Source organism: Trematomus bernacchii, unplaced genomic scaffold (genome assembly GCF_902827165.1).
Source record: "Trematomus bernacchii unplaced genomic scaffold, fTreBer1.1, whole genome shotgun sequence".
Taxonomy (NCBI): domain Eukaryota; kingdom Metazoa; phylum Chordata; class Actinopteri; order Perciformes; family Nototheniidae; genus Trematomus; species Trematomus bernacchii.
The window spans coordinates 226441-338910 of record NW_022987889.1 but is presented as its reverse complement, the minus strand read 5'-3'; the positions used below and the strand labels follow the sequence as shown (position 1 = coordinate 338910).

Below are 112470 nucleotides of genomic sequence, written 5' to 3'. Positions count from 1 at the left end.
CTTTAAAGCTGTTTTTGTCAGGTGAGTCACTTTTCGGGAAATCAAGACGATTGAGCAACGGATGTTTGTTTGAGTCCAAAAGGAGACGTGGTGCAAATCCCTAAACACACAGACACTAACACACACCCACACACACACACACACACACACACACACACACACACACACACACACACACACACACACACACACACACACACACACTTGTATCCTTATTTAAACCCTTGAGTTTAGGACAGAAATGAACCCCTAGAAACTCAAAATTCACTTTTTCATGCATTTATTCATAATTCCTGACAATTCTTCGAGTGTTAATATAAATGCAGACAATATAAATGAACCTCTAGAAGCTTCTGAGCCTAATATTCGTCTGCAAAAAAAAAAAAACAGATAAATTTGAAGGAACAAACTAAATGTTATCAGATCCTCTTTGCACAGAGGAACGGCAGCTCCGACTCGCAGGAGGCGAAATCCCACTTCTTCTCATCTGAAAGATAAACACAAATGAAAACACTTTCATTTCTCAAGATGGTTAAAAACTAATATAATAATAGTGAACAGTTTGCATTAATTAAGCTTGAATGTTAAATGTACTTATTGTGGTGATTGTTCAGGAATTTAAAGGCAGGTTGAGTTTAAACTCCTAAATGAATCCACAACAACAAATATCTGAGTTTAAAAGTGAACTTTACTGACTTTAAATTCATAATTTAGCAGAATCCTCAAAAGACAAATTGTGTGACTTAACCCCCTTTGCAGGACTTTGACCGTAGCATTACTTTAATTTAATTTAATTGCAATAAACAGATAAAAAACTATCCTGAAATATCACATTCGGAGTGAATTTTCACCATTGAGAACGCATAATAATGTACTTTTATTCACATCAACTCTTCCTGCTGATTTAATCTGGTTTACTAACGCTGCAAAAAGCAAATATAAACAGATTTGCGTTAAACAGACCAAAAACATGCCAACGTAACTCCATCCTGATACAGATTTTAAAAAACGTCTGAATTTTTTTTTTAGATGTCAAGCAAAGAATTTCTAAAACGCTTGTTTCCTGAGTGGAGTTTGGTCCAATCAGAGCTAAGCTAACATTGTAGCTGCTAAATCTTAACGATGATGTTTTTCAAATTACACAAAAACACGAGATTTTTGTTGAATTGCATCGAAACAAACAAGGGGTTTAAATGTAGAAATGTGTGTGTGTGTGTGTGTGTGTGTGTGTGTGTGTGTGTGTGTGTGTGTGTGTGTGTGTCTTACAGCCATAGTTCATCTGCAGACAGCGCTCACTGGTCCTGCTGTTGCTTTCCATGTTCCAGTTTTCATAAAGAAACCTGGAGCCGTCGCTCCACATCCAGAATAACACCTAGAAATACAAATATATAAATAATATAATTACATAAACACATTTATGATCAAGTACAAGTATGCTTCAAAGTACACGATCAAACCAAAACACTTGTAATTACTGTCATCTCACACTAAGTACTTTTTGCCATAAATCCTGTTTATTACCATTGATTATTTAACTACTCAACAGTGCATGGTTTTGTGATTATATCGTAGAAAAAGTCGTACGTTGACGCAGTTGTGGCCCCCGACCCAGGTGGGGGGGAAGTTGTGCGTTTCTGCGCGGGTCAGCGCCTGCAGGAAGTGGTTCTGCTCGGGACTGTTGACCGAGGCCAGGTTAGCGCCTTCGAACATGCAGTAGCTCTGCAGAGAGAAAACACGCTATATGCTATAAAAGCTTCATGTTTAACAAAATAAAAGCTCAATGTTTAACAAAATAAAAGTTCAATTTTTTAACGAAATAAAATCTCCATGTTTAACAAAATAAAAGCTTCATATTTAACAAAATAAAAGCTCAATGTTTAACAAAATAAAAGCTCAATGTTTAACAAAATAAAAGCTCAATGTTTAACAAAATAAAATTTCAATTTTTTTACGAAATAAAATCTCCATGTTCAACAAAATAAAAGCTTCATATTTAACACAATAAAAGCTTCATATTTAACAAAATAAAAGCTTCATGGTTTAACAAAATAAAAGCTTTCTTGTCTAACCTTGTCTTAACAAAATAAAAATAAAAACTCCATGTTTAACAAAATAAAAGCTTAATATTTAACAAAATAAAAGCTTCATGGTTTAACAAAATAAAAGCTTTCTTGTCTAACCTTGTTTTAACAAAATAAAAGCTCCATATTTACCTCTGCCTCCACCCAGGTTTTCGGGGAGTCGATGAAGACGAAGCACAGGCGGCCGAATCGGGACCAGCCGAACGGGCAGTAGAACTCCTGGTCTGCAGAAATAACATATTTACAATAACACTGCATAAAACTGCAATCACTAGTTTTTACAACAACTCAAACTCAAAATGTATTTATGTGTGTGAATACGTCTTAAAGGGGACCTATCATGCAAAATGCACTTGTTGATGTCTTTTATACATCAACATGTGTCCCCGGTGTGTTGGGGAACTCACGCAGCGTCAGAAAATAAAACCCTCTCTCTTTTCCTCCGTACCCAAATCTCTAAAAACGGGGGAACAACGAAGCTGATCCAGATTTGCGTCCGATATGACGTAATATCTGAAATGTGGACCCACGGCCCTATCAGAAACGTTGCTATCAGAAACAATGCCCGACTGTTTTGGACGTAATATGGTCGGTGTTTACATTAGCATGGCTAACACTCAGAGCTAACCTGTACTGGAGAGCATGTGTGTGAAGAAGCAGGAAATAAAAAGGAACTCACCTTGTGGTATAACCGGCAAGAGAGAAAGCCTTTGAGCTCCATACTGTTTCAGAGATAATCCTTGATAATCCATGATATGGCGTTTCATCACGGCAGTATTTAGTTTAGACGGTAGCTGCCGGGTCCCACATGAGCTCAGACCCCATCTTTTTTTTTTTTTAAAGCTTTATACCCAGAATCAGCACTTTAGAAGTGAAACAGAGGGATATGAGGCATGGCTAGAATGGGTGATCTGTTTGGTATTTTGAGCAAAACACTTCATAGACAGGTTTTTTATATCTTTTTATCTGAGACCTATGCTATTGCCTAAAAATGGCATGATAGGTGACCTTTAAAAAGTGTCATGCAACTTTTATTGACTTATTTTATACACCATTTTTCTTATACTTCAAGCTCATTTTATTGAAGGATAATTTGTTGACTTATTTTGTCTATATATGTTCTTTGCTCAAAATACAAACTCATTTCTTAAACAAAAGGCTTCTCATGTTAAAAAAATCAAAGCTCCATGTTTTAAAAAACATTAAAAATCATGTTAAAGCAAAAATAAAAGCTTCCTATTTTAAACAAAAAATAAACGTGTTAATGTTGTAACAAAATGCTCTAAAAAAATGAAGAAAATATCCATGTTTTAACAAAATAAAAGCTTTTTGTGTAACCTTGTTTTAACAAAATAAAAGCCTTCTTGTCTACCCTTGTTTTAACAAAATAAAAGCTTTTTTTGTAACCTTGTTTTAACAAAATAAAAGCCTTCTTGTCTACCCTTGTTTTAACAAAATAAAAGCCTTCTTGTCTACCCTTGTTTTAACGAAATAAAAGCCTTCTTGTCTACCCTTGTTCTAACAAAATAAAATCTTAATTTCCTAAAAAATAAAGGCTTTAGATAACAAAAGAAAAGCTCAAGGTTAAAAAAAAAAAAAAACCTCGAGGTTTTAACAAGAAAAAAGCTTTCTTTTGTTACCCTTGATTTAGCGAATAAAAGCTCCCTGTTTAACAAAAGAAAGCTCTGTGTAGAAAATCGACCAAACCAAAGAAAAGCTTTTTGTGTAACCTTGATTTAGCGAATAAAAGTAAATACCCCCTCCCCCCCCTCACCACAGTTGACTGGCACGGTCCCAGACGGAGTTCTCGTGTTCGGGATCTCCTCCCCCGTGATCACGTTCACGCACCAGCAGGATTCCGTGGATGTGGCACATTGCTGCGGCAGGAAGTTCCCGTTGAAGTCGCACGAAGGCACAAAAGCACCGGGGATACCGGGCGGCGTCTGTCTAACGATGTACTCACACAACCCCGAGGTCCGCGTGCTGAGGGAGGTGTTGATCGCCATGGCAACGCTCAGAGGCAGGAAACAGGCGAAGGTCAGGGTCACGATGAGCGTCTTCATGGTGACGATGAGCTGAACTAACGGGAGCAGAACATACGAAATCTGACAACAATTCTGTAAAATATTCCCCAAAAGATATTCTAAAATGACGTGTCTGTTAAAAAAAAAAGTAAAAATTCTTAATGATGTAAATTCTGTATAAGAAATATGATCCTGTTTCGCAAAAATAATACATTCTGTGAAAAACTAAATTATTGTGCTCGCAAAATAAACACAAATAGGTAAAGAGCCCTTGATTACATTGCAGTTAAATAAAACATTAAAATACATGTAGAGATATAAGGCAAACTTAGCAAAGAAAAATACATCTGAAAACAAAAAAGAAGAAATATCAAAAGTTTTGCAAAAATAATAAATTATAAAAAATATTCCGTAAAACATGTGCTTGGAAAAAATAATGATTTCTGTACAAAAACATGATTACTGTGCCTGCAAAAATAATACATTAAAAAATAAATCAATAAAAGAAACCCAATATTTTAATAAGATTGAAAATAAAAAGAAATTCTATAAAAGGATTATAATTAATCTGCAACAAATAATACATTCTGTAAAAAAAGATGTGTGGTTTCAGAATAAACACAAACATGTATAGAGCCTTTGATTACATTGCAGTTAATTAAAATAAATGCAGAGAAATGAAGCAGAATTAGCAAAAAATAATGAATTCTGTACAAAATCATAATTAATGTGAGTGAAAAATTAATACATACAAAAAAATGTCAATAAATAAAAATATATATATTTGAATAAGTTTGACAAAAAAAAGAAATTCTATAAATAATTATCATTAATGTGCAAAAGATTAATAATAAATACTGTAAAAAACAACATGTGCTTGCAGAATAAACACGAACGTGTATATAGCCTTTGATCACATTGCATTAAATAGGAGCAGATTTGAAGCGCACTCACCTGTTCTAGCATTACCTGAGTCTGTGTTTCTGCTCCTTTTTATCCGGCAGGTTTTCTCCGCCTCTCCTGAGTCATTATTTAATTTCCCACGACCTTCCCTGAAGCTTGGAGGTCAGAGGTCGGTGTAACAGAGCTGCAGAGACACGTATCTCTTTAAATGTACCTTTTAATTTTACTATTGTTATCACGCTGAGTTTTGGGTTCCACCTTTTTTTTCCATGTCTTCATTGTTCTGGAGTCTCAGCTTTCTGTCTCGTCTGGCTTCCAGATGATTCCCTCTCATCTCACACTAAGCTCTCGTATTCTCCTGACCTTGTTTTGTGCAAAGCTGGGACTTTGTTTGGGAGAGAAAACCCCCTGAGGAAGGCTGGATCATATCATGTTATGTCCTCAAAAAAACCTGAGGTGATATTTTTCTAGGTGTTGTTGTATTAAAGCTGAATGGGATAAAAAAATGTACGTAAATAAATCACCCTGAAACTTCCCCAACTTGTTATTCATATTAAAGGGGACCTATCATGCAAAATGCACTTTTTGATGTCTTTTATACATAAACATGTGTCCCCTGTGTGTCAGGGAACTCACGCAGCATCAGAAAATAAAACCCTCTCTCTTTTCCTCCGTACCCAAATCTCTAAAAACGGGGCTACAACGGAGCTGATCCAGATTTGCGTCCGATATGACGTAATATCTGAAATGTGGACCCACGGCCCTATCAGAAAAGATGCTATCAGAAACGTTGCTATCAGAAACAATGCCCGACTGTTTTGGACGTAATATGGTCGGTGTTTACATTAGCATGGCTAACACTCAGAGCTAACCTGTACTGGAGAGCATGTGTGTGAAGAAGCAGGAAATAAAAAGGAACTCACCTTGTGGTATAACCGGCAAGAGAGAAAGCCTTTGAGCTCCATACTGTTTCAGAAACAATCCTTGATAATCCATGATATGGTGTTTCATCACGGCAGTATTTAGTTTAGACGGTAGCTGCCGGGTCCAGCATGAGCTCAGCCCCCTCCTTTTTAAAGCTTTATACCCCAAATCAGCACTTTTGAAACAGGAAGTGGAATAGAGGGATATGAGGCATGGCTAGAATGGGTGATCTGTTTGGTATTTTGAGCAAAACACTTCATAGACATGTTTTTTATATATTTTTATATATCTGAGACCGATGCTATTGCCTAAAAATAGCATGATAGGTGACCTTTAAGATATCGTTTTTTTGTATTATAAGTTTTTTTTAATGTTGTGTTTGAATATGCAAATGAAGCGTTATGTTAAATATGAGTTCATCATTCTGGTTTCATTTTGTTTGAATATTAGAGTCAAAGGTTTTTAAAACCGGAGACTTTAAAGATCAGAAAATAATGCCATATTAAATTAAATTCAGAAAAATGTATAGAAATAAAAATGTTATGTTTGGAGGAAAAAAGTCACATTAATTGTGAGAAAAAAGATAACACGTTAAATCAAACATTGCATAGAAAAAAAGTTGTGATATTTGAGGAAGAAAATCATTTAAATTAATAATAAAAATATAAATAAGCCCAGAAAAAAGTCCTGTTTTATAAAAAAAATATATAATAATAATTCAACAAAAACTTCTGATATTTAGACAAAAATACATTTTCTCAAATCAAAACTCTGTGATTACTGTTGTGTTTTATATATTTTAAGTGTGTTGTTTTTATGAATTTTAGCATGTAAAGTGTCTTTGAGCACCATGAAAAGTGCTCTCTAAATTATTATATAATTATTATTAATTAATACAATAAAATATGAACATTACGCACAGGTACACTCCCATTTATAGGAGAAATCTACAAACAAAAAATAAAGTAAATAAAATAAACTCCTGGATTTAGAGGTTCTCTTTCCTCCGGTCTGAATGGAAGACAATGGCCGCAGCTTATTTATTACATCAGTATCAACACCAGCGAGTAACTGATGCCTGAACATGTGGAATCACACCTTTACATAAACAGACGGGACAGATTAGGTTTAGGGTTTATTATATATTACAGCTTAATGGATGAAGGTATGTGACCCAGATCGGAACAAAACAAGGCTCTAAACTAAGAGCGGCTTTACATAAACTCACTGTTTTTAATATGCAGAGGTGGCAAGTAACATTTAGTTTTGTATTTACTCAAGTACTATATTTAAGTACAATTTGGAGGTACTTTACTTGAGTATTTCCATGTTATGCTACTTTGTACTTCTACTCCACTACAGCTCAGAGGTAAATGGTGTACTTCTACTCCACTACATGTATTTAATACCTTTAGTTACTTCCCAGATGTGGATGAATGATGTGAAATATAATCAAGTGTTAAATCAGACTGTAGTTCCACCTGGAGTAAATTCACAAGCTACTGTACCCTGCAGTATACAAAGTCATTCAAACTAGCTGCACCTTACCAGCTTTGAGAACACTTTCATGATCAATCATTATAAAACATATCATATATATTATTCTGAAATGGACCAATCTGCACAATGACTACTTTTACTGTCGCTACTTTCACTATATTTTGATGAGAATACTTTTCTACTTTTACTTGAGGAACATTTTGAATGCAGGACTTTTACTGTAACAGAGTATTCCTACACTCTGGTACTCAAGTACAAGATCTGAGTACTTCTACTTTAGTAGACAGAGATCTGAGTACTTCTACTTTAGTAGACAGAGGGGTTCTCCTCTAATTGTATTACATTTACAGATAAATAAAGATCAAGTATGCTTCGTTATTTAATTTAATATATGATAATATATTGGATATTAAAGGGTTAATATACACTTTAACACAAAATATTAAATGGAGTTTGGCTCCATCACGTGGTGAAAAAGACAAATGAAATATGATAAAGTTGATTAAACATCAATCTGACCAATTATGTTTTTATTTAATGTTAATTGTAAAGATGCACAAATCAATTAAATCAGAATAAAGCGGTTTATTTGCGTCAAACATCGGACTCTATTTTGGATTATAACAAAGTCAAATCTGAACACACAGACAAGACAGTTCTATTTCTATATTCCCATGGACTTAAGCTTTCTGGTAATGAAGTTAAATCGAGTGAACACCGCGGAAAAGCGACCACAAATCCGCTTAAGTCATAGAAAATAGGCGCTCCTCATTCCTGCAGAACTTGCCTGGAAATCTTCACATTTCTACGTTTTTTTCAGTGTTAAAGTAATCCAGAGATAAATTAAGATAAATCCAACAGTTCACTGCAAACAAGAGCTCAGTGTGGATGATTCGGTTTACTTTTAAAGGTGCAACTTGTCCAGGAAGTAACCAAAAAGTAGAAACAAACAAAACAAAAAAACGGGGATCAGGTGCTTCCGGTTTGCTTAAAGGTGGGGTAGGTAAGTTTGAGAAACCGGCTTAAGTGCGCTAGAATTTGAAAATACACAGCCGGAAAAAATCTGCCACTTCCTTACAGAGCCCCTCCTCCAACACACACGAACGTGCACATGACCAATGAGGGCACGAGATAAGTTTGTGCACAGATGGAAGGCTGACAGGCAGGTAGGCCATCCAGTTATTTTAGCCGGGCCGGCTCAGATGATTGGTCGTGCTTTTTACAGTACCACGGCTTCCACAGATGATGTTTTTTTATGGATTTTTTGTCAAAGCACTTCAGATATTCATTGCTATCGGGATGTTTAGAGCATTCCATGGAATATAACAAAAAGTGTATCTCAAGCCGGTTTCTCAAACTTACCTACCCTACCTTTAATAAGATAAGGTTAATTTATAAGGTAACGTTTTTTTAATTAAATGAAAAACGAATCCATAAAAAATAATAATTTAATGGGTTAAACAACATTTTAAATAATAAGTAAGTAAAGTAAATTGTTCTTTTTAATTATTAACTTATTTAAAAAAAAAGGGGGGGATTGAATACAATTATAGATACAATTAATAATATAAAAGAAAATAAATAAGCAAATTTGTTTTATTATTAACTGGATAAAATGAGGTTATTTGACTTAAAAAGGAGTATTTTAATATTACCTAAGCTCACATCTGGAGTCCTGTTGAACTTTATCACAATTAATTTGAATAAAACTGATATTTAGGAACACAGGAATTTTAGCCTCTGCAGACCATTGACATGCACTAAAACCTACAGAACACACTACAGGAGAGGAAATACCACAGAAGAAGAACAGGGCCTCTTTATTAACTGTCGTCATGCTCCGATGCCTCTTCACAGATGCAGGTTTCCTCCCGAAAGTGGATTTTCATGCTCACTACCTCTTTCTCAGTGTGAGTTCGACTTCCTCTCTCGTAAAAAAAAAAGTACTTTACCTCCATTTTAATCATTAAAGCGGTTCAGGCTCCAGCTCTGCAAAACAAATCAGGTAAGTCTCATATTTACGATCAAATCCTTGAATGAAACGTGAAATGTACTTTTTTCTAATGCATATTTCCATGTTACGGTCGACCTTTGCTGATAAGAAGTCATTCTTTTTGGTTAACGATTAACTTTCTCTCGACGTGTCGCTGCACTGCTTTGTCAAAGTGTTGCATTGATTCACATTTTTATAGACCTAAATAAAAAGTGTTCACCCGCTGGTTCTGGTGAAGGCAGATTTTAACGCTATACCTTCAATAAATTATAAAATTAATAATATTTTAAAATGTTTTGGGTTGATCCTTGACTTCTTTGACCCAATGTGCAATCGTTTTTATTCAATTTCCACATAAAATGGTAAATATATTCTTATTTTGTATTAATATTATCATAATAAGTGCAAGTTAAATATCTTATTTAATTCACAGTGTGTGGGCGCTGTATGCAATGTACTGTAGGCGTAGTTCTGTTGTTGTTATCTCATATTTCTTATTAATAGTACTACTAAAAACAATTGTAAAAAAAGAGTACTAGATATAATGTTCCTGTCCACATGAAGAAACATCTTCAGCAACTTGACAACACATACAGCATTTAGAGAACATTCAGCAACTTGAGGAAACATGCGCAGCGTTCACTAAAAGGAATAACTCAGCCTCATAACGAACATCAGTTTCTCATTAACTTGAATGCTTGAAAAAACAACATGAATTTAAAAAAGTGATGGAAGGATTTTTATTTTTTTTTAGTTTCTTCTTCCAAGTTTTATACCATAAGGGTTAGGAGCTGTAATGCTGCCGTTACCAGGGGCAACGTAAACTGAAAATATAGAATTGTATTTCTTGGTGTTTGTGAGTTTTTTGACGTGTAGAACATAGGAGACAGAAAAGGGGAAATCACATGTGAGGTCCCAAGGCTTCAATCTAACGGCACAGAGCGTACCTCTCGTAAAGCCGTTGTATTTAAATAAAGGCTTTTTGAAAGTCATAATAAAACTTTAAAGACTTCCTCTTTCTTTAAATCACAGTTCCTCCCAGAGTTTCGTTCACTTTTGTCATGTTTCCGTCAGTCAGGAGTAATGGATTACATTTAACAGGATTATCAGGACACCAAAACATAAAAAAGGTAACTGTATTCCCTTACAGTTACATAACATCAGATTACAGTGTTACAATAGTTGAAATGAGTTGGGAAATCCCATTGGACCAGGGAGATGCTGCCGTAGGGTCGACACGTACGAGGAGTTGTAGAAATGTCTCACTAAATCTCATTTAATCATAAGCATCACTGTAACTTCATTCTCCGTTTATTTCCCACGGTTTGAATTCACATCGAGCCTCTAATTTCCACGTCCTTAGAACAGACAAAAGGCTGTCTCTACAATCACAATCACAATCACAATACCTGTATTGGTCCCACGGAGGGGACATTTGCGTAGTTACAGCAGGAAAAAGAGCCACACACCGCTTAATGTTACATAATGTTAAATATGTGATATGCATTTAAAAAAAAAGTTATGATATAATTAAAACATATATAATAAAAAATAAAAAGTTACATAATTAAAAAAAAATACACATCCTGTAACAGTTCTGAGGATTTAGCAGCCAGGTATAAATTACACAGTTATTAACGGCATCTATATATATTGCACATCTAGCACATATTGCACATAGGTGGTTGGTATTTAACAGCAGCATGTTACACCATTTACAAAATACAAAATACACACCTTGTAACAGTTCTAAGGATTTAGCAGCCAGATATATATTACACAGTTATTAATAACCATTGGTTTGTAATTAACATGTATGTGAGTTTCAACCGTCTGTTCCACACTTCCTGTAATGTATATTGCATAGCTGTATGTACTTTTCAACCATCTGGTTAACACTTCCTGTAATGTAAACGTGCTTGCTGAGGAACTTCCCCTTCCCTCCTTCTGGAGTGTATAAAGTGTTTGTATTTTCTGTTATAGGTTGTCAGGACTTGTACGAACTGTTTGGTTTAGAGACTCTGTCCTGTCAGCTGAAATAGATTAACAAAAACGTTGCTTTAAACTTCTATTGTTTGTTCATTTCTTGCCAAACAGGTTGTTTCTGTTTTTGTGTGGAATTTCCTCCACACGAGGAATTTGACTTGATGTCATGGTGAATACATAAAAAAAAAAAACACAGATAGAGAACTCTTTTTGAAGGGTCCAACACAGCACCCCTTTATTAACCTCTTTTGTTTGACCTCTCTGCAGAATGGAGCTGTTGACCAACCTCTACCTCCTCCTCGTCCTCTCATTCGCCATGTGTCGAGGTCAAAGGTCGTCCTGCGATCGCTGCGACCCTCGACTCGCCTGCAACTGCTCCCACGCAGGATACACGCTTGTTCCCACGGTAACAGACCGTGCCCTGACGTTTGACCTTTCCTTCAACGACATCGCCGTGGTGACCGGCGGCGACCTGACGGGACACGAGAAACTGCGGATTCTGATTCTACACCGTAATGAGGGGTTATTTTGAGCTATTCTAAAAGCACACTTGATTTGTTTCACCTTATTATTTGCCCTTTTTGGTTTGTGTTTGTTTGTTTGTTCACCATGTAAAGCGGCCTTATAGAAATGTAATATATTATTATTATTATTATTATTATTATTATTATTATTATTATACCGTGTATACTTATTTCCCAGAGTTATATGCAAATCAATTTTTATCTTCAATTCTTTTTTTTTTGCAAATCAATTTGTATCTTTTATATAATGTCCATTTCTGGATTTATTTGTGGGATATTCTTACTCTCACTGTTAAAATAAACCCACCATTTAAAGTATAGAATGTTAATTTGTTTGTAAGTCGGCAAACTTACAAAATCTGCAAGGGTTCAAATACTTATTTCCTCCATCATATATATCGCTGCATTTTACTTGCACTATTCTCCTTTTTTTCATATCTTATGTAGATTGTATATAGCATTGTTGGAGAAGCCTAGGAGATATCTATAGTGGCCGACAGGTGCAAACGTGCTACAAAACACGCCCACTAGGAGAAATGTGAGAAATTGTTTGTAGCTGTAGTGCATATAACAATAAAGCCTTTGAATCTTTGATGGGTTTTACAATTTGAGAGCATCAAACCTTGATTTCTGCTTTGTTTTGTGTCTTTGACCAATGACCAATGACCAATGAAATGCCAAGTATAGTGTTGACCAAAGATCCATGCCTGATTGTGATGTTTGAAGAGGGAAATAGTAAGAAATCACATCATGATAACCACTAATAATCAGCGGAACTCCGGATCAAGTTTTTGTCCAAATGTCTGATCTTTTTTAAACCTGGATATTGCTTTCCTCCAGGTAACAGACTGTCTGAGATCCACCCGTCAGCGTTTGACTCTCTGTGGAGTCTGGAGCGGCTCGATCTGTCCGACAACCAGCTGACTGCCATCAACCGCAGATGGTTCAGTAAGCTAGGAGCTCTGCAGGAACTCAACCTGCTCCTCAACCCGTACAGGTAACACGCTCAGGGTGCGTTATGGTTCATTATATTTGTTAGAGCCAGTATTTTGTTTTTATAAGAAAGGCCAACTAATCGTGATGTCTGTAGTCAACCAGAGTAGAAAAGACTACAATTCCCATGGCACCTCCTCTAAAGTGACAGAGATGGGTAGAAAGACGCCGTCGAGGAACAGTTTTTAACCGTTCAATTACCCTTTAAGTTATGAAGTTATATAAGCCTTATCAAGAAAGTAAGAATACCTAAGATGTTTGTTATTTAATTTGAGTTTTGCCTCTTTTGTTTTGACTATTGTAAAGGCCTATTTTCTTTGTTGCATGTGTAAAAGTTTGTTATTTTATTTTGAGTAAACACATCGCATAATATCATCCAAACCATCGAAGGCCAAGCAACTCTTCAACTGTAAGTAATATAAAGGAAAGAAAACAAGTTAAAAATGTCTGTTTAAGGCATCTAGGGAATTGATAGAAAAACAAAGGAAGGAAGCCACGACAAGATTATATCCAAATCAACTTACAGTCAAATGCAATCAACCTTGACGATACAAATTCAGAATCCTGCAAGTGCATTAGCTTTAAAAAAAATCTCAAATATTGTAAGTGCTTCAATTGATTTTGAGATTTGAAGGGCCAAGGTGCAGTGGGTTTTTAATCCACCTCGGATGATGTCTAGACTTTCCTCAGTCCTGATATCCACAGTAAGCTTGTTCCCCCATTCTGGAGACAGGATAGTAAACAGACAGGTTTAAGTTAAAGGTCCCCTATTATATGTCTTTCATCAATATATTACATGTCTCAGATATATACAGAACATGCCGCTGATTGGCTGAAACACCAAACAGATCATTGCAGCATTACCCATAATCCCCTCTGTTTCAGCCCTGTTTCCAAAGTGCTGATTCTCTGTCTGTTACTTTAGATGAAAATAAGGAGCTCCTCCCCACGCCCCTCTGAGAGAGATTTGGTTACAAAGAACTCAATGGTGCTCTAGGAGGAGATTCAGGTGATAAGGGGGGGGGGTACCTTGGTTGCTGATTGGCTAATGGTTACACTAGCCAAAACATCGTTATGACATCATCAAGTGGCCAAAATCTGATCAGCTCATTTTCAGACAGGTTTTTATAAAAATGGATCAGGACAAAAAGAGAGAGAATCTTTGTTCCTGAAACTTTCAGAGTCTCTTTCCACAGAGGGGACACATGTTGATGAAGAAGAGACATGAAGAAGAGGGGACACATGTTGATGTAGAAGAGACATGAGAAAGTGGATTTTGCATGATAGGTGACCTTTAAGGAGTGTCTGGGTCTGAGTATCCACTAAGTGTCTACATACTGTGTGTTTTGTGTCCTCCAGCTGTCTGGGAACTCGTCCAGTGTTGCAGAGGCTGGTGAGGCTGAGGAGGCTGATGTTCGGAGGTCCTGCTCTGGAGGAACTGAGGAGAGAAGATCTGTCTGGAGTCTCTCAGCTGGAGGAGCTCACTGTGCAGGCAAACAACCTGAGGAGGTAACTCAAATGCTGGAGACACTGAAATGGATAAGTGTCAGACAGACGTCAAGTTATACTTTGTTACATTTTGTCAGAAATATTACAGTGACTCACTTAGCACATATATTATCACAAAGGTGTATAGCGCAGTATGCTCAACATAACCATCAAACACGACATGCAATAGAAGGAAGGTTCGTATTACCCAAATCTAAATCAAATATGAAACAGAAAATAGTCATTCTGTCAGCTGGAACTCTTTACCCGTCCATATCATTCAGGAACATTCTCATGTACAATCCAAAAGGTTGCTGAACAATCATCTCAGTATTATAAAGTACAATTGAACTGTGCCTGTGGCTATGTATGTATTATTTTGTACAATTATTTGAATTTTTTTGTTTGGCCTTATGATGGCTATTGGATGACCATTTTATTTTTCACTTCATATAGCATTGTAAATTGCATGAAATGACGAGCTGTTTTGTTTTAGTTTAGTTGTATGTATGTTTGACTGTGTGTGTGAGGACCCCAGGAAGAAGAGCCAATGCTCATGCTAGTGCTAATGGGGATCCTAATAAAGAACGAACAAGAATGAGGTGCGAGACTGAATCTGTGCTGATTGTTTTCCAAGAAGTACCAAGAAACGAATCGTGAGAGAAAGCACGGCCATGTGGTTAAGGAATGAGTCCTCAATCCTGCAAATGAGACCACATTTAACCACTTTCTTGTTCTCTGTTGTCCCCTGGTCTGGAAGTCAATGGTTATCTGAATGTGTTTTTGGTTGTTAGCCGGAAATAAGGTCTGTGGTTAAGAGATTTGTATTCTAACCCTAACCCTAACCCTAATTTCCTTTAATGGGGTTGGTTTTCAAAACTAAATAGATTTGAAGATAGAGGGTATGGTAAGGACAAAATACAAAATTACTTGTGAATTATTATTATTATTATTATCAACAATAATCTCCTAAATATTTACCCAAGTTGCAATGTTCTCACGTAGACATGTTGTCTCACTATTGCCAACTCTTTCGTCCTGTTTCTCTCCATGTTGCAGGTACGAGTCCGGAGCGCTAGCTGGCGTTTGGCCATTGGGTCGAGTCACTTTAAGCCTCCATGGTCCATTTCTAACAAACATAGGTTTAGCTTCGGATGTGATCGGGGACGTGTCCTACCCTGAGACGCCTATTATTCTGAAAGACCTGCATCTGAATCAGTCCGTTCAGCCCTTCAGAGAGATGGCCAGCCGGAGAGTCAGGTCTGTACACAATATGTTTTCCTTTTGTTTCAGTGCTTCTATTTTCCAATGCTGAAGCAACCCAAATGTCCCGTAGCCTCTCTTAATGGTAGCTCTTCTTCATCAACTTGTGAAAGTAAAAGATGAAATACATGAAGTAGTATGAAACATTTCAGCACTGAAACTACTGGACAAAATCTACAATACTAATTGTAATGCAGCAGTCTTTCAATAAGCCACATGCTAACCAATATAAATCACCAGATTATCAGACAAAACACAAGCGTCTAATTCTCAAATCTACACAAACGAGTGAGTAAACATATTAACTAACAAAGGAGTCGAACAAATTGACTGGGTGAGCGTTTATAACGTTAGATTTATACGATTATTTGCCACAATTAATACCACTCACCTTGCTTATAGTAGAATGTAAACATTAGAAACAAGATGGCCACCCGCACAGAACAATGCTGAAACTACTTTGTTCCACAAGGGATAAACAACAATAACTTTAAGCGAAACAGCGACACCTGGTGGCCCGTCAACACTGCTACAATCGTTGATTTTTCCTAAGCCCCAAAGCCCCCGTCGGCGGGTCTTTTTTTTTCACAAATTAAAAAAAAAAAAAAAAGTTTATTTTTAATTTTTTTTATTTAATTTTTTTTTCTTTGGATGGAATGAATACCTATGGTGATCATTCAATGTAATACATCATTTTTATAGTCTGGTACCTGAAAAAGGTCAAATGGCACTGATGGAACCAGATGTACCCAAATGTGCCGAAAGCTTATTCCGCCTGGAACTTCTTTTTGCTAAACCTCTCTAAAAAGGTCAAATTTAACTTGTTTTGCCTCAATCTACTTATTATATGTTATAGTTTGGATTCCTAAAGCTTTTAGTCTACCATCCCATCATTCAAGGGTGGTTTTCACTATAAGTAATGTTTTTTCTTTAGGCGGAGGTAAGAATTTACCTTTTTTTACTATGTTCCATCTGAATTAACTCTGACTGAGAAACATCTATATTGATTCTGACACTTCTACATCCAACTCACAGATGTAACCTTGCTTTGATAAAAGAAATTATTCATATAACCCTTTTAGAAGTGAAGTTGAAGTCATTTGTTTTGGGCATGTCATTATCGAGCCTGAAACCTGAAAAACAGGCTCGGGGCTTAACAGGTTAAAGAGCTTGGAAACACTTTAGATCTACATTTAGGTAGAACGAAAGTGCCTCAAAATAATCAACACAAATGTTCATTGCCCAGAATATTAACAGCACAAAATATGTAGAATATCACAACATAAGACATGCTAGAAGGATTTATATATTGTGAGATGTAATTTAAGCAAGTAACCCTAATCCAAGAAAATGGTGACCAAACCAAAAACTCACTCTTCTATGATGTCTTTCTTCAGGAAAATTACCTTCTGCAACCTTTCCGTGTCCGATAAGGGCATTGTTGACTTCCTTGAGGCGGTGGATGGAGAGCCGATCACCTCCCTGTTCATGGACGGCGTCACGCTGATCGGTGAGGGCAGGTAGGAAAACAAACATCCATCAGTCTTCTTTTTAGATTGAAAGGCAAGCGAGTTTGTTCATATAGACCCTTTCAACACAAGGCAATTCAAAGCACTTTACAACAATGAAAAACATTAAGAAATAGTGCAGCGGAAACACATTATAAACTGGCATTTCAAAACATTCATTAAAAAGCAAAGATAATAAAACATGAATATCACAGGTACATGAATAAAAGTTACAGTGCAGTTTAAGATAGGAATAGCTCAATTAAAAGCAGCGGCAAAAAGAAAGTCTTCAGCCTGGATTTAACAGAGCTGCAGCGGACCTGCAGGTTTCTGGGAGTTTGTTCCAGATATTTGGAGCATAATAACTGAACTTCTCCAGGTTTAGTTCTGACTCCGGGGACAGAAAGCAGACCAGAGAGTTCTGAATGGTTCATAATTTAGCAGGAGATCAGAAACGTATTTTGGGCCTAAACCTTTCAATGATTTATAAACCAGCAGCAGTATTTTTTAAATCAATTCTTTAACACACAGGAAGCCAGTGTAAAGACTTCAGAACTGGACTGATCCACTTTCTTAGTGTTAGTGAGGAACCAGTGTAAAGACTTCAGAACTGGACTGATCCACTTTCTTAGTGTTAGTGAGGAACCAGTGTAAAGACTTCAGAACAGGACTGATCCACTTTCTTAGTGTTAGTGAGGAACCAGTGTAAAGACCTCAGAACAGGACTGATCCTCTTTCTTAGTGTCAGTGAGGAACCAGTGTAAAGACCTCAGAACAGGACTGATCCTCTTTCTTAGTGTTAGTGAGGAACCAGTGTATAGACTTCAGAACTGGACTGATCCACTTTCTTAGTGTTAGTGAGGAACCAGTGTAAAGACTTCAGAACTGGACTGATCCACTTTCTTAGTGTCAGTGAGGACTCGAGCAGCGGCGTTCTGAATTAGCTGAAGCTTTCTAATAGATTTTTTAGTGAGACCTGTGAAGACACCATTACAGTAGTCAAGTCTTCTGAAGATAAAAGCAAATCCTTCTGAAAGACTTTTTAAAAACCCTTCAGAGATAGAATAGCGACAGACATAGGGACTTTTGGATGTAAGCCACAAATGTGCAGGTAATGTGCATACTGTACTGTCACCCATTATTGGGTTTATACCCATGAGTGAGTTTATATATATTGTAATTATAAATAAAAGCCGCTTAATATACTAGTGATCAACTGTTGGGTGAATGACTGCTTGATAATGTTGTTTGTTGGTTGGTGTTAGGTGGGAGAAAGCCAGTTTGACCGATCATAAAAACATCGATGAGTTCTTCCTACGAAACGTTGTGGTGCTGAATGTCTTTCAGTTCAGCTCGTTGCTGCAGCTGGGTTTTTTGCTGCAGTACCCCAGAAAGGTGTCCATCATAAACTCTCAGGTATCTGTCACATGGGGTTGTCTGAATGTTAAAGGTCACCTATTATGCAAAATCCACGTTTCCATGTCTTTTCTACATCAACATGTGTCCCCTCTTCTTCATGTCTCTTCTACATCAACATGTGTCCCCTCTTCTTCATGTCTCCTCTACATCAACATGTGTCCCCTCTTCTTCATGTCTCTTCTACATCACCATGTGTCCCCTCTTCTTCATGTCTCTTCTACATCACCATGTGTCCCCTCTTCTTCATGTCTCTTCTACGTCAACATGTGTCCCCTCTTCTTCATGTCTCTTCTACATCAACATGTGTCCCCTCTTCTTCATGTCTCTTCTACATCAACATGTGTCCCCTCTTCTTCATGTCTCTTCTACATCAACATGTGTCCCCTCTTCTTCATGTCTCTTCGACATCAACATGTGTCCCCTCTTCTTCATGTCTCTTCTACATCAACATGGGTCCCCTCTTCTTCATGTTTCTTCTACATCAACATGTGTCCCCTCTTCTTCATGTCTCTTCTACATCAACCTGTGTCCCCTCTTCTTCATGTCTCTTCTACATCAACATGTGTCCCCTCTTCTTCATGTCTCTTCTACAACAACATGTGTCCCCTCTTCTTCATGTATCTTCTACATCAACATGTGTCCCCTCTTCTTCATGTCTCTTCTACATCAACATGTGTTCCCTCTTCTTCATGTCTCTTCTTCATCAATATGTGTCCCCTCTTCTTCATGTCTCTTCTACATCAACATGTGTCCCCTCTTCTTCATGTCTCTTCTTCATCAACATGTGTCCCCTCTTCTTCATGTCTCTTCGACATCAACATGTGTCCCCTCTTCTTCATGTCTCTTCTTCATCAACATGTGTCCCCTCTTCTTCATGTCTCTTCTACATCAACATGTGTTCCCTCTTCTTCATGTCTCTTCTTCATCAATATGTGTCCCCTCTTCTTCATGTCTCTTCTACATCAACATGTGTCCCCTCTTCTTCATGTCTCTTCTTCATCAACATGTGTCCCCTCTTCTTCATGTCTCTTCTTCATCAACATGTGTCCCCTCTTCTTCATGTCTCTTCTTCATCAACATGTGTCCCCTCTTCTTCATGTCTCTTCGACATCAACATGTGTCCCCTCTTCTTCATGTCTCTTCTACATCAACATGTGTCCCCTCTTCTTCATGTCTCTTCTACATCAACATGTGTCCCCTCTTCTTCATGTCTCTTCTACATCAACATGTGTCCCCTCTTCTTCATGTCTCTTCTACATCAACATGTGTCCCCTCTTCTTCATGTCTCTTCTACATCAACATGTGTCCCCTCTTCTTCATGTCTCTTCTACATCAACATGTGTCCCCTCTTCTTCATGTCTCTTCTACATCAACATGTGTCCCCTCTGTGTAAAGAGGCTCTGAAAGTTTCAGGACCAAAGATTCTCTCTCTTTTTGTCCTGATCCATTTATATAAAAACCTGTCTGAAAATGAGCAGATCAGATTTTGGCCACTTTATGATGTCATAACGATTAGCCAATCAGCAACCAAGGTAACCCCCCCCCCTTATCACCTGAATCTCCTCCTAGAGCACCATTGTGTTCTTTTTAACCAAATGTCTCTCAGAGGGGCGTGGGGAGGGGCTCCTTATTTTCATCTAAAGTAACAGACAGAGAATCAGCACTTTGGAAACAGGGCTGAAACAGAGGGGATTATGGGTAATGCTGCAATGATCTGTTTGGTGTTTCAGCCAATCAGAGACAGGTTCTGTATATATCTGAGACCTGTGATATATTGATGAGAAACCGTATAATAGGGGACCTTTATGAAAATGTTTCTGGTATCAGTATATTTACTCCACTACTTATTTTTATGACGACTTTTTACTTTGACTTCTTACATTTTGAACACAAATACCTGTACTTTCTACTTCTTACATTTTGAACACAAATACCTGTACTTTCTACTTCTTACATGTTGAACACAAATACCTGTACTTTCTACTTCTTACATGTTGAACACAAATACCTGTACTTTCTACTTCTTACATGTTGAACACAAATACCTGTACTTTCTACTTCTTACATGTTGAACACTAATACCTGTACTTTCTACTTCTTACATGTTGAACACAAATACATGTACTTTCTACTTCTTACATGTTGAACACAAATACCTGTACTTTCTACTTCTCACATTTCCCAAACAGGCTGGTTCCTTTAGTTTGAATGTGTGTTTGGTGGCGTGATCATTATTATTTAGAGTCATTGCGTGCCTATTGATTTGAACACGATCCGTGTATCCATCACTTCCTGGTCTTCTCTAAAGAAGAGGGACCAATGAAAACGTTGTCATGTTGCCGTTGTTCAGCATGGAAACATTCATTAGCTAACAATGACATTATTGTTCTATTAATATAAAGGGAGGTCAGGTACTCTTTAAAACAGCTGCTAGTTATGGGTACTTTTTACTGAAGTACATTTCAAAGCCTCTTTACTTTCACTTGAGTAAAGAAGTTTAGGCAGTACTTCTACTTTTACCAGAGTATTTTTAAACACGAGTATCTGTACTTCTACTTGAGTAAAGAAGTTTAGTCAGTACTTCTACTTTTACCAGAGTATTTTTAAACACGAGTATCTGTACTTCTACTTGAGTAAAGGATGTGTGTACTTTTGCCATCACTGAGTATAATAGGGGACCTTTAAGAATACAATTCGGGGATGTAATTCAAATGAGCTTTTCCACTCTAGGTGTTTGTGATGCCCTGTGCCACAACCTACTTGCTGCTGAACCTTCAATACCTGGACCTGTCCGACAACCTGCTGACCGACCTGACACTGACTGAGACGCTGTGCAATGGTGACGGCACGCTGAAGGACCTCCGAGTCTTAAACGTCAGCGGAAATGCTCTGAAGGTACCTCCATTTAGACCTAAAGACGTATCATTGAGGGAAACTCTTATGTTCTGATTTTCCTTTGCCAACTGTTAATATTCTGGGCAATGAACATTTGCATTGATTATTTTGAGGCACTTTCATTGTACCTAAATGTCGATCTAAAGTGTTTCCAAGTAGTGATTGCACTCTCAGGTGTCGCTGTTTCACTGCAAGTTATTGTTTTTTATCCCTTGTGGAACACCTGAACTTTTGAAAGATCTTCCATAAACATTCATCTGTTTGTAACTTACAAATTATTTATCTAATATATCATATTCCAATTACTTGTATATAGACTCTTATTGCACTATTTCTACTCTATTTGATTTGTATTTACTTGCACTATTTTATCTGTTTTATCATGTTGCTCTGTTGGAGGAGCCGGTGACCTGGTATTTTCATTGACATTTCTACACTCTAGCTATGTAAAAATGATGATAAAAGCCTTGAATCTTGACTGTGGCTGCGAGGGAGTGCAATCGTCTTTCAATCAGAAGGTTGTTGACGTATCCTTGGGCAAGATACTTAACCCCCGAGGTGCTACGGATGTCCAACGGTGTATGAATGATGACATGTAGCATCTAAAGAGCTTTAAGGGGTCGTAAAGTGCTATATAAGTACAGTCCATTCAACATTTACCATTGTTGTGGTTTTATACAACATTGATACCACCTTATAATTACAAAGAAGGTCCATAATTCCTAATTTACCATAATATTTACCATGGTAATCGTAGGCTGTGTAGTACTATATATCCTTTATTTAACCAGGTAAAAGTCTCATTGAGATCAAAATCTCTTCTTCCAGAGCGACCTGGCCAAGAGGGCAAAATGAACAATGTTAAAACAAATGAACAAAGACAATACAGGCAGACGGTCGTAAAACACAAATGAAATGGCACATTAAAGGTGGGGTAGGTAAGTTTGAGAAACCGGCTCGAGATCGCTAGAATTTGAAAATACACAACCGGAGAAAATCTGCCACTTCCTTACAGAGCCCCTCTTCCAACACACACGAACGCGCACATGACCAATGAGGGCACGAGATAAGTTTGTGCACAGATGGAAGGCTGACAGGCAGGTCGGCCATCCAGTTATTTTAGCCGGGCCGGCTCAGATGATTGGTCGTGCTTTTTACAGTACTACGGCTTCCACAGATTACATTTTATTATGGATTTCTTGTCAAAGCACTTCAGATATTCATTGCTATCGGGATGTTAAGAGCATTCCATGGAATATAACAAAAAGTGTATCTCGAGCCGGTTTCTCAAACTTACCTACCCCACCTTTAACCAGTCAATATGCAAATAATAGAAACTATTATAAAACATAAAAAACTGGCACAATTTAAAAACGACTTCAATTATGGGAAATAAGAGCAATCACATCGACCAATGGATTCTTGTTCTCTGTCCTTTAAGATGGACCTGAATTCACCCATAGTGATACAATCTGAGAGTTTCAGCTCCTTCTGTACATTATTCCAAGCATAAGGGGCAGCATATTAGCAGTACTCCTTTCAATATAAGAATACTTTGAAAAATAAGGCCCCAGATTTTAAGACGACGTTGCTTCTCTGCAGTCTTTGTCCACGGTGAGCCGGCTGGTGACAAATCTCTCCAAACTGACCCACCTGGACGTCAGCAGGAATGGATTCATCTCCATGCCCGGGGGCTGCTCCTGGCCTTCCACCCTGCGATACCTCAACATCTCCTGGGCCAAACTCACAACCATCTCCCCCTGTCTACCCGAAACTCTGGAGGTACTGAGAGAGAGTCCATGTAATCCAATACAGAACACACTACAACAGCTGTGAACATAAACACACCTCCACCCCTCAAAGACCGTCACCACAAACATTCATCAATATTTATCTAGCATTTATGGACATTTTTAGCATCTATTTAGGAACACAATTATATTTACACTTTTGTAGTTTTGAATATTGACAGTTTATAGCCTGTAAAATGTGTAAATATGTAAATTGAGATCTAATTTAGTGTGTATTTCTATTACTGAAGTGAGAGATGCCAACGGAATTTTGTTATGTCTTTGAATGATGACAATAACAGATATTCTGACACAGTACTGCTTATTGTACTTAAGCAATAGATCTTAAGACTTTGTCCATCATTGTTTTTTATCCTCCACAGGTTTTGGATCTGAGCAACAACGATCTAAAAGCCTTCATTCTGATCCTTCCTTCCCTGAGAGAGCTCCATCTCTCTGGAAACAAGTTACTGAGCCTTCCCCCTGGATGGATGTTCCCAAACCTGCAAACACTGACCATACAGGTGAGGACCAATCTTAATATTTCTTTTTGTATTCTTCAAGCCCCGAGGAATGCGCCAAATGATAGTAGTGGCCAAACGAATGTATTGCATGCAGGGTTTAAATAGTTACTATAAAAATATGAATCAGAATTCCTATATTCGTCCCACAAAGGGGAAATGTACGTTGTTACAGCACACTGTAGAAAGAGACTCTTAAATAAAAGGCATGCACATTCATAAAAAGAATTATTACAATTGACAGAAGTACACATTCGGGTAGAGAGTAAGAAGCTGCAGTATTTATACAATGAAGATAGTGTACAATTATGGAATATTAAGTGTGGTATACAACAGTAGTAAAATGATTACTGCACATAGATACATAAAGCTTCATGTACTGTACTGGGGTTTAACCATTCCCGACGATCCGCTTCTCTGCATTGACTTTGCTTCTGGTGTGAAATCTGTCCAGGGACTACAGATGAAAAATAGCCTCTTGGCTTACTCACATTTACAGAAATGTAGATTAATGTGCACTGTCCCTGTTGAATAAATGAATAAATAAACTCTGAAAAAATAACCTACCATAAGTGTGACCCCCTGCTTGCTCTTCCACAGTCAAACACCCTGAACATGTTCACCCGTTCGGACCTCCAGGCATACAGACGCCTCCAGGACCTCTGGGCGGGCCAAAACAAATTTGTCTGCTCCTGCGACTTTGTCTACTTCCTCCAGTCGGCCATTAAAGGAGGCGAAGATGTGCATTTATCAGACGGAGAGGACGCCTACGTCTGCGATTCCCCTCTCTACCTGCAGGGGGAGCCAGCGGGGCGGGTGAGGCTCTCTGTGGTTGTGTGCCGGCGGGTTTTGTTTGTGTCTGTGAGTTGTGTGGTGGCGTTGATCATTGGCGTCTTGGTGTGTGTCCTGCTGTGGCGCCTTCATGCGTTCTGGTATCTCAGGATGATGTGGGCGTGGCTAAAGGCCAAGAGAAGCTCCCGGCGGCGACAACCAAGAGAAGAGCTGCTATCTTACGACGCCTTCGTGTCATACAGCGAGAGAGATGCTAGCTGGGTGGAAAACTTCTTGGTACCCGAGCTGGAGGAGCCGAGGTAACGTCAAACACACTAGACTTTAATTAATGGTCAACTGTTATGCAAAATCCATTTTTTCATGTCTCTTCTACATCAACATGTGTCCCCTCTGTGTGAAAAGATTCTGAAAGTTTCAGGAACAAAGATTCTCTCTCTTTTTGTACTGATTTTATATAAACACCTGAGCTGATCAGATTTTGGCCACTTTATGTGTCATAACGATTTGTCTTGTGTAACCATTAGCCAATCACCAACCAAGGTAACCCCCCCCCCCCCACCTTATCACCTGAATCTCCTCCTAGAGCACCATTGAGTTCTTTTTAACCAAATACCTCTCAGAGGGGCGTGGGGAGGGGCTCCTTATTTTCATCTAAAGTAACAGACAGAGAATCAGCACTTTGGAAACAGGGCTGAAACAGAGGGGATTATGGGATGCTGCAATGATCTGTTTGGTGTTTCGAGCCAAACACTTCAGAGACATGTTGTGTATATATCTGAGACCTATAATATATTGATTAAAAACAGTATAATAGGGGACCTTTAAGATAATGTCTCTATTCAAAGCGACTTACAAAAAGTGCATTCGACTAGAAAACAAATCTAAAATTTATCAAAATCAGTCCACCTGGAGTACAAATATGGCCACTTTCTGGTTAAAACAGCGATTGTGGATCCTGAAACATTTCCAAATCGGCCAAGCCATTCTTAAACTATTGTCTGCATAGGCTACAATGCTAATCACCCAACTTATCCTAATTGTGCAAATTGCCCAACATATGCAGGTTAGCATCCGGCAGTTTCTATGTGCTGGAGACCCTACTAAACATTTCTAGCATAAAACTTTGGTGTACTCAACATTTAAGGGTTCACAAGAGGACTCTATGAACTGCTGACAAACAGACCATCAACCTAATTCTGTTTAGAAACATGACCTGCTGTCTGGTTTTTACTCTTACAGGGAGAATGATGGAGACTCTCTGAATCCCCGACCTCTGACCCTGTGCCTCCACAAACGGGACTTCCTTCCCGGTCACTGGATTGTGGACAACATCATGAGCGCCATGGAGCGCAGCCGGCGGACCGTCTTCATTCTGTCCGAGAACTTCGTCCAGTCCGAGTGGTGCCGCTACGAGCTCGACTTCTCCCACTTCCAGCTTTTCGATGGGGAGACCGGCAGTGACGCGGCCATCTTGATCCTGCTCGAACCGCTGTCCAAGGACGACATACCGAAACGCTTCTGCAAACTGCGCAAACTCATGAGCTCCACCACCTACCTGGAGTGGCCTCGGGAGGAGGAACGAAGCGGGGAATTCTGGAGGAAAGTCCGCAACGCTCTGAGAGACGAAGAAGAGGAGGAGGAGGGTTGAGAGGGAAAGACATAAGTTCTGTACTTCCATTTGCATTTTAGAGTGCGTAAGTGTTGCCCAATGAAAAGTATGGCAAAAGCCCTATGAATACCCGCATTGGTCACAACGGTTAAGGTGTACATTTCTGAAACCGTCAATCGGGTGATCATGCTTGATTCTGCTGAGTTGCTTTAGAAATGATGAGTTTTTGTCACGTCCCATTACAGATACACCTTTTGGTCTTCACGTGATCAACAATCTGCATCAATCAGATCATTCTGGAAGAGCCAAGGGTTTGTTTGGCTCAAATATTACTTTGCAGGTGTTTGTTTTAATGACAATGAGAAATAAAAAGGCTGTGATAATTCCAGAAAATATATTGTTGTTGTTTCTCATTAAAGGTGAAGGGGAGGGTGAATGGCCACTAGTGGGAGCTGTAGGCTTACAGTTCGTTAGGTCCTAAATAAACTTCAGCTCATAATACTTCTGTACTTTGACTAAGATAACATTTTACATCCAGGACTTTTACTAGTAATGTTTTGTGAGTGCTTTTTTCTTGAGTTAGGATTTGAGTGCTTTTGACACCACTTCCTTCTTATCCTATGATAAATGTGTTCTTTATGGAACAAATGTTGCTGTAGTTTTCTTCAGCTCTGAAAGGTATGGTAAATGTATGACTCCCCATATCAAGCCTGTTTGAAAGACACATTTATTCAAATATGGCTTGAAGGATGCTTGTTCGGCTAACAGAGTCCTTGCTACACTGTGGTGTTGGGACATTACTCTGGCCTGTTTTATTCCTGTATTATGTATATTATCACACACTCTAAAACACTGATTATAGTGTGTTTTTTCTCTGACCGGTACTTATTGATTAACCACATTTGAGCAGTAACATCATAACCTTTTTCAGGTGAGAAAACACAAAGTGATGGCACCCTAAATCTTCATTGTACCTGCAGCAAAGAGAAGTCCCGGGTTGTTATTGAAGCACATATGGAAATAAAATGTTATCTCCTGTTAAGACTGAAGGGTGAAAAAGGTGCGAACAATTCACCGTCTCCTGCTCTAGGACTTCAGCATTGCCGTATTATGTGTTAGTACTTCAGGTTAAAGTATAATTGCTTACTTTGCATAGCGTCACCAGCTTTATCAACCTCCACTTGCCAAAGAAACTGTTTTTCGGCTCTATTTTTGGTCTTTTGGTTCTTTTACCCACCGGAAGCGGGAAAAGGGGCGGGGCTACATAAATCGAATAACATAACCCTACATTTAAAAAATCCGAGACAAGAAACAGATTTTGAAGAGATCAACTTTTAATAAAACACAGAATAAATTGGTAGGGAAAGCCAGGACAGAATAAACACATTTACCACGGGAGAAATATATGACATTGAAATAAAAACAAATATCAGCTCACACTTTAGGAGCTTCCATTACATGTTACAAGAGAAAATATATGAACAATATGGCATTCAGTTCACTGCCTCAAAAAAATACATAAAATATACATTCATATAATCCACAAACCGTGAGTATGCAGTACAATCAACATCAGAATTTGGTTTATTGCCAATAAGGTTAATTAAGTGTAGAATGGTGCATACATGAACACAGTAAAGTAAGGACGTTGTAAAGAAAAGAACAAATATAGATAATGAAATACTAAAAAACTATGATAAAATAAAAGAGTAATGCTTACAAGAAATGTGGATATAGAAAAAAGTACAATTGGCTGTTACAGACTAACAGAGAAGTCAATATAAAACAGGATGCACATACTAGAAAACAGATCTTAAGTATAATGATGCATGGGAATAGAAGCTGTCCAGCCTTGTGTGTTTAGCCCCAGATTATCTAATCTTTCTAATCAGTCACCAGAGTCATCAGAGTCATCAGAGTCATCAGAGTCAGGGTTGAGTATCTTTTTTAGGTCTGAGTTTCCCTTTGCTACTTTCTTAACTCTCTTCAACAGCTCCTCATTCCCAGGCTCCCTCAGTTTACTCACAAAGTGTTCAAAGATAGTTAGCAGAGGTTGGGCATACTCTATCACACTCTTAGTGTCCTTTGGAAAATCGTAAACGAATCCTGAGGTGTGCAAACCAAAAACCCTGCACTGAGCATCAAACACTGGGGATCCAGAGGAGCCGTGATACATGAAGGTGTTGTAGGTTGTTACGTTCTCTTTGTTTCCACCTACCAATATGCTTTCAATGCCTTGCTTTTTGATAAGGTTACAGATTGAGTAGAGAGTGAATAAAGTGTCTTTGTATGGCTCTAAATGATCATCAACAGCCGTCTCCCTGTTTTCTATCTCAATGATAGATGTTGGATCCAGTTGTTTCACTTCTCCATCTGGGTGACCAATAAGACAGGCTCCACCACTCTCAGGCATTGGACCAAACCTCTCCAGGAGCCCTGGTGGCATCTTTTCTTCTGTGACTTTATTTGTGTCTGGGTTGTATTTCTGGCTGACAGGCTCAAGCTCAAGTATGGCATAATCAAGGTCATCATGACAGTAGCAGATGTTACGGTGAGCCAGCTTAAAGTAGTGGTGATTTATGTGCTCTTCTTCAAAGTTAAAGAGAACATACACCTCTATATCATCCTTCAGCTTTTTGTGTCCTTCTTCAACACAATCGTCAAACAGGTGTGCGTTAGTCAAGATGTAGTTGTCAAACAACACAAACCCTGTTCCTGTACAATAACCTTCAACAACCACTTTACAAACTGACTCGCCCTGTTTTATCAGCTCTCTGACTCTGTGAACGTCGCTGAACGACTGTTGGATCTTTCCAAAGTCTTCCTTTCTCAGGTCCAGTTCCTCCTGATAAGAGTCACCTGGGAATCTCCTCATCATCAGTTCAGTCAGACCTGCACACTGCTCCCGCAGTAAATCATAAATCTCTTCAACGTCTACACTGCTGCCACTCTGACCACTCTTTCCCTCGGATCTGTTCTCTGCTCTGACATGATCCACTACATCTTTGACACTGAATTTATTGTTTTCCATTGTTTTTTGGATAACTTCTATTCTCTGCTTTAGTTCTGCTCCGTCTGCTTTTTTGTTACGCTCAAGACACAACTTGAATTCTTTTCCATGCAGGTTGTCAACAGGTTGGGTACATTCAGTTATTATCTTTGGGTCTGTGTTGTTAGACAGAGTGAAGTTGCCAAGATCATCAATGAAGCGTCCATCTCTTTCCAGAGCCTCCTCCACTGTCATCTTCCTACCCTTCTCCGCATACACACACAGGTACTTGAAGCATTTGAAAGCATTGCTTCTGATAAACGGCTTTGTTATGGTGTTTATTCCTCCTACTTTTTCAATATAGAAGACAGAATACATTTTCTTTGACTGTATTGGTTCCTCATTTTGGCCTTGGGTCTCTTCAATCTTTTCTTTCTTATGCGATAAGATCAGTAATTCATCTTCCATGATACAAGTACAAGGGAAATGTGTTGCAATAGCATATTTCCTATCATTTTTACTCAGCTGAATCACAAGGTTTTCATCTGAAAACTTTGTATTATATTTGTTACATGTTTTTATCGCCCGCAGCACTGTTCCGGCTTGATCACAGTCTATAGTGTATTCATTGGGGTCAGAAGGGAATTTCACTCTGAAGCCATGTGAATGTCCGGCCTGCAGGAAAACCAGAGGAAGACAATTAAAGTAGCATCAACTTGTTGATAAAATAAAAATGCAGAATGTTCATCAATCACAGTTTACTCACAGGGGGATCAGCATCCTTCTCCTTCTTTATTCCGCTTGCACATGGATCAGTCTGCAACATGAGAACAAAAAGGTATAGATGTATTGTTGTTACAATAAAGGACTTCACTCATCAAATCACATTTACTTTTACTTTTGGTTTGTTACTGGACTTCTGTGCTAGTCATGGATTGGCCATAACAAACACCATGTTCGAACATAAGGATGCTCGTACGTGTCCATGGTGCCAGAGCACCCGAGGAGAAGGCCCTAATCGATTTGTTATCGTAACATCGGACCTGAGGCCGTATGTTTGGACACTCGGTGAAGCTGTCACTGATCAGCATCTACAGACCCAGCAGTCTGCAGTGAACTGGTGGTCTCCTGAGAGAACTGGTCACTTAAAAATTAAAAAATTAAAATGCAGAATTTCTGTGTGTTTAGTGTATCAGTTTACTCACAGTGGGAACAGCATCGTTCTCCTTCTTCATGCTCTTTGGTTTTCTACCAGTCTGCAAAATGAGGAAAAAGATTCAGATGTATTGTTGTTACAGTAATGGACGTCACTCATCAAATCCATGTGTGAACAGATTTGACCTTAAAGGAGTTTTATTATTACTTATTTGTGACAAGTAACCCTGCACAAGTTTTTGTGTAAGTTAACAAATATTTTCATTTAGTTTTTCTGTTGTTAAAATGCAGCCAGAATGTACTTCAATCATCAATCAGTTCCCCGTGTTTTGATTCTTTGTTTACTATAGAGGCATGTGAGAAAAACATATTTAAGAGTTCACGGTAACATGTGGTGAGAAATATTGTATACAAATGGTCTTTTTGCCATTTCATAAAAAAGACAGTTGGACCCCAAATAGTTTTTGAAGCTAGCACCCTAGAAGAAGGTCCTGAATCGATTTGTTATCGTAACATCGGACCTGAGGCCGTATGTTTGGACACTCGGGTGAAGCTGTCACTGATCAGCATCTACAGACCCAGCAGTCTGCAGTGAACTGGTGGTCTCCTGAGAGAACTGGTCACTCTTTTCAGCTAACGAGGAACTAACTCTCCTGAGGCGCAGGATGCCTTAACTCTCACCTCAGATCCTGCAGCATCCGCCATGTTGGTCACCTTCTGCAGACCGTGCTCTGGATGAGGAGCAGTTCTGCTAAATAAACAAATGAATACATTAATGAAGGATCTATAAATATATTATTAAATATTGCATTTCATAATTTTGTTTCTATGTCTCCTAAAACTGAATTGGTTATAATGCAATAGATTGTGTACTCACTTCAGGACAAATTTACTACTTGCACTATTTTTATTGTTTTATTGTTTTATGTCTTGCACAGAGAGGGCAAAAGTGCACACATCCTTTACTCAAGTAGAAGTACAGATACTCGTGTTTCAAAATACTTGTGGCTTTAAAATGTACTCAAGTAAAAAGTACCCATAACTAGCAGCTGTTTTAAAGAGTACCTGACCTCCCTTTATATTAATAGAACAATAATGTCATTGTTAGCTAATGAATGTTTCCATGCTGAACAACGGCAACATGACAACGTTTTCATTGGTCCCTCTTCTTTAGAGAAGACCAGGAAATGATGGATACACGGATCGTGTTCAAATCAATAGGCACGCAATGACTCTAAATAATAATGATCACGCCACCAAACACACATTCAAACTAAAGGAACCAGCCTGTTTGGAAAATGTGAGAAGTAGAAAGTACAGGTATTTGTGTTCAACATGTAAGAAGTAGAAAGTACAAGTATTTGTGTTCAACATGTAAGAAGTAGAAAGTACAGGTATTTGTGTTCAACATGTAAGAAGTAGAAAGTACAGGTATTTTGTTCAAAATGTGAGAAGTAGAAAGTACAGGTATTTGGGTTCAAAATGTAAGAAGTAGAAAGTACAGGTATTTGTGTTCAACATGTAAGAAGTAGAAAGTACAGGTATTTGAGTTCAACATGTAAGAAGTAGAAAGTACAGGTATTTGTGTTCAACATGTAAGAAGTAGAAAGTACAGGTATTTGTGTTCAACATGTAAGAAGTAGAAAGTACAGGTATTTGTGTTCAAAATGTAAGAAGTAGAAAGTACAGGTATTTGGGTTCAACATGTAAGAAGTAGAAAGTACAGGTATTTGGGTTCAAAATGTAAGAAGTAGAAAGTACAGGTATTTTGTTCAAAATGTGAGAAGTAGAAAGTACAGGTATTTGGGTTCAAAATGTAAGAAGTAGAAAGTACAGGTATTTTGTTCAAAATGTAAGAAGTAGAAAGTACAGGTATTTGTGTTCAACATGTAAGAAGTAGAAAGTACAGGTATTTGTGTTCAACATGTAAGAAGTAGAAAGTACAGGTATTTGTGTTCAAAATGTAAGAAGTAGAAAGTACAGGTATTTGTGTTCAAAATGTAAGAAGTAGAAAGTACAGGTATTTGGGTTCAACATGTAATAAGTAGAAAGTACAGGTATTTGTGTTCAACATGTAAGAAGTAGAAAGTACAGGTATTTGAGTTCAACATGTAAGAAGTAGAAAGTACAGGTATTTGTGTTCAACATGTAAGAAGTAGAAAGTACAGGTATTTGTGTTCAACATGTAAGAAGTAGAAAGTACAGGTATTTGTGTTCAAAATGTAAGAAGTAGAAAGTACAGGTATTTGGGTTCAACATGTAAGAAGTAGAAAGTACAGGTATTTGGGTTCAAAATGTAAGAAGTAGAAAGTACAGGTATTTTGTTAAAAATGTGAGAAGTAGAAAGTACAGGTATTTGGGTTCAAAATGTAAGAAGTAGAAAGTACAGGTATTTTGTTCAAAATGTAAGAAGTAGAAAGTACAGGTATTTTGTTCAAAATGTGAGAAGTAGAAAGTACAGGTATTTGTGTTCAACATGTAAGAAGTAGAAAGTACAGGTATTTGGGTTCAAAATGTAAGAAGTAGAAAGTACAGGTATTTGAGTTCAACATGTAAGAAGTAGAAAGTACAGGTATTTGGGTTCAACATGTAAGAAGTAGAAAGTACAGGTATTTGTGTTCAACATGTAAGAAGTAGAAAGTACAGGTATTTGAGTTCAACATGTAAGAAGTAGAAAGTACAGGTATTTGAGTTCAACATGTAAGAAGTAGAAAGTACAGGTAATTGTGTTCAACATGTAAGAAGTAGAAAGTACAGGTATTTGTGTTCAACATGTAAGAAGTAGAAAGTACAGGTATTTGTGTTCAAAATGTAAGAAGTAGAAAGTACAGGTATTTGGGTTCAACATGTAATAAGTAGAAAGTACAGGTATTTGTGTTCAACATGTAAGAAGTAGAAAGTACAGGTATTTGTGTTCAACATGTAAGAAGTAGAAAGTACAGGTATTTGTGTTCAAAATGTAAGAAGTAGAAAGTACAGGTATTTGGGTTCAACATGTAAGAAGTAGAAAGTACAGGTATTTTGTTCAAAATGTAAGAAGTAGAAAGTACAGGTATTTTGTTCAAAATGTGAGAAGTAGAAAGTACAGGTATTTGTGTTCAACATGTAAGAAGTAGAAAGTACAGGTATTTGGGTTCAAAATGTAAGAAGTAGAAAGTACAGGTATTTGAGTTCAACATGTAAGAAGTAGAAAGTACAGGTATTTGTGTTCAACATGTAAGAAGTAGAAAGTACAGGTATTTGTGTTCAACATGTAAGAAGTAGAAAGTACAGGTATTTGTGTTCAAAATGTAAGAAGTAGAAAGTACAGGTATTTGGGTTCAACATGTAAGAAGTAGAAAGTACAGGTATTTGTGTTCAACATGTAAGAAGTAGAAAGTACAGGTATTTGTGTTCAAAATGTAAGAAGTAGAAAGTACAGGTATTTGGGTTCAACATGTAAGAAGCAGAAAGTACAGGTATTTTGTTCAAAATGTAAGAAGTAGAAAGTACAGGTATTTTGTTCAAAATGTGAGAAGTAGAAAGTACAGGTATTTGTGTTCAACATGTAAGAAGTAGAAAGTACAGGTATTTGGGTTCAAAATGTAAGAAGTAGAAAGTACAGGTATTTGAGTTCAACATGTAAGAAGTAGAAAGTACAGGTATTTGTGTTCAACATGTAAGAAGTAGAAAGTACAGGTATTTGTGTTCAACATGTAAGAAGTAGAAAGTACAGGTATTTGTGTTCAAAATGTAAGAAGTAGAAAGTACAGGTATTTGGGTTCAACATGTAAGAAGTAGAAAGTACAGGTATTTGGGTTCAAAATGTAAGAAGTAGAAAGTACAGGTATTTTGTTCAAAATGTGAGAAGTAGAAAGTACAGGTATTTGGGTTCAACATGTAAGAAGTAGAAAGTACAGGTATTTGTGTTCAAAATGTAAGAAGTAGAAAGTACAGGTATTTGGGTTCAACATGTAAGAAGTAGAAAGTACAGGTATTTGTGTTCAAAATGTAAGAAGTAGAAAGTACAGGTATTTGTGTTCAAAATGTGAGAAGTAGAAAGTACAGGTATTTGGGTTCAACATGTAAGAAGTAGAAAGTACAGGTATTTGTGTTCAAAATGTAAGAAGTAGAAAGTACAGGTATTTGGGTTCAACATGTAAGAAGCAAAAGTAAAAAGTCGTCAGAAAAAAAAGTAGTGGAGTAAAGTACTGATACCAGAAACATGTACTTAAGTACAGTAACAAAGTATTTGTACTCCGTTACTTCCCACCTCTGGTCTTGTATATATTTATGTTGTATTGTTGGAGGAGCCTGGGACTAAAGAAGTTAACTGTATCTAAGCCTTTGAATCTTTGAAATAGAAATGAGCGTTCCCCAGAAGAACTGGAAGGTTCCAGAACGATTGCAGAAACTTACCAAGCCGGTTCAGCGGCTCCTCTCTCTGTGTCGGGCGTTGCCAGGTAGAGCACAAAGGGACGAATAGTTGACCGCCTACAACACGGAAATAAAAAAAAAAAAATGTTTTAGTTCTCGACAACAACAAAATAAAAGTATGTCAGCAGGTCACATGTAAAGAAAGAAGGACATGCTTAAACCGCTGCCTAGTAAGTCATGTCCTCTATCTGCCCCTTTCATCCCTTTACATCTCTAAAGTCCGTGGCTCAGTTAATACAGACTTTGACTCGGAGCCGTAACATTGAATTGTTCGATGAAGATTTGTTATGTTTTTCTTGTTTATTGGTTTTCGTAATTAAGTTTTGGGGTTGGAGTGTTTATTATTTTTATGATTTATGTTTATTACAATGATTAAATGTGTCCATAAAGGACACATTTCAAATACTTGTAAATATTATGTAGCATTGTAAATAAAGTGTAAAAACGTCAAAATTTACAATAAAAGATCAAAAATAAAAAAAGATTGTGAACCGTAGGGTTGCTGGTTCAAGTCCCCGAACAGACCTAAATATGGAGTGTGGACTGGTACTTGGAGAGGTCCCAGTTCACCTCCTGGGCCCTGCCGTGGTGCCCTTGAACAGTTTCTTTGGCAAGTGGAGGTTGTTAAAGCTGGTGACGATATGCAAAGTAAGCAATTATGCTTTAACCCAGGGGTGTCCAAACTACGGCTCGGGGACCAAATGTGGCCCGTTGTCCATTTCTAATCGGCCCTCAGCAAGTTCTTAAAGTATAATGGTATATGGCGCCACCTGAAACTCGTGCTTCTCTTATATTGTACTTCTTAAATATATATGTGAGCCTATATTACACAGTAGTTTGCATGTGTTAATAAGCCCACTATTAAAATACATTCAGCCAATTAGAGCTGAGAACATGTTCTAACAGACCTTTGTTTTATTTCCATAACAAGCTATGAATAGACCCTTCATATTTCCCCTTATTATAATCAATCTGAGGCTTCTGATTTAAGGGATGAGCTGACTGAAACCCTGAAAGCATAATTTACCAACATTTGATTGATTTTGCTGAATTATAATTTAACCTATGAGGCAGTATACCTCTCCTTTACATTACATTTCATTTAGCTGACGCTTTTATCCAAAGCGATTTACAATTAACAATTGCAGGGACATTCTCCCTGGAGTAACTAAGGACTAAGTGCCTTACTCAAGGGCACACTAGTGGTGGTGTTCCAGGTGGGATTTGAACTCACAACCTCCCGATCTTCAGCCCAACTCACTATCCATTAGACCACCACTATCCCTAGTGAGAGGCCCAGCCCTTTGTATGCTTTTCTGTATGTGGCCCTCAGTGAAAAAGGTTTGGACCCCCCTGCTTTATCCTGAAGTACATGATACGGCAATGTTGAAGCGTCCTATAGTAGACAAACAGGCACATTTCACTGTGTGTCTATGTTACAGAGGGTTTCATCCCTCAGATTCTATCTATCTAAAGGCCCTCTCTGGCCTAAAAAATAAAAAAAATACTTTTCTTTTTTTTTTGGTTCATTTGTGGAGGATTTATTTTGCTAAAATAATATTTCCTGATTGGACCGGCTGCTGACTTCTGATTAGCCCATCCGTTATCTTGAAAGATGCAGCATGTTAGACCCTCTCTTATCTCTCCTGCTCCTACCTAATAAACACGGTGATGATCTGAATTCATCCGGTGTTTGAATAAGACTTCTGTACTATTGTAAATACACAGTTTGTTAATAATCTAAGTTTTAACCTATAAACTTTAGTAGGAGTGTGAAGCCCTTTTTGCTGTTTTTTATAGTAGGAGTTCAGATAAGAAGTTTTTATTTGTTTGTTGGTTTTTTGGGTTAGTTAGTATTTCTTCCACCAATAACAGGTTACATTCGACCACTGTGTGTGTCGTTACATGCCAACCCAGTCTCACGGAAATGTGTGAGACTGGGTTGGCATGTAAGGACACACACAGCACGATTTTCAAAGTAATGCATTTCAATTCGAGGAATTGTTCGTGTCTCCTACACACATTTTTTCCGTTCTATTTTTCGTGTCTCGGGAAGCCGGAAGCTGTATTATATTATATATATATAATAATATATCATGTTTTTTTTGTTTTTGTTTTCTTTAACCATAACAGGTACTTTACATAACATTGAGTCAAACTTATCCTTGTTTTTTATGTTAAATTGTTATTGTTGGTCAATTGTCGATTTTATTTATTAAGGTTTGAGATATTTGCCAGGAGAAGGGAAACAGTCGGGAAGCCGGAAGCTGTATTATTTTCTAATGTTTTTATTTTATTTTATTTTTTAAATTCCTCCAATTGAAATGCATTACTTTGAAAATCGTGCTGTCTGACACGAAAAAAACGTGCATTTCGTGTCCCTGAACACGATTCAATAGATTCATTAAATGATGTGACCGTTCATAAAGCGAATAATAATAACAGTAATACAAATAACTCAGAGAGAAAGGAGATGTCTTACCCTGACTTCGGTCGACTTGCTCTGAGGAAAAGACGCCAACAGTACGGAGCTCAATAAATAGGAAGAGGCACACAGTGGGCGTGTAAAGCTGGCCCAATTCCAAATACACACCCTACCCACTCCCACTCCGCCACGGAGGTTAAAGTTAAACATATAATAATGTTAAAATGTGCTAAATATATACACTGCAAAAACAAAAAACAACAAATAGGAGAAAAAGTATCTCACGACTTGTTTTATTTTTTGGAAGTAGCTCTCATCCTAAAAAAGGTTGGAGACTCCTGGTGTAGAGAATCTATAAAAACCCTGAAAGTCATGAACATGCTCTCAATCCCATAATATTCACTCTTTTCACATCATTTTAGATGATTAAAATAGAAAGAAGAATACATGAATAAAAATACATTTAAATAAAAAGACATTGGTAAAATTGTTAGGCTTTTTTACTTTGGCAAAATGTAATTATTTTGTTGTTTTTGGTTCATTTGTGGATGATTTATTTTGCTAAAATAATAATGACTATTTCCAGATTCTGTGTAGTGGAGTTCTTATGAGCCTGCTGCTGATTCCTGATTGGACCGGCTGCTGACTTCTGATTAGCCCATCCGTTATCTTGAAAGATGCAGCATGTTAGACCCTCTCTTATCTCTCCTGCTCCTACCTAATAAACACGGTGATGATCTGAATTCATCCGGTGTTTGAATAAGACTTCTGTACTATTGTAAATACACAGTTTGTTAATAATCTAAGTTTTAACCTATAAACTTTAGTAGGAGTGTGAAGCCCTTTTTGCTGTTTTTTATAGTAGGAGTTCAGATAAGAAGTTTTTATTTGTTTGTTGGTTTTTTGGGTTAGTTAGTATTTCTTCCACCAATAACAGGTTACATTCGACCACTGTGTGTGTCCTTACATGCCAACCCAGTCTCACACATTTCCGTGAGACTGGGTTGGCATGTAACGACACACACAGTACGATTTTCAAAGTAATGCATTTCAATTCGAGGAATTGTTCGTGTCTCCTACACACATTTTTTCCGTTCTATTTTTCGTGTCTCGGGAAGCCGGAAGCTGTATTATATTATATATATATAATAATATATCATGTTTTTTTTGTTTTTGTTTTCTTTAACCATAACAGGTACTTTACATAACATTGAGTCAAACTTATCCTTGTTTTTTATGTTAAATTGTTATTGTTGGTCAATTGTCGATTTTATTTATTAAGGTTTGAGATATTTGCCAGGAGAAGGGAAACAGTCGGGAAGCCGGAAGCTGTATTATTTTCTAATGTTTTTATTTTATTTTATTTTTTAAATTCCTCCAATTGAAATGCATTACTTTGAAAATCGTGCTGTCTGACACGAAAAAAAACGTGCATTTCGTGTCCCTGAACACGATTCAATAGATTCATTAAATGATGTGACCGTTCATAAAGCGAATAATAATAACAGTAATACAAATAACTCAGAGAGAAAGGAGATGTCTTACCCTGACTTCGGTCGACTTGCTCTGAGGAAAAGACGCCAACAGTACGGAGCTCAATAAATAGGAAGAGGCACACAGTGGGCGTGTAAAGCTGGCCCAATTCCAAATACACACCCTACCCACTCCCACTCCGCCACGGAGGTTAAAGTTAAACATATAATAATGTTAAAATGTGCTAAATATATACACTGCAAAAACAAAAAACAACAAATAGGAGAAAAAGTATCTCACGACTTGTTTTATTTTTTGGAAGTAGCTCTCATCCTAAAAAAGGTTGGAGACTCCTGGTGTAGAGAATCTATAAAAAACCCTGAAAGTCATGAACATGCTCTCAATCCCATAATATTCACTCTTTTCACATCATTTTAGATGATTAAAATAGAAAGAAGAATACATGAATAAAAATACATTTAAATAAAAAGACATTGGTAAAATTGTTAGGCTTTTTTACTTTGGCAAAATGTAATTATTTTGTTGTTTTTGGTTCATTTGTGGATGATTTATTTTGCTAAAATAATAATGACTATTTCCAGATTCTGTGTAGTGGAGTTCTTATGAGCCTGCTGCTGATTCCTGATTGGACCGGCTGCTGACTTCTGATTAGCCCATCCGTTATCTTGAAAGATGCAGCATGTTAGACCCTCTCTTATCTCTCCTGCTCCTACCTAATAAACACGGTGATGATCTGAATTCATCCGGTGTTTGAATAAGACTTCTGTACTATTGTAAATACACAGTTTGTTAATAATCTAAGTTTTAACCTATAAACTTTAGTAGGAGTGTGAAGCCCTTTTTGCTGTTTTTTATAGTAGGAGTTCAGATAAGAAGTTTTTATTTGTTTGTTGGTTTTTTGGGTTAGTTAGTATTTCTTCCACCAATAACAGGTTACATTCGACCACTGTGTGTGTCGTTACATGCCAACCCAGTCTCACGGAAATGTGTGAGACTGGGTTGGCATGTAAGGACACACACAGCACGATTTTCAAAGTAATGCATTTCAATTCGAGGAATTGTTCGTGTCTCCTACACACATTTTTTCCGTTCTATTTTTCGTGTCTCGGGAAGCCGGAAGCTGTATTATATTATATATATATAATAATATATCATGTTTTTTTTGTTTTTGTTTTCTTTAACCATAACAGGTACTTTACATAACATTGAGTCAAACTTATCCTTGTTTTTTATGTTAAATTGTTATTGTTGGTCAATTGTCGATTTTATTTATTAAGGTTTGAGATATTTGCCAGGAGAAGGGAAACAGTCGGGAAGCCGGAAGCTGTATTATTTTCTAATGTTTTTATTTTATTTTATTTTTTAAATTCCTCCAATTGAAATGCATTACTTTGAAAATCGTGCTGTCTGACACGAAAAAAACGTGCATTTCGTGTCCCTGAACACGATTCAATAGATTCATTAAATGATGTGACCGTTCATAAAGCGAATAATAATAACAGTAATACAAATAACTCAGAGAGAAAGGAGATGTCTTACCCTGACTTCGGTCGACTTGCTCTGAGGAAAAGACGCCAACAGTACGGAGCTCAATAAATAGGAAGAGGCACACAGTGGGCGTGTAAAGCTGGCCCAATTCCAAATACACACCCTACCCACTCCCACTCCGCCACGGAGGTTAAAGTTAAACATATAATAATGTTAAAATGTGCTAAATATATACACTGCAAAAACAAAAAACAACAAATAGGAGAAAAAGTATCTCACGACTTGTTTTATTTTTTGGAAGTAGCTCTCATCCTAAAAAAGGTTGGAGACTCCTGGTGTAGAGAATCTATAAAAAACCCTGAAAGTCATGAACATGCTCTCAATCCCATAATATTCACTCTTTTCACATCATTTTAGATGATTAAAATAGAAAGAAGAATACATGAATAAAAATACATTTAAATAAAAAGACATTGGTAAAATTGTTAGGCTTTTTTACTTTGGCAAAATGTAATTATTTTGTTGTTTTTGGTTCATTTGTGGATGATTTATTTTGCTAAAATAATAATGACTATTTCCAGATTCTGTGTAGTGGAGTTCTTATGAGCCTGCTGCTGATTCCTGATTGGACCGGCTGCTGACTTCTGATTAGCCCATCCGTTATCTTGAAAGATGCAGCATGTTAGACCCTCTCTTATCTCTCCTGCTCCTACCTAATAAACACGGTGATGATCTGAATTCATCCGGTGTTTGAATAAGACTTCTGTACTATTGTAAATACACAGTTTGTTAATAATCTAAGTTTTAACCTATAAACTTTAGTAGGAGTGTGAAGCCCTTTTTGCTGTTTTTTATAGTAGGAGTTCAGATAAGAAGTTTTTATTTGTTTGTTGGTTTTTTGGGTTAGTTAGTATTTCTTCCACCAATAACAGGTTACATTCGACCACTGTGTGTGTCGTTACATGCCAACCCAGTCTCACGGAAATGTGTGAGACTGGGTTGGCATGTAAGGACACACACAGCACGATTTTCAAAGTAATGCATTTCAATTCGAGGAATTGTTCGTGTCTCCTACACACATTTTTTCCGTTCTATTTTTCGTGTCTCGGGAAGCCGGAAGCTGTATTATATTATATATATATAATAATATATCATGTTTTTTTTGTTTTTGTTTTCTTTAACCATAACAGGTACTTTACATAACATTGAGTCAAACTTATCCTTGTTTTTTATGTTAAATTGTTATTGTTGGTCAATTGTCGATTTTATTTATTAAGGTTTGAGATATTTGCCAGGAGAAGGGAAACAGTCGGGAAGCCGGAAGCTGTATTATTTTCTAATGTTTTTATTTTATTTTATTTTTTAAATTCCTCCAATTGAAATGCATTACTTTGAAAATCGTGCTGTCTGACACGAAAAAAACGTGCATTTCGTGTCCCTGAACACGATTCAATAGATTCATTAAATGATGTGACCGTTCATAAAGCGAATAATAATAACAGTAATACAAATAACTCAGAGAGAAAGGAGATGTCTTACCCTGACTTCGGTCGACTTGCTCTGAGGAAAAGACGCCAACAGTACGGAGCTCAATAAATAGGAAGAGGCACACAGTGGGCGTGTAAAGCTGGCCCAATTCCAAATACACACCCTACCCACTCCCACTCCGCCACGGAGGTTAAAGTTAAACATATAATAATGTTAAAATGTGCTAAATATATACACTGCAAAAACAAAAAACAACAAATAGGAGAAAAAGTATCTCACGACTTGTTTTATTTTTTGGAAGTAGCTCTCATCCTAAAAAAGGTTGGAGACTCCTGGTGTAGAGAATCTATAAAAAAACCCTGAAAGTCATGAACATGCTCTCAATCCCATAATATTCACTCTTTTCACATCATTTTAGATGATTAAAATAGAAAGAAGAATACATGAATAAAAATACATTTAAATAAAAAGACATTGGTAAAATTGTTAGGCTTTTTTACTTTGGCAAAATGTAATTATTTTGTTGTTTTTGGTTCATTTGTGGATGATTTATTTTGCTAAAATAATAATGACTATTTCCAGATTCTGTGTAGTGGAGTTCTTATGAGCCTGCTGCTGATTCCTGATTGGACCGGCTGCTGACTTCTGATTAGCCCATCCGTTATCTTGAAAGATGCAGCATGTTAGACCCTCTCTTATCTCTCCTGCTCCTACCTAATAAACACGGTGATGATCTGAATTCATCCGGTGTTTGAATAAGACTTCTGTACTATTGTAAATACACAGTTTGTTAATAATCTAAGTTTTAACCTATAAACTTTAGTAGGAGTGTGAAGCCCTTTTTGCTGTTTTTTATAGTAGGAGTTCAGATAAGAAGTTTTTATTTGTTTGTTGGTTTTTTGGGTTAGTTAGTATTTCTTCCACCAATAACAGGTTACATTCGACCACTGTGTGTGTCGTTACATGCCAACCCAGTCTCACGGAAATGTGTGAGACTGGGTTGGCATGTAAGGACACACACAGCACGATTTTCAAAGTAATGCATTTCAATTCGAGGAATTGTTCGTGTCTCCTACACACATTTTTTCCGTTCTATTTTTCGTGTCTCGGGAAGCCGGAAGCTGTATTATATTATATATATATAATAATATATCATGTTTTTTTTGTTTTTGTTTTCTTTAACCATAACAGGTACTTTACATAACATTGAGTCAAACTTATCCTTGTTTTTTATGTTAAATTGTTATTGTTGGTCAATTGTCGATTTTATTTATTAAGGTTTGAGATATTTGCCAGGAGAAGGGAAACAGTCGGGAAGCCGGAAGCTGTATTATTTTCTAATGTTTTTATTTTATTTTATTTTTTAAATTCCTCCAATTGAAATGCATTACTTTGAAAATCGTGCTGTCTGACACGAAAAAAACGTGCATTTCGTGTCCCTGAACACGATTCAATAGATTCATTAAATGATGTGACCGTTCATAAAGCGAATAATAATAACAGTAATACAAATAACTCAGAGAGAAAGGAGATGTCTTACCCTGACTTCGGTCGACTTGCTCTGAGGAAAAGACGCCAACAGTACGGAGCTCAATAAATAGGAAGAGGCACACAGTGGGCGTGTAAAGCTGGCCCAATTCCAAATACACACCCTACCCACTCCCACTCCGCCACGGAGGTTAAAGTTAAACATATAATAATGTTAAAATGTGCTAAATATATACACTGCAAAACAAAAAACAACAAATAGGAGAAAAAGTATCTCACGACTTGTTTTATTTTTTGGAAGTAGCTCTCATCCTAAAAAAGGTTGGAGACTCCTGGTGTAGAGAATCTATAAAAAACCCTGAAAGTCATGAACATGCTCTCAATCCCATAATATTCACTCTTTTCACATCATTTTAGATGATTAAAATAGAAAGAAGAATACATGAATAAAAATACATTTAAATAAAAAGACATTGGTAAAATTGTTAGGCTTTTTTACTTTGGCAAAATGTAATTATTTTTTGTTTTTGGTTCATTTGTGGCTGATTTATTTTGCTAAAATAATAATTACTATTTCCAGATTCTATACCCAGGAATAAGTGCTCAAAACATGGTTAAAAGTGTGTTAAATAGTCGGGGAACATGTTTCAAATGACAGCACACTGCTGCTTGTTGGCAGGCTGACTCAGTTCACTTGTCTCACACACACCCAGGGGGGAAAAGAGAACACATTGACCCCGGAATAAGTGTCTGAATCATGGGCACATTAGTGCTTAAAGTCGGGGGAACTGTTTTAATTCAGGACCAGGGTGAAGAGATGACACATTGACCCAGGAATAAGTGCTCAAAACGTGGGTAAAAGTGTGTTAAAAAGTCGGGGAACTGTTTTAATTCAGGACCAGGGTGAAGAGATGACACATTGACCCAGGAATGAGTGCTCAAAACGTGGGTAAAAGTGTGTTAAAAAGTTGGGGGAACTGTTTAAAATGACAGCAGACTGCTGCTTGTTGGCAGGCTGACTCAGTTCACCTGTCTCACACACACCCAGGGGGGAAAAGATAACACTTGTACCCAGGAATAAGTGTTTGAAAGGCGGGGAAAAGTTGTTTGAAATAGTATAATACCTCCAGGGCGCATAACTGCACTTTACAAGCCAGAAATAATGTTTAAATGGTCGGAGAAAGTATTTTTAAATGTCTGGAAGAGAGTTTTAGCCAGTCATTTTGCACGATATCATTTAACATTGACGCTCTCCTGAAAATGCACAGAATATGTGCATTTTCAGGAGAGCGTCAATGTTAAACAATATCGTGCAAAATGACTGGCTAAAACCCAGGAATAAGTGTTTGAAAGGCGGGGAAAAGTTGTTTAAAATAGTCTGATACCTCCAGGGCGCATCACCAAAAATGTACAAGCCAGGGAAGGTGCCTGAATCCCGGATACTTTAGGTCTGTCACTTAGGGTGACCGCACCACTCCGACGCTCCCGAGAGCGGACGTCCATTATTTGTAAGGCACCTAATACGGAGAAGAGTAAAGAGGAGAGAGTCTGTGTGAATTACTTTCAATTGTGGGTTAGGGTAGATAGCTCCCATTGTTCTGTGACCTGTCAATCATCACACCGGGGGTCATATTTCATTATGTGTTCATTTTTATCTGAAGTTGTACCCATGGGTGTATAAAGAATAGTTCTACCGCAAAGTTATTCTCTGTGGGGACTTCCGGCAACAATCTTGATTCTGATTGGCCAGAAGACTCGAAACATTTTTTTCGAAGAGATCAACTTTTAATAAAACACAAACAGAATACATTGGTAGGAAAAGCCAGGACAGAATAAACACATTTACCACGGGAGAAATATATGACATTGAAATAAAAACAAATATCAGCTCACACTGTTGTGGAGATCCAGCATAACACAACAGGAAAGAATGAAACAGAGAGGAATCAATAAAACACAAACACAGATATAGCTGATAAGTAATTATTATTTAGTTGTTGCATCAAACAAACAATAATTGGAAGTACATCACCTGCTGCCACAGCAGCCAATCGCGGAAATGCCCCCCAGAACAGAAGAAACACAGAGCTAGATATACTTTTCTAAATGACACACGAACATGTTCCCCAAACATGTTTAACACACACACATTGTATCATGCAGCCAACCACACAAATGTCACATGTTTTTCTCTCTGAAAGCTATACCTGTATATGTTTAAATGTCATCATCTCATGACATCTTTAGGATTAGTTAACTAACAAAGGTTAACTGTTTTTATAACCCGAGGCCTTCTCTGAACTTCCTTTCCCTCTGTGTGAGCTCACTTAAAATGAATACATCTATTGATAATTCAGAACGACCATTGTCTCTCTAACTGTGTGTGACCCAACTCAGTAACACACATCATATGGCTTAGCATGTGATCTCTAATAAATATCATACATACGCTGTATTAAACATTCTGCCATAACAACACTTTAGGAGCTTCCAGTACATGTTACAAGAGAAAATATATGAACAATATGGCATTCAGTTCACTGCCTCAAAAAAAAACATTAAAAAAAAACATTAAAAAATACATTCATATATTCCACAAACGGTGAGTATGCACTACAATCAACATCAGAATTTAGTTTATTGCCAATTAGGTTAATTTGGTGTACAATGGTGCATACATGAACACAGTGAAGTAATGACGTTGTAAAAATAAAGAACAAATATAGTTCAGTCAGACAACTCACATGTTTCTTTGACATGTTTATTAGAAGCAGCATATAGTTGAGTTTGGCAACTAGGCTCAGGCCTCATCACTCCACAGATATACATAGCACCATGAGTGATGATTAAATAACTAACCCCCCGAGCCTACAGGTGGAAGCTGGGGTGGAAGCTGGGGTGGTGGTGGGGCAGGCAAGCAGCAGCGACGTAGAAGTAGCTGCAGCAGTAGCAGCAGCAAGCAAAGCATAGAGAGAGATCTGGCAGGTTCAATAGAGCGGCATATTAAGGACACTCTGTTTGGTTGGTTGTAGAGTGGCAAGGGGCGTTATGTATGAATGCAGCATAAGTGCTCGAGTTGACTGCCTGAACTAGCTCGCAGGCTTCGCCCCACATAATGAAAAAAAAAAATAACTATGATAAAAAAAAGTGATGCTTACAAGACATATGGAGACAGAAAAAAGTACTATTGGCTGTCACAGACTAACAGAGAAGTCAATATAAAACAGGATGTCCATACTAGAAAACAGATCTTAAGTATAATGATGCATGGGAATATAAGCTGTCCAGCCTTGTGTGTTTAGCCCCTGATTATCTAATCTTTCCGATCAATCTCCATTGAGTCATCACAGTCAGCGTTGAGTATCTTTTTTAGCACTACGTTTTCCTTTGCTACTTCCTTAACTCTCTTCAACCGCTCCTCATTCCCAGGCTTCCTCAGTTTACTCACAAAGTGTTCAAAGATAGTTAGCAGAGGTTGGGCACACTCTATCACACTCTCAGGCTTTGGGAAATCGTAAACGTATCCTGAGGTGTGCAAACCAAAAACTTTGCACTCAGCATCAAACACTGGGGATCCAGACGAGCCGTGACACATGAAGGTGTTGTAGGTTGTTACTTTCTCTGCTCTGTTTCCACCTACCAATATATTTTCAATGCCTTGCTTTGTGATTTCATTGATTATGTGGAGAATGAAAGCAGTGCCTTTGTATGGCTCTAATTGATCCTCAACAGCCTTCACCCTGTTTTCTATCTCAATGATAGATGTTGGATCCAGTTGTTTCACTTCTCCATTTGGGTGACCAATGATACTGGCTTCACCACTCTCAGGCATTGGACCAAACCTCTCCAGGAGCCCTGCTGGCACCTTCTCTTCTGTGACTTCCTCTGTGTCTTGGTTGTATTTGAGGCCGACAGGCATAAGCTCAAGTATGGCATAATCAAGGTCATCATGACAGTAGAGGATGTTACGGTGAGCCAGCTGAAAGTAGTGGTAATTTTTGTGCTGTTCTTCAAAGTTAAAGAGAACCTCCACCTTTATATCATGCTTCAGCTTTGGCTTTCCGTCTTCAACACATTGTTTAAACAGGTGTGCGTTAGTCAAGATGAAGTTGTCAAACAACACAAACCCTGTTCCTGTCTTAAATGGAGTCACAATTGCACAAACTGACTCGCCCAGTTTTATCAGCTCTCTGACTCTGTGAACGTCGCTGAACGACTTTCGGATCTTTCCAAAGTCTTTCTTCCTCAGGTTCAGTGCCTTCTGATAAGAATCACCTGGGAATCTCCTCGTCATCAGTTTCTTCAGATCTGCACACTGCTTCTGCAGTAAATCATAAATCTCTTCAACGTCGTCACTGCTGCCACTCTGACCACTGAAGCTATGTGAATGTCCGGCCTGCTGGAAAACCAGAGTATGAAAATGAAAGTAACATCTACTTGTTGATAAAATAAAAATGCAGAATGTTTGTATGTGCAGTGTATCACAGTTTACAAAATGAGAAAGAATATATAAATGTATTGTTGTTACAGTAATGGACTTCCCTCATCAAATCCATGTGTGAACAGATTTGACCTTAAAGGAGTTTTATTATTACTTATTTGTGACAATTAACCCTGCACAAGTTTTTGTGTAAGTTATCAAATATTTTCATTTAGTTTTTCTGTTGTTAAAATGCAGCCAGAATGTACTTCAATCATCAATCATTTTCCCGTGTGTTGATTCTTTGTTTACCATAGAGGCATGTGAAAAAAAAAAAAAACATATTTAAGAGTTCACGGTAACATGTGGTGAGAAATATTGTATACAAATGGTCTTTTTGTCATTTCATAAAAAAGACAGTTGGATCCCAAATAGTTTTTGAAGCTAGCACCCTAGGAGAAGGTCCTAAATCGATTTGTTATCATAACATCGGACCTGAGGCCGTATGTTTGGACACTCGGGTGAAGCTGTCACTGATCAGCATCTACAGACCCAGCAGTCTGCAGTGAACTGGTGGTCTCCTGAGAGCTCTGGTCACTCTTTTCAGCTAACGAGGAACTAACTCTCCTGAGGCGCAGGATGCCTTAACTCTCACCTCAGATCCTGCAGCATCCTCCATGTTGGTCACCTTCTGCAGACCGTGCTCTGGATGAGGAGCAGTTCTGCTGAATAAACAAATGAATACATTAATGAAGGATCTATAAATTAATACATGAATAAGAAGAAAAAAAAACAAGGTTTAATAAATAAGGTGAAATGAATGAGGTTAAATATACAACATGAAATATAAAGATGAAATAAATATCAATAACTATATAACTCAAGTTATATGAAAGTGATGCTCTTATAAGCATTATATTATTAAATATTTCATTTAATAATTTAGTTTCTATGTCTCCTAAAACTGAATTGGTTATAATGCAATAGATTGTGTACTCACTGCAGGACAAATGTACTTCTTGCTCTATTTGTATTGTTTTATTGTTTTATTGTTTGTATATATTTATGTTGTATTGTTGGAGGAGCCTGGGACTAAAGAAGTTACCTGTATCTAAGCCTTTGAATCTTTGAAATAGAAATGAGCGTTTCCCAGAAGAACTGGAAGGTTAAATAAAAGTACCTCTATGTTGGATTTTTGACAGCAGGTCACATGTAAAGAAAGAAGGACATGCTTAAACCGCTGCCTAGTAAGTCATGTCCTCTATCTGCCCCTTTCATCCCTTTACATCTCTAAAGTCCGTGGCTCAGTTAATAGGGACTTGGACCGTAGGGTTGCTGGTTCAAGTCCCCGAAAAGACCTACATATGGAGTTTGGACTGGTACTTGGAGAGTTCACCTCCTGCCCTTGAACAGGTTATTTGCCAAGTGGAGGTTGTTAAAGCTGGTGACGCTATGCAAAGTAAGGAATTATGATTTAACCTGAAGTACTAACACGTAATACGGCAATGTTGAAGCTTCCTAGCAGACAAACAGGCACATTTCACTTTGTGTGCTTTGTTAATGAGGGTTTCATCCCTTCGATTCTATCTATCTAAAGACCCTCTCTGGCCTAAATAACAAAGAAAGATTGTAAGCATCTTACCTTGACTTTAGTAACCTTTTTCAGGTGAGAAAACATAAAGTGATGGTACCCTAAATCATAATGTTCTCTTTGCAGCAAGTCCCGGGTTGTTATTTCAGCACATATGGAAAGAAAATGTTATCGCCTGTTAAGACTAAAGGGTGAAAATGGTGGGAACAATTCACCGTCTCCTGCTCTAGGACTTCAGCATTGCCGTATTATGTGTTAGTACTTCAGGTTAAAGCATAATTGCTTACTTTGCATAGCGTCACCAGCTTTATCAACCTCCACTTGCCAAAGAAACAGTTTTTTCGGCTCTATTTTTGGTCTTTAGGTTCTTTTACTCGCCGGAAGCGGGAAAAGGGGCGGGGCTAAATACGTTGAATAACATAACCCTAAATTTAAAAAATCAGAGACAAGAAACAGATTTTGAAGAGATCAACTTTTAATAAAACACAGAATATATTGGTAGGAAAAGCCAGGACAGAATAAACACATTTACCACGGGAGAAATATATGACATTGAAATAAAAACAAATATCAGCTCACACTTTAGGAGCTTCCAATACATGTTACAAGAGAAAATATATGAACAATATGACATTCAGTTCACTGCCTCAAAGAAATACATAAAAAAATACATTAATATATTCCACAAACCGTGAGTATGCAGTACAATCAACATCAGAATTTGGTTTATTGCCAATTAAGTTAATTTAGTGTACAATGGTGCATACATGAACACAGCAAAGTAAGGACGTTGTAAAACAAAGAACAACAATAGATAATGAAAAAAAAAACTATGATAAAATAAAAGAGTAATGCTTACAAGAACTGTGGATATAGAAATAAGTACAATTGGCTGTCACAGTCTAACAGAGAAGTCAATATAAAACAGGATGCACATACTAGAAAACAGATCTTAAATATGATGATGCATGGGAATAGAAGCTGTCCAGCCTTGTGTGTTTAGCCCCTGATTATCTAATCTTTCTAATCAGTCACCATTGAGTCATCAGAGTCGGGTTTGAGTATGTTTTCTAGGTATGAGTTTCCCTCTGCTACTTCCTTAACTCTCTTCAACAGCTCCTCATTCCCAGGCTTCCTCAGTTTACTCACAAAGTGTGCAAAGATAGTTAGCAGAGGTTGGGCACACTCTATCACACTCTCAGGCTTTGGATGACCGTAAACGAATCCTGAGGTGTACAAACCAAAAACCCTGCACTCAGCATCAAACACTGGGGATCCAGCCGAGCCGTGATACATGAAGGAGGTGTTGTAGGTTGTTTCTTTCTCTGCTCTGTTTCCACCTACCAATATGCTTTCAATGCCTTGCTTTTTGATTTTATTGATTATGTGGAGAATGAAAGCTTTGTCTTTGTATGGCTCCTCAACAGCCTTCTCCCTGTTTTCTCTCTCAATGACAGATGTTGGATCCAGTTGTTTCACTCCATCTGGGTGACCAATGAGACAGGCTCCACCACTCTTAGGCATTGGACCAAACCTCTCCAGGAGCCCTGGTGGCACCTTCTCTTTTGTGACTTTAGTTGTTTCTGGGTTGTCCTTCTGGCTGACTGACTTAAGCTGAAGTATGGCATAATCAAGGTCATCATGACAGTAGAGGATGTTACGGTGAGCCAGCTGAAAGTAGTGGTGATATTTGAGCTTTTCTTCAAAGTTAAAGATAACCTCCACCTTTATATCATCCTTCAGCTTTTTGATTCCTTTTTCAACACATTGTTTCAACAGGTGTGCGTTAGTCAAGATGAAGTTGTCAAACAACACAAAACCTGTTCCTGTACAATAACCTTCAACAATAACTTTGCAAACTGACTCTCCCAGTTTCATCAGCTCTCTGACTCTGTGAACGTCGCTGAACGACTGTTGGATCTTTCTAAAGTCTCTCCTCCTCAGGTTCAGTGCCGTCTGATAAGAATCACCTGGGAATCTCCTCCTCATCAGTTTCTTCAGATCTGCACACTGCTTCTGCAGTAAACCATAAATCTCTGTAACGTTGACACTGCTGCCACTCTGACCACTCTTTCCCTCTGATCTGTTCTCTGCTCTGACACGATCCACTAAATCTTTGACACTAAATGTATTGTTTTCCATTGTTTTTTGGATAACGTCTATTCTCTGCTTTAATTCTTCTCTGACTGCTTTTTCGTTACGCATCCTTTCAAGGCACAACTTGAATTTTTTTCCATGCAAGTTGTCAACAGGTTGGGTACATCCAGTGCTTTTCATTGGATCCTTGTTGTCGGACAGAGTGAAGTTTCCAAGATCATCAATGAAGCGTCCATCTCTTTTCAGAGCGTCCTCCACTGTCATACCCTTCTCCCCATACACACACAGATACTTGAACGTACTGAAAGCCTTGCTTCTGATAAACGGCTTTGTTCTGGTGTTTTCTCCTCCCTCTGTATCAATAGAGAAGACAGAATACATGTCCTTTGACTGTATTGGTTCCTCATTTTGGCCTTGGGTCTCTTCAATCTTTTCTTTTTCATGCGATAAGATCAGACACACATCTTCCCAGATACAAGTACAAGGGAAATGCGTTGCAATAGCATATTTCCTATCCTTTTTACTCAGCTGAATCACAAGGTTTTCATCTGAAAACCGCTCCTCATGTTTGTCACATGTTTGTATCGCCTGCAGCACTGTTCCAGGTTGAACACAGTCTATAACGTATTCCTTGGGGTCAGAAGAACTGAATTTCACTCTGAAGCGATGTGAATGTCCGGCCTGCAGGAAAACCAGAGGAAGAAAATGAAAGTCTACTTGTTGATGAAATAAAAATGCAGAATTTTCCTCAATCACAGTTTACTCACAGTGGGATCAGCATCCTTCTCCTTCTTTATTCTGATTGTTCCTGTACCAGTCTGCAACATGAGAAAAAAAGATTCAGATGTATTGTTGTTTTATTATTACTTATTTATGACAATTAACCCTGCACAAGTTTTTGGGTATCAAATATTTTCATTGAGTTTTTCTGTTGTTAAAATGCAGCCCAAATGTACTTCAATCATCAATCATTTTCCCGTGTTTTGTTTACCATAGAGGCATGTGAGAAAACATATTTAAGAGTTCACGGTAACATGTGGTGAGAAATATTGTATACAAATGGTCTTTTTGCCATTTCATAAAAAAGACAGTTGGACCCCCAAATAGTTTTTGAAGCTAGCACCCTAGGAGAAGGTCCTAAATCGATTTGTTATCGTAACATCGGACCTGAGGCTGTATGTATGGACACTCGGTGAAGCTGTCACTGATCAGCATCTACAGACCCAGCAGTCTGCAGTGAACTGGTGGTCTCCTGAGAGCTCTGGTCACTCTTTTCAGCTAACGAGGAACTAACTCTCTGAGGCACAGGATGCCTTAACTCTCACCTCAGATCCTGCAGCATCCTCCATGTTGGTCACCTTCTGCAGACCGTGCTCTGGATGAGGAGCAGTTCTGCTAAATAAACAAATGAATACATTAATGAAGGATCTATAAATTAATTAATTAACCTGTTAAGCTCGAGAGACCCCGGTACCGGGGCCCTCCCGCAACATCTTGCAGGAAACAGTGTCTGAGGGCATCTTAATATTTAATAAACTATGAATGTTTTATATCCATGTAACGGGAAGAAACTCATCTAACTGATAATTTTTATTTATTTTTCAAAAAAAAAAACACAATGCTAACGCTGAGCCTCTGAATTAGCAAAGAGCGAAAAATGCTAACAGATTACTGCACCGAAACTCACTCATAAAACTTTATTATTTATCCTTTCTGCACATCCAACACATCGATCTGATCGTGAGATGACACATAATCGATGGGTACATATCACTCTATGATAAGAACTTGCGACTTTATAAACAAAAACAGACATCAAAACATATGGCGCTACGTAGCTAAAAAACGCTAACATGGCTTACCTGTGTCGTAGTCTGGTCAAAAGTGGTCTTCAATGGTTAATCTAATGTGTCTGTGTCCCTTTGAAATTATTTCTGATAATCCATGAGCAATAAACCTGCTTTTCCGTTTCCAGATGTCAGAGCGAGAGATAGGTTCACTCTGATGCAAAACTGCATGCGCGAAGCCCCCACTTTTTGTTTTACCATGTGTGTGGGGAAATTCCCCTTCGATTCTATTGGCTCTAACGGTCAGAAAGAGATGTCAATCACCAAATCGACCAATGGGTTCCAGAGTAACGGTAAAGCCCCCATTTCCACCCAAATGACCCCAGAAGTGGTTTATCTTTGCTAAACCTCTCTAAAAAGGTCAAATGTCACTTGTTTTGCATCAATCTTGATACAGGGTACTTATTATATGTTGTATTTTGGATTCCTAAAGCTTTTAGTCTACTAACCCATCATCCAAGGGTAGTTTTCACTATAAGTACAAAATAATTTTTGGACGGATACTATAATTTACAGTTTTTTACTACTTTACACAACAGTCGACCGCCTACAACACGGAAATACATTTAAATAAGTTTTAGTTCTCGACAACAACGAAATAAAAATACCTCTATGTTGGATTTTTGACAGCAGGTCACATGTAAAGAAAGAAGGACACGCTTAAACCGCTGCCGAGTAAGTCATGTCCTCTATCTGCCCCTTTCATTCCTATGCATCTCTAAAGTCCGTGGCTCAGTTAATAGGGACTTGGACCGTAGGGTTGCTGGTTCAAGTCCCCGAAAAGACCTAAATATGGAGTTCGGACTGGTACTTGAAGAGTTCACCTCCTGCCCTTGAACAGGTCCTTTGGCAAGTGGAGGTTGTTAAAGCTGGTGACGCTATGCAAAGTAAGGAATTATGATTTAACCTGAAGTACTAACACGTAATACGGCAATGTTGAAGCTTCCTAGCAGACAAACAGGCACATTTCACTTTGTGTGCTTTGTTAATGAGGGTTTCATCCCTTCGATTCTATCTATCTAAAGACCCTCTCTGGCCTAAATAACAAAGAAAGATTGTAAGCATCTTACCTTGACTTTAGTAACCTTTTTCAGGTGAGAAAACATAAAGTGATGGTACCCTAAATCATAATGTTCTCTTTGCAGCAAGTCCCGGGTTGTTATTTCAGCACATATGGAAAGAAAATGTTATCGCCTGTTAAGACTAAAGGGTGAAAATGGTGGGAACAATTCACCGTCTCCTGCTCTAGGACTTCAGCATTGCCGTATTATGTGTTAGTACTTCAGGTTAAAGCATAATTGCTTACTTTGCATAGCGTCACCAGCTTTATCAACCTCCACTTGCCAAAGAAACAGTTTTTCGGCTCTATTTTTGGTCTTTAGGTTCTTTTACTCGCCGGAAGCGGGAAAAGGGGCGGGGCTAAATACGTTGAATAACATAACCCTAAATTTAAAAAATCAGAGACAAGAAACAGATTTTGAAGAGATCAACTTTTAATAAAACACAGAATATATTGGTAGGAAAAGCCAGGACAGAATAAACACATTTACCACGGGAGAAATATATGACATTGAAATAAAAACAAATATCAGCTCACACTTTAGGAGCTTCCAATACATGTTACAAGAGAAAATATATGAACAATATGACATTCAGTTCACTGCCTCAAAGAAATACATAAAAAAATACATTAATATATTCCACAAACCGTGAGTATGCAGTACAATCAACATCAGAATTTGGTTTATTGCCAATTAAGTTAATTTAGTGTACAATGGTGCATACATGAACACAGCAAAGTAAGGACGTTGTAAAACAAAGAACAACAATAGATAATGAAAAAAAAAAACTATGATAAAATAAAAGAGTAATGCTTACAAGAACTGTGGATATAGAAATAAGTACAATTGGCTGTCACAGTCTAACAGAGAAGTCAATATAAAACAGGATGCACATACTAGAAAACAGATCTTAAATATGATGATGCATGGGAATAGAAGCTGTCCAGCCTTGTGTGTTTAGCCCCTGATTATCTAATCTTTCTAATCAGTCACCATTGAGTCATCAGAGTCGGGTTTGAGTATGTTTTCTAGGTATGAGTTTCCCTCTGCTACTTCCTTAACTCTCTTCAACAGCTCCTCATTCCCAGGCTTCCTCAGTTTACTCACAAAGTGTGCAAAGATAGTTAGCAGAGGTTGGGCACACTCTATCACACTCTCAGGCTTTGGATGACCGTAAACGAATCCTGAGGTGTACAAACCAAAAACCCTGCACTCAGCATCAAACACTGGGGATCCAGCCGAGCCGTGATACATGAAGGAGGTGTTGTAGGTTGTTTCTTTCTCTGCTCTGTTTCCACCTACCAATATGCTTTCAATGCCTTGCTTTTGATTTTATTGATTATGTGGAGAATGAAAGCTTTGTCTTTGTATGGCTCCTCAACAGCCTTCTCCCTGTTTTCTCTCTCAATGACAGATGTTGGATCCAGTTGTTTCACTCCATCTGGGTGACCAATGAGACAGGCTCCACCACTCTTAGGCATTGGACCAAACCTCTCCAGGAGCCCTGGTGGCACCTTCTCTTTTGTGACTTTAGTTGTTTCTGGGTTGTCCTTCTGGCTGACTGACTTAAGCTGAAGTATGGCATAATCAAGGTCATCATGACAGTAGAGGATGTTACGGTGAGCCAGCTGAAAGTAGTGGTGATATTTGAGCTTTTCTTCAAAGTTAAAGATAACCTCCACCTTTATATCATCCTTCAGCTTTTTGATTCCTTTTTCAACACATTGTTTCAACAGGTGTGCGTTAGTCAAGATGAAGTTGTCAAACAACACAAAACCTGTTCCTGTACAATAACCTTCAACAATAACTTTGCAAACTGACTCTCCCAGTTTCATCAGCTCTCTGACTCTGTGAACGTCGCTGAACGACTGTTGGATCTTTCTAAAGTCTCTCCTCCTCAGGTTCAGTGCCGTCTGATAAGAATCACCTGGGAATCTCCTCCTCATCAGTTTCTTCAGATCTGCACACTGCTTCTGCAGTAAACCATAAATCTCTGTAACGTTGACACTGCTGCCACTCTGACCACTCTTTCCCTCTGATCTGTTCTCTGCTCTGACACGATCCACTAAATCTTTGACACTAAATGTATTGTTTTCCATTGTTTTTTGGATAACGTCTATTCTCTGCTTTAATTCTTCTCTGACTGCTTTTTCGTTACGCATCCTTTCAAGGCACAACTTGAATTTTTTTCCATGCAAGTTGTCAACAGGTTGGGTACATCCAGTGCTTTTCATTGGATCCTTGTTGTCGGACAGAGTGAAGTTTCCAAGATCATCAATGAAGCGTCCATCTCTTTTCAGAGCGTCCTCCACTGTCATACCCTTCTCCCCATACACACACAGATACTTGAACGTACTGAAAGCCTTGCTTCTGATAAACGGCTTTGTTCTGGTGTTTTCTCCTCCCTCTGTATCAATAGAGAAGACAGAATACATGTCCTTTGACTGTATTGGTTCCTCATTTTGGCCTTGGGTCTCTTCAATCTTTTCTTTTTCATGCGATAAGATCAGACACACATCTTCCCAGATACAAGTACAAGGGAAATGCGTTGCAATAGCATATTTCCTATCCTTTTTACTCAGCTGAATCACAAGGTTTTCATCTGAAAACCGCTCCTCATGTTTGTCACATGTTTGTATCGCCTGCAGCACTGTTCCAGGTTGAACACAGTCTATAACGTATTCCTTGGGGTCAGAAGAACTGAATTTCACTCTGAAGCGATGTGAATGTCCGGCCTGCAGGAAAACCAGAGGAAGAAAATGAAAGTCTACTTGTTGATGAAATAAAAATGCAGAATTTTCCTCAATCACAGTTTACTCACAGTGGGATCAGCATCCTTCTCCTTCTTTATTCTGATTGTTCCTGTACCAGTCTGCAACATGAGAAAAAAAGATTCAGATGTATTGTTGTTTTATTATTACTTATTTATGACAATTAACCCTGCACAAGTTTTTGGGTATCAAATATTTTCATTGAGTTTTTCTGTTGTTAAAATGCAGCCCAAATGTACTTCAATCATCAATCATTTTCCCGTGTTTTGTTTACCATAGAGGCATGTGAGAAAAACATATTTAAGAGTTCACGGTAACATGTGGTGAGAAATATTGTATACAAATGGTCTTTTTGCCATTTCATAAAAAAGACAGTTGGACCCCAAATAGTTTTTGAAGCTAGCACCCTAGGAGAAGGTCCTAAATCGATTTGTTATCGTAACATCGGACCTGAGGCTGTATGTATGGACACTCGGTGAAGCTGTCACTGATCAGCATCTACAGACCCAGCAGTCTGCAGTGAACTGGTGGTCTCCTGAGAGCTCTGGTCACTCTTTTCAGCTAACGAGGAACTAACTCTCTGAGGCACAGGATGCCTTAACTCTCACCTCAGATCCTGCAGCATCCTCCATGTTGGTCACCTTCTGCAGACCGTGCTCTGGATGAGGAGCAGTTCTGCTAAATAAACAAATGAATACATTAATGAAGGATCTATAAATTAATTAATTAACCTGTTAAGCTCGAGAGACCCCGGTACCGGGGCCCTCCCGCAACATCTTGCAGGAAACAGTGTCTGAGGGCATCTTAATATTTAATAAACTATGAATGTTTTATATCCATGTAACGGGAAGAAACTCATCTAACTGATAATTTTTATTTATTTTTCAAAAAAAAAAACACAATGCTAACGCTGAGCCTCTGAATTAGCAAAGAGCGAAAAATGCTAACAGATTACTGCACCGAAACTCACTCATAAAACTTTATTATTTATCCTTTCTGCACATCCAACACATCGATCTGATCGTGAGATGACACATAATCGATGGGTACATATCACTCTATGATAAGAACTTGCGACTTTATAAACAAAAACAGACATCAAAACATACGGCGCTACGTAGCTAAAAACGCTAACATGGCTTACCTGTGTCGTAGTCTGGTCAAAAGTGGTCTTCAATGGTTAATCTAATGTGTCTGTGTCCCTTTGAAATTATTTCTGATAATCCATGAGCAATAAACCTGCTTTTCCGTTTCCAGATGTCAGAGCGAGAGATAGGTTCACTCTGATGCAAAACTGCATGCGCGAAGCCCCCACTTTTTGTTTTACCATGTGTGTGGGGAAATTCCCCTTCGATTCTATTGGCTCTAACGGTCAGAAAGAGATGTCAATCACCAAAATCGACCAATGGGTTCCAGAGTAACGGTAAAGCCCCCATTTCCACCCAAATGACCCCAGAAGTGGTTTATCTTTGCTAAACCTCTCTAAAAAGGTCAAATGTCACTTGTTTTGCATCAATCTTGATACAGGGTACTTATTATATGTTGTATTTTGGATTCCTAAAGCTTTTAGTCTACTAACCCATCATCCAAGGGTAGTTTTCACTATAAGTACAAAATAATTTTTGGACGGATACTATAATTTACAGTTTTTTACTACTTTACACAACAGTCGACCGCCTACAACACGGAAATACATTTAAATAAGTTTTAGTTCTCGACAACAACGAAATAAAAATACCTCTATGTTGGATTTTTGACAGCAGGTCACATGTAAAGAAAGAAGGACACGCTTAAACCGCTGCCGAGTAAGTCATGTCCTCTATCTGCCCCTTTCATTCCTATGCATCTCTAAAGTCCGTGGCTCAGTTAATAGGGACTTGGACCGTAGGGTTGCTGGTTCAAGTCCCCGAAAAGACCTAAATATGGAGTTCGGACTGGTACTTGAAGAGTTCACCTCCTGCCCTTGAACAGGTCCTTTGGCAAGTGGAGGTTGTTAAAGCTGGTGACGCTATGCAAAGTAAGGAATTATGCTTTAACCCGAAGTAATAACACGTAATACGGCAATGTTGAAGCATCCTAGCAGACAAACAGGAACATTTCACTGTGTGTCTTTGTTAATGAGGGTTTCATCCTCCGATTCTATCTATCTAAAGACCCTCTACCTTTAAACAAACAAAGAAAGATTGTAAGCGTCTTACCCTAACCTTAGTGGACTCGCTCCCTCTTAGGTGCCTTACAAACAATGGACGTCCGCTCTCGGGAGCGTCGGAGTGGTGCGGTCACCCTAAGTGACAGACCTAAAGTATCCGGGATTCAGGCATCTTCCCTGGCTTGTACATTTTTGGTGATGCGCCCTGGAGATATCAGACTATTTTAAACAACTTTTCCCCGCCTTTCAAACACTTATTCCGGGGTTTTAGCCAGTCATTTTGCACGAAATCATTTAACATTGACGGTCTCCTGAAAAAGCACATATTCTGTGCATTTTCAGGAGAGCGTCAATGTTAAATGATTTCGTGCAAAATGACTGTCTAAAACTCTCTTCCAGACATTTAAAAATACTTTCCCCGACCATTTAAACATTATTTCTGACTTGTAAAGTGCAGTTATGCGCCCTGGAGATATTATACTATTTCAAACAACTTTTCCCCGCCTTTCAAACACTTATTCCTGGGTATAAGTGTTATCTTTCCCCCCCTGGGTGTGTGTGAGACAAGTGAACTGAGTCAGCCTGCCAACAAGCAGCAGTGTGCTGTCATTTGAAACATGTACCCCCACTTTTCAACACACTTTTACCCACGTTTTGAGCACTTTCTCCTGGGTCAATGTGTCCTCTTTCCCCCCCTGGGTGTGTGTGAGACAAGTGAACTGAGCCAGCCTGCTAACAACCACCAGTCTGCTGTCATTTGAAACATGTTCCCCGACCTTTTAACACACTTTTTACCCATGTTATGCGTCCTGGAGGTATCAGCCTATTTTAAAACAACTTTTTCCCCGCCTTTCAAACACTTATTCCGGGGTTTTAGTCAGTCATTTTGCACGATATCATTTAACATTGACGGTCTCCTGAAAAAGCACATATTCTGTGCATTTTCAGGAGACCGTCAATGTTAAATGATTTCGTGCAAAATGACTGGCTAAAACTCTCTTCCAGACATTTAAAAATACTTTCCCCGACCATTTAAAACATTATTTCTGGCTTGTAAAGTGCAGTTATGCGGCCTGGAGGTATTATACTATTTCAAACAACTTTTCCCCGCCTTTCAAACACTTATTCCTGGGTACAAGTGTTATCTTTCCCCCCCTGGGTGTGTGTGAGACAAGTGAACTGAGTCAGCCTGCCAACAAGCAGCACCGTGCTGTCATTTGAAACATGTTACCCCACAGTTTAACACACCTTTACCCACGTTTCAAGCACTTACTGCTGGGTCAATGTGTGCTCCAATGTGTCCTCTTTCACCCCCCTGGGTGTGTGTGAGACAAGTGAAGTGAGTGCAAGGTTATGGAGGTGCCACTGTTATGGGGACATGCTGGTGGTCATGAGTCCGTCCTTCGGGGCTCTGTGAGCGGGCAGAGAGAGGTGATTTCCCCCTGGTCTCTCCTGGAGGTGCAGAGTCCCACTGTTGGGGACTGCTGCTGGAGGTCTCTAGTCCGTCCTTGGGGGCTCTGTGAGCGGGCAGAGAGAGGTGATTTCCCCCTGGTCTCTCCTGGAGGTCTGAAATACACAGAGTCCCACTGTAAGGGGAACATGCTGGAGGTAATTAGTCCGTACTTTGGGGGTCCGTGAGCGGGCAGAGGGAGGTCATTTTCACGGTCTCCGCCCTGGAGGTCTGAAATACACAGAGTCCCACTGTTAGGGGAACATGCTGGAGGTAATTAGTCCGTACTTTGGGGGTCTGTGAGCGGGCAGAGGGAGGTGATTTTCACGGTCTCCGCCCTGGAGGTCTGAAATACACAGAGTCCCACTGTTAGGGGAACATGCTGGAGGTAATTAGTCCGTACTTTGGGGGTCTGTGAGCGGGCAGAGAGAGGTGATTTCCCCCTGGTCTCTCCTGGAGGTGCAGAGTCCCACTGTTGGGTACTGCTGCTGGAGGTCTCTAGTCCGTCCTTGGGGGCTCTGTGAGCGGGCTAGAAAGGTGACCTCTCTGGGTGATTTAGTCAGTTTATGGAGCTTAGCCCACAAATCCTGGATGATCCAGGCCGAATTTGGGTGCTCATAGGCGGACATATAAGCACCATAAAAACCACCCCCCTTGTAGAGTCACCAGGGGCACGAGAATACCCTCCACAGAAGGGGTGGTGGTGCCGTGAAGAAGGCCGAATTTGGGTGCTCATAGGCGGCCTGCTGCAGAGTCATTTTCAGGCTCCTCTCCACAATTGTCCCCCTAAAATGATTTTAAATCATTATTTTTGCATTTAAATGCATGTATTCCATCATTTATATGGTTCCCCAACACAATGCACATAGTCTGGAGCTCACTGGGGTCCTGCATATAATTTAATCAGGCGTTTTAACACTTTTTCCCATGAAAATGATTTTTAATCACTATCATGGGGCTATGAAAATAAAATTCCGGGTAATGCAGAGCACAAATGCACCTTTTACTATTTAAATGTATTTGTATTATATATATTTGGGCTAGAAAGGTGACCTCTCTGGGTGATTTAGTCAGTTTATGGAGCTTAGACCACAAATCCTGGATGATCCAGGCCGAATTTGGGTGCTCATAGGCGGCCTGCCAGGCGCCCCCACCCGTGGAAAGCAAAAACAAGTGAAGAAAACGCTTAATTATATCTTAAAATAATCAAAAATGAAGTTTTGAAAAATTGTCAAAATGTTTCTAAGTGCTAACAGGAGAAGGGGCCAGGTGTTTGGCGCTTCGGGCCGATTTTTCCCCTTCTCCGATGGTTGGTGCAACGGAGAAGTGGAAAAGGTTCTTGGGCTTCATTTCCCCTACCCTGTGAAAAAGATTCATCCATACTTTTCTAACTACCGTCCGCACAAAATCGGAAACCCAGTTTTTGGGTGCACTCGGCTGTTGGAAATCATGGAAGAATGTATCCGCTCACCAAGCACTCTGAGTGGGCCTAATTTTGTGCCTCAAGACCCCCCAGCCTGGTTCTCCCAATACTTTAAGTTCTTCATGGAGGAATGCGAGGGCACTTCACAGGTGACTCTACCCGATTTTGAGGCCCTATTTTGGGACATAATTTTTACATTTTCCTGGTTCTCCAAATAGTTTAAGTTTGACATTTTGAGCCCTGGAGGAATGCGAGGGCACTTTGCAGGTGACTCTACCCGATTTTGAGGCACTATTTTGGGGTATAATTTTTACATTTTGACCCCTTTGCCCGGTTCTCACCAAAGTTGAGTTGGATGATTTCGACCATGTCAGAATGTCAGGGGAGTCCGTGGGGGACTCCTGCGCGGTCATAAGGCACTATTTTGGGGTATAATTTTTACATTTTGACCCCTTTGCCCGGTTCTCACCAAAGTTGAGTTGGATGATTTCGACCATGTCAGAATGTCAGGGGAGTCCGCGGGGGACTCCTGCGGGGTCATAAGGCACTATTTTGGGGTACAATTTTTCCATTTTGACCCCTTTTGGCCGGCTCTCACAAAAGTTGAGTTTGTTGATTTTGCCCATGTCAGAATGTCAGGGGAGTCCGCGGGGGACTCTTGCGGGGTCATGAGGCACTATTTCCGGGTACTTTTTTTTCATTTTCACCCAAATTTCCCTGGATGAAATATTTTTTTGTTTTTTTTGTTTTTAGCCCAGTTTTGGCCACAGCGTTGCCTGGAGGATAGGACCGAGATATGACAGACTCTCTGGCCGCCTCACAAGTCACTATTGTCGGACACTTTCTTTGCTTTACCCCGGTTCTATCACTCTTTCCTCCTTTGACCATACAACCCGTTTCCTGCTGGGGTGGTGCCTGGTTCCGGGGCACCCCAAACCCTCTCATGGTCGGGGCACCATGTATTGATGCATCGGACCCAATGTTGCCATCACCAGCCCCGCGTTGGTGCGGAGGTGGGACCATCTGACCCGGTGGTAACCCAATACCTCCCTTGGTCCATGCACCATGAATTGATGCATCGGACCCAGTGTCGCAACCACCGATCACGCTAACGCATATAAACGGGGCACCATGTATTGATGCATCGGACCCAATGTTGCCATCACCAGCCCCGCGTTGGTGCGGAGGTGGGACCATCTGACCCGGTGGTAACCCAATACCTCCCTTGGTCCATGCACCATGAATTGATGCATCGGACCCAGTGTCGCAACCACCGATCACGCTAACGCATATAAACGGAGAACTATAACATCATTTTGATCAAATTCATTATGTGTGTTTCAGTAAGGATGTCATCTGAATGCCCGGTGTGCAGACTCTTCTATCTGGCATTGAACAAACACCTTAAGCACAAGCATGCAGTGCGGAACTTGGAGGAGAGGGGAATCCTCCTGAAAATAGCCAGTGGAAGGATAAATGTTCGGACCAAACCCTGTCCCATCGCTGGGTGTTCGTACGCTGGGAAGAGACTGGACCGTCATGTAAGACATGACCACCCTGAGTTGTCCCGACATGAGGCACAGCAGGTCATGGCAAGGCTGAAGCATAGTGTGGCACTGCAGTTGCTCCATGACCTCCGTGAGACTAACCCCATCATTGGAATGGCTACATCATTGGATATAGACAATGAGGAGGAATACCCCGGGCACCCTCCACCCTTCTCCCCACATACCGAGTGTGACAACGAGGACTGCAGGCAGGTGATGCTGGAAAATGTGGCATTGAGGGCTCAGAAGGATGCCCTCAATGATGAGGTGAAGACCCTGCGCTCCAGGCTGAAAAAGGAGCTAAAACCCAGGAAGCAGAGTGCTGCTGTTCTTGAGGAAGAGGACGAATGTATACGATTTAAGGGCCTGGCAATCCCAAGTACCTCCGGCATAAACACAGTAGCCTCAGGCAGCAATACCCCTGTGAAGAGCCCGGTGAAGACTGTCATGCAGTCCCCAGTAAACTCCGGTAGCGGGACCCCTGTGAAGAGCCCGGTGAAGACTGTCATGCAGTCCCCAGTAACCTCCGGTAGCGAGACCCCTGTGAGGAGCCCGGTGAAGACTGTCATGCTTGCAGTAGCCTCCGGTGGGAAGAGACCGGTAAAGAACCCTGTGAAGAGCCAAGTGAAGACTGTCATGCTTGCAGTAGCCTCCGGTGGAAAGAGACTGGTCAAGAACCCTGTGAAGAGCCCAGTGAAGACTGTCATATTACCAGTTTCCTCCGGTAGCGAGACCCCTGTGAAGAGCCTGGTGGAAACTGTCATGTTTGCAGTAGCCTCCGGTAGCGAGACCCCTGTGAAGACCCCGGTGGAAACTGTCATGTTTGCAGTAGCCTCCGGTAGCGAGACCCCTGTGAGGAGCCCGGTGAAGACTGTCATGCTTGCAGTAGCCTCCGGTGGGAAGAGACCGGTAAAGAACCCTGTGAAGAGCCAAGTGAAGACTGTCATGCTTGCAGTAGCCTCCGGTGGAAAGAGACCGGTCAAGAACCCTGTGAAGAGCCCAGTGAAGACTGTCATATTACCAGTTTCCTCCGGTAGCGAGACCCCTGTGAAGAGCCTGGTGGAAACTGTCATGTTTGCAGTAGCCTCCGGTAGCGAGACCCCTGTGAAGACCCCGGTGGAAACTGTCATGTTTGCAGTAGCCTCCGGTAGCGAGACCCCTGTGAAGACCCCGGTGGAAACTGTCATGTTTGCAGTAGCCTCCGGTAGCGAGACCCCTGTGAAGACCCCGGTGGAAACTGTCATGTTTGCAGTAGCCTCCGGTAGCGAGACCCCTGTGAAGACCCCGGTGGAAACTGTCATGTTTGCAGTAGCCTCCGGTAGCGAGACCCCTGTGAAGACCCTGGTGGAAACTGTCATGTTTGCAGTAGCCTCCGGTAGCGAGACCCCTGTGAAGACCCTGGTGGAAACTGTCATGTTTGCAGTAGCCTCCGGTAGCGAGACCCCTGTGAAGACCCCGGTGGAAACGGTCATGTTTGCAGTAGCCTCCGGTAGCGAGACCCCTGTGAAGACCCCGGTGGAAACTGTCATGTTTGCAGTAGCCTCCGGTAGCGAGACCCCTGTATGCCGGAAGACCCGTGCCTCTAAGCTGGCTAATGACTTGCCCTCTCCCTCAAATTACTGGTCCACTGGGTATGGACGGGGGAATACCATGCGTGAAATCACGTTGCCTAGAAGCATGGAGGCGTACCTTCAGACATACTTGGATCATTGTTTGGGTGTCGCTCCGACAGTAAAACAGAAAGACAATGTTGTGTCGAAGATCAGCCGGATAAAGAACTTCATAGTATACATGGCCCATGGTGTTAACCGCCTGTCAGACTGGCTGTTCCTAAGAAACATGAAGATGATCCGTGGCTGGAGCGAGTATATTGTAAAGCCGGGCCGGGCAGTCACAACATCAGAGTTCTTCCTGAAGAATGTGCACCAGTTCATGGGGTACATGTCTGAGTCAAAGCCCCGGGGGTGCAGGCTCACCCAGTCTGATATGACCCACATAATGAGAGAGGTGAAAGCCAACATGAAACACTTGAATAAGGCAGTCACTCTACATCAGTTTAAGGTGAAGAGGAACAAACTGGATCGTCTGCTGAGCCAGGCGGAGCTTCTCGCCGCCATGGCGGCCGCTGAGAAGCGCATCCCGGAGCTCCTCGACCTGATGGCCGGCACGCCGACCTCAACCACCCAGAAGCTTCTCTATGGCTATCTCACCCTCCATTGGAGCCTCCTGTATGGCCACCGTATGGGCGTGTACGCAAACATAAAAAACAGTGAGGTCTTAGAGGCAGCCATAAGGGGAACTGCTGAGGGCTACATCATCCATGTGCAGGATCACAAGACGGCCAAGACATATGGCGAAGCACAGCTGGCGCTTACAGTAGAGGAGTTTAGCTGGGTCATGCGGTGGATGGGGATTAAAGAGGCATTGCTGGGTCCTCAGAATGAATTCTTCCTTTTCACAAGGGGGAATCGGGCCTCCAAGAACCTGAACGCTCACTTGAAGAGGGCATGGGCTGATGCTGGGCTAGAAACAGCCGTCACCTTCACAATCCTGCGCACTGCCCTGGCTGACAATATCAAGCATCACCAAGATCCAGAAAGCCGGTCGATTCTCGCCAGGTTTATGTGTCACGACGTAACCACGGCGGACCGGTTCTACATGAATGCGCCAGGAATAAAGGAGGCATTGAGAATCCGCTCCATGTTCAAGGCGTCATCAGATGCGGCAGCAGCTGCATCATCATCAGAAGGATGTCTACCGCTGTCAGATGGGGAGACCTCCGAAGAGGGCTGCTATAACAGTACTGCTTCTTCGTCTTCACCTGATGGGTCATTGGAGCGGCAGCAGCAGCGGAAGCGGAAGCGGGAGGGAAAGAGGCCAATGAAGTCGGGACCGGGGCTGGTTGACACTCCTGATGATGGGGCAGGGGCCGTGGACTCAACCTGTTTGCCCTGGTGCACCGTAAGAATTAGACGCCTAATTTGGTCCCCTGAATCCCGCTAAATATTGTGAATATGTATACCGTGTATATAATTATTATTATAATCCTGTGTATACATTTTGTAAATAGTACAATATCTCCAGGGCGCATAACTGCACTTTACAAGCCAGGGAAGGTGCCAGAATCCTGGGCATACATTTTGTTAATAGTGCAACACCTCCAGGGCGCATAACTGCACTTTAAAACGTAGGGTAAAAAATGTAGTAGTACTGTTATAGCAGCAGTACTGCTACATGTAAATAGTTGATGTTTTAGGCTGTGTGTACTGTGGTTTTTGTTCCTGCAACGTGTAAATAGTTGATGTTTTAGGCTGTGTGTACTGTGGTTTTTGTTCAAATAAAAAAAAAAAAAAAAAAACAATAACCTTGATGGTTACCAGGGGCAGATAAAGTGCCACAAAATCCACCCCCTTTAGGGTCACCAGGGGCACGAGAATACCCTCCACAGAAGGGGTGGTGGTGCCGTGAAGAAGGCCGAATATGGATGCTGATGGGCGGACATAGAAGCACCATAAAAACCACCCCCCCTTGTAGAGTCACCAGGGGCACGAGAATACCCTCCACAGAAAGGGTGGTGGTGCCGTGAAGAAGGCCGAATATGGATGCTGATGGGCGGACATAGAAGCACCACAAAATCCACCCCCTTTAGGGTCACCAGGGGCACGAGGTTCTGGTGGGTGTGAATACCTGTGTTTAGTCCGTGGGGGAGTGCTTAACTGTGGGGGCCCGGGGACTCAGGGTGTGCAAGATTATGGAGGTCCCACTGTTAGGGGGCCAAGCTGGAGGTAATTAGTCCGTCCTTGGGGCTCTGTGAGCGGGCAAAGTGGGGTGATTTCCCCCTGGTCTCTCCTGGAGGTGTGAAATAAACAGAGTCCCACTGTTAGGGAGTGCTGCTGGAGGTCTCTAGTCCGTCTTTCGGTGCTCTGTGAGCGGGCAAAAAGAGGTGATTTCCCCCTGGTCTCTCCTGGAAGTGCAGAGTCCCACTGTTAGGGGGCCAAGCTGGAGGTAATTAGTCCGTCCTTGGGGCTCTGTGAGCGGGCAAAAAGAGGTGATTTCCCCCTGGTCTCTCCTGGAGGTGTGAAATAAACAGAGTCCCACTGTTAGGGAGTGCTGCTGGAGGTCTCTAGTCCGTCCTTGGGGGCTCTGTGAGCGGGCAGAGATAGGTGATTTTCCCGGTCTCTGCCCTGGAGGTGTGAAATAACCAGAGTCCCACTGTTAGGGACTTCTGCTGGAGGTCTCTAGTCCGTCCTTGGGGGCTCTGTGAGCGGGCAGAGATAGGTGATTTTCCCGGTCTCCGCCCTGGAGGTGTGAAATAACCAGAGTCCCACTGTTAGGGACTTCTGCTGGAGGTCTCCTGCATTTAAACAGATTCACCAGTTTATAACGTTACTTTAGCCCTGATCAGAGCCCTGTTTTCTGGGTAAGACAGCGAGGTGCTGTACCCTGGGTCTCTGGCTCTCTGAGACCCTGCTAAAAGCAGTGACTCTGCTGCCTGCATTTAAACAGATTCACCAGTTTCTAACAAGACTTTAGCCCTGATCAGAGCCCTGTTCTCAAATCGTATTTTCAGAATCTGACCCTCTGCCGTAACTCCGCTCCCCGAGGTCCTAGAGACTCGGCGATGGTACCATTGGATGCGGGATACGTGGAAATGGGGGGGTACAGAAAGGCCTGAACCGAACAGAGCTTTTTATCAAAAGTTATGGATTAGTAGCAAGATTTCACAATGTAGCTCTCCAGAGTGCTGAAGGTCATTAGTCCGACAGCCGGTGGCTGAAACCCGAGTAAATGTGTTTAACTTCCCACAGTAAATGGGACCCATGGAACCCTCCCCGAGACCCCCGATGCGTCCCCCTATTTTAGAAACCCGAGGAAATATGAAAAACCAACCACAGTAAATGTGCATTGGCATATACAGCCGGTGGCTCTATATTATATGCGGAGAGGGATCTGGGTTGCTACTTTTGGTAAGCAGAATGACTTCCTAACTATCCGGTGGCTGTATATTATATGCGGAGAGGGATCTGGAGAATACCTCCATGGCGCATAACTGCACTTTACAAGCCAGGGAAGGGGCCAGAATCCTGGGTATACATTTTGTAAATAGTGCAATACCTCCAAGGCGCATAACTGCACTTTACAAGCCAGGGAAGATGCCTGAATCCTGGGGTAAACATTGTTTAATTGTTTAAGTGTTTTTAAATGTATGGAACAGTGTTTTGTCTCTTTCAAAACTCTCCCGTCATTGGCCGGATACATGGGGACGATTTTATATTCACTATGACCGTTACTATTCCAGTGAGACGAAGTACGTCCGGTGACGGGAGTGATCCCATGTTAATTTTGTCCGAAAACCAGAGCATTCCCTTATCCCTCAAAGGGCTCCCTGTGATGTGGCAAGCATTTATAAAGGGTGGCACAGTGGGAGTGTTTATCAGAACTATCGTCATATCTGATTTCAAACAAGAAGTTAAAGGTGGGGTAGGTAATTTTGGAGCAACCGGCTAGAGTGCGCTAGAATTTGAAAATACACAGCCGGAAAAAATCTGCCTCTTCCTTACAGAGCCCCTCCTCCAACACACACGAACGCGCACATGACCAATGAGGGCACGAGATAAGTTTGTGCACAGATGGAAGGCTGACAGGCAGGTAGGCCATCCAGTTATTTTAGCCGGGCCGGCTCAAATGATTGGTCGTGCTTTTTACAGTACCACGGCTTCCACAGATGAATTTTTTTTAATGGATTTGTTGTCAAAGCACTTCAGATATTCATTGCTATCGGGATGTTAAGAGCATTCCATGGAATATAACAAAAAGTGTATCTCGAGCCGGTTTCTCAAACTTACCTACCCCACCTTTAAGTTTACATAAACCTTTAAATCAAAAATGTGCAATCAAATAAAAACTGTACATGTGTGAATGTTGAGGGGGATAAAGGTGAAAAGATAAATGGATGAAAGTCCTCAGAGGACAAACAATCAGTCCTGATCATTCATCTAAATTATATATTTTTAATTTAAAGATTGCTTTTACAATGGAACTGTTGATGTTTGTTAAATTAATAAATACACAAATAACTGTACAAATGAATAAATATATCAATCAGGACTTTTACTAGTAATGTTTTTGTACTTATTTAGAAGAGTACCTTTTTCTTGAGTAAAGGATTTGAGTACTTTTGACCTCACAAATAAGGTGCAATGAATGAGGTTAAATATACAACATGAAATATAAAGGTGAAATAAATATCAATAACTATAATAACTAAAGTTATATGAAAGTGATGCTCTTATAAGCATTATATTATTAAATATTGCATTTAATAATTTAGTTTCTATTTCTCCTTGTTCTGCATCTTGCCAACATGGTCAGGCCGTAAGCATTTGGCAGGCTAGGCCTGTGTTGTTCAACCAGGACAAGCTGGAACAGGGCTAACCCAAAGCAGCGGCATAACACAGTGCAGAGGGAGGTCTGCTAGGAAAGAAACTGACCTGGAAGGACGTCTGGAACATGGAAAGACACCGGATCAAGTTTCTGATGTCCTGCCTACTCTATCAAACCTCCACACATGGGGGTAGGCACTGAACCCCAAATGCTAAAGGCCTACCAACTCTGTGTCGGTCATTTCTGGCAGATAGGAAATTCCGATGTCGACACAAACAGACTCTGACAAAGTTGGCTTCTGGCGTAGAGCAGGCAAGAAGACAACACTTTCTAATGGGCCTCCTTTCATCCACTGTCTCAGGTCAGCCCTGGAGATGAGGAGCAAAGGAGTCCTGGCAGGCGACTGGGAGCCGGATGTGATAATCCTAATCGTATCCTAATGGTTATCTAAAGTGATAGACCGTAGTTACTTTCCATCAGTGCATTGGACCTCACCTCAGATCCTGTTCAAGCTGCTGAACCTCGGCTCTGGAGACGAAGGGCAGTTCTGCTAAAAATGCACCTATAGGTAAAATAAACAAGGTAAAGTGAATACATAAAATAGATAAGGTAAGGTGAATAAATCGTAAGGTAAAATAAATAAGGGGAAATAGATCATATTTAATAAGGTGAAATAAATGAATAAGGCAAAATAAATAATATTAATGTGAAATAAATATGGTGCAATGATTAAGGTGAAATTAATGAAATTATATAAAGGAGAAATAATTAAAATAATAATGTAAAGAGTTCACAAACTGTTGCAAAAAAGGCATTAAAGTGTTGCTGTAAAAAAGCATTGTGTACTGACTGCAGGTCAGAGAAGTTTCCAGACAGATGAGTCACTGCACAAACAGGAGAGGTTTCTGTGTTGAGCAAACAAGAGCTGAAAGGAAGGGAACAAAACTCAGGCCTTTCAGAACATAAATCATCCTGCTCTGAGGTCAAACTGATCCGCCACACTTTAACGGAGATAAAAGATTCAAAGTTTTAACGGCTCTCCAGAATCTCCACTCTATTGAACTAAAGTTTTTTTTTGATAGATGGAACGGTTTGGATGACATCTTCACTTAAGAGTGTAGAGCGTCTATAAAACCCCCCTGAAAAAAACATCATACACAAGGTCCCATAGTATTCACTCCTTTCACATCAGTTAGATGATTAAAATAGAAAGAAGAACACATGAATACATAAAAAGACATTGGTAAAATTGTTGGGCTTTTTTACTTTGGCAAAATGTAATACTTTTTATTGGAACATTTGTGGATGATTTATTTCTTATGACCCTGCTGCTGATTCCTGATTGGACCAGCTGTTGCCTTCTGATTGGCTCATCTGTTATTTTTGAAAGAAAAGCATATTAGCCCCTCTCTTATCTCTCCTGTTACTACCTATAGGGTGATGATCTGAATTCATCCGGTGTTTGAATAAGACTTCTGTACTATTGTAAATACACTGTTTGTTAATAATCTAAGTTTTAACCTATACACCAGGGGTCGGCAACCCTTGGCACGCGTGCCACCAATGGCACGCGGCACCGTAACCAGTGGCACACTAGGATTAAGTGGAATAAGTGTACAAAATATTTATTTTATTTTCGGATCCTGAACGAGACCGGCACCAGAGCGCGTCTCCCCGTTACCTGCAGAAGGAAGCCATGCACGCAACGCAGCCCCACTCAAAAAGGCCGATCGCGAGACGTAACATACATGACACTTTTCTCTGTGTGCGGCAAAACAAGCTCGCCAAAATCGCTTCACCAGTCTGGCAGTATTTTAAGGTGTCCGAAAAAGACAATAAAATAGCGGTATGCAACGTGTGTGAAGCAGAAATCCTGCAGCTCCACCCGCTGTGACGGACCGGTGAGCGGAGCGAAACACACAAGAGTTAGACCTAACACACTTAGCTATTTGATCTACCTTTGGAACTAGTTATAAATATATTTATTCTTCACTGTCACTCATTACTGGATCAGTGAGCTGCATGAGATACTGACAGGCTGTCAGGAGAGAGAGAGAGGGGGAGAGAGGAAAAGAGAGCGCTTCCGCTCATTTCTCCCGTGTTATTATCCAAAGTTAATGTAAACTTGAATAATGTACTTCATTTGAATGTAACAATTATGTTGGTTGTTGTTTGTGGAAGCGCCAGTGAATGAGCCCCATTAACTGAGTTTTAAACATCACCTTTCACGAGTGTTTTCGTCGAGCTCTTCAACCCCCCCCGCCCCCCCCGTTGATAATTCACGATCGTCGGCACGCTGATAACATTTTTTTTTTAGAATGGCACTTCATATCAAAAAGGTTGCCGACCCCTGCTATACACTTTAGTAAGAGTGAGAAGCCCTTCTTGTTGTTTTTGATAGTAGGAGCTCAGATAATACGTTTTTGTTTGTTTGTTGGTTTTTTGGGTAAGTTAGTACTTCTTCCACCAATAACTTGAAATAGTTAGAGTAGAAATACTCAGTACAGTTACATTCGACTACTGTGCGTGTCCTTACATGCCCCATATGTATTCATAAAGCGAATAATAATAACAGTAATACAAATAACTCAGAGAGAAAGGAGATGTCTTACCCTGACTTCGGTCGACTTGCTCGGATGAAAAGGCGCCAACAGTACGGAGCTCAATAAACAGGAAGAGGCACACAATAAACAGGAAGAGGCACACAATAAACAGGAAGAGGCACACAGAGGGGGTTTCTTGCTAAATACAGGATAGAGAAGTAGTTGCCAGTTCACACACACACACAACCACACACCGTGCTCTGAGAGAGAATGTTTACAACATTGGAAAGAAAAAACTAGAAGCCAAAGTAGATTGGAATGTTACCTGGCTCTAAACAGAGATTATGAGCTGGCAGAATATCTGTCTACTGTCAGAGATAGAAAGCAGAGACAGATCCTAACCAAGCACAGGCTCAGTGACCACAGACTGGGAACAGGAAGACACAATAGATCCTGGCAACCAAAAGAAAACAGAATATGTGGTCACTGTACGACAGATGAGACTGAGACAGAGATGCACTTCCTCCTAAAGAGCCAAACATTCAACAAAGTAAGGAGCATTTACTGAAACAAGTTGAACTCTGTAATCCCAGGTTTCAAGGAGGTTAATGACCTCTCAAAACTGAGAGAGAGAGAGAGAGAAACAAATTCAACAATTCAACAAACTACTTCAAAGCGGTATAGGGGGTAAAACATTTCAAGTAAGGCGCCGTGCTGGTGGCTGCCTGTTGCATGCAGCTCCCGGTGTTTTATTGTTCTTTGTCTTTTTGTTTACTTTTATTCTCTTAGTTGTACTTTTTTCTTTGTATATTTAGTTCGTCTTGCAGCGAACTATGGCCACGTTTTACTTCGAACGTTTTCTGGTCATTCTTCTGCTACTTTTTTCACTTTTTGTGTCGGAGAGCCATGCTCAGAGGAGTGATGGCATTGTTTACACGCGTGAGCAGCTGATTGCGCTGTGCCGACCCGTGCTGCTGCCCGGAGCCAGGCATGACATCCCGGAGGAGCTTCGGAGGCTCAAGCGTGGCTGCAGAGCTGGGGCCAAGCTGAGGATGAAGAAGAAGATGAGGTACAAACCCTGTGTACCGGCCATCATAATGGGGAACGTGAGGTCTTTGGGGAATAAGATGGACGAGCTCCGCGTGCTGACGAAGACGCAGTGGGAATACCGTGAGTGTAGCATCATGTGTTTTACCGAGACTTGGTTGCACTCGCTCATCCCGGATAATAACACGGCTCTCCCCGGCTTCACGAGTGTTCGGGCGGACAGGGGCGTTATTCTGAGCGGTAAAAAGAAAGGAGGAGGGATTGCACTGTATGTGAACGAACGATGGTGTAATCCTGGACATGTTACTGTGAAGGAGCGTTTCTGTAGCCCGGACATTGAACTGCTAGCTGTGGGATTACGTCCATTTTATCTACCTAGAGAACTTTATTCTGTCATCGTAGTTGCTGTCTATATTCCACCGAACGCGGACGCGGAGGTGGCTGGTGACGTCATTCACTCTTCTGTGGCCAAACTCCAAACTCTTCACCCAAATGCATTCATAACAATAACTGGGGATTTTAACCGTGCAAAACTGGACAAATCTCTGCCTACATTCACTCAGTATGTGAAATGCCCCACCAGGGGAAATAATACTCTGGATCTTCTATATGCTAATACCAAGAATGCATATTGTGCCACTGCCCTCCCCCCCCTGGGCAGATCTGACCACAACCTCGTCTTTTTGGCTCCTAAATATGTCCCACTGGTGCAGAGGCAGCCTGTATCCACCAGGACTGTGAGGAAATGGACTCCAGGGGCTAATGAGGCTCTACAGGACTGCTTCGAGACCACTGACTGGGACGTGCTTTGTGTGCCACATGGAGAGGACATCAATAATATGACTGACTGCATCACAGAATACATCAACTTCTGTGAACAAACAATATTACCGGCTAAAACTGTCAACTGTTTCCCCAATAATAAACCCTGGATTACTAGTGACCTGAAAACACTTTTAAATAAGAAAAAGGAAGCTTATAAGTCTGGGGACAAATCAATGCTGAAGAGTGTCCAGCATCAACTGAGAGACAATTTGAGGAGGGGCAGAGATTCGTACAGGAAGAAGCTGGAGACTAAGCTCCAGCTGAACAATAGCAGGGATGTCTGGGCTGGGATGAAGGCTATCACTGGCTTCAAAGGGAGAGACAGACTGACTGTGGGCACCCTGGAGAGGGCCAACGAGCTGAACACCTTCTTCAATAGGTTTAGCTCTCCGCCCGCTGCTGTCTCCTCCACTTCCTCTTCTCACCTCACCTCCTCCTCTCAGCCTGGCGTCAACATCCCCCCTCTGCTCACCACCTACACTTCACACCTCTCCTCCACCACCCAGCCTGGCTTCTGCACCCCCCCTCTGCTCACATTGCCGCTGACCCCCCCCCCCCCCTCTGCTCATCTTGCCTCAGACCCCCCCCCCCTCTATCCCCCCTTCCATCAAGCCCCCCCCCCCCGCTTCACTGTGAGCACAGGACAGGTCCAGAGTCAGATGGAAAAACTCCACCAAGGCAAGGCTGCTGGCCCTGATGGTATCAGCCCCAGGGTCCTGAGGACCTGTGCACGCCAGCTGGCTCCTGTTCTCCAGTATATATTCAACCTGAGCCTGCACTTGGAGACCATCCCGGTGCTGTGGAAGACATCATGCGTTGTTCCGGTCCCTAAAAAGACAACTCCTTCTGGGCTCAATGACTATCGCCCTGTAGCACTCACATCTCATGTGATGAAGGTGCTTGAGAGACTGGTCTTGGCCCATCTCAGACCGCAGGTGAGATCATTCCTTGACCCTCTGCAATTTGCCTACCAGCCTCACCTGGGGGTGGACGATGCCATTATTTACCTGCTGCAGCGTGCTCACTCATACCTGAATGGATCGGGTTGCACTGTGAGAATCACCTTTTTTGATTTCTCCAGTGCATTCAACACGATCCAGCCTCGGCTACTGAGTGACAAGCTGCAGGCTATGAGGGTAAACTCGTCCACCATCTCCTGGATTACCAACTACCTCACGGACAGACCACAGTACGTCCGGCTGGGCAGTGTGCTGTCTGATGTGGTGGTTGGTAGTATTGGAGCCCCACAGGGGACTGTGCTGTCTCCTTTCCTGTTCACCTTATACACCTCTGACTTTCTATACAACTCAGAGTCATGCCACCTGCAGAAGTTTTCGGATGACTCTGCAGTGGTAGGGTGTATAAGGGATGGACGGGAGGAGGAGTACAGAGCGCTGGTGGGTGATTTTGTTGAGTGGACTGGAAGAAATCATCTGCTTTTGAATGTGGCCAAGACCAGAGAGATGGTCATTGATTTCAGGAGGAAGAGGACATCTCCTCCTCTGCCCCTGTGCATTCTGGGAGAGGATGTGGCAGTTGTGGAGGTCTACAAGTACCTGGGAGTGCACTTAGACAATGGGCTGAACTGGAGGATCAACACTGACGCTGTGTACAAGAAGGGGATGAGCCGACTCTATTTTCTGAGGAAGCTGAGATCCTTCAACGTATGCAGTAAGATGCTGGAGATCTTCTATCAGTCTGTGGTGGCTAGTGCACTCTTCTTTGCTGCGGTCTGCTGGGGGGGCAGCATCAGAGCCGGTGACACCTGCAGGATCAATAAACTGATCAGGAAAGCTGGGTCAGTCATCGGCATCAAGCTGGAACCCTTTGAAGCTGTGGTGGAGAGGAGGACACTGAACAGGCTGTTGTCCATCATGGATAACCCCACCCATCCTCTCCACCTGCAGCTGGACAGTCAACGGAGCTCCTTCTCCAACAGACTGCTGCAGCTCCCCTGCCACAAGGACAGATACTGGAAAACATTCCTGCCCACTGCAATAACACTGTACAACAAATCACCTCTGGCTGGAAGAGAACTCTCTGCTCCATAGTTTCTCTAGAAATAAAACCACCTTGTACATTTTACTCACACATAATCTGTTTCATATTTAATACTCCATAATTCCATATATTTTGAATATATATATATTTGTATATTTGTATATATATATATATATATATATATATATATATAATATCTGTATGTATATTTTCTATTTTGTATTTTGACATGTATATTTTATATTTTATTTTATATTTTATTTTATTTTATTTCTATTCTTGTATATTTTGTTTTATTGTAAAATGCCTTTTATGCTGCTGTAACAAAAACAATTTCCCAATTTGGGATCAATAAAGTACGATCTATCTATCTATCTATTTGACCTAATAAAATCTATGTACACAAACAACATGCGCATTATTAGGGATCAGATTCCTGCTGTATGCAGATGATTTCATCCTGTTAAGCCCAACAAAAGAAGGACTTCAACAGAGTTTAAATATACTCGAAGGTTACTGTCCGACCTGGGCCATGGCAATTAACATAAAAAAGACAAAAACAATGATATTTCAAAAAAGATCCAGATGTCAGGCAAACAATATTGACTTCACAATTGGGACACAGACAATAGAACATTGCTCAGAATATAATTATTTAGGCCTGAAAATAAGTCCCACTGGAAGCTTTAATCAAGCTGTCAAGGAACTGAGAGAGAAAGCATGCAGGGCGTTTTATGCAATAAAAAGACAAATTCACATTTTAATTTGGCTTAAATGACTTCAATCAGTAATACAACCCATCCTACTCTATGGAAGCGAAGTGTGGGGCCCACAAACAAACCAAACATTTGACAAATGGGAAAATCATCCAATAGAAAATGCTCACAATGAGTTTTGCAAACGCATCCTCCAGGTTCACAGGAGAACAACTAACAACGCCTGCAGAGTGGAATTAGGCACCTTCCCATTATTAATAAAAATTCAGAAACGATCAATGAAATATTGGCTACATCTAAAAGAAAGTGACCCCCACTCCTACCACCACAAAGCCCTGCAGCATCAAGAGAGAGAGAGAGAGAGAGAGAGAGAGAGAGAGAGAGAGAGAGAGAGAGAGAGAGAGAGAGAGAGAGAGAGACAGAGACAGAAAGAAAGTGACCCCCACTCCTACCACCACAAAGCCCTGCAGCATCAAGAGATGAACAAGGGAAAGAGTCCCCTCTCTCAGCCGGTCCTGACACTCTGTTCACAAACCGGTTCAAACTGTCATCAGGACCAGTCTGAGCCCACATCTATTAGAGTCAACCAAATTATAACAAAACACACAAAACTACCTCACTTATTGGAACACTAAATCCCAAACACAAAGTAAAATGCAATGCTATCTGGCCCTAAAAAGACAGTACACTGTGGCAGCCTACCTGACCACAGTGACTGATGTTCAACACAGGAAATTGTTGACAAAGTACAGACTGAGTGCTCACAGCCTGGCCATAGAAACAGGTACAGAGAGAGAGAGAGAGAGAGAGAGAGAGAGAGAGAGAGAGTCATAGCCTGGCCATAGAAACAGGCAGGTACAAGAAAACATGGCTGCCAAAAGAGGAGCGATCATGCCCACAGTGTGGAGGAACTGCTGTGGAGACAGAGCAGCACTTCCTCACACAATGCCCAACTTTTGAACCTGTACGCAAACAATTCTTCCCAAAACTCAATCATAAGCATCCTCAAATATTTAACAATGAAAATGAAAAACTAAAAATACTTCTGGGGGAATATAAAGAGAGCTGCTTTGTTGCAGGACAGTTTGTCTCTGCCACAGTCGGAGGGAACCGGAATGAGCAGATACACCAGCTCTCACATCTTATGTATGTATGTATATCATATTCTATTTTACATTAATGTATTATATGAAATGAAATGAAATGAATCTGTATTCCTTGTAAAAAAAACAACAACAAAAAAACATGTTCTTAGCAGTTTGTTTATAACTGTTCATTTGTTTATTTGTGTGTATTTTTGTATAGATGTTACAACTACACAGAGCTTTGGCAATACTGTATGTAAATATGGTCATGCTAATAAAGCTATTGAATTGAATTGAGAGAGAGAGAAAGAGAGAGAGAGAGAGAGAGAGAAATGTGATGGAGTAAAAGGATAGTAACTGTGATTATTCATGTTAAGTACCCAACAAGTAACTAAAACGTATAATACTTGAAGGAAAGGTGTAAAATGTTTCCATAAATACCAATATCACACACTACAACACAGACTATAACACCCCTTGTTGTTAAATACCAACCATGTGTGTATATATATATATATATATATGCCGCTAAAACTGTAATATACCTGGCTGTTAAATCCTCCAAACTGTTACAGGATGTGTATTTTGTCAAATGTGTAACTTTTTTTATTATAATTTCTGGTTTTTAATCTTTAATACTTTTTGTATGCATACTTTAAGTAACATTAGGCTGTCTTTGGCTCTTTTCTGCGGTAACAATGTAAATGTCTGATTCTGATCTAATGGATATGTTTTTGTCACAGTTTGTTTCCCTATATTGCGACACTTGTTTTGTTTAAGATTATTTCTCCTTTTTTTACAGACATCCCCAACCATAGTGGAATGCTGTTGTAAAGGATTGCATTGATCCGTGCATCAATACCTTCACCCAGCTTCGAGGCCTCCAATGAATGAAATCATCTTGTGGCTGGGAAAAATGTGAACAAATAAATCTCACAAAGACTGACTTTCTGGTGTAATTATTATAATATCAAAGACAAGCACTTTTAGTAACAATATATAAAATCATTCAGCAGCAGAGGTTGGGGTGAAAACAGCATTTCTCATCCCATCTCCTCTTCATCCCATCTCCTTTAATCATATCCAGTGCCAGGAGAGCTAATCCAAAGACCTCATCACACCTCCTCTTCATCCCATCTCCTCATCAAATCCAGATCTTCAGCATCATCACCAGTGTCTAGACCCCGGGGGGTTCCCTATATGCTCACGGCTGCATTTCCCCCTTTAGATATACGATTTCAGGATCGGGGTCTAATCCCCAAAGACTTAACATTTATCATATGGCATGTGTCAATAAATGTTCTTTAAACAAAATGAAGTCTCTCCTGATTTAACTGTTTGGACCACATCCTCAACTTTTTTTCAAACCATAACATGCCTTCAGAGGGCTTTCCTGTTGATCATGTTTGGTGGATTTTTTAATAGAATCATTGTATTACCTTTTAATCTATATAAATTGTATTAAAAATTGTTGTCACTATTTTGTTCACCTAGTTCTACTATGCCAGCCATCAGAGGTATACATTTTGTAACATCTCTTTTAGGTTTCATTTCTTATTTTTGTGAATTTCTATATAAAATGCTGATTTCTACCTGAAATGCTTATGTATTTTTAATTACATTTTCGTAGAGCTTTGACTTTTTCAGCTGAATAAATATTATAACTCTAGATGGTTTTGTTCAGCATTGCCAGCTTCACTGTTGAGCTTTATGTTGTGCCCAGCATTGTCCTGTGCTCTGAAATCAAAACGTGTTGTGCCCACATGCAAAGGTTGTAAACTCTGGCTTATCCCTGCGTGGTATTATAGTAATAGCAAACAGCAACGTTCAACTACTTTAATGGTATATTGCAAGTGCAATAAGAAGCTACAGGGACGTTAATCTACGTCGGTAATATTAACGTTATTTAATACAAGATTTACATCATACAGCCCATGTAGTATAATATTTTACAAATGATGAATTACAGCAAACATGTGCAATATATCCATTAGTACAGCTCCGTGGGCTGGCAGTAAGGCGATATGGGTCCGTTCTTATTGTGCATCCATGGGTGAAGATAAACGCATGTGGTGCTGAACACGTCACATCACATGAACGTGCCGGGCGGCGCGGTCCCGTGGGTTAGATGCGCGTTCATAATGCAGAGGGAAATAACTCTCAGAATAACGTTATTAGCACATTTTTACAACTTGAGGAACGAATGTTTTTAATAAGGGCTATACAAGTGTTCATACTGGGTAGTTTATTTAGTTTAAAAAAAATTATCCAACGATTTACAGACCACTCTTTCCCCATGTAAGTCAATGGGAAAAAGTGTTTCCGGGCCTGGCAACCAAACGGAAGTGTAGTACCGCCGTTTGGCCACCACGAATATTTTCATCTGAGTCCGGCGCACTTCCTGGGGGCTTGGTCGTTTCCCATCAAGCATTTCGCTTCCGCAGCCCGTGGAGAGAAACTGCGCCGCCGTGCCGCGCCTCGCTCTCAAGTCTGCGGGCGTCTTTGTCCCGCGAGATTTCAACGTCTCATGTAGGCGAGCCTCCAGAGCAAGTCGGACAAAATGACTAACCATCATGCAACGCACTAGCAAGACATTGATCGCAATTGCGCAGGTCTGCGTCGGTCTCGCTTGTCTCAAACAAGCCTACTGACTCTCCCTGAACCATGTGACGATCAAGCATTTGGACTTCTGCTGTCGTAACTCTTCTATCTATATGGCGCTGGACAGAACCAATGCATCTCAACACAGATTTGGGAGGGTATGTCCGACAAGTGGTGTACATTTCTGAAACCGCCAATCAGGCGATCATGCTTCAAATCAAATCAAATCAAGTTTTATTTATAAAGCACATTTAAAAGCGATTTTTGGTCGAGCCAAAGTGCTGTACATGTAATAAAAACACATTACTACAATCACAATAAAAGACAATAAATAACAGATATATATAAAAAATAAAAATAAAACACAGGGAAAAGTCAGGAGTCGTGCTCCGCTCTAACTAGAAGGCCAGAGAGAAGAAGTATGTTTTTAGTGTAGATTTAAAAACCCCTAGGGTCTGGGCCGACCTCACATGGAGGGGCAGAGTGTTCCAGAGCCTAGGGCCAGCTGCTGCGAAGGCTCGGTGCCCTCGGGTTTTAAGCCTGGTCTTGGGCACTACCAGCAGCAGCTGGTCAGCAGACCTTAAAGCTCTGGCTGGGGTGTAGCGCTGGAGGAGTTCAGCTATATAGGCCGGAGCCAGCCCATTTAGTGCTTTAAAAACAAATAAAAGGATTTTAAAATAAATTCTGAACCGAACTGGAAGCCAGTGCAGTGAGGCCAGAATTGGGGTGATGTGGTCACGCTTTTTGTGGCCAGTCAGCAAACGTGCAGCTGCGTTTTGGACTAGTTGCAGGCGTTTAATTGAGGCCTGGTCCATACCCACATACAGAGCGTTGCAATAGTCCAGTCTTGAGGTAACAAAGGCGTTAATAACCCTTTCTAAGTCATTAAAAGATAAATACGACTTGGCCAATAGTCTTATTTTAAAAAAGCAGGATTTGACTACAGTGCTGACCTGCTTGTCAAATTTAAAAGTGCTAGTGAAGGTCACTCCAAGGTTCATGACCGAGGGGAGGATGTTTTTTTTGAGAGAGCCCAGAATATCAACCGGAGAGGCTGGAGGTTGGGGTCCAAAAAAGATGACCTCAGTCTTGCTCTCGTTGAGGTTGAGAACGTTTTTGCTCAGCCAGGATTTTATCTCTGTTAAGCAGTCCATCAACTGCTGTAGTGAGTGTTTGACATTTGCTTTGAGAGGCAGATATATCTGTACATCGTCGGCGTAGCAGTGGAAGGGAATATTATGTTTTGTGAGAATTGAACCTAGGGGCAATATGTACAGTAGAAAAAGGATGGGGCCCAGAATCGAGCCTTGGGGAACCCCACAGGTAAGAGGGGCTTTGGCAGAGGAGAAGGCACCTAGCTGTACCGAGAAGCTACGGTCTGTCAGGTAGGACCTGAACCATGCAAGGGAGAGCCTGTGATGCCAGCGGACTGTTCAAGCCGTGACAACAGGATGCTATGGTCCACAGTGTCAAAGGCAGCTGTCAGGTCTAACAGCACCAAGACAGCGGAGCTACCTGAGTCGGCGGCTAGGAGCAGATCATTAAAAACTCTTAAAAGGGCTGTTTCAGTGCTGTGCATGGGTTTGAAGCCAGACTGGAACTTTTCATGGATTCCATGCGTGGTTAAAAAAGACTGCAGCTGGGCGTCGACTACTCGCTCCAGGGCTTTTGATAAAAAAGGTAGCTAGGAGATGGGCCTAAAATTTGCGAGAATGGAGGGGTCGAGATTTTTCTTTTTAAGGAGTGGCTTAACCACGGCATGTTTGAAGGCAGCTGGGACACATCCTGAGCTAAGAAAGGTGTTTAAAAGTAATAAAATACTTGCTCCAACTGAATCAAAAACATCTCTGAGAAGGCGAGAGGGAATGCTGTCTGAGGTGCAGTTTGTCGGCCGCAGGTGCTTGACTACATCCGAGAGAGAAGAGAGGGATACAGGCTCAAAGTGGTCGAGGACAGCAGGGCACAGAAAAGGAGCAGGATCTGGGGTAGCACTAGTGTGGGCTAGCCTAAGAGCAGATACTTTTTCAATAAAAAATGTAAGAAACTTATCACAGAGAGTAGTCGATGGGACAATAGAAGAAACATCACAGGGATTAATGATAGAGTTGAGGACATTAAAAAGAACCTGAGGTTTATGGCTGTTTTTGGAGATGAACAGAGAAATGTGCTCTGTTTTGGCTGCTTTGACTGCCGTCTGGTAGTCAGAAAGGCAAGCACGAAGGATTTCTAGGGAGACATGGAGTTTATCCTTTTTCCATTTTCTCTCTGCACGTCTGCAAGCGCGTCTGAGAGCACGAGTACAGTCATTGAGCCACGGCTCTGATAGAACTTTGGTGCGTCTAAGCGTAAAAGGAGCAACAGAATCCAGTATTAGTGTGCATGTCGAGTCAAACATGGAGATAAGCTCATCAGCATTAAAAGCACAGTTCACATCTAATTTACAGATCGGAGAAGCATTAAAAACATCAGAGAACTGTGAGGCAGTCAAGGGGTTAATCGAACGCAGACGACGCGCAGGGGCACGTGATTCGACTCCTGCGGAAGGGATGGTGGTTGTAAACAGAACCGGTAAATGGTCTGAGATACGCGTTGCTGCACATATTTCATCCACAGATACAGACAGTCCAAACGATAATACTAAGTCCAAAGTGTGTCCTTTTTCGTGTGTTGGGCCAGCCACGGACTGAACAAGACCAAAAGAATCAAGGAGATTTAAAAAGTCCCTAACCAGAGGTTTGGACTCGCAACACACATGGACATTGAAGTCTCCGGAGATCAAAACACGATCATATTTCACCATGATCCCGGACAGAAAGTCAGAAAAGTCATTTATGAAATCCTTATTGCACTTTGGTGGACGATACACGACTGCGCAGAGTATAGGCGAGGCCGGGTTCAGTTCAAAAAGCTGCAACTCAAAGCTATCATAGGTAGTTACAGGGTGAAGCAATCGGCATTGGAGGCTAGCTCTAAACACTGATGCTATGCCCCCACCATGGCCGGTGGCACGGGGGGAGCTGAAGAATGTACAGTCAGGAGGAAGAAGTTCAGAGAACGGTGTATACTCGCCAGCGTGAACCCAGGTCTCCGTCAGGAACATAAAATCCAGTTCACGAGAGGTGAAGAAGTCGTTTAGCAGGAACGTTTTGTTTGCTATCGACCTAGCATTTAGCAAAGCCATGCAAAGTTTTCGCTCCGGGCTTGCCGAAGGTGTAGTGCGTCTCAGCTGACGAAGATGTGCGTGTTGAACGCCGCGCGGGCCGGGAGCAGTCAGTCGGGCAGGAGGAGCTGCCAGCGGGCCCAGCAGAGGCCGCAGCTCCGGAAAAACAGGGCGAATCCACCGATCCCTCACATGGCGTGCAGCGGGAGGGCCATGACATCCGAGGCGTGGATAAGTCCCAGGAGAAGCCGTCAGGTATGCCTTAAGATGGACCAGTGCACCACCACGCTTTCCCCGTCGTCTAAAGCGCTTTCGGCGAGGCAGGATGCAGGGCAACCAGCGCAGGTAGGTGGGAATATTCGACAGTAGAGGGGGGGGGGACGATTTATGGTTGCCAGATGTAGGTTTGGGCAGCAATATCAACTCCAGTGAGGGTCTGAGGTGGAGGAGAGCTTGGCGATCGTAAACGAGCAGAGCTGAGACATTCTGACAAACATAAAACAAAAACAGGACAGCTAAAGGTAGAGAGCTGAGGGAGCGGCGAGCCGACAAAGGCGCCATCTTGAATCTGCTGTGTTGCTTTAGAAATGATCAGTTTTTGTCACGTCCCATTACAGAAACACCTTTTGGTCTTCACGTGATCAACAATCTGCATCAATCAGATAATTCTGGAAGAGCCAAGGGTTTGTTTGGCTCAAATATTACTTTGCAGGTGTTTGTTTTAATGACAATGAGAAATAAAAAGGCTGTGATGATTCCAGAAAATATATTGTTGTTGTTTCTCATTAAAGGGAAGGGGAGGGTGAATGGCCACTAGTGGGAGCTGTAGGCTTACAGTTCGTTAGGTCCTAAATAAACTTCAGCTGATAATACTTCTGTACTTTGACCAAGATAACATTTTACATCCAGGACTTTTACTAGTAATGTTTTTTTACTTATTTAGAAGAGTGCCTTTTTCTTGAGTAAAGGATTTGAGTACTTTTGACACCACTTCCTTCTTATCCTATGATAAATGTGTTCTTTATGAAGCAAATGTTTCTGTAGTTTTCTTCAGCTTTGAAAGGTATGGTAAATGTACACCTCCCCATATCAAGCCTGTTAGAAAGACACATTTATTCAAATAATGCTTGAAGGATGCTTGTTCAGCTAACAGAGTCCTTGCTACACTGTGGTGTTGGGACATTACTCTGGCCTGTTTTATCTCTGTATTATGTATATTATCACACACTCTAAAACACTGATTATAGTGTGTTTGCTCTGACCGGTACTTATTTATCAACCACATTCGAGCCGTAACATCATAACCTTTTTCAGGTGAGAAAACACAAAGTGATGGCACCCTAAATCATCATTTGACCTGCAGCAAAGAGAAGTCCCGGGTTGTTATTGCAGCACATATGGAAAGAAAATGTTATCGCCTGTTAAGACTGAAGGGTGGAAATGGTGGGAGCAATTCACCATCTCCTGCTCTAGGACTTCAGCATTGCCGTATTATGTGTTAGTACTTCAGGTTAAAGCATAATTGCTTACTTTGCTTAGCGTCACCAGCTTTATCAACCTCCACTTGCCAAATAAACTGTTTTTCGGCTCTATTTTTGGTCTTTAGGTTCTTTTACTCGCCTGAAGCGGGAAAAGGGGCGGGGCTACATACGTTGAATAACATAACCCTAAATTAAAAAAATCTGAGACAAGAAACAGATTTTGAAGAGATCAACTTTTAATAAAACACAGAATATATTATATATATATATATATATATATATATATATATATATATATATATATATATATATATAAGGCCAGGACAGAATAAACACATTTACCACAGGAGAAATATATGACATTGAAATAAAAACAAATATCAGCTCACACTTAAGGAGCTTCCATTACATGTTACAAGAGAAAATAAATGAAAGATATAACACAAATATGGCATTAAGTTCACTGCCTCAAAAAAATCATAAACAAATACATTCATATATTCCACAAACGGTGAGTATGCAGTACAATCAACATTAGAATTTGGTTTATTGCCAATTAGGTTAATTTGGTGTACAATAGAGTTCCACAGTGACGCGTCCTAAAACCCGGAAGTAAGCTGCGCATGGGTTCCTTCACCAAAAAGCAATGCAATTTCTCCATAGGGTTTTGGAAAATAGCTGGAAATAAGGTCTGTGGTTGACACACATTTAACCTGTTAAGCACCTAGCCTGTTTTTCATGTTTCAGGCTCGAAAATGACATGCCCAAAACAAATGACTACAACTTAACTTCTAAAAGGGTTATATGAATAATTTCTTTTATCAAAGCAAGGTTACATCTGTGAGTTGGATGTAGAAGTGTCCGAATCAATATAAATGTTTTTTATTTTAAAGAAAATTCAGATTTTACATAGTAAAAAACTGTAAATTATAGTGTCCGTCCAAAGATTACTTTTTACAGATAGTGAAAACTACCCTTGGATGATGGGTTAGTAGACTAAAAGCTTTAGGAATCCAAAGTACAACATATATTAAGTACCCTGTATCAAGATTGATGCAAAACAAGTGACATTTGACCTTTTTAGGGAGGTTTAGCCAAAACCACTCCACCTCTGAGGTGATTTGGGTGAAAATGTTTTTTTTTCTATATCTCTGGCCCCCCTTGCTCGATTTTGATGGTTGACACCTCTTTCTGACCATTAGAGCCAATAGAATCGAAGGGGGGGGGGGGCTCCCTCTCACACACATGGTAAAAAAAAGGTGGGGGCTGCGCGCATGCAGTTTTGCATCAGAGCGAGCCTGTACTCTAGCTCTGACATCTGGAAACGGAAAAGCAGTTTTATTGCTTATGGATTATCAGAAATAATTTCAAAGAAGGCACAGACACATAGGATTAACCCATGGATTAACTGCAGCATCGTTTTTTTATCGTTTTAATGCCATTGAAGACCAGTTTTGACCAAGGTAAGCCATGTTAGCGTTTGTAGCTACTTAGCTCCACATGTTATGATGTACGCTTTCGTTTATAGCGTCGCAAATGTTTATCACTGAGTATTGAGGAGGGCACCGTTAGATTCAGTGTCTCCAGGACACCAAAAACGAGTGGTTGGCTGTGCATCTAGGATAAGTAATAAGGGAGTTATTGTGAGTTTAAGTGCCGTTTTAGGTTACATTTTTTCGCTCGTGGATAATTCAGAGGCTGAGTGTTAACATTGTGGGGTTTTTTTTGAGAAAAAAAATGTAAAAGATCAGTTAGCTGAGTCTCTTCCCGTTACATGGATATAAAACATTCATAGTTTTATTAAATATTAAGATTCCTTAGACGTTGTTTCCTGCAAATGACGCGTTTATCCGCCCGGTACCGGGGGGGGCCGTGCGTAACAGGTTAAGAGACGGATCACGTCAGTCGGATAATATCCACATGTCTTACTTTTATAATTTTATAATCATAAATCTAATCGATAGATTTATGATCGATAGATATTAGAGAAATTGCATTGCTTTTTTGTCGAAGGAACCCATGCACAGCTTACTTCCGGGTTTTAGGACGGTTTCACTGTGGCACTCTATGGTGCATACATCAACACAGTAAAGTAAGGAAGTTGTTTAAAAAAGAACAAATGTAGATAATGAAAAACTAATAAACTATGATAAAATAAAAGAGTAATGCTTACAAGACATTTGGATATAGAAAAAAGTACAATTGGCTGTCACAGACTAACAGAGAAGTCAATAAGTCAAGTGTGATGATGCATGGGAATATAAGCTGTCCAGCCTCGTGTGTTTAGCCCCTGATTATCTAATCTTTCTAATCAGTCATCAAAGTGCCAAAGTATCATTTTGAGTATCTTTTTTAGGTCTGAGTTTCCCTTTGCTACTTCCTTAACTCTCTTCAACCGCTCCTCCTCCCCATGCTCCCTCAGTTTACTCACAAAGTGTGCAAAGATAGTTAGCAGAGGTTGGGCATACTCTATCACACTCTTAGTGTCCTTTGGAAAATCGTAAACGTATCCTGAGGTGTGCAAACCAAAAACCTTGCACTGAGCATCAAACACTGGGGATCCAGACGAGCCGTGATACATGGAGGTGTTGTAGGTTGTTACTTTCTCTGCTCTATTTCCACCTACCAATATATTTTCAATGCCTTGATTTTTGATTTCATCGATTATGTGGACAACAAAAGCAGTGCCTTTGTATGGCTCTAAATGATCTTCAACAGCCTTCACCCTGTTTTCTATCTCAATGATAGATATTGGATCCAGTTTTTTCACTCCTCCACCTGGGTGACCAATGATACAGGCTTCACCACTCTTAGGCTTTGGACCAAACCTCTCCAGGAGCCCTGGTGGCACATTCTCTTCTGTGACTTCATTTGTTTCTGGGTTGTATTTGTGGCCGTCAGGCTCAAGCTGAAGTATGGCATAATCAAGCTCATCATGACAGTAGCAGATGTAACGGTGAGCCAGCTTAAAGTGTTTGACATTTATGTGCTGTTCTTCAAAGTTAAAGAGAACATACACCTCTGTACCATCTTTCAGCTTTTTGTTTCCTTCTCCTTCAACACAATTGTCAAACAGGTGTGCGTTAGTCAAGATGTAGTTGTCAAACAACACAAACCCTGTTCCTGTACAAACACCTTTAACAACCACTTTGCAAACTGACTCGCCCAGTGTTATCAGCTCTCTGAGTCTGTGAACGTCGCTGAACGACTGTTGGATCTTTCCAAAGTCTTCCTTCCTCAGGTCCAGTGTCTCCTGATAAGAATCACCTGGGAATCTCCTCATAATCGATTCATTCTGTTCTGCACACTGCTTCCGCAGTAAATCATCAATCTTGTCAAACTCGACACTCTTAGCACTCTTTCCCTCAAATTCGTTCTCTGCTGTGACACGATCCACAAAATCTTTGACACTCAATGTATTGTTTTCCATTGTTTTCAGGATGACGTCTATTCTCTTCTTTACTTCTTCTCTGACTTTTTTGTTACGCACAAGACACAACTTGAATTCTTTTCCATGCAGGTTATCAACAGGTTGGGTACATCCAGTGCTTTTCATTGGATCCTTGTTGTCAGACAGAGTGAAGTTTCCAAGATCATCAATGAAGCGTCCATCTCTTCTCAGAGCGTCCTCCACTGTCATACCCTTCTCCCCATACACACACAGATACTTGAACCTATTGAAAGCATGGCTTCTGATAAACTTCTTTGTTCTGGTGTTTTCTCCTCCCACTGTATCAATACAGAAGACAGAATACATTTCCTCTGACTGTATTGGTTCCTCATTTTGGACTTGGGTCTCTTCAGTCTTTTCTCTTCCATGCGATAAGATCAGACACACACCTTCCCTGATACAAGTACAAGGGAAATGTGTTGCAATAGCATATTCCCTATCCTTTTTACACAGCTGAATCACAAGGTTTTTATCTGAAAACCGCTTTTCATATTTGTGACATGTTTGTATCGCCTGCAGCACTGTTCCAGGTTGATCACAGTTTATAGCGTGTTCATTGCGGTCAGAAGGACTGAATTTCACTCTGAAGCTATGTGAATGTCCGGCCTGCAGGAAAACCAGAGAAAGAAAATTAGAGTAACATCTACTTGTTGATGAAATAAAAATGCAGAATGTTTGTATGTGCAGTGTATCACAGTTTACTCACAGTGGGAACAGCATCCTTCTCCTTCTTTATGCTCTTTGGTTTTGTACCAGTCTGCAACATGAGAAAAAAGATTCAGATGTATTGTTGTTACAGTAATGGACGTCACTCATCAAATCCATGTGTGAACAGATTTGACCTTAAAGGAGTTTTATTATTACTTATTTATGAAAATTAACCCTGCACAAGTTTTTGTGTAAGTTATCAAATATTTTCATTTAGTTTTTCTGTTGTTAAAATGCAGCCAGAATGTACTTCAATCATCAATCAGTTCCCCGTGTTTTGATTCTTTGTTTACTATAGAGGCATGTGAGAAAAACATATTTAAGAGTTCACGGTAACATGTGGTGAGAAATAATTTATACAAATGGACTTTTTGCCATTTCATAAAAAAGACAGTTGGACCCCAAATCGTTTTTGAAGCTAGCACCCTAGAAGAAAGTCCTGAATCGATTTGTTATCGTAACATCGGACCTGAGGCCGTATGTTTGGACACTCGGGTGAAGCTGTCACTGATCAGCATCTACAGACCCAGCAGTCTGCAGTGAACTGGTGGTCTCCTGAGAGCTCTGGTCACTCTTTTCAGCTAACGAGGAACTAACTCTCATGAGGCGCAGGATGCCTTAACTCTCACCTCAGATCCTGCAGCATCCTCCATGTTGGTCACCTTCTGCAGACCGTGCTCTGGATGAGGAGCAGTTCTGCTGAATAAACAAATGAATACATTAATGAAGGATCTATAAATACATGAACAAGATGAAAAAATAAGGTTTAATAAATAAGGTGCAATGAATGAGGTTAAATATACAACATGAAATATAAAGTTGAAATAAATATCAATAACTATAAAACTCAAGTTATATGAAAGTGATGCTCTTATAAGCCTCAAATTATTAAATATTGCATTTAATAATTGAGTAGCTATGTCTCATAAAACTGAATTGGTTATAATGCAATAGATTGACTCACTGCAGGACAAATGTTCAAGGTTCAAGGCTTTTATTTGTCATACGTGCATAGCTAGAGTGTAGTTATGACGATGAAAATCTTAGGTCACAGGCTCCTCCAACAGTGCAACACAATAAAACGGATAAACACAACAAAATAGTGCAAGTAATAAGTAAATACTGAGGAAAAATTGTAAAAAAAAGTGAAATAGTGAAATAGTGCAAGTGATTGGAATATGATATATGAGATAAATAATGTCTAAGTAGCAGCCAGATTAATGTTATGATGTTGTTTCAAGTTCTTGTGTTTAACAGTCTTCTGGCCTGTGGGATGAAACTGTCCCTGAGTCTGGTGGTTTTAGTCCTGATGCTGCGGCACCACCTGCCAGACGGAGCAGACAGAACATTTTGGACAGAATGTACTACTTGCACTATTTGTATTGTTTTATTGTTTTATTGTTTGTATATATTTATGTTGTATTGTTGGAGGAGCCTGGGACTAAAGAAGTTAACTGTATCTAAGCCTTTTAATCTTTGAAATAGAAATGAGCGTTCCCCAGAAGAACTGGAAGGTTCCAGAACGATTGCAGAAACTTACCAAACCGGTTCAGCGGCTCCTCTCTCTGTGTAGGGCGTTGCCAGGTAGAGCGCAAAGAGACGAACAGTCGACCGCCTACAACACGGAAATACATTTAAATACGTTTTAGTTCTCGACAACAACGAAATAAAAGTATATGTTGAATTTTTGACAGCAGGTCACATGTAAAGAAAGAAGGACATGCTTAAACCGCTGCCTAGTAAGTCATGTCCTCTATCTGCCCCTTTCATCCCTATGCATCTCTAAAGTCCATGGCTCAGTTAATAGGGACTTGGACCGTAGGGTTGCTGGTTCAAGTCCCCAAACAGACCATGGAGTTTGGACTGGTACTTGGAGAGTTCACCTCCTGCCCTTGAACAGGTTCTTTGGCAAGTGGAGGTTGTTAAAGCTGGTGACGCTATGCAAAGTAAGCAATTATGATTCAACCTGAAGTAATTACACGTAACACGATAATGTTGAAGCGTCCTAGCAGACAAACAGGCGCATTTCACTGTGTGTCTTTGTTAAAGAGGGTTTCATCCCCCGATTCTATCTATCTAAAGACCCTCTCTGACCTAAAAAAACAAAGAAAGATTGTAAGCATCTCACCTTGACTTTAGTAGACTCGCTCTGCCAAAGGGCTCCCTGTGATGTGGCAAGCAAGGGTGGCACAGTGGGAGTGTTTATCAGAACTATCGTCATATCTGATTTCACATGTTAGCAGGAAGACACGTCTGTGTGTCACACCCTGATTGGTTCATTTCAACACAAAGGAGGTCCAAATAAACAAATGTATACAAATAAACTAACCTTGAACCTTGAGAAGGAAAGACATGCGTTGTGTCTCAATGTGCGTACTTCTGTACTTCTGGTCACATTTCACAGAGAAAAAATCAGCAGGATTTTCTGGTCATGAATTAAAGTTAAAAAGGAAGAAGAATGATTTACAATAAAAATAAATAAATCAAAAAGTAAACAATATTTTTTTGTAAACATTAGAAATAACATTACAAATGGGCAAAACTAAATATTTATACAAGCATAAGAAGTTGAAGTGAAAACGTGCAATATAAAGATAAAGAATAATAAAATAAGATATAATGATGTATTCAAACAAGAAGTTCAATAAAAAATGTGCAATACAAATAAAAAATAAAAACTTTACATGTGTGAATGTTGAGAGGGATAAAGGTGGAAAGATAAATGGATGAAAGTCCTCAGAGGACAAACGATCAGTCCTGATCATTAATCTAAATTATATATTCTTTATTTAAAGTTTGCTTTTACAATGGAGCTGTTTATGTTTGTTAAATTAATAAACACACAAATAACTGTGAAGCACTTTGAACACACCTCTCTGTCTTACAATGTGCTATACAAATAAACTAAGCTTGAACCTTGAACCTTGAGAAGGAAAGACATACGTTGTGTCTTAATTTACGTACTCCTGTACTTAAACTAGCTCTTTAGAGTGCATAAGTCTTGGGGGGAGGATAAGCTAGTTATTGCTCTTGGACGGTCTTCAGGCACCGATCTAGGACTTGTATACAAGGGTGGGAGCGCGAGTCAAGGTGCACCACTGGGTTCCCCATTGGGGAGAGATCATATCCCTACCCCCTCTGAAACCTCTTTAATCCGGACTAAATTGAGCTGGATGAACTTTGCTGTCACGCTGGTGTTTATTATGAGTTCATGTTTGTTCGTCTAATTGCAGTGTGGTTTTTCTTGTACTAACCGCCGTCTTGTGCATGTTTTGTAACAACTAATAATGAATCAGTCCATAGCCAGGGTAAAATAAACTAAGCTTTAGTTAACTCACCAAAAGTAAATGACTTGAGAAAAATAAATAATATATAGTGTTTTGCAAAATTCTGGTAGTATAGATGTGCTGCAAAATGAAAATAAATAGCAAAAGAGTGTTTGTATGTCCTGCATCTGAGTGTGCAGAGGAAACGTAAACAAGAAGCACACTGTTCAGGGTGTGCGCTGTAGGTGTAAGAAGAAGAGAAGATTATATTATTTTAAGACTACATTCTTAAATGTAATGTATATAAATTGTATTGCTGGTATGTTAAGATATGTTTGTGACCTTTTATAAACCCTATGCCCCGTCCTGCACCCTGAGACCCTAAGAGGCATCACTGCTGGTCGTAAAGACCTGCCTGAGGAGGTCAGGGTTGCAAAATCTGTCTGCTCTTTTAGGTCAATGTTGTATTATTTGTTTCATTTATTCTTAAATATATGTATTGTATGGTAATAATGAAAAAAAACGTAATGTATTGAACACATTCCGAAACAAAGCTGATAAGACAGAACTTGACTCAGACATAATACAAATTATTGTTGAAACCTTTTGCGCTGTTGCTGCAAAATGGAAAATGTGTTGATTATCTATTCCAACTGGCCACTGGATTCAGATAATTAATATAAGTTGAAGTTTAATTACAGTTTTAAATATAGTTTAACATTCTTTAATAAACTGCTTCAAATGATTTCTCGTATCAACCAATTGGTCTCCATAGACATTACTACAATTATAATAGTTGTTAAACTACTGACAAGTTTTCTGAAACCGAGCTTATGAACAAAAGAGTAAAGGTCGCTGGTTAAGCCAGGATCAATATATTTGTTGACGTTTTCATTACAGTGTGCATAATAAATGTGTTAAATGAATTGAGCAATTCTTTAAAAAGTATAATGTTGCAATCTCTTTACAATAAGTAATTACAGTTAACAAAGAAGTAGAGGTTGTTTTCCAAGGGCCTCTCCTTCACAGCCCTACACTTTAAATCATGAGACTTTCAAATCATAACAGACAGAGATCGGTATCACTTTGTGTTGCAAGCCAAATCCATGTAAAGGTTCTACTTGAGCCCAATTTAAATACCATAAAGAAAGTATTGAACCCAGCTCAAGCTAAATGTCAAATGTATTTAATTAAGGTGCAAGTGTTTTGATTTATTTAAAATGTTCTAATCTCAGCTTCTTTCGAGTTCAGTCGAAGCAACAAATTGTTTCTCATAACATTCTCACTGCTGTCCCAAATGTTTTAACCTTGGGCAGACAAGCTGTTCACACACCCACACACACACACCCACACACTTTGGATAAGTAGTCACCTTATCCACATTGTAAATTGTTGCCTTCTTTAAAGTTATTAGTAATTTAAGATTAATTATTAAATTAAATGTGGTACATAAGATAAAATAACTTGACTTGATCATTTTGTTCACAACATTAGACCTGTCCTCTAATCTCTACTAGAATAAGATACGTGTGCATGTTTGGATGTTTTAACACTCCTGTAATGTACCTAATCTTGATATCCTTTTCATTACAGAGCTGGGAAAATGGTGTATTGATTAGATTCTGATCCGTGCACGTCCAATTTTGACTGACTTTAGTTCTAATGTTAATGTTAATTTGACTTCAACCCATAAGTCATTCTTTAAATTAACTCAAAATGTCACATGATGATGGATTAGTGTTCCACATTTCTTCCACTAATTTGTTTTACAATTAGGCCAAAGGTAAAGAGAGACATTGATGACCTTGTGTCCCTTTTGTTAGTACGTGGTTCCATTTTGTCTATGACCTTGGACGGCTTCACTAAAAGTCACCCAGTTCTGCCCTGCTGCAGTCCGGCTGAGTGCAGTCACAGAGATGCTATGGCTGCTCTACATGACATTAATGGTCTGGTCTGAATGGACACCATTTCCTGCTCCCAGAGAGAATGACACTCCTCAAACTGAACATTACAGCTGTTGATACTGTCTCACATGGGTCTGCTCACTTGGAAGCCTCCCTGTCACACCAGCACCAACCCTTGGGTCAGTCAGATGAGACTAACGGCTTCACTTAGGGCATTTGGTTCGGATACATGACTCTCGTTACCGCAGAGTGGGTTGTTTTTAAGGCTATTCATACTGCTATGGAGAGGATGCCTGTAAGTTGGCGAGCTGGTAAAAGCCCCTACTATTGTTCAAATAGGCCTAATGTCAGGGGCCTCTGTATTCACATTGTATAGACAATGTTTCCACCTGGTAAAACTGAAGGCTGCACGAAACTGAGGCTACAATACAACCATTCTGTTCTGCTCTAACAATTCAATTTATAGATTGTACATCAAAACAATTAGCTTTTATTGTTTCCAATGATAACGTCACCTTAAGTGGAGGAATGCAAACCTGTTTTCAAATGTAAGGTTTTGATTTTGTTTGACATTTCTCAGTAATGACACCCTCAGACACCCAATATCATTCATGCTATGCCTTCAGTAATAACTCAGATGTTAAAGGGATGAAACTTTTCCTCCCAAATCAGATATGCTTTGTTTTTCAACAAATGTATCCATTTCCTGCATAATATATGTTTATCACAATGGTTTTTGTAAGCTGCACACAGGTGATACTGAGTCTTCTCGATTAATAGATTATAAACTATACCATGCTTAAATAGACTTCTAAGTTATTATTTCATATGTACCATATGTAAGAAGAGGGAGGGAAGAGTCAATTATATTGAGTAATTGATTTTATATTGGGTAATTTATTTCTCAAACCTATGTTTTATGGAAGAGACTAAATATTTCTGATAAACTAATATTTTATCAAAAGGTAAATGGTGAATTAATATACATTTAGAATCATTGAGAAGGGGTTATATCCACAGGGACAAGCTCACCTTTAACTTACAATAACATGTCTCTGCTATGGACTGATGAGTATATGATTCTTGCATGTTCAATGACTAACACAAACCTTCAAAATGATAATGTGCATGTGTCAGGAAGGCTCCCAAATCATTCTGAGGGGCCTATTTTTTGTAATTAAATGATAATGTGCTAATCCATTACTTTGAGTTGTCTTCACTCAGAAAAACATCCCTATCAGGTGTTAACCCAATAACTAGGACATCTCTCAAGGCCAAGGGTCAGAGAGAGAGGGTCACACTCTCCGGGTGCAGAGAGCACCCCCAGCCACGTGCAAGGAAGCACGAGGTCGTTCGAGATGGGATGCGGTTTTCTATAATACAAGGTTCCATGTTTCTTGGAGGAGTTTGATGTCTTCCTAACCTCTCCCATCACGGGGGGGACACCTGGATGCATCAGGAATACGCAGTTGTACTCAAGCAGATAGCAGAAGGAATACCGGCAGACGAGCCTCCGTCTCACTGGGGCATCAACTACAGTGCTCACTGAATGAGCCACACAAAAGCAGAGCAATTGGGGGGTTGAAATATGGCGCTCTGATGAAGAAGAGTTTGAGCCAATCAGCACCTCAGTGCTAATCTACAGTATCAGGATGCCTTTACACACCAGACACTCGGTGTCATAAAGGGAGGAGGAGAACGAAGACTGACGGACATGTTCTTCCAGCTCTCGTACAAAGATGAACTTTGAATTGAATAACCAGATGTTTAAAGATGTAAAATTAATGATTGGTCTTTATATTTCCAATGACCAGACATGTGTTAAATAGTGGTGATAAATATATTTTGTCAGATCAGATTACACTTTCACACTAAACAAAATTAATAAATAAATATTTTCAGATTATAAGGTATTGAATAATAAGGTATTTCTAATATTATAACAGATCATGTTAATATCCTTAATCATCCAGCAATCAGGCTTAACAACACTACTCTTTAATGTATTACCCATGCACAGACAGACATAACATGATGTTTCAAGGACTGGATTAATTTCAGTTTTGGCCCAAAACAAATATTTATAATAATTCATATAACAATTATGTAGCATATTTGATCCTCAAATTAGAGAAGTATAATTTAAAGAAATTGATATTCTATATTCAACATTAGATAAACACAGAAGAACCCTTTCCAAGTACCATAGGTAGATGTTCAGGTAAGTATGGCTAATAAGAATAATTGATAGACTTCATTTGGTACAGATCAGTTGTAGCATTTACAAATGTATGAATTAAAGTTTTAAGAATGTTTAATCTTTCCTTTCCAGGTTTTTACAAAAGTCTTTGAATATTTGCCTAACTTTTCCTTTTCAGATTTTGAACAATGTACTTGACTAAAATGAATGTACTGATTTTACTAAGACTGAGTGCCTTACTCTTGGCTAAAGCGTAATGAAGTAAACATAAAGTAATCCTAAAATTGAAGACACTGCAATTTTGCAGATTACAGATTGATCAAATCACCACTGTGAATTTTATGCCTTAGCTGGATCTCTTATGATCCTAAGTTTGAAATGCTTTTGACTAGTGATTGCCTTAAAGCAAATCTTTAAGCTGCAAGCTGGTTTTGATTTTATAGTTTGATAAATGACATTAACTAATGGGTTTAAATGATAAAAGATATTAGTTTAAAACAAATATTTTGCTATTATGTATCTGTGTTTTATGTGTGTTCATTATTGTACTTATTGACAAAAGATGCTCCAAACACTGATGAGAGATAATTTTTCCTATTATGATTGCCTGTATCAATCATTGTGATTGAATGTTTCAATCTTACTCTACTTTGTGATGTAATTGAATGTAAGGTGAGACCACACTCGAATCTGAAGACGCCTATTGATTTAAATATTGACCAGAATTATTATTAGACTAATGTTTTAAGGTTATCAAAAATGATAAAAAGAGAGGAACTGTTCTTATAATAATAATAATTCTTCTAGATATCTAACCTTTTGCTCTGTGACGTTTTATGATCTACTCTGACGTCTGTTATCTCCTTTAAGGAAAGGCCTTGGTGCCATATGTGTTGTTGTCATCAGTTTGTGACCGGTCAACTTGTCTGGCACGAATGGTAATTGTTGTGAGAACGCTGAGGCACTTCTTTATCGGTGTTTGTGGACTCTAAGATGTGAAATCCTTGAGGCCATGAGTGTCGGACGCAGGTGGCTCAGTGTTCCCAGCTGTTTAGTCTACTCCTTCAGAGATGTTGATTTCTCTCTGTGAACCAGTTAAAAGGTCTAGCATAGAGAGAGGCTCTTCAGAATTGACGTGGCAACTCTACCGTGAAGTCAGAACCTCTGACTCTTTGACTTGTGATGTGAATCCTCCGGCCGAATACTCTGAATAAACCCATCAGTGTTTGACATCAAAGCTCCAACTCTCACGTGTCTCCTTCCTGAGTCGGTGACTCCATGCATTGCTACATAGAAGTTTCCCCCACAAATAGTACGGCAAAAGCTCTATGAATATGAATATGAATATGAATTTGGTCACATCGGTCAGAAAGTTACCCCTATTTTTGGCTACGTAACGGAAGTGCTTTGGTAAGATCCGCTCTAAAAAGATAAGACCAAAGAATGTGGTTTTATTTCCCTATTTAATACATGTACCACAGTACTGGTGTCAAAAAGAAGCCACCAAATAGTTCATGGGGTTAGTTGAGTAGTCTGTAATGACTTGGTACCGTAAACAATAACGTTGCTTGGTGGCTAACATCACATGTGCAATTTGCAACAACACTTAATGGTTGAAATTCACACACTGCCCACATGTTCACAGTGCACAACATGGCAGTGTACGAAGGGAAGTATCCACATTGAGACACAGCATTAGGGTTCATCCCAAATTGGACATTTCCTCGCTCCTAAACTTAACTGGAAGTTGTTTTGGTGCGCCATCTTGAAGACCATCCCAAAGCGTGAGGATCGAGGAAAGATGAGCAAGGAAGCGCCTGAGCGTCCTTTAGTGATGTTTCTTGAATTGCCGATACACCCCCTTATTGTGTATTGGTCACTCATTGGACGCTGCAGCTGATTGGACAGAACCAATGCATTTCAACATCGATTTGGGAGGGTATGTCCGACAAGTGGTGTACATTTCTGAAACCGTCAATCGGGCGATCATGCTTGATTCTGCGGTGTTGCTTTAGGAATGATCAGTTTTTGTCACGTCCCATTACAGATATTGGTAAATCTGGAAGAGCCAAGGGTTTGTTTGGCTCAAATATTACTTTGCAGGTGTTTGTTTTAATGACAATGAGAAATAAAAAGGCTGTGATAATTCCAGAAAAGATATTGTTGTTGTTTCTCATTAAAAGTGAAGGGGAGGGTGAATGGCCACTAGTGGGAGCTGTAGGCTTACAGTTCGTTAGGTCCTAAATTAACACCAGCTGATAATACTTCTGTACTTTGACCAAGATAACATTTTACATCCAGGACTTTTACCTGTAATGTTTTGTTACTTATTTAGATGAGTGCCTTTTTCTTGAGTAAAGGATTTGAGTGCTTTTGACCTCACTTCCTTCTTATCCTATGATAAATGTGTTCTTTATGAAGCAAATGTTGCTGTAGTTTTCTTCAGCTCTGAAAGGTATGGTAAATGTACACCTCCCCATATCAAGCCTGTTTGAAAGACACATTTATTCAAATATGGCTTGAAGGATGCTTGTTCGGCTAACAGAGTCCTTGCTACACTGTGGTGTTGGGACATTACTCTGGCCTGTTTTATCCCTGTATTATGTATATTATCACACACTCTAAAACACTGTTTATAGTGTGTTTTTTTGCTTTGACCGGTACTTATTTATCAACCACATTCGAGCCGTAACATCATAACCTTTTTCAGGTGAGAAAACGCAAAGTAATGGTACCCTAAATCATCATTTGACCTGCAGCAAAGAGAAGTCCAGGGTTGTTATTGCAGCACATATGGAAATAAAATGTTATCGCCTGTTAAGACTGAAGGGTGGAAATGGTGGCAACAATTCACCGTCTCCTGCTCTAGGACTTCAACATTGCCGTATTATGTGTTAGTACTTCAGGTTAAAGTATAATTATTTACTTTGCATAGCGTCACCAGCTTTAACAACCTCCACTTGCCAAATAAACTGTTTTTCGGCTCTATTTTTGGTCTTTTGGTTCTTTTATGCCCCTTTCACACCGGCGCTTTTCCAGCTCCTGCTCGGAGCTGGAGCTGGAAAAGCGCCGTTTTTTCCTGTTCACACCGCAGCGGCGGCGCGTCATAGCTCCGGAATGCGGTTCACTTCCAGCTCCAAAAAATTGTCGGTCCAGAGGCAAGAGCTTCGGAGCTATGACGCGGCGTCGCTTACGTCTCTTACGTCTCTTACGTCTCTTACGTCGAGGCGTGCAGGAAACCTTACTTTGACCATCCGTTCGCTGTTATTGATCATTGTGGAGAGCAGGCAGACGTTTTGTTTGTTATTATAGCAGCTATCGGATGGAATCAATACATGGGCTGTACAGGTTGTCATGTCCGACTATCACAAGTAGAATCATAATGAAAAATACGCCGGTAAAATGTGCCTGTAGAAAACGGCTTAGCAAGTAGTCAGTTTAGCTTCGGTTGCTATGCTAACATCACCCATGTTATACCAGAGAAACTTTCATAACAGCGTTGTGATGCCAAACAGCGTCAATTCAGATTGACACACATTCACTTAAGGGGAACTGGGGATATGTATCAGCTGCTTGTGTAACAGTCAGACAGTGAATACTTTAGAGCCGTGTGAGCTAACCCGGAGCTAACGGGAGAATAAACTCCCGTTGAAGAGCAGCCAGCACTGCAGCGGTCGGTAAATGCGGCTGAAACACATTAATAAACAATGAACCACGGCACTCTGGAGAAAAGTATAAGGTTGGAGAAGTCGTTATTTAATTTAATCTGGCTTCGTATGATTAAAAGCAACACGATCATCGACCCGACGCAGTCCCCGGCCCGTTGTTGTTGTGGGAGAAAATCAGCGACTTAAACTGTGACATCATGACGCAGCTGCAGCAGCTCTGGGCAGTGTGAACAGAGCGGGAGCTGAAAAGGGAAACCGGAGCTGAACCAGAAAAGCTCTAGCTAGGAGCTAGAAAGGGAAAAGCGCTGGTGTGAAAGCCGCATTACTCGCCGGAAGTGGGAAAAGGGGCGGGGCTACATACGTTGAATAACATAACCCTAAGTTTAAAAAATCAGAAACAAGAAACTGATTTTGAGGAGATCAACTTTTAATAAAACACAAACAGAATATATTGGTAGGGAAGGCCAGGACAGAATAAACACATTTACCACGGGAGAAATATATGACATTGAAATAAAAACAAATATCAGCTCACACTTAAAGTGGACCTATCATGCTATATTTAAATGATATATTGTAGGGCCATACCTATATAAAGTATATTTATACGTTTCTGTTTTCAAAATACCAAACAGATCATGCATTTTAGCCATGCCTCATTTCGCTCTATGTGCTGTTTGCTGTCTACGGGTCTGATTCTGCTGACCACGCCCCCCTGCAGGAGAGGGGAGCCGTGCTCTGATCAGCTGCTGGGCTGTCAGAAGAGGGGGAGAAAAAGAGATCTCCGTCCTCCGTGTTTTATTATATTATTATAGGCCTATAGAGTCGTTATTCATTTGTTTTAAAGCTCAATAAATAACAAAGAAGACCTTTGACCTGCACTTTTCTAATTTTGTTCGGAAGATTTAAACTTTAACGGACATCTTGACCGGCGAAAGAAACTGAAACTGAAACTCTGCCGCACGGTCCCCTCGTTCCTTGGAAGAGGCGGAGAGGTGGGTGTTTGTCATCTGCTGGTGGACTAACCGGAGAGAATTACAGTGCTTGCCTCGACGGGGAGGGATTGCATTGAATTAAAGCAGCGGGAGCAAACGCTTGCCTCGGGGAGGGAGAAAAAAAGCCACAGCGGAGAATAAACAGAAGGGTAACCATGGTAACTATGGGCGGGAAGTCTTCTTCGCTGCTTTTGTGGCAGACTACAGCGCCACTTACAGGCCTGGCATATGTACTACAGCGTCTCCAGCGCTTTCGAGCGGCAATGGCCGGCCGTGGCCCAACCCCACATTCCCCTGATAGGTGGAGAGTTGGCCCAATAGCCGTAGCGCCACCGTCCTGACGTCAGGACAGTGTTCAAATCTGGATCAGTTTTTATCAGATCCGTTGCAGCCCCTTTTATAGAGATTTGGGTATGGAGGAAAATAGAGAGGGTTATGTTTTCTGACACTTGGTGAGTTCCCTGGAACACCGGGGACACATATTCATGTATAAAAGACGTACAAAAGGGCATTTTGCATGATAGGTCCCCTTTAAGGAGCTTCCAATACGTGTTAAAAGAGAATAGGAAAAATATGGCATTCAGTTCACTGCCTCAATAAAATACATAAAAAATACATTCATATATTCCACAAACCGTGAGTATGCAGTACAATCAACATGAGAATTTGGTTTATTGCCAATAAGGTTCATTTGGTGTACAATGGCGCATACATAAACACAGTGAAGTAATGACATTGTAAAAAAAAGAATAATAAAAAACTATGATAAAATAAATAAGTAATGCTTACAAGAAATATGGATATAGAAATAAGTACAATTTGCTGTTACAGACTAACAGAGAAGTCAATATAAAACAGGATGCCCGTACCAGAATCTTAAGTATAATGATGCATGGGAATATAAGCTGTCCAGCCTCGTGTGTTTAGCCCCTGATTATCTAATCTTTCTAGTCAGTCTCCATTGAGTCATCTGAGTCATCAGAGTCGGGGTTGAGTATGTTTTCTAGGTCTGGGTTTCCCTTTGCTACTTCCTTAACTCTCCTCAACAGCTCCTCACCCCCAGGCTCCCTCAGTTTACTCACAAAGTGTGCAAAGATAGTTAGCAGAGGTTGGGCATACTCTATCACACTCTTAGTGTCCTTTGGGAAATCGTAAACGTATCCTGAGGTGTGCAAACCAAAAACTTTGCACTGAGCATCAAACACTGGGGATCCAGAGGAGCCGTGATACATGAAGGTGTTGTAGGTTGTTACGTTCTCTTTGTTTCCACCTACCAATATGCTTTCAATGCCTTGATTTTTTATTTCATTGATTATGTGGACAATGAAAGCAGTGTCTTTGTATGGCTCTAATTGATCCTCAACAGCCTTCACCCTGTTTTCTATCTCAATGATAGATGTTGGATCCATTTGTTTCACTCGTCCTTCTGGGTGACCAATGAGACAGGCTTCACCACTCTTAGGCTTTGGACCAAACCTCTCCAGGAGCCCTGGTGGCACATTCTCTTTTGTGACTTCAGTTGTTTCTGGGTTGTATTTGTGGCTGACAGGCTTAAGCTGAAATATGGCATAATCGAGGTTGTCATGACAGTAGCAGATGTAACGGTGAGCCAGCTCAAAGCGGTGGTAATTTTTGTGCTCTTTTTCAAAGTTAAAGAGAGCATACACCTCTATATCATGCTTCAGCTTTTTGTTTTCTTTTCCTTCAACACAATCTTTAAACAGGTGTGCGTTAGTCAAGATGAAGTTGTCAAACAACACAAACCCCGTTCCTGTCCAATAACCTTCAACAATCACTTTGCAAACTGACTCGCCCAGTGTTATCAGCTCTCTGACTCTGTGAACCTCGCTGAACGACTGTTGGATCTTTCCAAAGTTTTTCTTTTTCATGTTCAGTGTCTTCTTATAAGAATCACCTGGGAATCTCCTCATCATCAGTTCCTTCAGACCTGCATACTGCTCCCGCAGTAAATCATAAATCTCTTCAACGTCGACACTGCTGCCACTCTGACCACTCTTTCCACTCTTACCACTCTTTCCCTTGGATTCGTTCATTACTTTGACACGATCCACTAAATCTTGGACACTTAATTTATTGTTTCCCATTGTTTTCAGGGTGACGTTTATTCTCTGCTTTACTTCTTCTGTGACTGCTTTTTTGTTACTCTTCAGTTGTGTCTTTTCAGGTTGTGCCTTTTCAAGAGATAACTTGAATTCTTTTTCATGCAGGTGTTTAACAGGTTGGGTACATCCAGTGCTTTTATTTGGGTCTGTGTTGTCAGACAGAGTGAAGTTGCCAAGATCATCAATGAAGCGTCCATCTCTTCTCAGAGCGTCCTCCACTGTCCTATCCCTACCCTTCTCCCCATACACACACAGGTACTTGAACCTACTGAAAGCATGGCTTCTGATAAACGGCTTTGTTCTGGTGTTTATTCCTCCCACTGTTTCAATAGAGAAGACAGAATACATGTCCTCTGACTGTATTGGTTCCTCATCTTGGCATTGGGTCTCTTCAGTCTTTTCTTTCTTATGCGATAAGATCAGTAACTCATCTTTCCTGATACAAGTACAAGGGAAATGTGTTGCAATAGCATATTTCCTATCATTTTCACCCAGCTGAATCACAAGGTTTTCATCTGAAAACTGCTCATCATATTTGTGACATGTTTTTATCGCCTGCAGCACTGTTCTGGCTTGATCACAGTTTATAGCGTGTTCCTTGTGGTCAGAAGGACTGAATTTCACATAGAAGCGATGTGAATGTCCGGCCTGCAGGAAAACCAGAGTTAGAAAGTTAAAGTAAATCTACTTGTTGATTAAATAAAAATGCAGAATGTTTGTATGTGCAGTGTATCACAGTTTACTCACAGTGGGAAAAGCATCCTTCTCCTTCTTCATTCTCTTTGCACATGGATCAGTCTGCAAAATGAGAAAAAAGATTCAGATGTATTGTTGTTACAGTAATGGACTTCCCTCATCAAATCCATGTGTGAACAGATTTGACCTTAAAGGAGTTTTATTCAGGGTTCTTACACCTTTTCCAAAGTCAAATTCAAGCACTTTTCAAGCATTTTCAAGGTGCATTTTCAAGCTTTTCAAGCATCTTACAGCTGTTGTAAATTACATATTTATATACACATACTTATACTCAAATGATTATTTCCCTACCTCACATTAAATCAGATGTTCTTTATGCTATAAACAACCAAATGTGTGTTTCATAATAGCATTCTACATGAGGATGAAAAATAAAAAAAATTAGAAAAGAAAATTAAGTTTAATATTTCAAAATGAGTGACCCATCTGTACGTAGACTGGGCATCCCATATAACCTGGCTGAGCCAATATAAAACAATCAGCCAAATAACTTTTCAATACATTATTGATTACTATTTTTGAGGTACTTTTAGGTTGGCAGTAAAAAAAATTCGAGAAATGACCCCTTAAATGATGACTTCTGGTGATGTTAGAGGGGGGGGGAAAGGAGAAATCGATGCTTAAAAATATGAGAAGACTGATCAATACCTCCATAATCTTCAGTGTGGAAAATATTATTTATCAACCTGAACATCTACTACTTTACCAGGAATTTGTGTTCTCAGAACTGGTCTGTTTTTATCTTTCTTAAAACTGTTCATGTTTTATGAACCAACACCTTCACCAAGTAGCTTTACAGTGAACTGCATGTGAGATATAAAATTAATAGCATCTTTTCAGTAGCATTAATTATAAATATTTAAGTGGTTCAATACAAGTCACTACAGCATTTCAAACTGAACTGTGAATAAATGCAATTTAAAAAAAATAACCACAGCACAAAATGTCATAAATTGTGTTTTTTCTTTGTTTCTCTGAGGATTATTTACAAACAGGCTTATTTACATATAGCAATAACTCAGAAATGAAAAAGCTACATCGTCTAACACGAACAACCAGTTAGCATAATGATAATATATGTGTTATGTACAATGTAACTGGCAAGGCTAGAGCAAGAAAGAACATAAAGTTTGCAAAAGGTTTAAATAACTTCAAGTATCTGTCTTCAGATTACGTGGAGGTTTTAGTCCGATGGGAAGCAGATTTTAAGCGACACCGAAGATAAACCAAAAATGTGGTGGAGCTGCAAACCGTGTAGTGTTGCTGGGACAGAACAGGAGCTATAACCGTTGGAAAATACATCACAGACAATGCAACAAACGTGGAGACAGAACAATCACTTCTGTGATAAATGCCCACTTATTAATAAACTTCTAACAACCATGGGAAACCTCCTCTCTACATATAAAGTGATATCCAAGCATGGGAAACAAAAGACAGCATTTACCTGTTTGCATCCAGCTAGCCAAGCCTTTCTTGTGTACCAGCTACTTGTGAAGCCTCGTGTATAAATGTTGTCTTTTTCACGAGATTGCTGCGATATATTCAAATCGGGTTGGTCCGGTGCAAGGTCTTTAAGCAACAATTTATCTGCCAAACTTCTCCTTTCCAAAGGATTGGAGATTAGCTCTTGAACAGAATTAGGCTCGGACCGAGGTCCGGAGACTCCACCTGCACACGAAGCCATCCTCATCAACTACTGCGTCAACCGGATACGAGTCACTGTCCAAACTACTCACAGACTGCACTGGGCGCTGACATTGGCGCCCGGTGACCGTCATCTTTGACGACGCTGATTGGCTGAAATTATATTTTCGCGGCATAGTTTACACGTTACAGATAGCAACAGTCAGCTGCTGGTGGCTGCTGCTGCACTGGTTGAAGGCTCCTCTCTTAGCGCCCAGACGAGAGAAGGTGCATGGGCAAGGCCAGGCAGGAAACATGTGACTTATCAGTAACTTTAGACATCGTAACACAATTTTAAACGAGATTTTATTGTAGATTATACATTTTACTGATACCAATTATATAATATTTACCTTGTTCATTAAAAATAAAAATAAAAACATATATATTTTTTTAATTTTAATTTTAATTATTATTTATTTATTTTTTTTTCAATATGGGAAGAGGTGGGGCGGCGCCCCTAGCGCCCCTATGGACCGGCCGCCACTGATCAAGTGTTAAATCAGACTTTAGTTCCACCTGGAGTAAATCCACAAGCTACTCTGTAGTATACAAAGTCATTCAAACTAGCTGCACCTTTACCAGCTTTGAGAACACTTTCATGATCAATCATTATAAAACATATCCTATACAATTATTAGGGATGCTCCGATCGCCAATTTTGGGGCCGATCGCCGGAATCAGTATCGGCGGATACCGATCGCCGATCCGATCGAGTGGGCAGGGCCTAATGGGCTCTTCCATTTAAAGTGATGTTTAAAACTCAGTTAATGGGGCTCATTCACTGGCGCTTCCACAAACCAACCAACCAACATAATTATTACATTCAAATGAAGTACATTATTCAAGTTTACATTAACTTTGGATAATAACACGGGAGAAATGAGCGGAAGCACTCTCTTTTCCTCTCTCCCCCTCTCTCTCTCCTGACAGCCCGTCAGTATCTCCTGCAGCTCACTGATCCAGTAATGAGTGACCCGACAGTGAAGAATAAATATATTTATAATTAGTTTGTTCCAGAGGTAGATCAAATAGCTAAGTGTGTTAGGTCTAACTCTTAATGTGTGTTCTGCTCCGCTCACCGGTCCGTCACAGCGGGTGGAGCTGCAGGATTTCTGCTTCACACACACGTTGCATACCGCTATTTTATTGTCTTTTTCGGACACTTAAAATACTGCCAGACCAGTGAAGCCATTTTGGCGAGCTTGTTTTAGTTTACATGCAACGATAGCCTAATCTAAAATGCTCTACTACGGCGTACCTTTCGTGTGGTGTGTGGCTCGTCAGCGCAGACTCTCGCATCGTTATTGTTGCACACTTTGCAGGAGGCTACTCTTGGGCTTGACCCTCGTCTTAGCCATGGCTTGTATTTGTCTTCTGCTAGCCAACGCTCGTTGAAACGGCAACCTCCTGGCATACTGTCATCTATCACTCATCAGAATGCCCAGGTCACACACGTAACAAAAACACTTGCCGGTCACGCGCATTGCGCGGGAAGGCCGGAGCGGAGCTGTTTTATGTAAAAGCGAAGCAATTAAGCGCACTCCGACTTCTTTATTTTCTTTTAACCTAAAAAGCGAAGTAAAGCATTTACAATTTCAAGCACTTTATCCCAAATTCAAGCACCATTCCCAAAATTCAAGCACTTTTCAAACCTTGAAAACACCTCGTACAATTTCAATCATTTTCAAGGATTTCCAGCACCCGTACGCACCCTGTTTATTATTACTTATTTATGACAAGTAACCCTGCACAAGTTTTTGTGTAAGTTAACAAATATTTTCATTTAGTTTTTCAGTTGTTAAAATGCAGCCAGAATGTACTTCAATCATCAATCATTTTCCCGTGTTTAGATTCTTTGTTTACCATAGAGGCATGTGAGAGAAACATATTTAAGAGTTCACGGTAACATGTGGTGAGAAATAGTTTATACAAATGGACTTTTTGCCATTTCATAAAAAAGACAGTTGGACCCCAAATAGTTTTTGAAGCTAGCACCCTAGAAGAAGGTCCTAAATCGATTTGTTATCGTAACATCGGACCTGAGGCCGTATGTTTGGACACTCGGGTGAAGCTGTCACTGATCAGCATCTACAGACCCAGCAGTCTGCAGTGAACTGGTGGTCTCCTGAGAGCTCTGGTCACTCTTTTCAGCTAACGAGGAACTAACTCTCCTGAGGCGCAGGATGCCTTAACTCTCACCTCAGATCCTACAGCATCCTCCATGTTGGTCACCTTCTGCAGACCGTGCTCTGGATGAGGAGCAGTTCTGCTGAATAAACAAATGAATACATTAATGAAGGATCTATAAATAAATACATGAATAAGAAGAAAAAACAAGGTTTAATAAATAAGGTGCAATGAATGAGGTTAAATATACAACATGAAATATAAAGGTGAAATAAATATCAATAACTATAATAACTAAAGTTATATGAAAGTGATGCTCTTATAAGCATTATATTATTAAATATTGCATTTAATAATTTAGTTTCTATTTCTCCTTGTTCTGCATCTTGCCAACATGGTCAGGCCGTAAGCATTTGGCAGGCTAGGCCTGTGTTGTTCAACCAGGACAAGCTGGAACAGGGCTAACCCAAAGCAGCGGCATAACACAGTGCAAAGGGAGGTCTGCTAGGAACGAAACTGACCCGGAAGGACGTCTGGAACATGGAAAGACACCGGATCAAGTTTCTGATGTCCTGCCTACTCCATCAAACCTCCACATACGGGGGTAGGCACTGAACCCCAAATGCTAGAGGCCTACCAACCCTGTGTCGGTCATTTCTGGCGGATAGGAAATGTCGATGTTGACACAAACAGACTCTGACAAAGTTGGCTTCTGGCGTAGAGCAGGCAAGAAGACAACACTTTCTAATGGGCCTCCTTTCATCCACTGTCTCAGGTCAGCCCTGGAGATGAGGAGCAAAGGAGTCCTGGCAGGCGACTGGGAGCCGGTTGTGATAATCCTAATCGTATCCTAATGGTTATCTAAAGCAGTGGTTCCCCTAATTTGATAAAGTTTCAAATTCATTTCTGAAATATTTCGTTAATAAATATTTCATGAGTAATATAGTTGTCTTTGTCACATTTTATTTGGCATTAGTAAATAATTATGCACATTTACAGATATTTTACATGATATGAGTGATAACACGTGTTATAAGGGCTATTTTGCACAATAGGTGTACCTTGAGATTTTTACTTGTCCTTTGGTGTGCCTTGGGCACAAAAGGTTTGGGAACCACTGATCTAAAGTGATAGCAAAGGAGTCCTGGCAGGCGGCTGGAAGCCGGTTGTGATAATCCTAATCGTATCCTAATGGTAATCTAAAGTGATAGACCGTAGTTACTTTCCATCAGTGCATTGGATCTCACCTCAGATCCTGTTCAAGCTGCTGAACCTCGGTTCTGGAGACGAAGGGCAGTTCTGCTCAAAATGCACCTAGGTAAAATAAACAAGGTAAAGTGAATAAATAAAATAGATAAGGTAAGGTGAATAAATCGTAAGGTAAAATAAATAAGGGGAAATAGATCATATTTAATAAGGTGAAATAAATGAATAAAGCAAAAATAAATAATATTAATGTGAAATAAATATGGTGCAATAATTAAGGTGAAATTATTGAAATTATATAAAGGAGAAATAAGTAAGATAATAATGTAAAGAGTTCACAAACTGTTGAAAAATGACATTAAAGTGTTGCTGTAAAAAAGCATTGTGTACTGACTGCAGGTCAGAGAAGTTTCCAGACAGATGAGTCACTGCACAAACAGGAGGGGTTTCTGTGTTGAGCAAACAAGAGCTGAAAGGAAGGGAAAAAAACTCAGGCCTTTCAGAACATAAATCATCCTGCTCTGAGGTCAAACTGATCCGCCACACTTTAACAGAGATAAAAGATTCAAAGTTTTAATGGCTCTCCAGAATCTCCACTCTATTGAACTAAAGTTTTTTTTTTGATAGATGGAACGGTTTGGCTAAAATCTCAGTTTAAGTTTTGGGACATTTTCAGAGCGTTTCAGATTTGACAGAATGTTCAGATCTAGAGTTGATGACGTCTTCACTTAAAGGTGGGGTAGGTAAGTTTGAGAAACCGATATCCCGATAGCAATGAATATCTTAAGTGCTTTGACAAAAAATCCATAAGAAAATGTCATCTGTGGAAGCCGTAGTACTGTAAAAAGCACGACCAATGGCCTACCTGCCTGTCAGCCTTCCATCTGTGCACAAACTTATCTCGTGCCCTCATTGGTCATGTGCGCGTTCGTGTGTGTTGGAGGAGGGGCTCTGTAAGGAAGTGGCAGATTTTTTCCGCCTGTGTATTTTCAAATTCTAGCGCACTCGAGCTGGTTTCTCCAAAATAAAACCCCCCTGAAAAAAACATCATAAACAAGCTCTCAATCCCATAATATTCACTCCTTTCACATCAGTTTATATCATTAAAATAGAAAGAAGAATACATGAATACATAAAAAGACATTGGTAAAATTGTTGGGCTTTTTTACTTTGGCAAAATGTAATTCTTTTTTATTGAAACATTTGTGGATGATTTATTTCTTATGCTGCTGATTCCTGATTGGACCAGCTGTTGCCTTCTGATTGGCTCATCCGTTATTTTTGAAAGAAAAGCATATTAGCCCCTCTCTTATCTCTCCTGCTCCTACCTAATAAATACGGTGATGATCTGAAATCATCCGGTGTTTGAATAAGACTTCTGTACTATTGTAAATACACTGTTTGTTAATAATCTAAGTTTTAACCTATACACTTTAGTAGGAGTGTGAAGCCATGTTTGTTGTTTTTGATAGTAGGAGCTCAGATAATACGTTTTTGTTTGTTTGTTGGTTTTTTGGGTAAGTTAGTACTTCTTCCACCAATAACTTGAAATAGTTAGAGTAGAAATACTCAGTAGTTACATTCGACTACTGTGCGTGTCCTTACATGCCCCATATGTATTCATAAAGCGAATAATAATAACAGTAATACAAATAACTCAGAGAGAAAGGAGATGTCTTACCCTGACTTCGGTCGACTAGCTCTGAGGAAAAGGCGCCAACAGTACGGAGCTCAATAAACAGGAAGAGGCACACAGAGGGCGTGTAAAGCTATCTCACATGACGAAGTTTTATTACCGGAATTAACCCTTCAGACTCCTTACATCTCACCAAACACATACCTGCAAACTGAGGTCGAGAAATCTGCTGTCACGTCATCCTCTTCTCAATAAAACATCTTTGGCTTCTCAAGTTTTCTGGCCAATCAGAATCAAGAATCATCTTGTTGCTGGAAGACTTTGTGGGGAATAATTTTTTTTTAAAGTTGAGTTTCGTTTCTTGCTAAATACACGATAGATAAGTAGTTGCCAGTTCACACACACACACACACACACACACACACACACACACACACACACACACACACACACACACACACAACCCTAATTCAGCACCATGAACAGCATCATATGGCCTCAATGCCAGGTATCAGTAGATGAGAATGATCATTATCTCCGGTGGATTAACACAAACCTAGTTATATAAAACGATGCACAACCATAGACTGTATATATAAATGGACGTAGGGTCCGTGACGTCACCCATAGGATTCTGCAGAGTTGCAGAGAAGCCCTTAGTAGGCGGAGTCGGCCACTAACGGCTCGACAGTGACGTCAGAGTTCCACTCCCGCCTGCTCCAGCCTGCTCCAGCCTGCTCCAAATAAGGGCAAAGAGGCGGAGCCGAGGCGGGACCTGCTGCCACCAGGCTGGAAGTTCCAGAGCGAGCTGAAGCTACCAAGCTAAGCTAACATGTTCCCCATCTGCACACTGCCGTCGCATTTTACGTTTCTAAGGTAAGCGGACATGAAACTATTCAGCAAAACTATAAATAATAATCTAAGTTATTGAGTTTTTAGCATAATACTTCAGAATCTTAAAATCCCTTAACGTTTGTATGCAATGTGCTAAATGCAACACTGGAATCAAGCAAATATTAATATGTTTGCATGACATTAGTTATTTATATTTTGCCATCACTTAATTATACGTTTAATACATTTAAGTCAAGCTAAGGTACATGTGATGGTAGCTAGTTAGTGCTCTTACCTGTGAGGCCTCCTCCAAACCGCATTATAACCAGACTGTATCATTAAAACTATAAGTACCAGTTCTAGATCCTTGACTTTAGACAAACAATTCAAAAGACAAAATGTATTTAAAGACCAATCTTTATTTGAAGGTGCCTCTTAACCTGAGATATTAGTTATACAGTAATAGTATTGACAATCTAAAAAAACTGAGCAACTCAACAGTCCACTTTATATTTCTTATTGTCTAAAGCATTTATTATTTTCATTTTTCCC

The 112470-nt window shown here is 40.1% G+C and overlaps 7 protein-coding genes across 15 annotated transcripts; 1 reads left to right on the top strand and 6 right to left on the bottom strand.

Annotated features, from left to right (window-relative positions):
- Window positions 1-9378: 9378 nt before the first annotated feature.
- On the top strand, window positions 9379-26610 carry LOC117469881 (toll-like receptor 2). The gene is made up of 12 exons (XM_034114347.1): window positions 9379-9437; window positions 11679-11923; window positions 12776-12932; window positions 14288-14437; window positions 15476-15676; window positions 17077-17199; window positions 18453-18603; window positions 21337-21501; window positions 23104-23283; window positions 23675-23815; window positions 24413-24903; window positions 25844-26610. The coding sequence occupies exons 2-12, from the start codon at window positions 11680-11682 to the stop codon at window positions 26250-26252; spliced, it is 2412 nt and encodes an 803-aa protein (XP_033970238.1). The 5' UTR covers window positions 9379-9437; window position 11679; the 3' UTR covers window positions 26253-26610.
- Window positions 26611-27527: 917 nt separating this feature from the next.
- Window positions 27528-43246, bottom strand: LOC117469879 (protein FAM111A-like). Its single transcript, XM_034114345.1, has 9 exons — window positions 43209-43246; window positions 41720-41740; window positions 40232-40252; window positions 38744-38764; window positions 34756-34830; window positions 31039-31108; window positions 30408-30458; window positions 29969-30019; window positions 27528-29877 (listed from the first exon to the last, which is right to left on the bottom strand). Exons 6-9 carry the CDS (start codon window positions 31060-31062, stop codon window positions 28102-28104), a joined length of 1902 nt encoding a protein of 633 aa, XP_033970236.1. The 5' UTR covers window positions 31063-31108; window positions 34756-34830; window positions 38744-38764; window positions 40232-40252; window positions 41720-41740; window positions 43209-43246; the 3' UTR covers window positions 27528-28101.
- Window positions 43247-46250: 3004 nt separating this feature from the next.
- LOC117469880 (protein FAM111A-like) lies at window positions 46251-48291 on the bottom strand. The gene is made up of 2 exons (XM_034114346.1): window positions 48232-48291; window positions 46251-47552 (listed from the first exon to the last, which is right to left on the bottom strand). The coding sequence occupies exons 1-2, from the start codon at window positions 48253-48255 to the stop codon at window positions 46470-46472; spliced, it is 1107 nt and encodes a 368-aa protein (XP_033970237.1). The 5' UTR covers window positions 48256-48291; the 3' UTR covers window positions 46251-46469.
- Window positions 48292-50190: 1899 nt separating this feature from the next.
- On the bottom strand, window positions 50191-52613 carry LOC117469887 (protein FAM111A-like). The gene is made up of 3 exons (XM_034114351.1): window positions 52590-52613; window positions 52032-52082; window positions 50191-51945 (listed from the first exon to the last, which is right to left on the bottom strand). Exons 1-3 carry the CDS (start codon window positions 52611-52613, stop codon window positions 50191-50193), a joined length of 1830 nt encoding a protein of 609 aa, XP_033970242.1.
- Window positions 52614-54586: 1973 nt separating this feature from the next.
- Window positions 54587-72548, bottom strand: LOC117469877 (protein FAM111A-like). Its single transcript, XM_034114341.1, is given in 6 exon segments — window positions 54587-55500; window positions 55503-56907; window positions 56994-57044; window positions 57552-57621; window positions 70392-70458; window positions 72509-72548. Coding segments are annotated over 4 exon segments (1827 nt in total). The 5' UTR covers window positions 57576-57621; window positions 70392-70458; window positions 72509-72548; the 3' UTR covers window positions 54587-55153.
- A 14858-nt stretch (window positions 72549-87406) lies between these two features.
- LOC117469876 (protein FAM111A-like) lies at window positions 87407-111307 on the bottom strand. 8 transcript variants are annotated; one of them, XM_034114332.1, is made up of 6 exons: window positions 109843-110248; window positions 109490-109556; window positions 108315-108384; window positions 104418-104468; window positions 102491-104318; window positions 87407-87658 (listed from the first exon to the last, which is right to left on the bottom strand). In XM_034114332.1, the coding sequence occupies exons 3-5, from the start codon at window positions 108336-108338 to the stop codon at window positions 102495-102497; spliced, it is 1899 nt and encodes a 632-aa protein (XP_033970223.1). In that variant the 5' UTR covers window positions 108339-108384; window positions 109490-109556; window positions 109843-110248; the 3' UTR covers window positions 87407-87658; window positions 102491-102494. The 8 variants fall into 8 exon arrangements, with proteins under 8 accessions (XP_033970223.1, XP_033970227.1, XP_033970226.1 ...); XM_034114336.1 differs by lacking the exon at window positions 87407-87658 and adding an exon at window positions 111289-111307 and having other exon boundaries at window positions 102201-104318; window positions 109843-109917; XM_034114335.1 differs by lacking the exon at window positions 87407-87658 and adding an exon at window positions 111130-111278 and having other exon boundaries at window positions 102201-104318; window positions 109843-109917.
- Window positions 87653-91749, bottom strand: LOC117469878 (protein FAM111B-like). 2 transcript variants are annotated; one of them, XM_034114342.1, is made up of 5 exons: window positions 91643-91749; window positions 91055-91129; window positions 90144-90213; window positions 89513-89563; window positions 87653-89412 (listed from the first exon to the last, which is right to left on the bottom strand). In XM_034114342.1, exons 3-5 carry the CDS (start codon window positions 90165-90167, stop codon window positions 87667-87669), a joined length of 1821 nt encoding a protein of 606 aa, XP_033970233.1. In that variant the 5' UTR covers window positions 90168-90213; window positions 91055-91129; window positions 91643-91749; the 3' UTR covers window positions 87653-87666. The 2 variants fall into 2 exon arrangements, with proteins under 2 accessions (XP_033970233.1, XP_033970235.1); XM_034114344.1 differs by having other exon boundaries at window positions 90144-90210.
- Window positions 111308-112470: the final 1163 nt, after the last annotated feature.

Coding starts and splice junctions, on each gene's coding strand:
- LOC117469876 (XM_034114336.1), bottom strand. CDS start 108,338: ATGGAGGATGCTGTAGGATCTGAG. Junction 104,469..108,314: donor AGGATGCTGTAGGATCTGAG/GTGAGAGTTAAG, acceptor CTCATTTTGCAG/ACTGATCCATGTGCAAAGAG. Junction 104,319..104,417: donor AGAAGGATGCTTTTCCCACT/GTGAGTAAACTG, acceptor GTTTTCCTGCAG/GCCGGACATTCACATCGCTT.
- LOC117469880 (XM_034114346.1), bottom strand. CDS start 48,255: ATGGAGGATGCTGCAGGATCTGAG. Junction 47,553..48,231: donor AGGATGCTGCAGGATCTGAG/GTGAGAGTTAAG, acceptor GTTTTCCAGCAG/GCCGGACATTCACATAGCTT.
- LOC117469878 (XM_034114342.1), bottom strand. CDS start 90,167: ATGGAGGATGCTGCAGGATCTGAG. Junction 89,564..90,143: donor AGGATGCTGCAGGATCTGAG/GTGAGAGTTAAG, acceptor CTCATGTTGCAG/ACTGGTACAAAACCAAAGAG. Junction 89,413..89,512: donor AGAAGGATGCTGTTCCCACT/GTGAGTAAACTG, acceptor GTTTTCCTGCAG/GCCGGACATTCACATAGCTT.
- LOC117469879 (XM_034114345.1), bottom strand. CDS start 31,062: ATGGCGGATGCTGCAGGATCTGAG. Junction 30,459..31,038: donor CGGATGCTGCAGGATCTGAG/GTGAGAGTTAAG, acceptor CTCATTTTGCAG/ACTGGTAGAAAACCAAAGAG. Junction 29,878..29,968: donor AGAAGGATGCTGATCCCCCT/GTGAGTAAACTG, acceptor GTTTTCCTGCAG/GCCGGACATTCACATGGCTT.
- LOC117469881 (XM_034114347.1), top strand. CDS start 11,680: ATGGAGCTGTTGACCAACCTCTACCTCCTCCTCGTCCTCTCATTCGCC. Junction 11,924..12,775: donor GCGGATTCTGATTCTACACC/GTAATGAGGGGT, acceptor GCTTTCCTCCAG/GTAACAGACTGTCTGAGATC. Junction 23,284..23,674: donor GTCTACCCGAAACTCTGGAG/GTACTGAGAGAG, acceptor TATCCTCCACAG/GTTTTGGATCTGAGCAACAA.
- LOC117469887 (XM_034114351.1), bottom strand. CDS start 52,613: ATGGAGGATGCTGCAGGATCTGAG. Junction 52,083..52,589: donor AGGATGCTGCAGGATCTGAG/GTGAGAGTTAAG, acceptor CTCATGTTGCAG/ACTGGTACAGGAACAATCAG. Junction 51,946..52,031: donor AGAAGGATGCTGATCCCACT/GTGAGTAAACTG, acceptor GTTTTCCTGCAG/GCCGGACATTCACATCGCTT.